Here is a 144179-nt window from a genome sequence, read left to right on the forward strand (position 1 = left end):
TGAGAGCAATTAATAAGTTGGTAGATTTCAAATAAAATATATCAATCATTACATTACATGTAAATAGAACAAATATTTAATTATAAAATAAAGTTAAAATCCCAAACTTACATGCTTCTTCCAAGAGACATATACAAAATGTAAAGATAATACAGGTTGAAAGTAATAGGATGGGAAAGAATTTGATGCGAACCTAAACCAAAAAGAAGATTATGTAGCTGTATATCAATGCAGACTTTATGGAAAAATGCGTCACTTGAGATACAGAGATGGACTCCTTTTTAAACCACTTTATTTGCTCGCTCTTTCCTTCACTCTGGCTCTGCTGGGCCTTGGTTGCTTGAGACAGAGAGGGACTTCTCTTTCACTCATTCATTTGCTCGTCCATCTCTTCTCTCTGGCTCTGCTGGGTCTTGGTTGCTGCACAGCCTTCTCTCTAGCAGCGGTGAGGTGGCTGCGCTTCCCTGCGGTGCTCGGGCTCCTCCTGCGGCGGGTCCCCTTGCAGCAGAGCAGGGAGCTCCAGGCCCACGAGTTGCAGGAGCTGCGGCTCCTGGGCTGAGAGCGCAGGTTCAGTACCTGTGGCGAAGGGGCGTAGCTGCTCTGCGGCATGTGGGATTTTCCTGGATCCAGGACGGAGTGCATGTTTCCAGACTGGCAGGTGGATTCTTTACCACCGAGCCACCGAGGAAGCCCTAGGCTTCTTATGCAAAAACATAGCTCACTGGTTCACTCTAGTAATTACAAATATGAATGCCGCAAATAACACAGATCCAAATATATGAGGAAGAACTATACAGAGCTACTAAGGGAAAAGCCCTGAAACCTGTAATCATATTGGGAAGTTTTCAAGTGCCTCTCTCAGTTCCTGATAGAAGAAGCAACCTAAAAATATTAGAATACAGTTCAATAAGCTAAGCTTAATTAACCTGTTAATTAGAAAATATTTTGAATTAAATGAAAATAAAAATAAGACATGTAAAAACTTATGGGATCTGGCCAAAGTGATTGCTAGAGGGAAATTTTCCAGCGTTAAATATCTATCTATATATTTAATATCTCATTAGAAAAATAGAAAAAAGTTCATCTAGGAAAAGAGAACATTAAACACAAAGGAAGACAAAGGAAAAATATGAAAACAAAAATGAGTAATAATGAAAACAAGAACAATACAGAAAATCACTGAACTCAAAAGCTTATACTTGCAAAAGGTCACTGCAATAGATAAACCTCCAGCCGACTGCTCCAGAAATAATAAGAAAAGACACAAATCATCATCATCAAAACTTAATAAAAGGATATTACTAAAGAAACTAAAGACATTAAAAGGAAAATAAGGGACTACTATAAACATCTCTATGCTGATAAATTTGACAATTAGGCTAAATAGACCAACTTCTTAAAAGATACAAACTACCAAGGCTCATTCAAGAAGCAGCAGGCAGTCCGTCAAGTCGGACTGCCACGTTCCACAGTCTGAACTATGTGCGTCGTTCGTCTTCCCTCCTGAACGGTTACCTGCGCAACTGACTGAAGCTCCTTTGCGGCAAGGACTAAGGAAATCAGAACCATGTTCTGCGACAGTGTATCTGATTCCTTCCTACTGGAGGACTGGTGACCCCTTCTTACAGTGGGGTTTGGGGTCCCCAAACTGTGGCTCCTAAGTGTTCACTGGGGCCATGGACATGCTTGATTTGAGCTCACAGTGCCTTTGCTTAGCGCCTTTGGTGACTGTCCGTCTATTTTGCGCGAGGACCCTCCTCTGCCAGCCCCTCTGTGACGTCTGTGATCGGGCCCCCCGCCTGCCCCTCCAGCTCGCAGATTCCGAGCGCTGCCCTTGGCTCCTGAGGGTGGTGTAAGCCACCTGGCCTGCAGTGTTCAGGGTCCGGTGAGCCCCCTGCTGTCGGAGAGCCAAGTTCGGCTGTCTCTGCTCTCGTCAGCCCGGCCTGCTTGGAGGGCCACCACTCTCCTTTCCACCGGCAAATTCTGCTGCGCTTTGGTCAGTGGGGTGCCCTCTGGGCGCTTTTCCGTTTGAGCGAGCCCACCTCTCCTAGCCCACCCACCCCTCCTTCACCATCTCTAAGGCAGTTAAGGCATTTGCACCTCCCCTACGGCAGGAGCGGGCAGAGGGCAAATCTGAGCTGGGACACGGTCTCAAGAGGCCTCAGCTGACGACACAGAAGACGCTGAGACTGGGATGGCCCTTTGCAGCGGCCCCTCGTGTGGGACTTTTACCCCCATCTGGATCCATCAGGGGTTGTGAGGTGCCCGGGGTGTGCCAGGCCAGCCCTGCGCAGATCATGGCTGTGGGCCCTCTGCAGACAGCACTCCCAGCGGCTGGGAGAATCGAAGTGGGAAGGACATCTGAGTGGATCATCACAGCAGACGCTAGTCAGGCTAGCCAAGAAGCCAGACCCAAAGGCATGCAGTGTCTGTCCCATAAGGGTAGCAGCCAGGCAATGCCGCACAGGTGCTCTCGGACCAGGGAGCAGCTGCCTTGTGGGAACAGGGCAGGGGCAGTCGCAGGGGCAAGGATCGGGCAGCCGCCTGGTTTTCATGTGGGAGACACTTCCCTGGACTGCACATCTGTGTTTTGTACACTTTTCCATTTGTGTTCTGCTTCAAACAACGTGAAATTATTTGGGAGAGGAGGAGTGTTTCTGAGATCTGGCAAGCACGGTTCTTTGAGCGGCTGCTTACTTCTTGTAGATATTGACACGGCCTGGAATTTCCTGGTTTGCTGGTTGAGGAAGACTTTTCCAGGTGCAACACATCTGTCCTCACTTTCCAGTCATTGAATTTGGATGAGTCAGATGCTAAATTGGACCCTTTTCTTTTCTTTTCTTTTTTTCTGGTTGACGTGAGTAAAGCAACGTGTGTGTTGGTTTTAGACTGGAAAGCTTTGGCTAACTGAAACCAAAATTATTCCTTTTAAATCACAGGGCAAATTGCCTGCATACTGTAATAAACTTACTATTAAAGTTTGGGTATGCATCTATGTAGAGTAGTTTTGCTTTGGGATGAATCAATAGAATGCCTTGTTTCTGATATTTTAGAAAGCTTTCCATAGCAAAAAGGAATTTGCTGACTTTGGCACGTTAGCAGTGGGGGTAGGATGGTCCAACATTATTCAGGGTTAGTAATTCTAAGAAGATGATTTCTAGTACAAGGGAAACAAAGTCTGTGTCAAGTGTTCCCAAGACGCCGTAGGAGCCTGAGTTCCAGTGTGTTTAGAGAACGCCCATTCTAAGGATCAGTCTCATTCCCCGAGCAGACAGACGAGCATTGCAAGGAGCCCCTTGACACACAGTCTCACCCTAGACTTGATACCTCAACTTGCACGATCTGATCCAGACCTTTCATTCCACACTTAGGAAAAATGCTTTAAAAGCCAGTAGCCTTGGCAAAGCTAACATGTCAGTTGCTTCTGTGCACAACTTGGAAAGTAACAGAAATTGTTCATGTGACGGTGCTGTTCATTGTTGTGGAAAAAGTGGAAAAGCAGGGTGACGCCAGCAGAAAGTATAGATGAGAGTCTTCCAGACCTGGACGTCTGGAGACGCCGTCCTGGACATCCAGCAAAAGGGCCCTTGAATAGTCCCAAAGGTGCTGTTGAGAACAGCAGCTAGAGTTACCGTAAGGAAACCGAAAGCATCATAGGATGGGAGCATCCTGATATGGGAGCATCCTATTATATGTGGATCATATAATCAACGAAGGATTAGTATCCGGAATTCCAAGAACTGCCTTTCTTTTTTCATTTTCACCTCTCCCTTCTCTTGGGCGTTTTCTCACTAGCAGAGAGCAGAACTCTGAGAAGCCACACCCTGGAACTGCATCTACACCCAGAGAGGGCGTGACCACCCCTTCTCAGAAGTGGCAATCCAGTGGCCCAAACACTGCTTTAAATCAATAAGAAAAGGGCTGCTCCTGCTGCTGCTGCTAAGTCGCGTCAGTCGTGTCCAACTCTGTGTGACCCCATAGACGGCAGCCCACCAGGCCCTGCCATCCTTGGGATTCTCCAGGCAAGAACACTGGAGTGGGTTGCCATTTCCTTCTCCAATGCATGAAAGTGAAAAATGAAACTGAAGTCGCTCAGTCATGTCTGACTCTTAGCGACCCCATGGACTGCACCATACCAGGCTCCACCGTCCATGGGATTTTCCAGGCAAGAGTACTAGAGTGGGGTGCCATTGCCTTCTCCTAAGAAAAGGACTAGTTATGTCCAAAAGCAGCAGCACTTCACAGAAATGTACACAAAAGACATGAATGGGAATGCTTAATGTGACAGCAAAAATCTGGAATGACCACCAACAGGAGAATAGCTAAATTGTCATATATGCAAACAGTGAATTGTTTTTAGCACCCTAAATTAGGCAAGATGCTGGGCTGGGTGAGGCACAAGCTGGGCTCAAGATTGCCAGGAGAAATATCAGTATCCTCAGATACACAGATGACACCACCCTAATGGCAGAAAGTGAAGAGAAACTGAACAGCCTCTTAATGAAAGTGAAAGAGGAGAGTGAAAAAGCTGGCTTAAAACTCAACATTCAAAAACAAAGAACATGGCATCCGGTTCCATCACTTCATGGCAGATAGATGGGGAAACAATGGAAACAGTGTCAGAATTTATTTTTTTGGGCTCCAAAATCACTGCAGATGGTGACTGCAGCCATGAAATTAAAAGACACTTACTCCTTGGAAGAAAAGCTATGACAAACCTAGACAGCATATAAAAAGCAGAGACATCACTTTGCCAACAAAGGTCCATCTACTCAAAGCTATGGTTTTTCCAGTTTTCATGTATGGATATGAGAGTTGGACTATAAAGAAAGCTGAGTGCTGAAGAATTGATGCTTTTGAACTGTGGTGTTGGAGAAGACTCTTGAGAGTCCCTTGTACAGCAAGGAGATCCAACCAGTCCATCCTAAAACTCCATCCTGAATATTCATTGAAAGGACTGATGCTGAAGCTGAAGCTCCAATCGTTTGGCCACCTGATGAGAAGAACTGACTCATTGGAAAAGACCCTGATGCTGGGTAAGACTGAAGGTGGGAGAAGGGGATTACAGAGGATGAGATGGTTGTATGGCATCACCTGCTTGATGGACATAAGTTTGAGCAAGTGCCAGGAGTTGGTAATGGACAGAAAAGCCTGGCATGCTGCAGTCCATGGGGTCGCAAAAAGTCGGACACAACTGAGTGACTGAACTGAACTGAAATTAGGAACCACAGCTGTATGGAAGCAGATGCATGAATTTCAGCAATTTGGTTTTGAGTGCTAAATGAAAATCCCCAAAGAATTAAAAACAAGTAAAACCAAAGCCACATGTATATAGGCTAGAAATACATGGACAGAAAGGCAAGTAGCACAGGATAACATCTAAGGGGAAGAGTCGATTGGGGGCCGTTAAGGCAGAGGTAGCAGTTTTATAAAGTCTTCATTTTTATTCTGGGTAGCGCTTTTCTGGATGTTTGCTAAATTATTTAAGTAAATTAATTTTAAAAAGTAGGCATTGTATAAACAATAATGAGAGTATGTTAGAAACTGAAGATTCAATTAGCAGAAACAAACAAACAAACAAAAACAGGAAAAGGTGACCGTGTGATTGAAGTAGTCCGGCAGGGCAAAGTTCACTGGAAAGTGGGAAAACAGTGAAAAATAGAAAAGTGTGAGCAGGACAGCGAGGTGAGTATAAACTAGGCTCTGATGCTCTGCTGAAGCGACTCAGCAGCAGCAGCCCGAGACACATGCGCACTCTGGTCGAATTCCAGAGAAGCTGTTTTTCTAAACAACTTTCTCTCCTTTTGGGAGGACTTAAAGTTGCAGCTTCCACCTGCAGAGACATGAGTTTTCTGCCTTGCACCTTGGGGTGTAGGTGGCTGCGAAATCCCTGAAGAGGTTAAAGGCTTTCATCTTGGCTACTTGCCCAGGATTTGCTTTAACCCAGCTAGGAAATGGTACTTTCACAGTGTATTTTCTGGAAACTTTCATAAGGTAATAAATCAGTAGAAAAATTCACACAGCCTGCTCCCTCATAGCACTTCTGCGATAGACACGGGTTTCCATGAATGGAATTTTCCATGTGGAAACTTTGGTCTAAGCATGACACTCTCGAGTACTCTACAGAGAAATGCCCTCTGTCACTAACGGTGGTGGTTTACGCTCTCAGTCGCGCGGCCAGGCCAGAGGAAGGCGGAAGCTGGGCGAAGCCCTCGGAGCCCGTGGCTGCGGGCCCCCCGTCTCTGCCCAGGTGCGGTGAGCCCGCCTGCCTGGCCAGGTGGGGACCGACTCGGCCCGCGGCGTCTCCGCCTCGCGTGGACCGTGCGGAGGGTGGCAGGTTTGCAGAGGGTGGGGCCGGCGCCGCTGCCGCCGAGGGGCCTGCTTTGCTGCGGGTAGGTTAGGAGGAGCAGCCTAGGCCTGCTGGGCCGATCTGCGTCTCTTCCTGCACCACCCGCTCCCGTCAGGCCGCTTCACTGTTTCTAAAGGCCGCGCTCGACGGCAGTTAGGGTGTTCATTTCCCGCACTCGTGTCTGCGTGCTCAGGTTAGATAAACAAGGCGAGAAGCCTTTTTATTCACGTCAGAGGCTTTAAATGTTGGTGTTCCTTTGCAAGCATCAGTTCAGTTCAGCTCAGCCGCTCAGTCGGGTCCGACTCTTTGCGACCCCATGAACCGCAGCACGCCAGGCCGCCCTGTCCATCACCAACTCCCGGAGTTCACTCAGACTCACGTCCGTCGAGTCCGTGATGCCATCCAGCCATCTCATCCTCTGTCGTCCCCTTCTCCTCCTGCCCCCAATCCCTCCCAGCATCAGAGTCTTTTCCAATGAGTCCACTCTTCTCATGAAGTGGCCAAAGTACTGGAGCTTCAGCTTTAGCATCAGTCCTTCCAAAGAAATCCCAGGGCTGATCGCCTTCAGAATCATGCTCATGGACAGTTGCTTTTTCGTAAATTCTTGTTTAGCTCTGGTTGCAAATGACGGAGACTTATACGTGTGCAAGTGCATCCACTCTGCGACGAACTGCTTGTACATTTTTGGTAGTTTATCTACACTATACTTTCTCTGATTAGGTTGATTGCAATATTACTTTATGCCTCTTCTAACTAATTAGGGGCTTCCCTAGTGGTGCAGAGGTTAAAACGTCTGCCTGCAATGTGGGAGACCTGGGAGTGATCCCTGGGTCGGGAAGATCCCCTGGAGAAGGAAATGGCACCCCACTCCAGTATTCTTGCCTGGAGAATCCCATGGACGGAGGAGCTTGGTGGGCTACAGTCCACGGGTCGCACAGAGACACGACTGAGCGACTTCACTTTCACTTTTTCTTTGGCTAATAAAAACCTTGCTTGTGTGTGCTTTAGATTTTCCTGGTAATTTGTTCTCATTGTCTTTTATAACAGTGTTGCTCCGAATGGCTTGGAAACTAGGAATATAATCAAGTCTCTCACAGGTTGGTTGGGAAGCACTTGGGGGTTCCCATGGTGAGCCCTGAGCCCTGAGCACATATCTGGGTCAACAGTCCTGTGAGGTGAGCAGGTCCACAATCTGGACCTCTTGATGCAAGACTTAAGAACTCGGAAAATATCCTTTGGGTGCCAATAAGGGAGTCAGGCCTAATATCTAGCAATTTAGCTATGAAATAGTTCAGGGAATTTCCGGCTTATGAGTCCAACCACACAGAGCTTTATTTTAAAGGAATGAGGCTTACCTGACTTTTAAGAGAGAGGCAAATGGCGTGAAGATAAGCTGCTTGCCGAGAATCACCAGAGATGCAGAAGAGGAGTTTCGGAACCTGACTTGTGCTGATTGACTGGAGCCTCGCTAAAGTGCTTCACGGTGTATTTCTTGACAGGCCAGTGGCTGGAGGACTCAGCCAGGGTGGCCACAGCCCCCTCAGGGTCAGCAGGAGAGGCCTGTCTGGGAATGTGGGCCAAGGTCACAGCGCTCAGGTCTCTGGTGGAGAGGGGGCAGGTGAGAGTGGTGAAGGGGACCCAGAGTGGCTGCAGAGAGCCTGCGCCACAGAGGAGCAGCTGGGCAGGCGGGGTGGGAGGGCCGCCGGGGGTCCGGGAGGGCCGTGTGAGAGGGGGAGAAACCCCTTCGCCATTGATGTAAATTCTACACGAACTTCAAGTTCACACCACTGTGTCCATTATACAGTCAGTTCAGTCGCTCAGTTGTGTCCGACTCTTTGTGACCCCATGGACTGCAGCATGCCAGGCCTCCCTGTCCATCACAAACTCCTGGAGTTTACCCAAACTCATGTCCATTGAGTCCGAGATGCCATCCAACCATCTCATCCTCTGTCATCCTTTTCTCCTCCTTCCTTCAATCTTTCCCAGCATCAGGGTCTTTTCCAATGAGTTGGCTCTTCACATTAGGTGACCTAAGTATTGGAGCTTCAGTTTCAGCATCAGTCCTTCCAGTGAATATTCAGGACTGATCTCCTTTAGGATGGACTGGTTGGATCTTGCTGTTCAAGGGATTCTCAAGAGTCTTCTCCAACACCACAGTTCAAAAGCATCAATTCTTTGATGCTAAGCTTTTTGTATGGTCCAGCTCTCACATTCATATGACTACTGGAAAAACCATAGCTTTGACTAGATAGACCTTTGTCAGCAAAGTGATGTCTCTGCTTTTTAATATGCTGTCTAGGTTTGCCGTAGCTTTTCTTCCAAGAAGCAAGTGTCTTTTAATTTCATGGCTACAGTCACCATCTGCAGTGATTTTGGAGCCCATGAAAATAAAGTCTGTCACTGTTTCCATTGTTTCCCCATCTTTTTACCATGAAGTGATGAGACTGGATGCCATGATCTTCGTTTTCTGAATGTTGAGTTTTAAGCCAACTTTTCCACTCTCTTCTTTCACTTTCATCAAGAGGCTTTTTAGTTCTTCTTCACTTTCTGCCATAAGGGTGGTGTCATCTGCATACAAGCATTAAGTAATATTATTCACAAATCTGACCCTTGAGAGGACTGGCAATCATTTAGGCTTTCAAACAAGCTCATCAAATACAACAGGAGGAAACACAGAGCACCTGTGCTGAAGATGGGGGCAGCCACAGCCGCAACACAAGGTCAAGAACTCCTGTAACTCCCCACTGTGCCCTGGAGACCCGCTCCATACCCTCCTACCAACACACCCCGGAAGAAAGCCTGGGAGGCTGGAGGGAGCTGGGACTATCTGAGGGTTATTTTATCCTTCCTAAATGCTTGTTTTGCAGCAAACTACAAAACTGGAACAAGGATCTGTAATTAGACCTTCAGCAATGTCAGGATTTGGATCTGGCTTTTATGCAAGAAGGAAGGTAAAGAAGCACATTTAATGTAAGAGTTTTAAAAGAATGGTTCTAGAATTCTTGTGTATGGAAGGCGGGAAAGACTGCCTCCATTTTTAGAGCTGGGAGGCGCCCTGGTGAGAGCAAGCCTCCTTCTTGCACAGGTTTGGGGACAGAGAGGCCGAGAAACTTTCTAATGTCACACAAGTTGTGTCAAAGCAGGGGCCAGCAGCCAGGCCAGCATTTTCTCCATTGAACTGCACTGGTTTAGAAAATGACAGTTTGAAAGCAGCCCCCACACCCATTCCAACAAGTTTATTAATGTCCTTTCTCTGAGTGCCTCTTCTTATAAAGTGCTCGACCAGCAGCGCATTTCTCCTTGGATGTCTTTGGGAACCAGGGCTAGGAACAAACTGTGTGGAGTTCAACCTCATCCTCCCACAGGCTGGGATGTGTGTGCTGTGCTCACGTCCGCTAACGGGGAGGCCACCGGGGCTCCCAGCTCTCAGGGCCACGAGCCATGTGTGACCGCACCACCGAGAGCAGATGGGCCACATTCGCACATAAAGAGCTCCAGGCGCTTGCAGAGGGTCACCTGTCCAGCCAGGGATGCTGGCATCCCCGGCCTGTTGTACAGAAAGATGATGCAAAGTGAAGGCTCCAGGGAGCTGGGCACGGGCCGCCGCTCCTGTGGGTTTATGATAAATTTTCTCTCTTTAAGGGACTTCCTTACAGAGTGTCTTTAAGGCACTTCCAGTCAGACCATCATTTCAGAGGGACTGGGTTCAATTCCAAGGTCTGTTTTCTTACTAATTTCTTTCTTTAAGGGTTACAGGATTCGTACAGGCAGTGACTTGAGGGAATCCAGAGTAAAAGATTTGTGCTCCCAGGCCTTTCAATGCTCCCTGGAGTCCTGGAGATGCCGCCAGCTACCCAGACGTCATCTGATGGTCTGTCCATCTGGGTGGAACAAGGACGGAACCACACAGACGTGCCCTTGCCCAAGGCCACATCAGACAGTTACAGACACTTGTGTCTTTCCCGTATTTGATCCCCAAAGAGCCTCTGAAATTTGAATCTATACTACAAATCCTGTCATGAGAATACAGACACCAGCTAAATCCTCAAAGGGCTTACAGTTAACCAGGGGGGATAAATAGAAAACTCAGGACCTGGGGTCTGGGGAAAGCCTTCTAGAAGAGCCAGCATTAAGCTGAGACCCAAGCAACTACAGGAACTTAGACAAGATTGTTGCAGACAGCAGCAGGACCCTGCTTCAGCCCGGAGGAGGAGGGGGGATCTGAGAGCTGGAAGGAGCCGTGATGCTGGGACGTGGGTGAGGGGGAGAAGGTGGGAGGGGTCTGGGGACAAGGCCAAGAACGTGGACTCCGTGCAGAGAAATAGGGGCCCTGGGGAAGGGGTACCGGATGGGGCCGTGCGGCCGTCCTGTCAGGGGCAGGAAGGAGCAGCCAGGTGAGAGCAGCGTCGCAGGCTGCGTGCAGCGGAATGGGTGACTGCCTGCAACACTGGGACCAGTGAGCGGGCTCTGCCACTGCAGCAGGGTCAGGAAAGGGGCCGGGCAGCACCGCTCGAGGTGGCGTTTCTCCGAGGGGCCTGCATTCCTGCTGTCCGGACCCCTGGGGATGCTCGTGAAGATGCTGATTTTTCTGCTCTGAAGGGGGAAGAGGCGACAGTGGAGACCCGGAGTCCTGCTCATGCAAGTGGAGAGCACGCCAGCAGTGTGCGGGGCTGTGGAAGCTGCCAGGAGTTCATTCACCCTGGGGACCGAGGTGTGTCCACTGGATTTGCCGGCATGAAACCATCCTCCACGACCCTGGCAAAGTCGGACTCAAAGGAGGGGCACAAACACAGGCCAGGCCGACTGGTCTGGGAGGTGCATTCAAGATGCCGTAATGCAGACTGAGTTTGGAGGATGTTTTCATGACCCTTGGAGGAACTATCAGCAGCTGGAGGAGACGCGAGGCCTGTGCAACATCAGGGTTTGGGTTTCTGTTTGTTTTTAGGGTGAGAGAAACTCGAATCCTGGTGGGAAGGAGCTCATAGAGAAACAAAGGTTGGAGCTGGTTGGCCAAGAAAGTCCTTTAGAAGGACAAGGTCCCCCGCGCAGGCGGAGAACAGTTTCATGCAGCAGAGGAATCAGAATTGCTCAGTGCTCAGCCAGGTTCCTCTTGAACACTTCTGTGCTGAGAAACACCTGATGCCTTTCAACTGAAAGTGACCCTTTCGATAGTTCTGAGTGAGCCAAAATTCCTTCTTGCATTTTCTCTTAACGGTCCTAATTTAACCCTGGGGCCTCTAGAATAGACAGAGACCTCCTTCCACATTATGGAAATTCAAATTCCGTCTTTCCCTGTGTCTTCCCTTTAATGCCCTAAATCCCTTTACTGCTGGCCTTTCTGTGCCCTCACTGCGCACCCAGAGCGCAACGTCCTGCCGAGTCTCGTGGCTTCTTCGCCGCAAAGCTAACACTCCCGACCTTTCCCTGGAGAGGTGCGTCGTTTCTGCTTTTGCATGTGCAACTCCGAACGACAATTTAATATTTGATTTCTATAAAATAGTGAACAAAAGGGAGGAAAATTAGGGCCTCCGCTCCAAAATTTGAATGGTATAAGAGCATTTAGTGACTCTGGACTCACTCAGAATAAATTTTCCAAGCTTGTGTACTTAGTTTTTCAGAAGGTAAGTGAATGTAAGTGATACTAAGATTAGACTATATGCTATGATTTGGCAGCAAAGCATTGTTGATAGAAAAAGCTTTATTCTAAGCATGTGTTTTAAATGACATCAAAAGGGGCTGCACGGGAACTGTCGCAGTCCACCCCTCCAGTTTCGGCATGTTTCCAGATGCTAATCCCAGAAGAAAAGATCAATTAATTCGGCCCCGAGAAAGTATGATTAGTTTGGTTTAAATCTGTTTTACAGATGGGCCAGGGTAGAAAAACCAGAGGGCTGGAAGGGACAGGAGGCTGGGGTGGCTGTGATCTGGCTTCTCCCTCTACTTGCAGTCTGCAGGAAACCACTGAGAACAGGTATCTCCCTCTTCTCTGAAATCCCCAGCACCCTGCAGACCTTGAGCATGTGGCTCTTTGCCTGAGGTCTGAGCTGACACCACTGGTAACTGTATTCGCCGCAGGGCCCACGTTTCCTGTTGTGGGCATTCTCTTATTTTTGGCTGTCCAGCATTCATCCCTTTCGAGGGTGTCAGACCCTGACTGTCTTTGGGAAAACATCTATTCTCTGCATTTTCCAGGACCGAGGGGACCCAGCCCTTGCCATTCAAGAGTTGCATCCCCCTGGCTGGGGATACGTGGTGCTGGGGGACCTGGGAAACCTCCCTCCTGGCTCTGCACCAGCCCACAGGCCAAGGGACACGCCTAGCTTCTGCCACAGGTGTTCAGAGAGCGTCTGTGAGCCTGAGCTGAGGGTGGAGCTAGGACAGCAGAAGAGAACGGGGGACAAACAGACCGAGTCTTGATTTCGTCGCCACCCACAGCCTCTCACGCTGCCAGACTTCTCGGCTCTGTGCATCGCGATCTCGGCTCTGGTTAGCTGGGTCTAGCTTGATCGCTGTCACCTGCTGCAGCAGCGTCTGGGCTGCGCATGCTGCTGTGCATTCGTGCCGTGGGTCTGGGCTCCAAGCTTGCCCGCTTACACGTCCCCTGGCCCCTGGACGTCACGGCTGGCGATGCTCTTCTGATGTCAGCCTTGGCTACTCCTCCGCCTACAGCCTGCATCCCTGTTGGCCCCGTCTAATTCCGGCCGCTCTGGGTAACAATCTGCAGGGTCCAAGTTCAGCTGGTGTTACTGCCCTGTTGCCGGGGAACTACAGGCGGACAGAGAAAGCTCACAGCTGCCTGGAGCAAAGTGTTCTCACGTCTCTCAGAACCAACAGAAATTCCTTCTAATTTTTTAACTGAAGTAATCACGGATGGAGACATGCAAACAGCAGGTAAAGGCAGCTGTTCTGAGCAAGTGTTATCTAACAGGCTGACCACGTTCTCGTTGTGTGTTAGCCTCTTTTAGCTCTGGCCTCTGTATTTGCCATCCCAGGCCCTTGGTTCCAGTCTAGTTAAGTCAGGGGTCAGTGCTGCACCGCTGAGAAATCAAGAATTATTCAATCTGCATGCCACACTCCTGCTCAAGAGCTCTGAATGTGCCCAATAAGGGCCAAGTTGAGCTGCGGTTCTGCTGGGTTAGGAGGTTGTGCTTGGGCTCACAGCTTCTGCCTGAGTCCAGAGGTCCTGCTCGTCTTGAAGGCCCTCACACCTGCCTCTGTCCTCAGTTCCCGCCCCTCCTCTATCCCCAGTTCCCGCCCCTCCCCTGTCCCCAGTTCCCGCCCCTCCCCTGTCCCCAGTTCCCCTGTCCCCAGTTCCCGCCCCTCCCCTGTCCCCAGTTCCCCTGTCCCCAGTTCCCCTGTCCCCAGTTCCCGCCCCTCCTCTGTCCCCAGTTCCCGCCCCTCCCCTGTCCCCAGTTCCCGCCCCTCCCCTGTCCCCAGTTCCCCTGTCCCCAGTTCCCGCCCCTCCCCTGTCCCCAGTTCCCGCCCCTCCCCTGTCCCCAGTTCCCCTGTCCCCAGTTCCCGCCCCTCCCCTGTCCCCAGTTCCCGCCCCTCCCCTGTCCCCAGTTCCCGCCCCTCCCCTGTCCCCAGTTCCCGCCCCTCCTCTGTCCCCAGTTCCCGCCCCTCCCCTGTCCCCAGTTCCCGCCCCTCCCCTGTCCCCAGTTCCCGCCCCTCCCCTGTCCCCAGTTCCCGCCCCTCCCCTGTCCCCAGTTCCGCCCCTCTTCTGTCCCCAGCTTCCGTTGGATGATCTCCCCCGCTATTCTCACCTCGCACCCCCAACCACACCCTTGAAAACTGGATAAAATTGGTTTCTTCCCATTTCCTCAAATGAAGCTGGGACCGACCTGAGCCTTGAAGAACAGACCCTACAATCCTTGTGCTGAGCATGACTGCCTAGTTTTAGGAATTAGAACTAGGGGTGCAGAAAGGAGGAGCAGTGACTCCAGGGTGGGTCTGGAGACCCTCTGCCTCGGGAAGGCTGGAGGGGACTCTCCAGGATCCAGTGGACTTAGCTGGCCAGAGGGAGCCGGGTGGCAGTCATGGGATTGGGCCACACTTTACAGGGCCTTGACTAGACAGGGTGCAGACAAGAAGCGGGTTCAACACAGGATTTGTATCAGTTTGTGGGAAGAAAGTGTCATCTTTTGGAGACATAATTGCTATCTGCAAGGGCATGTGCAATATGGGATTCAGACCCACCATGAGGTGATACTTAATATGCAGCTTAAACTGAAATTTTGTCCCCAGGGGCCTCTTTTCAAGGTTGACCTTGAGACACTTTCTTGAACCAGTTAACGGAAAGAGAGAAAGATGGTTTGACCTTGAAGTATGACTTTTCTTCTCTGTATTCAGTATCTTTGCTTCAAAGGAAGCTGAGTGTAACTGTCAACGGTTAAGACATTAACAATCGTTTTCAGACATTTAAAAGATGTGATTCTCCTTGGATTCAGTGGTCCTTAGGCAGTTAGACCTGGGTGCACAACTCAGGAGCCATGATTGCATGAGAACTCAGAAGTGTTTTCTACTATTAATACTAAGTTGATGTATGTCTGAGGATAGGCTCAATTCAAAGTCAATCCAGACTCAAAAAGCTAATAGCTGGCATCTTTGGAGGAAATCCTTACCTTTGAACTGGCCAAGGGTAGAATTATTCTCTCTGAAGAACAAAAAAGGAAAACTATTATCCCTGCACCACGACTAATTTTAAGCGGGGAGATTGGCTTTTTGCAGAACTGTTATCCATGGAGAGTTGAAGGTCCAAGGAAATGAGAGGCCTAAATATAACATTGTGGGGTCTCCAGGTGTTGCACTGGTCTTTCCACCTTTGAAGTGAGCAGGGATGAAATGCAGGCTGCATTTTCCAAACCTGCAAGCCTGTACTTTCCGAGGAGTGGTTCTTGTCTGCGTGCACAGCGGTACCGATGGACCAACAGTTAAGAGAGTGTCCCTGGTCCGAAATGCAAAGGTGGGAGTGGACCCATTGTCTGCAGAAGTCTAACTGTTGACGAAGGAAGTCTCTGTCACTCAAGGTGGTATCAGGCCTGTGCTATCCCGGAAGCCCCAGACTGGTTTGGGCTGTTGCTGTTGGAATAGTCCTCTTCTGGGGGACCAGTAGGCTTCTTTAGTCATGGACAGCTCTGCATGGGCCCTTGGCCTGTCCCTGATTCACCCTTCTTTGGAGAAGATGAGGACACGAAAGCCCATAGACGTCTACATGCTATTTTCTATTTAATCATCAAGACATTCCTGGAGATCCATGGTTTTAAACCTTAGAAAAAGTTCATGATCCGTGGTCCATTTGAAGTCCCTCGGCCAGGCATCTGATATCACTGGTGGCTGACAGCACTGGGAAACCAGCTGATTATTCTGGAGGGACCACAAGCAAGCTGTCACCTGCACTCTCAGGAGGCTGACTGGGGGCCTGTGGGCCCTCACAGAGCGTGTGCGCCATGCGCCCAACCTCACCGCCTGGGGGTTGGGAAAGCCTGGGAAGTGGAGGCACCTTTGGGGTGAACATGTGTTGCAGGGGGTTGGGGCTCCAGCTTCTCTGTGACCAGCACAAGGGCCTCTGTCTCTGATTCCACCTCCAGGGTGAAAATAATCTCCCTGGAGTCTTCAGAGAGGTGCATTTCCCATGATCATCTGTCAGCTGTAGGAGTTTTAAATCGGCTCTTTCTCTTCAGCTCCAGCCCCAACAAAGCTGACCCCTCTTTCTGCAGACACAGAGGTGCCGACTGGCCCCAGCCCCCGGGAGAAGTGCAGGATGCTGTGCCCCGAGACTTCGCGATGGGAAATCACCTTCCACATCACTCTACCCTCGTACACCCCAGTGAGGAGGGTAATTCATGCCATACTCTTAGATGGAGGGTAGAGGAAGCCACATTGAAGCAGGATGACAAGGAGACTGTAACACACTAGCGGTGGTGCAGTTTCACACCCTGAAACCGCCAGACTCCTGACGGACGATGCGTTTCGGCCTTCACGTTTTCCCAGAACAAATTCTGGTTTTTAAATGCATCTTTAGCTATGATAGCTCAAACAAACAAAGCTAGTCGACATTCCTGTCAGGAGGTGCTGCTCCCCACATCTCTGGAGCCGGCTGCAGGTGGGCCCTTGGCAGTGTGGCATCCACGCCTGGCTCGCATCTTGGGACTCGCTCTTACGACCTGAGTGATGAGTCTCAGCTGGGGGAGGGTGTTCATCCAGTTGATAGCTTCTTTGTTTTCCTCCTTCTCCAGGACTTCGGTTTTTGCTACTTTTCTACAAGTTTAGTGGCCGTAACTACACATGTCGTAGTAGTTAACCACTTTTCGCTAGGTAAGCATGCATTGTTTTAAAATTTACACGTGTGGGTTAAACAATGCTCCCAGAATGGTGGAGTAAAGGCCTTGAAAATCTGTTCTTCCATAAAAACAATGAGAATGCAAGCAAAATTGTCAAAATAAACTTTCTCAACAGTTTAGAAATTAACCAGAGCCTTGCAACAATGCAAGGAATTTTTAAAAATTAATTGACTAATTTTAATTGGAGGCTAGTTAATTTACAATATTGCGGTGGTTTTTGCCGTACATTGACATGAGTCAGCCATGGGTGTACCTGTGTTCCCCATCCTGAACCCCCCTCCCACCTCCCTCCCCATCCCATCCTTCACGGTCATCCCAGTGCACCAACAAGGAATTTTTATTCAAGAAAAATGGCTGTGTCTTGGTGAGATCTTTGTGGCGCTGTAACTTTCCCTGTTCCGGCCCTCCTGCCCCAGCTTGGCCGTGACGTTGAAACCTCCAGCCTCACAGTGAGGGCAGCTGTGTAGCTACCAGAGGGCCCAGAAGTCTTTGAAGCTTCCCAGACCCTGTGCCCAGATCAGCACACTATTTGGCAAGTCTGGCAGTTCTCTGGAAACCTCCACTCAGGGACTTGTCTTTATTTGACCTGACTCAGAGCTTACTCAGTGTAAACAGTCCTTCCCTGGGGTGTTTGTTGGAAAAAGTCAGCGGCAGTTATTTAATATAACAGCCACACGGAGCAGCAAAAGCATTTGGGGCAAACAAGAAAATGACCAAAACAACAGAAGGGAAGTCTAAGGAGTAATGTGTCCACAGGGGCTTTGGAGAGCTCCACACATCCTGGGAATACAACACGTCACCCACGCAATGCCCAGGAAAGGCCTGGGAAGGCCCAGTTCTCTCACTTCCTGTCCACCTCCTCCACGAGCAGGAGGCGATGGGTGAACCCGTGTTGTAACCCGCCTGCTAGAGCATCAGCACAGCACGCACAAGGCCCACAGCAAAGGCCGGGAGACCTACTGCTCGAGACAGTCAGGGGAATTTCAGCTCTGTCATCAGCAGCAGCCAAGCCAAGTGCCCACACGTAAGAGAGAATACACTTACGTAATGAATTTGAAAGTGGAAGTTGCTTGGTCATGCCTGACTCTTTGCGACCCCATGGACTGTAGCCTGCCAGGCTTCTTTGTTCAGGGAATTCTCCAGGCCAGAATACTGGAAAAGGGTAGTGGTTCCCTTCACCAGGGGATCTTCCCAACTCAAGGATCGAACCCAGATCTCCCACGTTGCAGGCGGATTCTTTACCAGCTGAGCCACAAGGGACGCCCACAGGATGAATTTAAGAAAGTCAAAAGCAACAGTAACAACAAGCAAAACCAGGACTCCTTTGAGCAGTGGAATGGTCTCACTTCCCGAACTGCGGTATTTATCTTAGAAAAAAACCCAACAAAACCAGTTTTCAACAAAAATTTTTGGATATCCAAAAACAGGAACGTTTGGCCCCAAACAGAAAAGAATTGCCAATATAAATTCTCCCTGAGAAATCTGAGACATTAAATTTAACAGGCAAAGACCTCAAATTAGTTACAGTGACTATGTCTAGGAACCAGCATCACGCCTGGCTTGGAGTCTAAAGAACTAAAGAAGAGGGTAAGAGTGAGGGAACACCAAATGGATAATGTCGACAACAGATCTCAGTTATAAAGCAGCACCGAAGAGAGCCCCTAAAGCTGAGGAATAGGGCTGCAATGGGAAATTCAGGGCAGGAGCTCAGCAGCAGTTTGGGCTGGCAGAAGAAAGAGGCAGAGAACTTGAAGATAAGCCAAGTGAGCCGGTCGAGTCTCACTCAAGGGAGAAAAACAAGGAAACAGAAAGAAAGAAAAATAACCCCCAACATATACATGATAGAAGCCTCAGGAGAGGCGAGACAGAAAGGGGCAGAGATGAAGTTTAAGGAAGTAATGTCCCGAACTTCCCAAATCTGATGAAAAACATTAATCTACACATCTATAGAGCACAAATAAATTCCAAGAAAGAAAAATTTGAGGTGATTTACACCTAAACAGATAAAACTGTCCAAAGTCACAGAGAATATTGGGAGCAGCAGGAGGGAAGGGACTCATTGTGAACAGCGGATCCACAAGAACAGTAAAGCTGATTCTTCATCTGAAACCATATCAGCCACAAACCAGTGGGACGACACATTCAAAGCAATGAGAGGCTCTTCAGAGCAAGAGTCAAAAGCAGGAATTCAAGCAAGGATTTGTGCGTGTGTGTTCATTATGGCTCTATGTGTGCTCAGGTGCTTCCGTGTCCGACTCCTTGCAACATCATGGACTGTGGCCTGCCAGGCTCCTCTGCCCACGGAATTTTCCAGGCAAGAATACCAGAGTGGGTTGCCAGGGAATCTTCCCGACCCAGGGGTTGAACCCGTGTCTCTCTCACCTCCTGTGGTAGCAGGCAGGCCCTTTACCACTAGGGTCACAAGGGAAGCCTGAAAGCTCTAAAAGTGAACGTGGAAGTTGCTCAGTCGTGTCTGACTCGCTGTGACCCCATGGACTGGACTTCTCCAGGCCAGAATACTGGAGTGGGTAGCCTTCCCTCCTCCAAGAGACCTTACACAACTGCCAAAATGTGAAAACAGCTCAAGTGTCCATCAGGAGATGAATGGATAAACAGAATGCAGTCTATTCAATAATGGAATTTTTATACGGCTAGACAAAAGAAGGAAGTCCTGACATACTGCACAGACGAACTGAAAACTTTATGCTGAGAAGTCAGACGCAAAGGACCACATATTCCGTGATTCCACTTTCCTCGTCCAGAAAAGGCAGGTCCACAGAGACAGACAGCAGAACAGTGGCTCCAGGAGCTGGAGGTGCGGGAGGGAGTGGAGAGTGTGTGCTGAGGGTTGGGAATTTCTCTGGGGGCGGTGATGAAAACCTGCCTGATTAGAAGTGCTGACGGTTGCAAAGACGTGCAAATATACTAAAGCTGACTGAACTGTACACTGTAAAACTGTGAACTTTAGATTTTAAGAATAGAATTAAGTCTGGAAAGTATACCTGACCTGAGATTCTATATTTCAAAGGAGACACAAATATTGTCTTTCTCTATAAACTCTGTAGAAAACCAAGAACAATTTATCTAAGTCTTGACCAAAACCTCAGCTATACAGAACACTGCTGAGAGCCCAGTGGAAAAAGACCAACCCCAGCGTTCGGTGTGCCTGCTCAGGCTCACAGCCTCGGCTCAGCGTTCAGTCCGAACTCCTACTCTGCATGACATTTAACAAGGCAGGGGACCTAGCATCCCAGCAATAAGAAGTTCTAGGATAATAAGTGAAATAGTGAATGTTGTATCATGGCCACATCCCAGTAAACAAGAGCGTTGCAAGCTCATCTGCCATGCTGGTGTGGTTCAGCCGCTCAGCCGTGTCCGACTCTCCGTGACCCCACGGACAGCAGCACGCCAGGCCTCCCTGTCCTCCACCAGCTCCCGGAGCCCGCTCAAACTCATGTCCATCCAGTCGGTGATGCCACCAACCCCCTTATCCTCTGTCGTCCCCTTCTCCTCCTGCCCTCAATCTTTCCCAGCGTCAGGGTCTTTTCCAGTGAGTCAGCTCTTTGCATGAGGTGGCCAAAGTGCTGGAGCTTCAGCTTCAGCATCAGTCCCTCCAATGAATACTCAGGACTGATCTCCTCCAGAATGGACTGGTTGGATCTCCTTGCAGTCCAAGGGACTCTCAAGAGTCTCCTCCAACACCACAGTTCAAAAGCATCAATTCTTTGGTGCTCAGCCTTCTTTATGGTCCAACTCTCGGATTCACACATGGTGGTGGTTTAATTGCTAAGTCGTGTTTGACGCTTGCAACCCCATAGACTGTAGTCAGCCAGTCTTCTCTGTCCATGGGATTCTCCAGGTAAGAATACTGGAGTGGGTTGCCATTTCCTCCTCCAGATGTGACTCCATACATCCATACATGACTACTGGAAAAACCATAGCTTTGACTATATGGACCTTTGTTGACAAAGTGCTCTCTCTGCTTTTTAACACACCATCTGGGTTTGTCATAGCTTTTTCCCGAGCGGCTTCCTATGCAGTTCCTGCACAGAATCACCTAGAAATGGTATAATATGGGCTTCCCTGCTGGCTCAGATGGTAAAGTGTCTGCCTGCAGTGCGGGAGACCCGGGTTTGATTCCTGGGTCGGGAAGACCCCTTGTATATGCACTTCCTATACAGAATCACATATAAATGATATAATATAGAGACTTCCAATTTTCTTTAAGAATGGAACATTACTTGATATGTCGTAATTTATATGAGAGTCACCACAAATTCTTTCTCTGCAGTAATGGGTGAAGTTGTAAACCCTGTTTCTCTTTCTGTTGGGCACCCGACCTACCAAACGGGATGAGTCTCCTCTTTGCTCTAGCTACGTGTTAAAGTCTGTTAATGTGAAAAGAAAGCATCCCAGCGAAATACAGCTTAAGAGTTTATTTGGTTTTTACGAAAACTCACTTATGAGATTTACTGTTCATATTCTGAGTGCTCTATGTGACTAAACTATAATGCAGTCCCCTAGGATTCAGTCTCTACTTCTACTTTTGAGTGCTGAAAAATAATGGGAATACTTTCTACAGTGTCAGTTTCAAGACGCTAATAGTATACTCTGAATAGTCATAATTTTGGATAAGAAATTTTAAAAGTCACAAATCTATTCATATTTTTATTGAAATTATATTTTTAATATTTAAAATCTCTTATTAATGAGAAACATTGTAGATTTACTATGTTTGTGCACAGAAAATATTTTCCTTCCAACTACCTAGTTTGAATTTTAATATCTTCTTCTTCTTCCTGTAAATATTTATTTTTGGAAAGGATATTAAATCAAAATCCATGTTGGGTTTCTTTTAAAACTTTGTAGGTCGTCAACACTAAATTTGTTGCACACAGCCTGGATGGCTGTGTTCATCTGGGCATCTCTCAACAGGTTTAAACATTTCAATTTACATTTTCTCTCAACTGTTATTAATCAGCCATCTGATTATAAGATATTCATTCATTTAACAAATACTTAGAGTGTCAGACAGTGCGATAGACCTTAAACACATAGACGTATAGAAGGCAATGGCGCCCCACTCTAGCACTCTTGCCTGGAAAATCCCATGGATGGAGGAGCCTGGTGGGCTGCAGTCCATGGGGTCCCTAAGAGTCAGGCACGACTGAGCGACTTCACTTTCACTTTTCACTTTCATGCATTGGTGAAGGAAGTGGCAACCCACTCCAGTATTCTTGCCTGGAGCATCCCAGGGACGGGGGAGCCTGGTGGGCTGCCGTCTCTGGGGTCGCACAGAGTCGGACACAACTGAAGCAACTCAGCATAGCACAGCATAGACCAAAGTCTTTTGCTCAGTGAACTGTCCCATGTTAAATTACCTAATACGCTACTAACAAGGCATGGTTCTGATCATTGAATTAAATAGCTTACATTCTGAGAAAAGAAAGTCTAAAGCACCTGTATTAGTCAGGGTTCTCAGAGGGAAAAAACCCAAGATAGACAGGTGATAGATAGACAGATAGGGAAGAAACTGGCTCCCAAGGCTGTGGTACTGTGGAGTCTGATTCTGCAGGTCAGGTCAGATTAGCAGGCTGGATAGTCAGGGACGAGCTGGTGCTGCAGTTAACCTCAAGTCCATTTGGAGGTAGAATTTCTTCTTAGGAGAATCTGAGCACCTTTCTCTTAGGACTTTAACTGAGGGAGTGAGACCACCCACATTCTGGACGGTGATCTGCTTTACTTAAAGTCTACCGATTCAAATGTTAATCTCATCTAAAAATACCTTCAGAGCAACATCTGTGCTGATGTTTGGCCAAACGTGTGGTTACTATGGCTGAGCCAAGGTAGCACATAAAACTAGCTACACACCTGGAAGAGCAGTGCGTAACGCAGCTGTTGCTGCTGCTCAGCCGCTCGGTCCTGTCCAGCCCTTCGTGACTCCGTGGACGGCAGCACCAGGCCTCCCTGTCCTTCACCAGCTCCCAGAGCCTGCTCAAACTCGTGTCCATCCAGTCGGTGATGCCATCCAGCCACCTCATCCTCTGTCGCCGCCTTCTCCTCCTGCCTTCTATTTTCTCCAGCATCAGGGTCTTTTCCAATGAGCTGGCCAAAGTATTAGTTTCAGCTCCAGTATATTCCAAAGAATATTCAGGGTTGATTTCTTTTAAGATTGATTGATTTTATTTCCTTGAAGTACAAGGGACTCTCAAGAGTCTTCTCCAACACCGCAGTTCAAAAGCATCAATTCTTCAGCACTCAGCTGTCTTCATAGTGCAGCTCTCACATCCATACATGACCACCAGAAAAACCACAGCTTTGACTAGACTGACCTTTGTCGGCAAAGTAATGTCTCTGCTTTTTAATATGCTGTCTAGGTTGGTCATAACTTTTCTTCCAAGGAGCGTCTTTTAATTTCATGGCTGCAGTCACCATCTGCAGTGATTTTGGAGACCAAGAAAATAAAGTCTGACACCGTTTCCATTGTTTCCCCCTCCATTTGCTATAAAGTGATGGGACTGGATGCCATGATCTTAGTTTTTTGAATGTTGAGTTTTGAGCCAGCTTTTTCACTCTCTTCTTTCACTTTCATCAAGAGGCTCTTTAGTTCTTCTTAGCTTTTAAATGCGGTGTTCTGCATATCTGAGGTTGCTGATATTTCTCCCAGCAATCTTGATTCCAGCTTGTGCTTCATCCAGCCTGGCATTTCATATGATGTATTCTGCATATAAGCTAAATAAGTAGGGTGACAGTATACAGCCTTGATGTACTCCTTTCCCAATTTGGAACCAGTCTGTTGTTCCATGTCCGATTCTAACTGCTGCTTCTTGATCTGCATACCGGTTTCTCAGGAGGCAGGTCAGGTGGTCTGGTATTCCCATCTCTTTAAGAATTTTCCAGTTTGTTGTGGTCCACACAGTCAAAGGCTTTGGCATAGTCAATAAAGCAGAAGTAGATGTTTTCCTGGAGTGCGTGTGCTTTTTTGATGATCCAATGGATGTTGGCAATTTGATCTCTAGTTCTTCTGCCTTTTCTAAGACCATCTTGAACATCTGGAAGTTCACGGTTCACATACTGTTGAAGCCTGGCTGGGAAAATTTTGAGCATTACTTTGCTAGCATGTGAGTGAAGTCACTCAGTCGTGTCCGACTCTTTGTGACCCCATGGATGGTAGCCTACCAGGCTCCTCTTTCCGTAGGACTTTCCAGGCAAGAGTACTGGAGTGGGTTGCCATTTCCTTCTCCAGGAGATCTTCCCAACCCAGGGATCGAACCCAGGTCTCCCACATTGTAGGCAGACGCTTTACCATCTTCAAAAGTCTGGTGAGCTTATGGTGAAACTGCACTACTGGTAGCAATATATTCATGGTTGCGTTTATTAAATATTTCCACCGTTGCTTCTAGAACTTTGTCAACATAGTCCACAAGGTCAGGATAACACTTCATAGTAAAATAAATGAGAAAGACTTGTAAGGATGCAACATCCTCTGACAGCATGTCTTGTCTAGACTGTAATACTGTAGCCACCTACTGTGAAAGTATGTCAAAAAGTTTAATATCTGTTGGGATTCCAGGTCCATCTTCATGGTGAACAAATAAAGCAAATCTAATTCGCTGACTAAGGTCCGTCTAGTCAAGGCTATGGTTTTTCCAGTAGTCATATATGGATGTGAGAGTTGGACTGTGAAGAAGGCTGAGTGCCAAAGAATTGATGCTTTTGAACTGTGGTGTTGGAGAAGACTCTTGAGAGTCCCTTGGACTGCAAGGAGATCCAACCAGTCCATCCTAAAGGAGATCAGTCCTGGGTGTTCTTTGGAAGGAATGATGCTAAAGATGAAACTCCAGTACTTTGGCCACCTCATGTGAAGAGTTGACTCATTGGAAAAGACTCTGATGCTGGGAGGGATTGAGGGCAGGAGGAGAAGGGGACGATAGAGGATGAGATGGCTGGATGGCATCACCGACTCGACGGACGTGAGTCTGAGTGAACTCCGGGAGATGGTGATGGACAGGGAGGCCTGGCGTGCTGTGATTCATGGGGTCGCAAAGAGTCGGACATGACTGAGCGACTGAACTGATCAATTAAGGAAATGATTATTTTTTTCACATTTACATATTGGTGTAACAGCACAAGCCCAAAGAAAAGGATTCAAAGTTTGAAAGTGGAATTCTTCACGGAAAAGCCTGAATAATGTACTCCATAAGATATTCCGAAGCCAAAGCATCTCTGCAGTTCGCCAGTTGCTCCAATATGCTGGTCAAAATAATCTGTAACATTCCACATTTATACCTCCAGCGGACTAAGGTGCACCAAATTTCTTCCTGCTAAAATTCTCAGTTCTTGTCTTTCTTGTTCTCTTTTTTCTGTATCTCAGTTCTGTCGCTGATGCTGCATTCAATCCCATAGCTTGTTCATTTCTGCAAAGCTGAGCAGAACAAAATCCACGGAATCACTGATGTTACCAGTTGTTGCTTCATCTGTTGGCCCTCCTGCTTCAGGTAAGATATTTGTGGTACACTGAAGTAGATAATTTCGAAGAAATAGACCTCTCAAGGGGTATTGCACACCAGGGCACATTTCTACCAAATCTTTCAAAATATCTTTCTTTGGACTGAGGAAATGACTAACATATACAATTCTGAGAGAGTCAATTTCTAGGCAGGTTGATAAGAAGTCTGGGGTCCCCAAGCAGAGAGAGTTCTGGGGTTCTTGAGGAGGAGATAAGGGTCTGGAATTCTCAAGGAGGGGGAAAGGAAAATGTTTTTCCGCTCACATTCCTTAGTCTTAGTCACCTACAGCGTTTTGATCTTTAAACCTGGATTACACAACAAACAAGTCAGTTTAAACTCCGTACTAAGGATTATACAACAACAATGTATCCTGCTTGAGGACAGTTTCTCCTTCCTGCAAACCTTCTGGCTGATTCTGTTCTCTTAAAAATGTAACTTATAGAAGTGGGTCTAGTAAGATCTTTACAACCTCCCGACATTCTTTTGATTCATTGTAATAACTAATTTAAAAAGTGTATAACTCCATTGCTGACCCTAGCAGGGGGCACTCTTTCTGCCCGCTTCTGATGTCTATGTCAGAAGCTTTCTCTATCTCTTTTATACTTTAATAAAACTTTATTACATAAAAGCTCTGAGTGATCAAGCCTCGTCTCTGGGCCCCGGATTGAGTTCTTCTCCTCCAGAGGCCAAGAATCCCAGCGCTTTTCATGGTTCAGCAACAACCTTTCAGTTTCAGCTATGATCAACAGATGAAGCCTTGGGACAATGCTTGCAGCTTCCTGTACAATTTCATAGAGATCTGCCATTCTCTTCCTTTAGCAAACTCCTCTGTCAGGAAACTTCCAAGTAGTGCTGCTCATCAGAAACAGCCACATGAAGTTCATAGCAGCTCTTTGGTGATAGCATAGAAGTCCAGAGTCCACCAAGCATATTAGAAGCATGCTTCGGAGCATACATAAGCTTGTTCTTGTCCAAAAATCTCTTCATCTGGAATGATTGGACCCTCACAGCCTGCGTGGCTTCATCCAAGGGTTTCTCTGCTCATCCTGCAGTGTCTGCCGTGTTGTAGGCACGGCAACTCCCCTAAGCCTGCAGCAAGCGGCCCCCCTGCGGGTCCTCCTGCTGTCCTATACTCCTGAAAGGAACTAGACAACGTGGTGAAAGTCAGGGCATCAACAATTGCAGTACTTTTAACATACAATTATTTTTCCGTAGTCACGTTTCAAAAAAATAATTTACTACACATGTTGAACAAAACTTTTATTTCCTGATCATATATATATATAAAATAGGCACTGAGGCTTTCATCTCCCAAATGGAATTGTCCTGATTAATAGAGATATAATACATAATTCCTACAATTTACCAAGTTAAATATTAATGGTTACAAAAGGCCCTTTCAACATGTCTGGGTCTCAAAAATGCATGCATTGAAGAGACTCCTGCTTCTTGACAAGATGAAATAACAGAGATTATATTTACCATTAAGTCTGAAACAATAATTGTAAGACACTGGAATGAAGCATGGAAGGACAGTGAGCGCTGAAAGACGAGAAACAGCCGTAGGTTGCGCCAGCTCACCCACCGGAGCGCAGGGAGGGGAGCCCAGGCAGAGGCAGGGTGTCCCCGGGGTGAAGGAGGTGGAGCTGAGTGCTTGCCTTAGTGACCAGATAAACTAGCCACACCGAGCAAGAGAGAAGACTGGAGATACAAACTACCAGCATCAGGAATTGTACTGATGATAAAAGCAAAATAGGGAAGCAGTCCGGATTACTTTATGCCAGCAAGTTCTACAACGCAGACAAAAGGGACACATTTCTCCCCAAAGCGTGGATTCTTTGGATGACAAAAAAGAAGCAGATTACCTGAACAGTCCTGAATAATGTACCTACTGAAGAAACTGAATTTTTAGTGAACAAGCAAACAAGACCTTCTCACAATGGAACCACCAAGCTCAGATGGCTTTTTTGGTGATTTCTATCAACTATTTCAGGAAAAAATATTATTTTTAGCCTTTTAAAAAAATAACTCTAGAAAACAATAAAGGAAAGATCTTGTTTGATCTAAGGTTCTTAGGTATGATATCCAAAGCATGGTCCATTAAAGAAAAAAATGGATAAACTTAAGCTAATTAACATAAAACATTGCTGCTGTTTGAAGGATTATTAGAAGAATAAAAATTGAAGCCAGGGAGAAATTATTTGCAAGTCATGAACTTGTATCTAGGCTATATAATGAATATTCAAACTCAATAATAAAAAAATAAAACAACCAACTACAAAATGGATAAAAGATTTGAACCACAGAAGAAATAAGAGTGGCAAGTAAACACATGAAAGTACATTCGATACCATTATTTATCAGGTAACACAAAGTTAAACCATGGAAGGTTGGCTACAGGTGAAAAGATCAACCCTAGCAAGTGTCAGTGAGGCTGTGAAACAACCGCAACTCTCACCCGGGGGGTGGGCGGGCGGAAGGGGAGGGCAAAATGGTGCAGCTGCTTTGGAAGACAATTTGCAGAGTTTCTAAAAGATGAGCATACAGCTCCTGTGTGTTCAACCATTCTACTCCTAGGTGTTTCCTAGGAACAAAGTCATACATGAATGCTCAGGACAGCTTCATGTGTCAGAGCCAGAACTGGAAGCACACACGGTCTATCAGTGAAAGGATAAACTATGATACAGCTACCCAAGGGGACACTACTCAGCAACAAAGAGCACAGAGGCGCTGACACACGCTGGTAAAATGATGTCTTGATATAATCAGGCTGATGAAACAGTCCAGACAAAAAGTGCACACATTGGATGCTTCAATTGATAGAAAATTCTAGAAAATGATAACTACTCAACTGTGATGAAAGTGGTTGCCTGGCTACTGGAGGAGGGGAGGGCCACAGGGGAAGAGATTAAAAGCCAGCAGGAAGAAACTTTTGGAACTGATGGACACGTTTATGATAATAATGAGTGGTGGTTTCCTGAGTGAATACAGATGTCAAAACATTAACTTGTACGTATTTAATATGTGTATTGATTTTATGTCAATTATGGGACCTCTGTGGTGGCTCAGATGGTAAAGAATCAGCTTGCAGTGCAGGACGCTTGGGTTGGATCCCTGGGTTGGGAAGACCCTCTGAAGACGGGAATGGCTACCCGCTCCAGTGTCTTGCCTGGAGAATTCCATGGACAGGGGAACCTGGTGGGCTCTCTAGCCCTTTCTCTTGGTGTCTTGTAAAAACTAGGGTTTGGAGAATAGGATCACAGTCAGTAGCATTGTTGAATGAAACTCAAAATCATGAAATCTTATGTCGGAATAGACCCAAGGACTTTGGTAGATCAGTTTCCCAGTCAAACAGAAATTCTTTGTATATTGTCTTAGGTTACAGGTACCTAGTATTTCCTTAGCCTGTTTAATTCCAGAGCATTCATTATTTCATTGTTATTTGTTTGAAAATCTATATATTGTGAAGAAACCTGCTTCCTCCAGACTTTTCTTTACAAGATATTGTATTTAATGCCTACTGAATATATGGTATTTAGTGGTAAGAAAACAATAACCTGATCCCTTGGACAATTTATTTTTATTTTTTGCTAGAAAGGGAACTTATCAACCACTTGCTCTGCCCCTTATTTTATCTGCAGAAGAACTGACACTTAAAAGTGTACGTGGCCTGCCGTGTGCACTCAAGGGCTGGCCCAGTCCTCCTGTCAGTGTCCCCAGCAACTCTGCGCAGAACCTGCTTGTGTGATGGAAAAAGATGACCAACGCAGTCTGAACAGACGCTCTGCCATAGAATGCAGTCCATTCCAACCCCTATTGTGGAACTGGAGTCACCCAGAGGTAGTCTTTATTCCATCCAGGAATATCTGACACCATGGTGTCTGACTTGCTTTCTTTTAAAATAATTTGTATATATGGAATCTTAGCAGTCATTTCATTATTGCTACACAATGAACTTAATGTTTCTCATTATTTAGAAATAATTTGCATCAGTTCAGTTCAGTCGCTCAGCCGTGTCCAACTCTTTGCCACCCCACAGACTGCAGCAGGCCAGGATTCCCTGTCCATCACCAGCTCCTGGAGTTTACCCAAACTCATGTCCATCGAGTCCGTGATGCCATCCAACCATCTCATCCCCTGTTGTCCCTTCTCCTCCTGCCCCCAATCCCTTCCAGCATCAGGGTCTTTTCCAATGAGTCAACTCTTCGCATCAGGTGGCCAAAGTACTGGAGTTTCAGCTTCAGCATCAGTCCTTCCAATGAACACCCAGGACTGATTTCCTTTAGGATGGACTGGTTGGATCTTCTTGCTGTCCAAGGGACTCTTGAGAGTTTTCTCCAACACCACAGCTCAAAAGCATCAATTGTTCGGCACTCAGCCTTCTTCACAGCCCAACTCTCACATCCATACATGAATACTGGAAAGACTAGATGGACCTTTGTTGGCAAAGTAATGTCTCTGCTTTTTAATATTCTGTCTGGGTTGGTCATAACTTTCCTTCCAAGGAGTAAGTGTCTTTTAATTTTATGGCTGCAGTCACCATCTGCAATGATTTTGGAGCCCCCAAAAATAAAGTCTGTCACTGTTTTGCCATCTATTTGCCATGAAGTGATGGGACCAGATGCCATGATCTTAGTTTTCTGAATGTTGAGCTTTAAGACAACTTTTTACTCTCCTCTTTCACTTTCATCAAGAGGCTCTTTAGTTCTTCTTCACTTTCTGCCATAAGGGTGGTGTCATCTGCATATCTGAGGTTATTGATATTTCTCCCGGCAATCTTGATTCCAGCTTGTGCTTCTTCCAGCCCAGCATTTCTCATGATGTACTCTGCATGCAAGGTAAATAAGCAGGGTGATAATATACAGCCTTAACGCACTCCTTTTTCTATTTGGAACCAGTCTGTTGTTCCATGTCCAGTTCTAACTGTTCCTTCCTGACCTGCATACAGATTTCTCAGGTGATTTGGTATTCCCATCTCTTTCAGAATTTTCCACAGTTTGTTGTGATCCATACAGTCAAAGGCTTTGGCATAGTCAATAAAGCAGAAATAGATGTTTTTCTGGAACTCTCTTGCTTTTTCAATGAATCAGTGGATGTTGGCAATTTGATCTCTGGTTCCTCTGCCTTTTCTAAAACCAGCTTGAACATCTGGAAGTTCATGGTTCTATAATTTGCATAGAAATAATTATAAAACATACTATAAACAGAGCGGTTATAAAAGTAGCTTTCCAGGGCCCCAACTACCAGTCCTATCACTGAATTGCATATTTGAATGTTTTACTCATTTCAAAATATTCTGAACAAACACTGGGGCTTCCCCAGTTATTCCAAATTAAAATTGTGATTTCCCTTAGCCCCTCAAGTATCCAAAGCATCACAGTGTCCTTGTGGATGGAAACACTGCCTCACATTTGCATGGTGTCTATAAAATGACCCCTTTACTTTATGCACATTATGAATAATTTTTGGCACCCAGACTAAAAGCGTTTCTGAATGGTTTTAGAAGAACCTTTAGGCCATTGTGCCAGAAGGGCCATAAGACATTAAAGAAGAGATCTCACATAATTTCATGAAAAGTTATCTGCTACTAAATTCTCACTAAATTCTATTTTAATATAAATACAATTTATAATTCTTAGGAGCTTAACTTGCAAAACAATAAGAATTGTGTAAGTCTTTGTCAGTTCTGTAATGAATTAACTTTTCAGGTGTGTTTACTGTTTCATGCGATAGAGTAGATGAACTCTCTCACAAATCAGATCCGCAGCATCCCATTGCCGTGGTGACATCCAACCCATTCAGGACTGTCCATAGGCATCTGAGGAGGCGTATTCACCCGCACTGGTCGACTCTTCCTGAGTATTTGGATAGAGCTTGGCCTCCAGGGGAGAGTTACATGGTGCTCTTTCCCAGTAAGAATTCTGCTGCTTTATGTTGCTTAGGAAGCCCAGTGGCCTGGGAAAAGTGAACGTAATAGGCTCCCTAACTGGGCAGTTTAGCAGGAAAGCTCTTTCAGAGGAATCACTCATGTCCAAAACTAAACTGATTTCCAAGATCTTTCATTTTGATAATCCAACCAAGCTCACTGGAGGTCTAAGCACATGGGGAAGAAGGAAAAGGCAAATTCACTCACGGCAGGAGCCTGTTTGTTCTCACTGATCCCACAGCGGGTAACCGCTGGCACCTTCTGAAAGAAGACTCTGAGGAGCTCAGTCTGCCCTGGCAGACGTCAGCCCAGGAGGAAAGGAGGGCACCTGCCCCCGGAGGCGGAGTCTCAGCCGCGTCTCTGGGCAGAGGAGAGGGTCTTCCCCGCCCACCTTGGTCTCCACCTGTGTTTCTCTTAAATATCTCTGCAGGGATCTTTCCCAGCTTCCCAGCTTCTCTCAGATGCGCAGTGAGGAAGTGATACCCTGAGGGACTGCAATGCTGGCAACAGCTTTGATTCCTCTGGGGTTTCAGGCATGAACAATACCAAACATTGTCAAGGCAAATTTTTAAAAATTCTGAATATGTGTCTCCCCTTTTCTCCTTACTATTAGCATATTATGCTCAACTGTGAGCCTACCTGGTAAATTATATGAATCATGTTCTGCTTCCACTCAGTACTTTTGAAGCTTTTTGAAGATTATAAATGTAGTTAATACTCTGACATAACCAAAAATGTTTCTCAGGTTTTGTTTTTAAACAGTGATCTTTGCAGTGTTAAATTGTGTCATTCTGTGTACCTGTGTTGAAGAGTATGGCTTTCAGCCCTAAGATCTTCCATACTCAGACCCAAAGCTTCAAATCCAAAGCAAGATCCAGTCTGATTGACATTTCCCTGGGACCCCCAAATGGAAGTCCAGGGAGCAAGTATTTTCAACCTGAAAGTCACATTCAAACCAGTCAAAAGAAAAGCCTTGAAGGGCTTAGTTTGAGGGACTTTTTCTAGTTTGGAAATTCCTCTCTGGTATTGAAGTAAGCATTAAGGTAAATAGAGAATTAGAAATTAAATTTTGAAATACATGATGGCTTCAGTTCAGTTCAGTCGCTCAGTCGTATCCGACTCTTGGCGACCCCATGAAGCACAGCACGCCAGGCCTCCCTGTCCATCACCAACTCCCAGAGTTCACTCAGACTCATGTCCATTGAGTCGGTGATGCCATCCAGCCATCTCATCCTCTGTCGTCCCCTTTTCCTCCTGCCCTCAATCCCTCCCAGCATCAGTCTTTTCCAATGAGTCAACCCTTTGCATGAGGTGGCCAAAGTACTGGAGTTTCATCTTTAGCATCAGTCCTTCCAAAGAAATCCCAAGGCTGATCTCCTTCAGAATGGACTGGTTGGATCTCCTTGCAGTCCAGTGATTTGTAAATAATTAGTAACAAAAATTTTAGTAAGCTAGCATTTTCATATTCACTAGAGAATGTATTGTTATTCTAGGAAACTCTGAACTGAAAAAATAAATTCTCTGTGAATTATTTATAAATATTTATGATGACTGATGAATATTGTCTTCCCTGGTGGCTCAGCTGGTAAAGAATCTGCCTACAATGCCTGAGACCCAGGCTCCATCCCTGGGTAGAGAAGATCCCCTGGAGAAGGACATGGCAACTCACTCCAGCACTGTTGCCTGGAGAGTCCCATGGACAGAGGAGCTGGTGGGCTACAGTCCGTGGGGTGGCAGAGGGTCGGACACGACTGAGCATCAGCACGTGGTCACGTATGTTACCTGTGAATGCGTCCTAAGTTGCTTCAGTCATGTCTGACTCTTGTCAGCCCACCAGGCTCCTCTGATTCATGTGTATGTGCAAATAGAAGACCCGCCCACAATAGCATTATCTTTATTTCATTAATTATTCCATTATAAGCATACAAATAACAGATGAATCCTGTATTTTATAAAATCTCAAGCACTATAAGGGCGATATCCCCCTTCATGAGGAGAAACTGCCTTGTTTGTTTTTGTCTGTGCCATGTGGCTTATGGGATCTGAATTTCTTGACCAGGGATTGATCCCAGGCGACCGTGGTGAAAGTGCCAAGTCCTAACCACTGGACTGCCAGAGAATTCTCCAAAATTGCTTTTTTATGACCATAAGCTTTCCACGTGCTGAATTTATCTTCCCATCAGCTCTGCTTTCTCCTGCCCTCATGCCCAGGGGCTGAGGCATCCTGGAGGGTGGATTAGGTGCCCACCGGCAGCCAAGGGTGACTCTGGGGGAGCCAGGGTCCCCGAGCCCTCGTTTCTTGCTACCTGTTTCCTAGTGAGCTGGCTTCTGTCTGAGGGCTTCTGACGTGCCCAGGTGCAGGTGCGGACATGGCGAGAGCACTGGCTGAAGCGTATGTAGAAAGCCTTCCCCGGGCCCTTCTCCAGACACGCACACTGCTGATGCGCGCTCTGAAACACGCACACTGCTGGTGTGCGCTCTGAAATCAGACCTCTAATCATTTAAGACACATGTAATTAGACCATGTAGCACGTTTCACATTATAGATTACAGAAGTCTTGGAAAGACTGAGGGCAGGAGGAGAAGAGCATTGGCTAAAGCATATGTAGAAAGCCATCCCCAGGCCCTTCTCCAAACACACAACTGCTGATGTGCACTCTGAAATGACACCTCTAATCATTTAAGTACACATGTAATTAAACCATGTAGCACATTTCACATTGTAAATTACAGAAGTCTGGCAAAGACTGAGGGCAGGAGAAGAGGGCAGCAGAGGATGGGATGGTTGGATGGCATCACTGATTCAATGGACATGAGTTTGAGCAAACTCCAGGAGATGGTGAAGGACAGGGAAGCCAGAACTGGGTGCTGCAGCTCATGGGGTCACAAAGAGTCAGACACGACCTAGAGACTGAACAGCAATGACATACACAAATGTAAAATAACATATAGAGCTATGTGTGTGTGCATATATGTGTGTGTGTATATGTGTGTGCGTGTGCATATATGTGTGTGCGTGTATATATATGTGTGCGTGTACATATATAAGTGTGTGCGCGTGTATATATGTGTGTGCATATATGTGTGTGCATATATGTGTGCATGTGCATATATGTGTGCGTGTGCATATATGTGTGTGCGTGTGTATATATATGTGTGCGTGTGTATATATGTGTGTGCATATATGTGTGTGTGTGCATATATGTGTGTGTATATGTGTGTGCGTGTGCATATATGTGTGTGCGTGTGTATATATGTGTGTGCATATATGTGTGTGCGTGTGCATATATGTGTGCGTGTGCATATATGTCTGTGTGCATATATGTGTGTGTATATATGTGTGTGCGTGTGCATATATAAGCGTGTGCGTGTGCATATATAAGTGTGTGCGTGTGTATGTATGTGTGTGTGCATATATAAGTGTGTGTATATAAGTGTGTGTGTATATATGTGTGTGCCTGTGCATATATATGTGTGTGCATATACAAGTGTGTGTGTGTGTATGTATGTGTGTGCATGTGCATATATATGTGTGTGCGTGTGCATATATAAGTGTGTGCGTGTGCATATGTGTGTGCATGTGTATGTATGTGTGTGCGTGTGTATATGTGTGTGCATATATGTGTGTATGTATGTGTGTGCATATGTGTGTGCATATATGTGTGTGCGTGTGTATATGTCTGTCGTGTGCATATATAAGTGTGTGCGTGTGTATATATGTGTGTGCATATATAAGTGTGTGCATGTGTATATATGTGTGCGTGTGTATATGTAAGTGTGTGCGTGTGCATATATGTGTGTGCGTGTGTATGTATGTGTGTGCTGTGTATATATGTGTGTGTACATATATAAGTGTGTGTATATATAAATGTGTGTGTATATATAAGTGTGTGCATGTGTATATGTGTGTGTGCGTGTGTATATGTGTGTGCGCGTGTGTATATGTAAGTGTGTGCGTGTGTATATGTGTGTGTGCATATATGTGTGTGCATATATGTGTGTGTGCATGTGTATATGTGTGTATATGTGTGTGCGTGTGTATATATGTGTGTGTATATGTGTGTGCGTGTGTACATATGTGTGTGCGTGTGCATATATAAGTGTGTGTGCATATGTGTGTGCATGTGTATGTATGTGTGTGCGTGTGTATATATGTGTGTGCATATGTAAGTGTGTGCATGTGTATATATAAGTGTGTGCGTGTGTATATGTAAGTGTGTGCGTGTGCATATATAAGGGTGTGTGTGTATGTGTGTGCGTGTGTATGTGTGTGTATATGTGTGTTTGCATATATAAGTGTGTATGTGTATATATGTGTGTGCATGTGTATATGTGTGTGTGCGTGTGTATATGTAAGTGTGTGCGTGTGTATATATGTGTGTGTGTGCATATATAAGTGTGTGCATATGTATATATAAGTGTGTGCATGTGTATATGTGTGTGCGTGTGTATATATGTGTGTGCGTGTGCATATGTAAGTGTGTGCATGTGTAACTACATTCGCACAAAATGATGAAACGTGACTGGTGTCTGTGTTTATCCTGGTGTCTAGACTATGAGCTACATGTGTGGAGATCACACCTCTTCTGCTCTGTAGGGTATCTCTGTGGCCTACAGCAGAAGCTGTTGAATGGGGTGTTTAGAGAGTGGATGGAGAGGGGATGAGAGCTTGTCTGTGGCCAGCAGCCTTCTTATGCACAGGCTGCACCTCGACTGCTGTGAAGTCTGATATTACAAAGCCCTTCCTCTCTCCAGGATTCTGTGGGTGGGATTCTTCCATGTGATGGCCCTTCATATTTGTAATGATAGCTGTCCTCTGAGCCCCAGCTACCCCACAGGTACATGTAAACAGGATGAAGGGCATAACAGTGGGGTTTCCTGCTTCTAACCATGGTGGGCGCGGATTACGTTGCTGATGGTACTTGGATCAAATTATTTGATGCTGACTTTTCAAGACTAGGAAATGTACACACTGAGTGATTCTCCACGGTTTTGTGTGATGCTCTTCCATGTGGTGAAATTTCTAGCCTCCAGAGGCATCTGTCTTGACTACACTGAGTCTTCTGTTCCTTCATATACATTTTAGAGCTGATTCACTAAAGGCCACCAAAAAGGAAAATCACTCTCAGGATTGTGATTGCTATTGAATTAAATTTATAATTTATTTTTATGGAAAATTTAATGATTTTGCCTTCCTATTCAGGAACATAATGCATTTTTGGCTCCTTTTAATGAATTTTGATTAAATTATATCATTTTCCCATAAGAATTTTACACATAATTTGTTAGCTTTATTCCTAGATAGCTCATGTTTTTATTGCAATTATATCTGTAGCTCTTAGAAACTGCATTTAACTGTTGTTGGTGTTGAGAGAGGCAGTAAGTTCTGTAAGATGTTGAGTGTAAGCCTGAGGTGTTTTTGAAAATCCTTATTAGGGTTCTAGTCTTTTTCTGAAAGACCGCCTCCACCTGTTCCTCTGCCTCTTAAATACCTCTTGGAATCAAAGGTAAAGAATGGGTACATGTTTCGGACTTAAAACCAACGAAACTAACTTATGACCATGGCAATTGAGTCTGAGAAAATAGTATAAACATGGAAATAGTAAAAACATCTGGAGTCGCACATGTGCTCCAAGGGTGTGTTCTGGAGTGCAGCGGGGCCCTGGGCAACAGCACAAGGAAAACCTCTACGGTTTTCCAGTGACCGTCTCAACTTCAAGTCACGGAAACTCACAGTAGCATCTTATTTATTGACATAATTGCAGCAAATTTAGAAAACAAAGAAGAAAACAATGTTCAGTAACTGGGCAAGCTATGGAGAGCCCCTGATAACTCACATGCCTTTTTATCAGTTAGCAACTGGTGTTTGAAACAGAAACGTTCACTTCCTGTAGCATATTATTGACTGAAAGTCAGTAGACCTTGGTTGTTCAGTGGGCTCTGAGATACAGGTGGGTCCAGCTCTGCTCTAGCTGTCTCTCGATCTGCTGTGAGCTGGCTGGGTCAGCACTTTTCCTGGTGATGACTGAAGCGTGGAGGACAAGCCCCACATCAAGCCTCTGGTACCATCATCCCTGCTGCAGTCCTACTTGCCAGCAGGAGGCACTGGCCAGGCCCAGCGCCAACGTGGAGAAAGCACACCTGCCTCTAACATAAGGAGCTGCAAAGGCCCCTGGCAGAGAGCGCGCATATAGAGGAGGTGACGGTTTGGAGCCATAGTTCAATCTATCACAGTGTGTTTGTGATTTCTATTCCAACAGTGGAATGCTATCATGCTTACTGTTGGTCTGAACGCATATAGTCTCGCCACTTCAGTGCTCTACTGATGCACAGGGGCAGGAGCATGGACACGTTGTAAACTTCCATTTGGTTGAGTGACGTAGCTGTGTGTTTGCCAGTAGATAGGGCTGATTCCGCAAGTCCTGTGGAGGCTCCGTAAACAGTTTTACTTGCTGTTTGTAGAGTGAGAATAGCCATCTGCTTGCATGTCTGAGCACTTTCTGCAGATGTAAGATTTCTCACCAAGTGCACCATCTGACATGCTGTCTGAAATTCCATCCTTTCTGGCCTCATTCTTTTGGATCTTAAACATTTCTAGATACTGCGAGTCTTCAGGTCCTAAGCTGCCAACACACTGATGACAAGAAGCAGCTTTTGAGGAGCTGAGGGCAGCCCTGAGGGAGGTTGGATTTCCCACTCTGTCTTGTGCTGGGTGGACTTGTTCCGTTTCACCTTGAACAAGCACACCTTTCTCCGGAGAGCTGCTGTCTGTTGTGCGTACAAATCAATAGACCAATATGAAGAATTGAGGTTTGAAAAATAATTGTGGATTCTTAATTGGAACAAGTGCTAGAAGGTGGCAAGGTCACTTAGCTGGGGAACGCACTAGCGGGTCCCACTGCGGAGAAGCCGCAGGATTTGTCCTGCCCAAGCACTGGTCTGAGCTGAATCAGCACCCCATCCTCCCCATGGCGTCGCCACTCTCTGATGATAATAAAGGGAGCACGACGGTTTGAAATAGCAGCACTAATGAGGCACCACCGACATGAACAAGACAATACCATCTCAAGATACTGCGGAGGGGAATCAATAGAAGCCAGATGATTTCGTGTGGGCTGCGTCCAAGTTCATTGGGACAACCAAGTCCTTCCAGATGTTAAGCGATTAATACATACAGCAAGTCTGACGGAGTCCGGGCTGTGACTGAGGAACTGGTAATTCGGCAGAGAATCTGGTCTCCCATTATCACTCATGGATGTGATTTTTAAGTAACCTTGGAAAACACCTATGAGCTAACTGTTTATGCCCTTGAAAGCTCTGTGCTGTTCTCAGCCGCCGGTAAGCGTGGGTGTGAGCAGCCGGTGGAGCTCGGGCCGGCGCCGCGCGGACCGGAAGCGGCCGATCTGAGCAGCAGCAGAACCGGCAGCACGTTCAGCGACGAAGGAGGCTCTCTCTGTGTTAACGAATCCACATCACATCCTATGTAACATCATCTTTTCAGTAGACTGCATTTCCCCGCTAAATTGTAAACTTCATTTGCTCTGCTCAGAATCGTGCTCCCAGAGGCCGGCACGGTTGCTGGAGTGCAGCAGCGTTTCTTGGGTCAGGAGCTGGCACAAAGGCTGGGCGGAAGGGTTTGCCGTGGGCACAGCGTCTCGGGTTCCCTTTCAACTCAGTCTTTGCTGAAGAGGCACAGGGCTGGGACGGATAACCGTGGATATCCAATAAAAAGAAGCGAGGGGATTGCTTCGGTCTGAGGGGACAGGGGCGGAGGTCCGGAGGCGGGGGACCGACCGCAGCAACTGCTGCTGGAGTGGTGTCTGTTCTCAGGCTCAGGTCACACACGTCCCCTCCCCCCCCGCCCCGCCCCGCCCCAAGCGATGAGCCCTCTGAGCTCGTATTTACTCACAGGGCAATCACCCTTCACTCCCCAGATCACCCAAGCACCCAGGTTACAGCGCAGTATGGTAAAGTCACCCCTGTAATCCAAGTCAGCAGGGATTTGAAGGAGGTCTTGTTTTAACTCAGGGAACCCAGAAAGCTTTTGCAGTCCAACCAAAATCTTAAAAAGTTTAATTGATTGCTTCCCTGCCTTAGTTTTAAAAGTATAACATATTTGAATTGTGTTTTATTTTTGAGAAATAGTTTTATCACTAAAGAGAATGTTTGTGTTTTAGCAAAAGAACATTTACACAAAACACAAATCCTGACTGTATTTCTCAAACTTATAAAACAATGTCCACTTTGACAAATGCCACAACTTATGAACTTCCTTAATGATGTTTTACGTTTCCAAACTGACAACATAACTGAAAGCAGATCGAAGCAGGAGACAAAGCAACTCATTTCCCCCCAAACACTCTCTTCTACTCCTTTGCGAAGTCTGCATTGTATGATTTGACCCCCAGCAAACCTGTGAAGTGGCTGAAGCTCGATTTCCATCTTCCATCTGAGCCACAGGGAAGTCCCATTTCCATCTTTCAGAAGAAGAGCAGGAACAAATGACTAGAACCAGCCAGAGACTTGCCACTGAGGCACCGCATGGGAGTAGGATCCTGGGTCTAAATTCCTGGTCCAGCCTACTGTGGTTTCTAATAATTGAAGTTGAATGTTATGGGGTTGAATGAATTCCTCTCACTAAAATACGAGGTCAATAGTGAGATGTCTCCTGGAAACATCTCTTTACTTTTAAAATAAAGAATTCCTACACTGGCTTTTTTCTTACAGTCATTATTTCTAATTCAGGCTAATGAAGGAACGTGAGTATCTACATTTTCTACTATGTATATTTAAGAACATTTCTTTTAAAAGAAGAAAGGGATCTTTTGTGTTCATAGCCAGCAATCAAGCTAAGCCTAGAGAGTAATACGAGAGCTAGTTACCTTAACGAAGCGACTGTTTCTTCCCTTAAATGATGATCAGGAATATAGAGAAAAACTCTAAGCAAAATCATTTAAGCAGCTCACGCAGCTGAAACCCATGACGATGGCCACACACGTGGACAGCAGCCCAAAATCCCTGTGAGAGGTTGTTCGTGTCCCTTCTTAAAGGGCTATCTTGACAGAATCTGCAGCCTCCTGCTAAATGACAGAGTCAGTCCTTTCACCGCTTGTGGGGACTCTGTATTCTGCTTCTGCCAGGCGGGGACTGACTCCTCCCTGGGATGGCTGTGGGCTCCACTTCTCAGTGTTGAATTAATCCCAGCACACAATGTCCTCTGTAAGCGGCCCTAGAGTTATCTGAGGCAAAAGGTAAACATGTTGAGTGAGGGGAGGGAGAAGGAAAAGGTGGGCCAAAAGATGAGGAAATGTATTGACTGAAAAAAATATGGAGTTAAGAGTAGAACCAAAGTTTTCAACACTTACTTTGAAGTGTCAGAGGAGAGGAAATTTCTCTTTCAGCTTTTCTGCTACCGTCTCTAATTGCATAGGCTCTCAAAGAGACCTTCTTAGAAAATCCCACTTCATAGAGAAATTAGCATTCCCATGACTTATCCCATTGTTTATATGAAGAAGAGTAATGACCACTGTTGGGTAATAATACAAAAGTGATGGGTAATATTTACTGAGCCCTTACGACGTGCAAGATACTATGCCAGATACTTCTCTTGCACCATCTGTCTCATTTAATTCCTACAATAATTATAAGGGGTAGACATCATCATCCCCGCATCAGGGACAGAATAGAACTCTGGAATTCAGACTGTGGCTGGCCTGACTCCAAAGGTCAATGTTTGCTCTCTGTATGTTTGCTGCTCACACTGTTGTGTAGGGGCCAGGGGCAAGCAATGATGTACAGGGGCTGTGCATTAAGGCAGGGACATCTTCTTGAAAGGGTGATTCTCTTGAAGGGTTTGGTGAAAAGGTTTTGAATTTTTGAGCTCTTAAAGTGCAAGTGTTGCAAATGTAGGTCGCTCAGTGGTGCCTGACTCCCTGCGACCCCATGGACGGCAGCCCACCAGGCTCTTCTGTCCATGGGACTTTCCAGGCAAGGACACTGGAGTGGGGTGCCATTTCCTTCTCCAATGCATGAAAGTGAAAAGTGAAAGTGAAGTTGCTCAGTTGTGTCCGACTCCTTGCGACCCCGTGGACGGCAGCCCACCAGGCTCTTCTGTCCATGGGACTTTCCAGGCAAGGACACTTGGAGTGGGGTGCCATTTCCTTCTCCAATGCATGAAAGCGAAAAGTGAAAGTGAAGTTGCTCAGTCGTGTCCGACTCCTTGCAACCCCGTGGACGGCAGCCCACCAGGCTCCTCTGTCCATGGGACTTTCCAGGCAAGGACACTGGAGTGGGGTGCCACTGCCTTCTCCAGGGGATCTTCATGACCCAGGGACTGAAGCCAGGTCTCCTGCACCACAGGCAGACTCTTTACCATCTGAGCTACGAGGGAAGCCTTGAGCTCTTAAAAGAGTCACAACAACTCTTGCCTTGACAGGTGGCTAAATCACATTTTGTCTAGTAAGACTCAGGGGATTGAAAATTTTATGTTCAGCTGTCACAAAGTTGGCTTTTTCAGTTTGTTGATTAATTTGGTCATAGCTGTGGTAAGAGCATGTTCAAGAGGTTAGAAAGACTTGTTGAATAGTCAGTCCACTGAAATACATGAGCATAAACTGAGATCCTTGGCCAAAATTAAATGTTTATTTTCTCAAAAGTGTCGAGTTTTCCTCTTGCAGAAGAGTGGGACTTTCTTCTTTTATTAAACATTGGTTCCCCCTGGAATATAATCTCCCTGAAAGCACAAACTTGTCTGTTTTGTTTCACTACTCTATCCTCAGAACGTTTTCCAGCGTGCAGCACATGTTTGATAGACATACGCTGAATGAATTAATAGAATTAAAATTACACAGAATGTTAGCAGTTCAACTTCCTGCCACAGCTGTGTTCCAGCAAATAATTTGTTTGTAAACAAATATTATATCTAATTTTACTTCTGTTTGTAAGGAGTTTCCCGATACCAAAAAACCAAAAATATGGGGTAGGAACTTTACAGTCAGTTTTCATTTATCTCATCTAGTTGAACTTTAAACTGGAAAAATGGATCAATGTTTGAAGGCACGAAATTCGAATGTGAGAAATTAATGAAAATGTACAACATAGTAAGAAACGTTCAGAAGATTCTAACAACACAGGAAATGAAGATATAAATATGGATATGTAGATAGAGCAATTTTCCTTGGATTCCCCACAGTGAACCCCCCCACCCTAATATAACTAGCTAATAAGGTCGTGAGCAGCATTAGTTAATCTAAAACTGTGTGACATACCAACACAGGAGGATGGGGGAAATTACTGTTTTTGAATCATGAGCTGTTCAACCAGAGTGCCAAGGCCATTCAACTGGGAATGTTCTTTCAACAAATCGTGTTGGGAAGACCTGATATACACATGCAGAAACAATGAAGCTTGACCCCTACAGGATACAACAGAAAAAAATTAACTCAGAATGGATCAAAATATTAACTGCAAGTGCCCAAACTATAAAACTCTCAGAGGGAAACATGGGGAGAAAGAGTCATGGCATTTGATTTGACAGTGACTCTTTGGACAGCAAAGGCACAAGCAGCTACAGAAACATAGACAGGGTGGACTCCATCAAAATTAAAGCCTTGTATACATCAAAGGACATGATCAGCAGAGCAAAAAGGCAACCCACAGAGAGGGAGAAGACATTTGCAAGTTATTTTTCTAAAAAGGAATTGACACCCGAAATATATAAAGAACTTGTACAACAAAAAGTTTAGAAACAGGCAAAGGATTTGAATAAAAATTTCTCCAAAGAAGGTATACAAATAGCCATTAAGTATGTAAAAAAGATGTTCAACATCACTAGTCTCTGGGGAAATGCAAGTCAACGCCTCAGTGAGAGAACACCTTACGCCATCTGGATAGGGATAATCACAAACCAGGAGACGCAAGTGCTGGGAAGGATGAGGGGAAATCCGAAGTCTGGGGCTTCACTGTGGGGATGTAAAGTGGTGCAGCTGCTGGGGAAAATGGTATGCGTGCACGAGCGCTCAGTCGTGTCTGACTCTGTGACCCCACGGACTGCAGCCCACCAGGCCCCTCTGTCCATGCGATTATCCAGGCAAGACTACTGGAGGGGGTCGACATTGCCTCCTCCAGGGGATCTTTCCAACCCGGGGGCCAAACCCACATCTTTTGTGTCTCCTGCACTGGCAGATGGGTTCTTTACCACCTGGGAAGCCGCCATGGAAAACGATATGGTAATTCCTCAAATAATTTAACATAGAATTATCATATGATCCGACAGTTCCAATCCTGGGGTTATAGCCCACAGAAATGAAAGCAGAGACCAGAACAGCTGTTTGGACACCTATGTTCATAGCACCATTATTCACAGTAGCCAAAATGTGGAAGCAACTCATGTGCCCATGAATAGATGACAGATAAACAACATGTAGAACATACATGAAATGGAATATTATACCATGAATAAATGATATGAGATTCAAACAAATCTTGTTGTGGACATAGGTTTTGAGTTCTCTTTCTTCAATACCAGCAGGGGAATGCCTAAATCATTGGGTAAGTTATGCTTTTAATTTTATAAGAAACTGCTGCCCTTCTAAAACCAGCTCCAGAATCTTTCACTTCTTGGGCAATGTGTGAAAGTTCTAGATGCCTCACTTCTCAATGCAAGGCCACGCTTGATTTTTAGATTATTACCTATTGTTATGGGTGTGAAGTGATACTGCATTGTGATTCTTGATTGTCTTTGTTGACTAATGGTGACAAGCAAGTTGTTACATGCTTACTGGCCATTCGTACATCTTATTTTGTGAAATGTCTGCTCAAATTCTTACTCATTTTAGTCCAATTGTTTGTCTTTTTGTTACGGATTGATTACAGTTTCTTACATATTTGAGTACTTTGCTAGCTATATGCATCGTAAACATTCTCTTCCAGTCTGCTTTATCTTTTCATTCTCTTAAAGTGCATTTTTATGAACAGAAGTTGTTGACTTTGATGAAGTTGATTTTATCATATTTCACTTTGTGGTTGATAGGGTTTTTTTTTTTTTTTAATTGTTGTTTTATTTTGTTTTTGTTTCACCTCTAGAGAAATTTTTGCCTACCTCAAGTTCAGAAAGACATTTTTTCTATGTTTTCTTCTAGAAGATTTAGAACTTATAGATTTATGTCTAGGTGTAAGATTTATCTTGTATGACCAGTAAGACTTTGGCAAGGAATCAGAAGACAGAAAGCCCAGAACACAGGTGAGGAGTCACAAAACTTAGTGATGGGCGATTTGCGAAGTTTTCTGGGTTACTCAGGCTCCTTCTGAAGTTCTTATAATGGGCTAGTCAGAGGAATGAAGACAGGGGTGGGGGTCAGCTTCTCAGGCCTTTGAAACCATCATTACCACTCCCCCAACACAGAGGGTCCCCATCCTCACTGCCTGCGGAAGTGGTCCCAGTTTTAAAAACAGCCGTGAACACCCCAGAGGCTGGACACAAATGACATGGCGGTGGTTCAGGACCTCCTCCTTCTCTGGGCTCAGGGGTTGGAGCAGGCTCTGCTAAGGAGGGACAGACGAGAATCTGAGGCCTCAGGCTGCAGACCAGCGCAGACAGAGTGACCTCGTCCTCAGGACTGTAGACGAAGACAAACCTTCCCAGGGGAGGGCTTCCTGGCTGGGGGAAGCAAGCTCTGAGCCTGAGAACCGTGTGGAGGGGCAGTGAGAGGGTACCGGCTGCCAACAAGGGTCTTAGGGGCTCCGTGGAGACAGCAGCAGCCCTCATGGTCCTCGGGTGGGCTCAGGACTGGGGCTGTGGCCCCGACCCCAGGGCGGTGATGGCCTGGCCCACAGTCGGTGGGGCTGCTCCCCACCACCTTCAGATTCAGCCTCTGGATTTGACTCGACCAGCCAGAATGTTTTCAAAATTTGTCTGTGCCCCCAAATAGAGGAATGTGCACCCAGACAAAGCACCAAATAAGCAAACCGCAGGACGTCAGCTGGACTTTGTTTACTGCCGAGACTTCTGCTGGGCGGAGTGCGGAGGATGAAATGCTCTGTTTCTCGGAGTTTGAGCCTAAGGAGGATTTCAGTCTTGAGTGTTACGTAAGATCCTGGAAGCTGGTGCCGGAAAGAGCTGGCGCCCTGTCCCGGGCAGCACAGCGTCCGAGCATCGCTCTGCTCAGCTTCAGACCTGGACGTTCCAAAGGGGGCCGCTTTCCTCATCTTCGCATTCCGCGTGCCTGGCACGTTCTCAAACTCGGCAGATATTTGAGCTCATTAATCAAAGGATGACTAAACAGTCAGGTGGCTGCCAGACTTGCGTGCTAATTGAGAATGTGCTTGAGACGCAGAGTCTTCTTTTTTAGAAGTTATTACATGACAAAGGTCTCTCCAAATCCCCTTGACCCTGGGGGCCGTTAGTCGACTTTTGAGAAGGGCTGCCCACCTCTCAGTGAGCACACAAGTTCATCCTGGTCCTCTTTTCTTGGACTGCAACCACAAATGCTTTACAGACCGTGATCTCATTTGGAAAGATGCTAATTTTAGAAATAAATCTATTTCTTCAGAAACTTGAGTTTTGGCTCCAGAGGGCGTTTTGGCCCAAATCTCCGTTTGCTTAGGCACGTTTTTGGCTATGGCTTTCTGGCTTTGGTGATTCGGTAATGAGACCGGGGATGCTGGGGACAGACCTGCATGCAGACTTGGCAGACATGGGAGAACTGCTTTGTCTGAGTGATAAACAGGGAGAAGGAGACTCATTCCAACTCCTGAGTTTGGACATCTCCAAGTATAAACATTCAGCACTATCCCTGGCAGGCCCCAGGCCTCGGGCATGAGAAGTCTGTAAACAAGTTTGCAATGGAGAGAGACAGCGCACAGCTCCTGTGATGCTGACAAGCACCACACAGGCTCACAGGCCTCTGCCTCCAGATGACATGCGGCCACTGTCAGTGCTTTGCAGGGCATTGGACAGTGGGCTTGGGGCCTTCCAGAGTCAGCCTTGGATCCTGACTGAGCCCAGAGCTGACTTGGGCAAGAGGTAAATCCACTTTCCATGTCTTCTCTCCACTTTCATTTCTCCAAAGAATTGCTAATAATTTTACACCACCTTATATTTTTTGCAAGCTTTATAATTTACTTAAGACTCTCACATATGTTGCACATTAATATTCTGAAAATATTACACTGAGAGTCTTTTTAAAACCTCTTCTCTTCCACAAAGAGTGTCCTCCAGATGCCATTCTCTTTTCATGGAATCAGGGAAGGGAGGTATACGCATGCTCTGGGGAGAAGGAGACAGGCAGAGCAATGCCTCTCGGCGTGAAGAGGAAGAAAGCAGGGCCTCTGGCTGGAGTGGAGGAGGAGCAGGCATCTTGGCTTCGGTTTCTCCCTCAGTTCAAGCTGAAACGCCAGAAACTAGGGGAGGGAATCAGAGAGGTTGTGGACAAAGCCAGATGCTTCAGGATGTGTGCTCCACCCCCCTCAGGACTCTGGGAGTATTCATTCCCCATGCTGGCAGGCCTCAGCCAGTGTGAGTGGCCTCTAGCGGGAAGAGCTGTGGTAGTCAGCACTTAAGCCTCCCGTAGCCACTGTGTGCTGTAGAAAGAACCAGAAACAGGCACACAGCCTTGGGGACGCAGAAAGTAACTGAGCTAGAATGCAGTGCTTCCAGTGCAGAGACAGTTGTAGGCCTCAGTTTACACTCTTTCTTCTGTGGTTGTGCAGTGGCAGAAGCTGCCCAACATGGCTACTCTGAGAATAGGATATATTCCTTGTCTGCCCATGGTCTGGCCGTGTGAACTAGTTCTCAGAAGCAAATATGGAAGGAATAGTCTTGACTACTCTGAACCTCCCACCTGTGGGCTCCGTGTTCTTTTTTCCTCTAATGGCCAAATGTCAACACTATGGGCCAAGCTGGAAGCCCGGTGTTAAGGACGCTGTGGTGACAGAGCGCCCATCGCTCACTCTTTCAGCTGCTTATTTGCATGATTGCCTGCATGCTATGTGTCAGAGTGCATCATGGGACACGCCGGGCTGAACTAGGCACAAGCTGGAATCAAGACTGCCAGGAGAAATATCAATAACCTCAGACACACAGATGACACCACCCTTATGGCAAAAAGCAAAGAAGATCTAAAGCGCCTCCTGATGAAAGTGAAAGAGGAGAGTGAAAATGTTGGCTTAAAGCTCAACATTCAGAAAACTAAGATCATGGCATCCGGTCCCATCACTTCCTGGCAAATAGACAGGGAAACAATGAGACTATTTTGGGGGACTCAAAAATCACTGCAGATGGTGACTGCAGCCATGAAATTAAAAGACGCTTGTTCCTCGGAAGAAAAGCTATGACCAACCTAGACAGAATATTAAAAAGCAGAGACATTACTTTGTTGACAAAAGGCTGCCTAGTCCTATGGTTTTTCCAGTAGTCATGTATGGATGTGATAGTTGGACTATAAAGAAGGTTGAGCACTGAAGAATTGATGCTTTTGAACTGCAGTGTTGGAGAATACCCTTGAGAGTCCCTTGGACTGCAAGGAGATCCAACCAGTCCATCCTAAAGGAGATCAGTCCTGAATATTCATTGGAAGGACTGATGCTGAAGCTGAAACTCCAATACTTTGGCCACCCAATGTGAAGAACTGACTCATTGGAAAAGACCCTGATGCTGGGCAAGATTGAAGGCAGGAGGAGAAGTGGGTGACAGAGGATGAGATGGTTGGATGGCATCACCGACTAGATGGATATGAGTTTGAGCAAGCTCCAGGAGTTGGTGATGGACAGGGAAGCCTGGCCTGCTGCAGTCCATGGGGTGGCAAAGAGTGAGACACAATTGAGTGACTGAACATGTTAAAGACATCCTCTTCCTGATGGCCAGGGACCCACTTAGTTATCTGTTAATTCAGTTAAAAATAAAATTTCACTGTTTTAAAGTGCTGGCATTTTGTGGTTTATTTGTAATAGCACCCAGCATTACCTTAACTAATACGACCGGGCACTAGTCATGCCTTTTGGTCGCAAAGATGAACAAATAGCGGAGCTACACTCAAAGAGCACAGCCTAACGAGGGAGACAAGCAGCTACGTGACAGCGTCTTCCACAGTGCGCCGAGTTTAGTGAAGCTGCCGTGAAGAGGGTGGCAGCAGGTTGCCCAAGAGGGAAAGCTGACACAGCCGGGAGCTGCCGCCCCGCGAAGCAGCAGGACCCTGGCGGAGGAGGCGTGCGTGGGATTCAGCACGAAGCACCCAGGCTGCGAACAGCGCGGGTGAATTTTAGACGCTGCGCTCTGGAGGAAAGAAGTCAGATGAAGCCTCGGTTTTCTGTAATTCTTCTAATATGACCCCTGCAGTAGGCAAATCACCAAACAGAGACCGATCAGTGTTGACCAGGGGCTAGGGATGCAAGGAGGTGTTGACTACAAAGGACCATGAAGGAATTTTGGAAATGTTCCTACAAATGTGGATGGAAATGTTCTACATCTGATATTGATAGTGGTTACATGTCAGTATGTATTTGTCAAAGTTCAAAGAAATATATACGTAAATGGGTGAATTTTAATTATTATAACTCAATTTTTAAAATGCTCTGCAAAAAGGAAAATTTCAGGTCTTTTTTTTAAATGAAAAAGTAAAAAGTATACCATACAAACACTAATCAGAAGCAATCTGAATCAACTATTTTAATATCAAAGTAGACTTCAGAAAAGAGAATACTATCAGGTGCAAAGTGAGATATTTCATAATGACAAATCATTTCATATAGAATATCCATCCTAGACATGCGTTCACCAGACAATAAAGCTTCAGAATATGGGCAGCAAAATCTAAAATAACTTAAATGACAAATAGACATGGTAAAAAAAATTTCTCCAACCATGAGAAACTTAAAAAATAAGAGAAAATAAACACACACTAATCAGAGGAAGAAAAAATTAAAATAGCAGAAATCAGTGAAGTAGAAGTGAAACAAAAGAAGTTAAAAACAAAAATTTGACTCTTTGAAATGAACAATAAAAGTAATAAACCTCTAGCCATGTGGGTGAGGAAAAGCAACCAAACAAGCATAGTCACCCCCGGGGAGCAGATAGGGCACCGCCGCAGACGCTACGCGTAGAAAAGATTGACAAAGGGCACCGTGAGTGTGAGCAAATGCGGCTGCGAGAGGACGAACTCTTCGCAAAACATAAATCCCTAGAATTTGCTCAATGTATGACTTTGATATCCCACTATCTATTACAATTAGAGAAAATTGAATTCATGGTAAAATATTATCAAAAAGAAAAACCCCATTCCAGTCCCTAGTAAACTCTACCAAACATTGAAAAAATAAAAATAAAAACCCTTCTACACAAAGCCTTCCAGAAAAGGGAAGAGGAAAGAACACTTAACTACTGCTTCGTGAGAACAGCATTATCCTAACACCAAAAGCAAATTGAAGCATCGCTAGAAACTATAGAAAACAATATCTCCCATGAACATGAATAGAAAAGTCCTTGCCAAAATGCAAGCAAAGTGAATAAACAGTGCATAAGAGGGAGAATTTGCTATGACTAACTAGAGCCTTCCGAGCTAGGCAAGTTTGTTTGAACAGCCAAAACTCAGGGCATGTAGTTCACCATATTGAGATACTAAAAAGACAAAAACAAAACACACAATGGTATGAAAAGGCACAGAAAACATTTCTTTCACAAAATCCAACATCAGTGCAATGCAGCTAAGCATACACAGAAGGACAGCTCTGAAACACGTGCAGCTAACACTCTGCTGAGCTGTGATAGATGATTATTCCCCTTTAATGTCAGGACTAGGGCAATTTAATCACCGTTGTTACCACTTGCATTCAGTACTGCACGGCGGCCCTTTCCAGAGCATTAAGGGAGAAAAATTAACCCACACAGATTCAAAGGAAATTAGGAGAACTGACTTTTTTCACAAACAACGTAACTGTCTAGCCGCTGTTATTCAGTCACCAAGCTGTGTCTGACCCTCTGCGACCCCATGGACTGTAGCACACCAGGCTTCCCGGTCCCTCACCATCTCCCAGAGTTTGCCCAAGTTCATGTCCATTGAATCAGTGATTCCATCCAACCATCTCATCCTCTGTTGTCCCCTTCTCCTTCTGACTTCAACCTTTCCCACCATCAGGGTCTTTTCCAATGAGCCGGCTCTTCACATCAGGTGGCCAGAGTATTTGCGCTTCAGCTTCAGCATCAGTCCTTCCAAAGAGTATTCAGGGTTGATTTCCTTTAAGATGGACTGGTTTGATTTCCTCACTTTCCGAGGGACTCTGAAGAGTCTTCTCCAGCACCACAGTTCGAAAGCATCCGTTCTTCAGCACTCTGCTTTCTCTATTGTTCAGCTCTCACGTCTGTATATGACTACTGTTAGACTATGGCCTTAATTATACGGACCTTTGTCAGCAACATGAAGTCTTCACTGTTTAACACTGTGTCTGGTTTGTCAAAGCTTTTCTTCCAAGGAGCAGTTTTCTTCTGATTGCATGGCTGCAGTCACCATCTGCAGTGATTTTAGAGCCAAGATAAGGAAATCTCTCACTACTCCCTCCTTCCCCTTCTATTTGCCATGAAGTCATGGGACTGGAGACCATGGTCTTAGTTTTTTAAATACTGGATTTTAAGCTGCTTTTTTCACTCTCCTCCTTTACCCTCCTCCTTTCATCAAGAGGCTCTTTAGTTCCTCTTCACTTTCTGCCGTTACAGTGGTATCATCTGCATTATCTGAGGTTGTTGATATTTCTCCCAACAGTCTTGATTTCAGCTTGTAATTTACCCAGCCCAACATTTCTCATGATGTGCCCTGCTTTGTGGTGAAGGGGCTTGTGTTCATAGTGATGCTATGAACCATGCCATGTAAGGCCACCCAAGACAGATGGGTCATACTGCAGAGTTCTGACAAGACGTGATTCACTGGAATGGCAAGCCACTCCAGTATACTAGCCATGAGGACCCCATGAGCCGTACATAAAAAATAAAAACTATAAGTATATCTTAAAAAATCAATTTTAAAAGTTAATATAATTAAAACAGAAGTTTAGGAATGTCTTAGGAATGTCTGCTGCTGCTAAGTCGCTTCACTCATGTCTGACTCTGTGTGACCCCATAGACAGCAGCCCACCAGGCTCCACCGTCCCTGGGATTCTCCAGGCAAGAACACTGGAGTGGGTTGCCATTTCATTCTCTAAAGCATGAAAGTGAAAAGTGAAAGTGAAGTCACTGAGTCGTGTCCAACTCTCAGCAATCCCATGGACTGCAGCCCACCAGCCGATTTTCCAGGCAAGAGTACTGGAGTCGGGTGCCATTGCCTTCTCCGTCTTAGGGTACAAGGTCAATATTCAAAAATTAATTGTGTATTTGCATACTAGCAATAAACAATTGGAAATTAAAATAGAAATGATAACATCGAATGTAATAGCATAGTAAAACATAAACTATACAAGGACAGGTTTAACGAAGTATAACAATGTCCATATACGGAAAACAGCAGACATCACTGAAAGAATTTAAAGACTTAAATAAATAGAGACACCATGTCAACTCATTGAAAGTCTTATTGCGGAAAACGTCAGTTATCTTCAAAGTGATTTTAAGATTCAACAAGACTCCAGTCAAAATTCCAAGAGAGTATTTTGTATAATTTTATAAGCTGATTATAAAATTTCACATTAGTTTAAAAGATGTAGACAGCCAAAACAATTTTGACAAGTTTCAAATTTTGAGAACTGAAAATACATGACTTAAAAGTGCATAATAAAATTATACTAATCAAGACAATGAGATTTTAGTATAAGGATAGCTATACAGACCAAAATGGAGTCCAGAAGTAAATCCACATAATTTATTTTTCAACAAAGGAGCTAAGGTAATTTTACAGAGAAAAGATGATCTTTTGACATATATTATCAAAAATATTGAATATTTATATGGATAAAAACAATATTTATCCTTATTTCTCACCAAATAGTAAAAAAAAAAAAATTAGATTTAAATGCATTGTAGGTGTAAACTCTAACATAAAACTTTAAGACTCCTGCATAAAACAGCAGGAGTAAATCTCTGTGACCTTGTTGGGAAAGATGGACCAAATCTGACACCAAAAGAACAAACCAGAACAGAAATAACTGATAACTGGGCTTTCTTCAAAATTAAAATACTTTACCCTTTCAAAGATACTCTTTAAAAATACTGAAAAGGCAAGGTTCAGACTGGCAGAAAAATATATCTGATAAAGCACTTGTATCCAGACTATGTAAAGAACTCTCAAAAGCCATTAATAAGACATACAATCTGAGTTAAAGTATTTGTGGAAGATTTGAACAGGCACTTTAACATTAAAAGATACTTGCATTAGGAAAATGAAGACAAAAACCAGAAACAATTCCCTAAATAACAGCATGCCTAGAGTGGAAAAGAGTGGCAAAGCCGAGCGTTGGAGAGGGCACGAAGAAATGGGAATCTGCGTATTTTGCTGTTGGGAATGCACAATGGTGCACTTTAAAAAATAGTTTAACAATTTCTTACAAAATTGAAAGTACACTTACCATTTAACCCAGCAATTCTACTCCAGGTTTTTACAAAGTCTTGGGTAAAAGTTCCACAAAAGCTTTTTTCACAGTTGCCAAACCTGTAAACAGTTAAATGTCTTTCACTTGGTAAACGGATAAGCAAAATATGGTATATCTGTATAATGTTATATGCAGTAAAAGGGAGTGAACTCAAAACAGATTAAGGATCTAAACGTGAGACCAAAAACTATAGAACTCTTAGAGGAAAACATAGGCAGAACACTCTCTGATGGAAATCACAGCAAGATCCTCTATGACCCACCTCCCAGAGTAATGGAAATAAAAACAAAAATAAACAAATGGGACCTGATTAAACTTAAAAGCTTTTGCACAATGAAGGAAGCTGTAAGTAAGGTGAAAAGATAGCCTTAGAAAATAACAGCAAACGAAGCAACTGACAAAGAATTAATCTCCAAAATAGACAAGCAGGTCATGCAGCTGAATACCAGAAAAATGAATGACCCAATCAAAAAATGGGCCAAAGTACTAAACAGACATTTCTCCAAAGAAGACATACAGATGACTAACAAACACATGAAAAGACGCCCAACATCACTCATTATCAGAGAAATGCAAATCAAGACCACAGTGAGGCACCATCTCACGCTGGTCAGAATGGCTGCGGTCAGAGAGGCTGCGAGCAGTAAATGCTGGAGAGGAGGTGGAGAAAAGGGGGCCCTCCTCCTCCGGATATCTGTTTGAAAAGAAGCTTTTTTTTAATATACCGAAGTTAACGCCAAACAGATGAGAGATATAAATGCAAAGAATGAAACCATATAAATATCAGATGGAAACACGGGCACACTTTCTCAGAGTCTGGAACTGAGGGAAGCCTTTGTGACTCGGCCTCTGAGTCCAGGAACAGAGGCTGACGCGTCAAACAGAGCGAAATGCCACAGACAACGTCAAAAGATAAATGACAAATATTTACAACTCACAGCACAGATAAAGGGCTCATCTTTGCAAAATATAAAGAACTCTTTACCTGGACCCACTAGTCACACCTGTAGGGTAGGTCCTAGAGATGTTGTTGGTGTTTAGTCGCTGAGTTGTGTCTGACTCTTTGTGACCCCACGGACTGTGACTTGCCAGGCTCCTTTGTCCATGGGTTTCCCAAACAAGAATGCTTGAGTGGGCTGCCATTCTGTCTCCAAAAATAAAAGGAAGAATAAGCAAAAGAGAAAAGAAAAACAGAAAGAGACACAGTTACCTAAATAATAGCCTACCCAAAGTGGAAAAGACCGGCAAAGCCGAGTATTGAGGAGGGTAGAGCAAATGGGAGCTTGCAGATGTTGCTGCTGGGAATGCAGAGTGGTGCAGCCACTTCGAAAAATAGTTTAAGAGCTTCTTACAAAACTGAAAGTACACTTGCCATTTAGCCCAGCAGTTCTACTCCAGGTTTTTACAGTCTTGTGTAAAAGTTTCATAGTAGCTTTTTTCACAATTTCCAAACTTAGAAACAGCTAAAAGTCTTTCACTTGATAAATGAATAAGCAGGATATAGTCTATCTGTATAATGTTATATGGTTAAGTGATAAAAGGGAGTGAACTCATAAGCAGCAGTGTGAATGAACGAGTCTCAAAAGTACTGTGTTATAGGAAGAAGGAAAAAGGATGATTCCAGCAATATGAAATTCTAGAGAAGGCAAAATCCGATCAGGAAGCGGGTCCGTGACTGCCTGAAGAAGGCGTGATGGTGGAAGGCGAGGGCAGTTAGCAGACGTGGCGGGAACGGGCTCTGTGTTGATGGTGCAGTGTCTGCACCACTGTACACAGTTTGCAGAACTCATTGAATTTCCTGCTTCACACAAGTGGATGTGATTGCGTTCACACTAGACAGCAACACAACAGGTTATAAGAGAAAGAACACACACTCCTTGTAGGAAGCAGGAGTGTATATTTGCTTCTCTTAAATGAAAACAATCTGAAAAAATTCCTAATAATTTGATGCATAATCTTCGGGATTGCCAACAAAGGTCCACCTACTCAAAGCCATGGTCTTTGAAGCGGTCATGTGTGGATGTGAACTGGACCATGAAGAAGGCTGAGCACTGTAGAACTGACGCTTTTCAACTGTGGTGCTGGAGAAGACTCTTGAGAGTTCCTTGGACTGCAAGGAGATCCAACCAGTCCATCCTAAAAGAAGTCAATCCTGAATTGGAAGCACTGATGAGCTGAAGCTCCAGTACTTTGGCTACCTAATGTGAAGAACTGACTCATTGGGAAAGACCCTGATGCTGGGAAAGATTGAAGGCAGGAGGAGAAGGGGACGACAGAAGCTGAAATGGTTGGGTGGTATCACTGACTCGATGGACATGAGTGTGAGTAAGCTCTGGGAGTTGGTGATGGACAGGGAGGCCTGGCGTGCTGCAGTCTGTGGGGTCACAAAGAGCCGGACACGCCTGAGCGACGGAACGACAGCAACACCAGCAGCAACCTTCGGGACTGCTTTTTATCGACATGTGCCAAGTATACTGCTCCATAAACTTTTCCATATGATTGCCATCGTGAACATTTCTGTATGTCAGTAAATGCTTCATGTACTGTCTTTTCAAAGTTCAGTTTGTAAACAAGTATTTAACACATCACCCATGTTTGAATATTTGAGTACTCTTTCATTTTTCAGTGTTGAAGACTATGTCATAGCTTCAAGTACTCTGATTTTAGAGCAGTAATTTTGGTCACATTTGGCTTACAGTTTCGTGAGCTTGATAATGGCTATGAAAGGTTTGTCAGAGGAATGGGGAAAGTCCTGTTTGGGTCATGGGACTGACTCATGCATTTCAAAGTGTGATTACAGACAACTATGGCTGTCAATGGAAGACACATTTTTGGTTAATGAAGATTTTTGTCTGCTTCTGTAGACCACTGTGTAGAAATGACCACTTCAACCCTGGCTTGTGAAGGCAACTCTAACAGAGGGAGACCTCACTAACAGCTGACACTTGAATACAAGCCAGTCTTGCTGGGAGATGAAGCTCCACAGAGTTACACGTCCTCATTTTCAGCCCCACCCTTTATAGATAGAAGGTCACACTGTGATGGAAGGAGCCAGGCTCTGCAGTGAAGCTCGGGAGACTCTGAGCTTTATTCCTGGTCTCTAGGGGTCACACTGTGATGATAGGAGCCAGGCTCTGCAGTGAAGCTCGGGAGACTCTGAGCTTTATTCCCGGTCTCTAGGGGTCACACTGTGATGATAGGAGCCAGGCTCTGCAGTGAAGCTCGGGAGACTCTGAGCTTTATTCCTGGTCTCTGGTTGCCAGATGGTAACAACACTGGACACTTTTATGTCCACTAAGGACTTTTGCGTCCATCAGTTCATCTACCACTTGTCACAACCAGCCCATGAACAAACAAGGAGCCCAGAGCAGAAGCGAATGAGACTCATGCTCAGGATGCTCGTGGATGAAGGAACCAGGGTGAGCACTGCAGGTTTCTTATGTCAGATTCGACAGTCCTCGTTGTAAGCATTCCCTGTGAGAATGATTGCCTGTTGGGAGAATGTATCACCTTTCACTCTGAGGTGATGGTTACATGAATCTACACTCTGGATAAAATGGCTTTGGGTGGTATGCACATGTCCCAGTGTCCCTTTCCCCCATTTTGAAGACATTTGTTACAATACACAGGACCTCTCTGTATTCTCTTTGCAACTTCCTACGAATCTAAAGTTGTTTCAAAATTTTTTCAAAGTCAGTAACAAGTCGAATTACTGTGTGAGATGAAGAATAAATAAGAAACAATTCTTTAAAGATATCTAGCCATTCTATGCCCAGTTCTGGTTTCCCTCGTGGCTTGGTGGTAGAGGATCTGCCTTTCGATGCAGGAGTCTCAGGAGGTTTGATCCCTCAGTTGGGAAGATCTCCTGGAGAAGGAAATGGCAAGCCACTCCAGGGTTTTTGCCTGGATAATCCCTTGGACAGAGGAGCCTGGTGGGCTACAGTCCATGGGGTCACAAAGACTCAGACATGACTAAAGCAACTGAGCATGAACACACAGACATATACCAATTCAGGTGTCCAGAAACTCCGATCATTATTCTTAGTTTCACTGAAAACTGTTAAATCCTAAAGCAGTTCTATTCAAGTGAAAACATTTATTGATCACTGTTTTGTTTCAAGATGGTCAATTTATTCAAATGATATACTTTTAGGTACATTTATCCGCCTTTTATTCCCAATTTAAGTTCAAGGAGTTTGTGTGGCTTGAGGAGAGTATATCATCCCATCTACCCTCGTGACAGCCCCAAGATGTAGGTAACAGCCTTACCACCAGATTACAGGTGGACAGACTACTCATTTAAGGAAAAATTTCCACACTATTCCAGTTTTTACACAAATCTGGGGTGGTAGCCTAGCGATTTCAATCTAATTTTATTCAAAGCCCAGAATGTCTTTCAGGGAACCAGCTCAGGCAATTTCAGCACTGGTGGCTCAGAGGAACAAAGTGTTTGCTTTGGACTTACATTATCCTGAAGCCGTGACATGCCAGATCACATGCACGCGTGCGGAACAGCAATGCAGTCAGCAGCGGGGAGCTGCTCCTCCTTCCCAGGAAGGGGCAGCTTCGAGCTTGTCCTCGAGTAGAAGCATAGACAGCAGTGACAGTGAGCTTAGACCATTTTGTTCAGCAAATTTGAGGAACCATGGCCTTGCTGGCTGCCAGGCAGAGACAAATGGGAAATTTGCACAGAACCCTACAATTCAGTCAACTTCTCAGAGGAGAGAAGAGGAAACTTTTAGGCAGCCAACCCAAGATTCGGAGGCATTAGCTGCTGGACCCCAAGTCCTTGGCTGTTCTTTGTTCTTGTCACAGGAGAGAAAGCAGCTGGCCCACACAAACGAGGTTCCTTCCCACAGAGCTGTAGTCTGCTTTGCCTGGGAGAACTTCAGACAAGATCTCATTTCCCCTCAAGAGGTTCAGTGTCTGCTTTGTCCTGTGGTTGCCTGTAACATAAGTCACAACAGAGGATTGTTCTACAGGATTCTCCCATCTTGCATATTAGGGGTCATCTAGACAGCAAATCTGAAGGGAACCTGGAGTGGGCAGCCAGATACAGGCTTTACCTTTACTTATTGAAGATAAAAAGGAAGAAGCCAGCTGATGTTTACAACAGAGAGGAACCATGAAAAAACATTTTTACTTGTTGAGTTTGCGACTGTCTCTATTGTAGTTTTTCCCTTTGACTAGAGGAATTTGCACTCAGATGTCAGCGGAGCCTCACTTCTGATAAAAGAAAAAGCAAAACCATAATCCAGGCAGATACAATTATGCTTTAATCTATCAAACCCGAACTTTACTGAAACAAAGGATTGCATTTGGCAATAAGAGGTAAAATCAAAAATAATTAATTTTTATCCTTAACTTACTGCCTTAGACATTGATTTTCAACTTGCAAGGTATGATTCTCATCATATAAACAACGAAAAATAAGTATCCCAGAAAAGCTGTGAAGAAAATGAAGCTAGATGTAGACGCTTTCCTCTGTGTGCTCAACCGCAAGTACACATTCAAACGCAGTAAACCAGCACAACACTGCCTGCATGAGTTTGAAGTTCATGGTTTAGAGATAGTCACTGTAGCTCAGACCGGAAATGAGACAGAAGCTACTCTGGACAAACAATGGTTCTCCTGAGATAATCATTAACTCTGCTGAGAGTACAAAGTCAGATGAGAGATTCCCTTTCTGGAAAAGCTATGGTGAGTTCAGTGAAACTCTGGCAGCCTGATCTGAGAAAGAATGCTCTGTTTTCACTCTGGGGAGACAACTAGAGCAGCGTTGCCTGTGAGCTATGGAATGCCTTAGTTTTCAAACACATCAGCCCCATTTCTGCTTGAATAGCCTGAACAAAACTCCCAGGGTACCTCAAGGAATCTTTTGGGCTCCAGGTATTTGTGACTGGCACAAAAAAGACTGGGTGACGACTGATCTTAAAAATATTTTAAGACAAAATAAGGGTAGGGCTGCAAGACACTTTTCCAAGTAAATCAACTTGAACTTCATTGACCACATTTATTTTATTTTCCGTCTGTGTATTCATGGCTAGAAAATTGAATACTCATGGGATATTTGTTTCTATTTCGTTTTTCCATGCCATCTTATTGTTTGCCCCACTGTTTTCCCATATAGCCATAATAACTCTATTTATGTAGGGGCTACATGGTGAATAATTGGTCATGGGTTAGGAATAATGCATAAACTGTGTTTAGACTTGGATGACGAAAGAATCAATGTATAATATTTGATCCATGCATATGTGTTTTGTCTATACAAATCTAAGTGTTATAACCAGTATGTTTTGGTAAATGATACTTCCTTTTTAAAAAGTAAATAGTAAAAACAAAAGTGAATTGATGTGCTCTAAAGTTCAAATAGTATATCCTTCTTATTATGAAACATGCTCAGCCCTACCCAGCTAAACTTTTCTCTAACCCTCGTGGTGGCCTCAGGACATTTTCTTGGCTTCAGCTCCAACTCTTTGTATTATTCCTGGATGTCGACATGAGTTGCCAACCAGTTTTTCTTCTCCAGATTTATGGCTGGCTTGTTTTCTTAATCCTTACCACTGAATTTCCACTCTCAAAATAGAGACACGCAATGCTCTTAGTCTGCTAATTTCTCGTGACTCATCTGGAGCCTCTTTCTCCTGGGAAGCTGAGCCTCCATCTTATTGCTTTGTCTCTTTAAGAAGCTAGACCATTTTCTCCTAAATAGTCTAAGCTACCCAACATAACACAGCAGTTTATAAATAGGATTAGTGGCCTGTTTGTAATGAATGTGACATTATTTGCAGACTTTACGCCCCAAGTTTTGGTCCCACTCTATTACCAGTGGTGGTGACCCCACCTCACTCCCGCAGGTTTGTGTCCAGTCATTGACCTGACTCTTGCCAATGTTATCATTTTGCTAAATGATGCTAAATAATGGCCTCTCTTTCGCTAAATCCACTAGTCACCTCATTGTCCCCGGCTGTTACTCCAACTCTCAGCAAGGTTCAGCACAGCTGGCCACTCTGTCCTTTGCCGCTTCCTCTCCACTTAGAGCACTTTCTTCTCAACAGCGTGACCTTCTGGGGTTTCCTCTGGCCTCACTGGCTGTGCCATCTCGGTGTCCTTGCCTAGGATCTTCTCCTCCGCCGCGGTTAGAGAGCACCCGAGCGTGTCATGCGCCACCTACCTGTGTCTTCCCTGCCTGCAGGGTCTCTCTGGGAACTCCCATCCGGGGCATGGTATCAAGTGGCATGAAAGTATTTACTAAGTCTGTACGTCCACCTCTCAGCCTACACGGCTTGCCCACTGGCTGTGCGCCAGATGCCCAGTGTGGCCCGTCCCAGGGGGAGTGCTCGCTCCCTCCACAGCCTGCCCTTCTTCCCGGTCCCCTGGCCGTTCTCGGTGCCACCATCCCCTACGTGCCTTGACCTTGGTTCCTATTCCCATCCTGCCTGGCATTCAGTCTTGCAGCAACTTCCGTCATCTCTACTTGCAGACTTGCCCTTGGTCCTCCCCCCGACCTCACCTCCCCTGCTGGCCTGGGCCATGACCCCTAGGGCACCTTGGTCATTCAAAGTCTTCAAGCTGTCTGCCTGTACCTGCCTTTGCTACTCATTCTTGTTTTCTACAACACAAAGGGACCTTTGAAAACACAAGATGGAAGTCACAACAACTAGATTCTTTGTTCCCTAACCCAAACAACACCCTAAACCAGCCGTTCACCTGTTTCTGCAGTGGAAACACAAGTGACTCCCGTCGCCTGACACAGACCTCTGTGCTTTGCTTGTTCTTTTCAGCCATTTTGGCCGCTTTGCTGTAAAGTTTGGAACCACCACCTGGCCCCTGCCATTCTGGAGCCCTGTAATCCTGAATGATACAAGAAAACCCAGCTCAGCTTCATCTCACACTGTCAGTCCCGGACTTCAGTATTCACACCACAATGCCATACGATGCCAGCATCTCTTCATCAATAGACTTGTCAGCCTTGAAGGGGACGCTCTCCATGGTGTCTCAAAGGAGTATATTGGTATCACTCGATGAATCTGCTTTAGTATTCTCACCTCTCCAAAACCATGGTCTCTCCTCAACACTTGAGCAAGGTGGATCTGCCATCCCTGCTCTTTCCTGGAGGACGTCAGTGCCCCGGGAGCCACCCTGGCCACACTCAAGAGCCAGCTGCCGGGGTTCTTGGTGGGGCCGCTAGTTCCTAAGCCAATCACCTTCTCTTTTTCAAGTCTTCCAAGCAGTTAACAAAAGCTGACTCTGTCCACGATCATTTCCCTTATGTTGTTCCTAAATCGTCTAACTCCCAGAGCCCAGCAAGGCCTGTGTTCCAACTGCTTCCATCCCAGTTACCAGGGAAGCGTCCTAGTGGGGGTGTTCGTGAGTGGCCTCGCTAGCAGCTCAGCTGGTAAAGAGTCTGCCTGCAGTGCGGGAGACCCCAGTTTGATTCCTGGGTTGGGAAGATCTCCTGGAAAAGGGATAGGCTACCTAATCCAGTATTCTTGGAATTCCCTGGTGGCTCAGCTGGTAAAGAATCCTCCTACAATGCAGGAGACCTGGGTTCAATCCCCGGAGAAAGGAAAGGCCACCCACTCCAGTGTTCTGGCCTGGAGAATCCCATGGACTGTATAGTCTGTGGTATCGCAAAGAGTCAGACACGACTGAACCGCTTTCACTTCACTCTGCTCGCAATGGGGTCCTCGTTGCTGTTAGACCTGGCTCCAAAATCTCCCATATTAAGGGCCCATTTTAGTCTGTGCTCTCTCAAAACAGAACCAAAGGCAAGATTTTACGTGCACACTATTCACCTTGGAAGTGACTTCAGGAGCAGAAATGAAAGACCAAGGAAAGTGAAGCAGGAAAACAGGGGTAGTTTACACAAGAGGGCAGCATCTGTTGGTCACTAGGACCTTCTGCAGTGCATATAAACGCTTCCAAAATCATCCGCTAAAGAGGTGAAGGCAAGGGGCGTCCGCTCCGGGCCTTTCCCGCTCGCACTGGCAGGGAGACGGCCTCCCTGCACTTACAGCTTGTGTGTGCCTGAATGCAGGGCAGGCGTCAAGAAGCCTCAAGGTGGAAAGTGTAGCTCGAGCCTGAGATGAGGCACAGGCATCACCAGGTGGGCAGCAGTGTGGGGTGACCTGACGCTCTAAGGTGCGGCTGGGGTGTGAGGACTGTCTGCGGAACAGCCAGGCCTGGGCAAAGTCAGTCCGCCAGCGGTGGGAGGGACATCAGATCCTTTCTCTCACCTGTGAAGCTGGCTTTTCGGCAGCCAGCACATCGCTCTCTTCATTCTTTTTTACCCGACGTAATAAGTACTTGCTGAGCACATTCTATCCAGCAGATTGTAGTGCTTGTTGACACTGATCGTTGCTATTATAAAAAGACAAATAAGACATTGTCCTTGTATGAAAGAAGTGTGTTACGACGCGACAGATAAAGAATTAAGGCAGAACGAGGTGTCCTGGTCAGCGGGTGGGGGAGATACAAAGCCTGCAGATTCTTCCAAGAAGGAAACAATCACATTTTACCAAATAAAGAATGCAAGATTTTTTGGCTATAGGTTATTAATTCCTCCAGCTATGTTCAACAACCAAGGACAGCATAGAAGAATGCAGAATGTGAGGGAGATGGACATGGAAGTAAAGACAGTGAAGGGTCCTCAGGGCCCCCCAAGAACATTGTTGGACTGAGTTGGAGGCCAGTGAAGCTAGAGTCAGAGGACATGGACTGCCCTGGAAAGATGAAGAAACAAGGCATCATGATGCGGGGAAGTGAGCACAAGTTTAAGGTCACCAAGGGACAGACTTCAACAAAGTTCTGGGTGTGAATGAGGAATTTTCGGTACGCAAGCTTGAATGGTTGACAGCTTCAAATAATGGGTGTGGTCCGAAGGTTGCCCTAGACCACAGTCGAGGCTGCCTGAGCGGCAGGACCAGTCCCACTGATGTGGGCCTGACAGCTGTGACCTCAGGAGGGTGCACGCTTGGCCAACCAGACCCGGGCTTCAGGACAAAGAGGCTTCTCATCCTCAGTTTATCTCATGATACCATTAAGATGCAGGCTATGGATTGAAAGTCAAGGACAATCTCTGACACCAGGACTTAGAGGTTTGCTGTACTTAATTGTGCTGGCCTCATGACCCCACACTCCCAGTGGCCCTTAGGATGTTGCCGTGCCAGTAACTTACAGGTCAGGGACCTCCAGACGGGGGGGCTTGCTCACTCGCTCGGCCCAAGCGCTCTGGACTGAGCGTGACTGCTGGTCTTTCGCACCCCGGCACGCACCTCCTTTCCTCCGGAGATCTGGGTTTTGGGACAGGTCAGTGCAGACCCTGCTGCAGGCACGCACACTTGGCTTCTGTTTCAAAGCACCCAGATCAACTTGGTGACCCTGAGGGACCCCAAAAGTGTCTGTTAATCAGCTGGCAATCAGCAGCCCTGACCCTAATGAACAGCGGAGGGTGGCCAGGCTATTCCGGGAAGCCCGGCCTCCGCTTGGAACACTTGAGATCACAGATGCTCCCCATGTACAAGCGCTCCAGCTCACTCCATCACTGGAGACTAACTGCCCTCAAACTGTCACTCCTTTTCCTGAATCATCAATTTTCTTGGAAAAAATAATTAGACCCATAAGAAGAAGAAAAGAAAAGAAAACAGTATGAAAGGCAAGATAAGCCAAAATGAGCAAAATGTTTCCAGTCAAAGAGAAGGAAAAGTAAGGCTTGCCAGCAACCCCTCAAAAATAACATGATTATGTTTTATTGCCCCCTTCTTTTTTTCCTGGCATTTCTGACGTAAATACTTTGTATACATTAGAGAAGTTGTAAAAAAAAATATTTCAGAGTGCTGTAGCTTCCTACTGGGGACAATGTAAGTCTAATCTCGCCAGCAGGCAACAGGCAAATTACTACACACAGTCCAAGCTTTCTGTGATGCTTAAAAATAGATGCTGAGAAGAGTTTCTGAATGCTTCTTCTCAGGAACATAAGAAATGTCGAAATCATTATGTGATCATTCAAAATATAGGCTGCCATATAATCCAAGTTAATAGAATTTGCTATGTTTATTTTGCTTTTAAGGCATAACCAGCATAAACACATTCTGCTCTAATGGCTTGCCGTTGCTATACATAACAGGCATAAATAGGAATTTTGGAAACAGTATGTTTTCACTTGATTAAAACCAAGGAAGAGTTCCAAATATGAAAATGAACTAAATAAAAAATGAGATTGACCTCTTCATGAATAAAAGATGTATATGTTTATGAATTTAAAAATGAGCCCTCAAAGACAGATTATTAAAGACTTTCACATTTATCATTATCTTCTGGATAATAAACCTGGAATTAAATTTAACTCCTATAACATAGAAACTCACCGTAAAGGAAAGGCATTAATAAGAAAAATAATATCACACAAAATATCTGATAAATAAGTTTGATGGTTGCAGAATATAGCTTGTGTTGAGGCTTTTTTGTCTTAGAAATCTGTCAAGCTTTCCCTACTCAAAACACACTGCTGAGGTGGGGAAAGCTCTCGACACTGAGCTTTGGGAAGTATTCCATTCAAGGAGAAGGAGTGAGTCTCCTCTGTGCTCTGCGCAGTGAGGGCTTGGGGGAACCTTCCTGTCACGTCTCCTGAGCACCAGCAATGCGCACAGTTTAGATGCTTTAGACAGACACCAGACACCACGTGGGGAAACTGGCAGGGGCGTCTCCACCGGGCCTGGCATTCACGAATGCACCTTATGATGAGAGGCAGAAGTGTCTGCAGATAAAGGGGTCAAGGTGTGGACAAGCGGCAGATGTGGAGAAAAGAGAGACAGAAGATGTGGGGTCCAACAGCAGGGAGGAGAAGAGCCCTGAGGCAGCAGAAGCTGCCGCTCCGGGTCCTGCGAGCTCCGCTGGGCTCAGGGGCTTGGGTCAGATGCAAGACCCGTCTGGCGAGTTTTGTTTTGAAAAGCCAGCTCTAAAGTTTCAATTCCAACTCGCACTGATGAATTAGGTTGTGCATATTTTTATATTGTCCACAGTTTCAAGCAATAAAAAATTTAAAAATACTTACGGGAGCCATTGATTGAGCACTCATTCTGTGCTTTACGTCAGCTTTAAAATCTATTCTCCCAACAATCACATTATCACATTTCGTACGGAGAACTGAGGGCTAAGAGAGAACGAATACCTTGACCCAGTGTCGTGCAGGAATATTAATACCAAAATTGAGTTTGAACCCAGTTCTTCCCGACTCTGAAGATCACATAATTAAATGTGACATTATGCCAAATTATTTCAGTTCATAGCTTAAAATATAATGCTATTTTTGGTCCTAAATTCAACCTGATTCAAGTCTCTAGCAATTTAGTCAGAATGACTGTATTTCAGGTGTGTACATGATACTCACACACACACAGCAGAAGCCTAATTGCTCATCGTCTGATATCTGCCTACACTTTTGTAATTGAGCAAAATATCTACAATCTGATTTTTAAAAATAAAGAAAATCCCACAGAAGGAAAAAAACGATCATTTTCTGTATAAACCTTGATGGAGTTGGGTTTACTCCATGGTGTGGTAAAGGAAGACGTCTTGTTCTTTCTGTAAATTGCTTTCCAGCGTTCAGGGATCCTGCCTGTAGGGTACCCTTCAGATAACACCTCTCGGATTTTTATCTGTCATGGTATTATTATGGCACTCTTTATTTATAATCAATTAGGGGAAAATGTAAAGAATAATGTGCTTCAAATGTTTTCTGAAGTAGCGCCAAATCTTCACATATGTTCCTGGCAGATCACTCCTCTCTGCAGAAGGGTATCAGCACACGGGACTTCCTCGTGTGGCATCTGCAGTCACACTCCACTTTCCTGCTAACTGAAGGAGACTAAATGGCTACTTTTTGCCTCACGCTACCAAATGCACAATTGAGAACAGAAGCACCCTTATTTTCTGATGCTGCTTTCAAGACATCGACGGCCTTGAAGAGAGTTCACTCAAGGCTGAAAATTCCTTCCCAGCTGTGAAATGGGGCAGTCACCACAGAATTGCTGTGGCCTCTCAAATTCTTGCAAGGAGTTGTGTTCTCTAAATCTGCCACCAAGCTCACAGAATCTTCATTCTTACAAAAGAAAATGTAAACAGTGCAGGAAAATGATACATCTAGTACTCCCTGGATCTGTCCTCACCATTAACGCACAGAATTGCTTCCGACTCAGCCATCCTACTGCACCCTTTCTCCAAAACTAACAATTTCCTTTTGGTAGGTCAGCTGAGCCCACGTGGCCATTCACCAGCTACCGACAATTGTCTATGTATGTGGAAGCTACAGCATTTGATAATTATTGCTGGAATTCTTGGTAGGGAATTTAACATGCCTAGACATTTCTGAGAATAATATGTATCAATAAGTTCAGATACAAAAGACCTAAAGAGATGCTTCCCGAAAGTAGACACACAAATTGCAAATAGGTCTATGAGAAGATGCTCAACATCATGAGTCATCAAGGAAATGCAAATTAAACCCATGAGATTCAAATTTTACATGCTTTAACTTGGCTAAAATAAAAAAGACAATACAAGTCTTAGTGAGAATATGGAGCACCTGGAAGTCTCATGCACTGCTGATGTGAAACAGTGCCACTATTAGCAAAACAGTTTAGCAGTTTCTTTAAAAGTTAACATACTCCTCAGTTCAGTTCAGTCACTCAGTCATGTCTGACTCTTTGCAACCCCATGGACTGTAGCACGCCAGGCTTTCCTGTCCATCACCGACTCCCAGAGTTCACTCACATGCTTGTCCATCAAGTCGGTGATGCCATCCAACCATTGCATTCTCTGTCATCCCCTTCTCCTCCTGCCTTCAATCTTTCCCAGCATCAGAGTCTTTTCCAATGAGTCAGTTCTTCTCATCAGGTGGCCAAAGGATTGGAGCTTCAGCTTCAGCATCAGTCCTTCCAATGAATACTCAGGACTGATCTCCCTTAGGATGGACTGGTTGGATCTCCTTGCAGTCCAAGGGACTCTCAAGAGTCTTCTCCAACACCACAGTTCAAAAGCATCAATTCTTTGGCACTCAGCTTTCTTTATAGTTCAACTCTCACATCCATACATGACTACTGGAAAGACCATAGCCTTGACTAGATTGACCTTTGTCAGCAAAGTAACGTCTCTGTTTTTTAATATGCTGTCTAGGTCAGTCGTAGCTTTTCTTCCAAGGAGCAAGGATCCTTTAATTCCATGGCTGCAGTCAGCGTCTGTAGTGACTTTTGAGCCCTCCCCCCCCCCCCCCCCACCGCAAGTGAAGTCTCTCACTGTCACTGTTTCCATTGTTTCCTACTATACAGCAGAAACATTCCACTCCTGGATTTTATATATATATATATAGATAGATCATCCATGACTGCTCATTGCAGGATTTTTGTTTTTGTTTTTGGCAATAGCTCTAAACTAGAATCAATCCAAAAGCCCGTAAACAGGTGAATGGGAAGCAGATAGCTTCACTTCATATAGTGGAATGCTACCCAGCAATAAAAAGGAGTGAATCATTGATAGATGGTGCCACATGGATAAATCCCAAAAGCCACTAAGCTGAATGAAAAAAGTGAAGCAAAATGAGTACATACTGCATGGTTCACTTACAAAACATCTATAAAATGCAAATTATGACTCCCCTAGAGGATATTTGTGGAGGACAGTGTTCCTAAGACTTATGCAGAACCAAGGGAATGCCCACACACTCTAACATGTTGCGTGCAGAAAGGCATTTGTTGAAACTTAAGGCCCATTCCTTATTTGTAAAGCATATTTTAGCAACTCTAATCTCACCATCCCAAATATTACTCATCTTTCAAGCTCCAATCAAGCCTAGGATTCTTTCTAGTCCTGTCTTTAAGACAGGGAGTATGCAATTGTTGGCCAGTTGCGTGGCTGCTTCCGTTTGGCCTTCTCCCCAGAAACGATGCTCACACCTAGGAGAGATCCTGACTCCCAGGCCACGGCCTGTCAGTCCAGCCTGACTGGGACCAAATTCCAGTGTCCTCAGCATCTCTGAACACTGGCGTCTGCTCGGTGCTGGCCTCCCGTGGCTGTTCTCTCAGGGCCCCGTGCGTCCGCTGCTCTGAGTAAGCCAAGGGCACACGAAAACCACACAGACTTTTGGACTCGCTCCCCTGGAGATCTGTGCTCTCCCTTCCCTAAATCACAGCCACTTAGCACTGAGTTCTGGCCTCCATTTTTCTGTCCAGAGAGCCTGTGGTCTCCACGTGGGCTCCAACCCCTGTGCTAGAGTCTGGAAGATGCTCTCAGGGAGAAGCAAGGACGAATGTGAGGCTCACATGTGTGCTTCTCTCATCTCGGGGATCACAGCCTGTGTTTGTTGTCAAAAACCTGCAAAGAGCAGCTTTGAATATTTAATTTAGCTTTTCCATTTGTTCATGGCAGGATAATAAGCCCAATATCATCCATTCCATCATGGGCAGAGCATGGTGAGATCTTTTATGCTGAGAATATTACACTTGGAAACTAGCTGTAGAAATAATTTGTGTCTTAGGAGGACACTGTCTTCTCTCTCAGGGGTATTTTTTGGTCTGCTCAGCCATATGTCAGGTTTCCAGGGCTGAGCTGGGTCACAGCTAGGCGGTGGTGACCACTGCAGTCAGCTAGTTACTTCCAGTTCTCCTTGTTCCTGCGGGACTAATGCTGTAACCCTCTGGGCCCTGGACATCAGCGCCCCCTCCAGCCCAGGGGCTCAGCCCCACAGGCTGTCCCAGGGGAAGAAAGGCCTCAGAGCCTGGGCACTTCTCATGATTCCACCCTCTCAGGGGAGTTGTGTACACCGCCCTACATGTACATCAAATGTCTGCATTGATTCAGCTTTTCTACTCACCTTCAGCAGGGGACTGTCACGTGATCTAGACCAGGGCTTGGCAACCTTTCTGTGAATGGCCAGACGGTGCACGTCTGAGCCAGCGGGACACACTCACCACCACGCCCCTCGACTGTGCTGCGCAGCACCAATGCAGCACAGAAATGCGTGAGTGAGTGCAGCTGCGCTCCAACAGACCTTCACATGCATCCAGGCGTGGGCCGGAGGCCACTTTTCCCTTATCCAGGGGGCTGTTATCAAGGCCCCAGGTTTCTACCTTGTTTGTTGGTATGGTCTCCTCATCTATGAATTAGTTGAGAAATGAACCATGTTTCCTATTTCTCTGGCATCTTCTTTAAGCCGACACTCAGAGGGACACATGCCATCTGTCCTATGGACACTGTTAGCTGTTTAGGAAGATGGGAGGGCGCAGGTGTCCAGTTGTGGCTAGAATCTAAGCTGAGAAAAGTGCTGTGTAATGGGAAATCAAGTTTAAAATGGTCAAGCCAAGATCTTTTTCGAGGTTTTGAAAACTCAGGGATTAAAACTCTCAAGGGGTAATCCTGTTCTTTAGATTTGAACCAATTAAAATTCAAGAAGGAAGAGTAGGCATTAAAATGCACTATAAAGGTTTCTTATCAGAAGGCTTGAAACACATGCAGTCATGCATTCACCTTCAGTTGTTTGTAGTTTACTGGTTTAAGAGTTATCAGCTCCAATCAGATATCAATTGCATATCTAAAGCCTGAAGTGGTTTCAGAGCTACTTTATAAGTGTGAATAATGTCTGTACTTCTTTCCTTGGATAAATTCAATGGTTAAAATGCATTCAGACTAAAAAATTGGATAGAAAAGATACTGTTAGTGCTGTTTATAAAGTGAAAGAGCACTAATGGGACATTTTGAAATGGGACCCGATAAAGTGGGTAAAATTGATATCTCTTTGAATCCAAAAAACGTTTACAAGATTTAAAAGCATTGAGCTAGCTTGGTATTGAAATATTTACCTAAATAAAAACAGCTATAATTCAGTGAAAGTTCTGGAATTAATATGAATCATTTTTCTTGTCATCATAGTGATGAGGCAGAACATGGCTCGACACCTAAATGCATTTCCAAACCCTAAATCCTTGCCATTTACCTTAATTTGCTTTCACTTAGTTTTGCTACTTCTACTTTGTAGCTTAAAATAAGGCTGTTGAAACTGTTAGACGTGTTTTATGTCCCTTTTTTTTGGCTATGAAAATGGAAAATATCAGCATAAAGTGATATCCAGCATTAGAGTTTGAGTGAATACTCTGACACATGGATGTAATCTTTCTGCAGAACAATTTGTTGGGGCATAGCAAAAGTCTTAGAAAACTAATCATCGGCTCTTTAACCCAAATTTATTAATCTAGGCATATATCCTAAGGAAACATCAAGAAAATTTAGCTTAGGTAACAATAATATTATACAACCATAAAATCATACCGTGGCAGTGTGCTTATGAACGTGAACAGACCTTGTGTGGGTTAGTTCACTCTACGTCACCCTATGTCTCTATTATTAGACACAGAAATGGAAATCAGTTAGGTGTCCAGACTCCCTTGCAGCTAGGGATCCACATATAACCTGAGGTCTGCCAAGAAAGCCCACCCATCTCGAACTGGACGCAGGAGGGAGTGATGGGAAGGGACGCAGTGAAATGCCAGCAGTGTCGACACTTGCTTGTCCCTGAACTCACGTGGTGGGCTGGCTTCATAGGCAGCTTACAGAGAATGGCCAAGATCATCTCCATTCCAACTACAGGATACTCAGGGTCCATGAGCACGTGGTGATCCGCATAGTCGGCATTCTTTTGACTGAAGCCAATGCCATATTCCATCAGCACAGCAGATAACAGAGTTACAGACTTGCACCTCCAGGGAGGCTGTATCAGTGACTCAGTCAGGAGGTGGAAAGTGGAGAGCGATCAGCTGTGCCCCACAGGCCTCAGTTGTATGAACAGCTCTGAGTCACCAGCTGATGACAGCTTTCTCTTCAAGTTCACAAAGTGGAGTCAAAGTTTAAACCAGAGCAGGAGGCGGGGGGCAGTGCTCAGGAGAGGAAGACTCTTCGTGATGGACTCTAGTCACCAGCAAGCGACCCGACAGCTCCCCTCCCGCCGCAGCACATGGCGCAGACCCTCTGCCTAGGCACCCGCGTGTGCCTGAGGGTGCGTGTGCATGCACTCACGTGTGCGTGTGTGGGTTTGTGCACATGCACCCAGGCTCAATTTGAGAAGTGGTTTTCAACATTAAACTGTTATAAATCTGGCCAGAGTTTCAGTTAATGATTTTTCTCTAGAGGGCCTTTCTGATATCTGACAATTTCTCAGAATACCACCCTATTTACTGGGAAATAATGCAGTATGGAGGCATTTCCTCTTCATTACAAAAGCTGGATTTTTAAAAATAATAGTACTGTATATAAAACAGATAACTAGTGAGGACCTGCTGCATAGCACAGGGAGCTCCACTTAATATTCTGTAATGGCTTATATGGGAAAAGAGTCTAAAAATTAGTGGATATATGTATGTTGTTGTTCAGTTGCTAAACTGTGTCTGACTCTTTGTGACCCCATGGACTGCAGCACACTAGGCCTCCCTGTCCATCACCATCTCCTGGAGCCTGCTCAAACTCATGTCCATAGAGTCGGTGACGCCATCCGACCCTCTCATCCTCTGTCGTCCCTTCTCCTCCCGCCTTCAATCTTGCCCAGCATCAGGGGCTTTTCTAGAGTCAGCTCTTCGCATCAGGTGGTCAGAGTACTGGAGCTTCAGCATCAGTGCTTCCAGTGAATATTCAGGATTGATTTCCTTTATGACTGATTGGTTTAATCTCCTTGCAGTCCAAGGGACTCAAGAGTCTTCTCTAACACCACAGTTCAAAAGCATCGATTTTTCAGCACTCAGCCTTCCTTATAGTCTAACTCTTACATCCATACATAACTACTGGAAAGACCATAGCTCTGACTATACAGACCTTTGCTGGCAAAGTGATATGTGTGCTTTTTAATACTCTAAGTTGGTCATAGCTTTTCTTCCAAGGAGCAAGCGTCTTTTAATTTCATGGCTGCAGTCACTGACTGCAGTGGTTTTTGAGCCCAAGAAAATAAAATATGTTCTATCTTCCACTTTCCCCCTTCTATTTGCCATGACGTGATGGGACTGGCTGCCATGATCACCCCTTTTTAATGTTGAGTTTCAAGCACACTTTTCACTCTCCTCCTCTATGCTCATTAAGATGCTCTTCAGTTCCTCTTCACTTTCTGCCGTTAGAGTGATTTCATCTGCTTATCTGAAGCTGTTGACATTTCTCATGGCAATCTTAATTCCAGCTTGTGGTTCATCCAGTCCAACATTTCGCATGATGTACTCTGCATGTAAGTTACATAAGCAGGCATATGTTTATGTAGAACTGACTCGCTGTGCTGTACAGCAGAAAGCAACACAATATTGTGAATCTATCATACTACAATAAGAAGTGAAAATAATAATAATACTTAACAGTTGTTGGATGGATCCTTTGTATCTGAAGATGTTCCAAGTGCACACCTAATAATTTCTGCAGCATTAATAACAGCCTTGAAGTAAGTAGCATTATTACTCCCTTTCCAGATGAGAAGTGCCTCGCCTAAAGTCCAGACTTACTAAAAGGCAGGGCTAGTTTCCTCCCATATCTGGAAGGTGCGCTTCTCACTGTGACGTGCCCAAGCAGGGAATAAAGGAACACTCCTATACCCCACATGGTCCTTGTAGAGCTGTTTCCACCCTCAAGACCCAGACAGCCTTTCTCACAAGTGCTTCCGACACATCCTGAGAACAGCTCCAATTGGAGCTAGTTCCCCTCTTCCTTTCTAGATGGGACAAGGGAACGCCCACCCCCAGCCCCCCCACCCCCCCACCCCCCGACCCCCCCACCCCCCCACCCCCCCACCCCCCCACCCCCCCACCCCCCCACCCCCCCACCCCCCCACCCCCCCACCCCCCCACCCCCCCACCCCCCCACCCCCCCACCCCCCACCCCCCACCCCCCCACCTCCCCGCCACACCCCGGCCTTCCTATCCCCAGGTCACTGGACTCCACTCCTCTGAGTGTAGGTAACCCTGACCTGGTAGATGTCAGGACGCAACATGCCGAGTGGCCTCGCTTCACTTCTTTTTATTATTATTATTATTTATTTATTTTTATTTTTTTTAATTTAAAAATCTTTAATTCTTTTCTGACCAATAAAAAACCCTATGTGTTTTCCACCCTCAAGGCCACCGTCACCTGCCTACCTTTCCTGTGCTGGACTCAAGCAATGTCTTACTTTTATTTCACAAATGAAACAAGAGCAATCAGACTGGAAGCTTATCTCCCAACCAAGAATCTGCCATCTGGTTGTACCGAAGCCCACGTGGCCAGCCTGTGGCCAGTCTTGGTGGATGAACCTTGTGTCCCTTCAAGACAGCAAGCTCCACACACCTGCTCAAGGACATCACTACACTCTCTCCACACCTTTCATCATCAACCATCGACTTTTTCCTTTAGGTAATTGTGTACCCAGGTGCTCAGGCCAAAAGCATTTCCCCAAATAAGGGAAGTGCATCTCCCCTCCTGGCTCACTCTCAGGTCCTGGGGTGATGCTCCAGAGCCTGGTTCGGCCAGGTCGCGTCTCAGCAGCTGCTTCTCTGCCCAGACTGTGGAGAAGCCTCCTGACCATGTGTCCTGTCTCCCCCATGGTGCCCAGAACCACAATCCTGGAGCTGGCATCACAGCCCGGCTCTGCCCTGAAGGCGTCTGAATGATCCCTCTGGAACACTGAGGATAAAAATGCAGTCTTCGCTGAAGCCTGTCCTGACGTGCCGGCCTCCTCCCACCCCAGCCCCTGAGGCTTTGTTCCCGGCCTTAGAACTCTCCCCAAGCTCTGCACAAGATCACCTTCCCGAGCTCAGTGTCCCCTCGGCAGTCTCAGGGATCCTCCCCGCGCCGTTGTTTCTCCCCAGCGCTTATTCCCATGAGCAATGCTATTATCTGTCTTCCTCTTTGTTAGCTTGTCTCCTTCACTAGAACAAAACCTCCACAGCAGGGGCCACCAAATCTGCCTGTTCACCACGCGTCTTCAGTGAGCACGCAGTAAGAGCTCAGTGAATGCTGGTTTGAATTAGGTAATTAATCTGGCCCAGAGCCATGTGCACCTCCACACTGCAGGCTTGACATGGGGAACCTTGGGAGGGAAAGCGCCTTTCCCAAGAGAAGTCCATGTGCCTAGGAAGTCCCTATGTGCTGGACTTCTCTGTCATATATATTTTTGCATCAAGAGACAAGGCCAAAGTATTTTTTTAAAGGTATTTACAACCAGTTTATCCTGAAAATTATAAAGCTTGAAACAATGTACTTTCTCTAAATGGCAGTGCACTCCAGCATTCTTGCCTGGAGAATCCCATGGATGGAGGAGCCTGGCAGGCTATTTACTGTCCATAGGGTTGCAAAGAGTTGGACATGACCGAGTGACTTGGTACTTTGAGACACGTATAGCTAATTTTGTAGCTGATGCAGACTATGGAGGGATTTTGAAAGCAAATTATTATCCTGGAATTAGTTCTTTGTTTTTGGTTAATAAAAATTTATATTTTACATTTCCAGTAAGCTTTAGATTGGAACTCCCCCAAAAGACATAAACAAATTAAATCTCACACATAAACTGGGTTCTTGAGAAGCAGCCCAGTGTCAGAGCATGACATGCCCACTCCCCGAACATGGTTCTAGGGGTGATGCTCCAAGGCAACAGACTCCCTGGGCCTTTACTCACAAGGCCCAGCACCATTACTGGGCCCTGCTGAAATAAATCTTAGGTATTTATGGTCCATTTTTCACGGATGTTAAATTAGTAGTGAGTTGTTTGGGGAAAATAGACAGCTGTATTATTGCAATTATTTGTGATAAGAATTTTTTGTTTAACACCGACAGCATATTCCTCTTCTACGTTAGAGAATTTTCCAGAAAACCAAAGCATATTTCCACTCATGTACATGCAAGTCTTCTCCATCAGAGAACACTGATCACACTTTGGACTTTCCTTATAACTCACAGTCATAATTTAATTTAAAATTTTTATAAAACTATAGTTTTATCTTTATAATTTTTAATTAGGCATTGAATATTAATAAAGTGCAAACTTAATTAGTTCTTTAGTTGAGTTGGATGGTGAGACCCTTTCCATTGATAAAGTTGCTGCAGCAAGTCTCAACTGAGAGAGAAAAGCTAGGAACAGGCAGAAGGAGCTTAGACTCTGGAGATGGAGAATGAAGAGGATGTGGCGCAATCCAGGAAAATGTCACCGGCTTACAATTCGCTTCAGGTGATGGGGTGAGAGGGGTTCATAAAGGAACCCAGAGAGGAGACAGGTTGCAGACCGAACAGCCTCACTCTGTCGAATTCTCCAAGGGTCTAGAAGAGTTTCTGTTTCCAAGATGGGCACACTTTCCCTGAACTACAGCCTTCATTCCCTCGGCAGCGCTGTTAGTTGCTTCCACGTTAGCTGCTCCATGACATCCCCATTGTTAGATATGTACAGAAAGTTATATAAAATGAAAAACAGGATGCTGGGCGCCGATAATGGCATCCTATATTTAAATAGTACTTACATACTTTAAATGCATTTTAGTAAACGCATGAGCTTCCTATTTCCTAAACTCTAATAAGCACGAAAACCTACAACATGATAGAAAATCTTCGTAACTGAGAAGCTAATCACACCGTCTCTACTGCATAAAATGCTCTACTGCTCTAGAGTGTATGAAAGTTAATGACGCAAAAAAATGTAGCTGTTCCTTCAAACAGCTTGTGACTTCATTGATGAGATAACGCAGAGAGAAGAAAGCAAAAAGCCATGATTAATAGATGAGTTTATGGTTAAGTTCTGTGGGGACTGTCTTGGGATGAGCTTCCTCCAGAAGGAGACCCGGAGACAAACATGTGTGTGAGCAATGTGTTTGGAGCATGTTCTCAGGAACCGCCCCCAGGAGGAGGGGCAACGTGACCAGTGGGCGGGAAGAAGAGCTTAACGGGGCTCAAGCCTCCACCGGACTTTGGGAGCTGCTGCAGAGCAGGCTGCCCGCTCGCGGACAAGGTGCCGCAGCTGGGGCATTCACCGCCAGCTCATGCCACTGCTGGGTGGAACTGCTCCCAGGAATGTCGGGGGGAGTCCAGAAACCAGACAAAGGCTCTGGGGACGTGGTGAGGACCCACAGGGTCTGCCTCCAGGGTGCTCCCTAACAAAGAAAACGTCTCTCAGAGCTTGGATTGTTGAGGAAGTCTTCTTGGGGACTTACATCTTAAAAAATAGTTCAGATTCTGAGCAGAAAGAAGAGCCAGGGCAACAGTTTGGACCGCTGGCTGGTGAGAGCCAGAGTCAGCAGCAGCAGGCAGCATCTTGCCAAGGTTCTCATGGAGAACAGAAGAAACTGAGGGTACACTCTGGAGGAACCTGAGTTCACACGGGTCTGTGGGCAACTTAAAGACTGAAAGTAGACCGCAGCTCCTGCACTGGAACATTGGCAGAGCTGCTGATAAGTTTCCTACCGGGAAAGAGACTACCTCAGGGGTTATTTCACGGTTGAGCTGCTTTCAAAATTCTCAGACTACAGGGGCTGGCAATGGGCCTTGCAGTGCGGGGTACTGCCTTTTAGAGGTACTAGGCCATAAGTCTGAGAGGTCTATGTGTTTTTAAAGTGCTTTAGTGATAGATGTATGTCTGAGGGTCTTCCCAGGTGGCTCTAGTGGTGAAGAACCTGCCTGCCAGTGCAGGAGACATGAGATCTGGGTTCAATCCGTGCGTCGGGAAGATCCCCTGGAGGAGGGCATGGCAACCCACTCCAGTATTCTTGCCTGGAGAATCCCATGGACAGTGGAGCCTGGTGGGCTACAGTCCATAGTCACAATGAGTCGGACACACCCACGTATGTCTGAGAATTCAGAAGCACTAGGAATCTTGGTTGGAAATCTGCTTAAATACACTAGCAGAGGGCTGTCTTTAGCCTCTGGGCTGTCCTCTCTGGGATGAAAAGAGAAGCCGAGGCTGAGGGTGGGGAACTTTCCAGGCTCAGCTCAACATCTCCATCCACACTGTACCCCAGAAACCATGACTTCAGCCTCCAGATCTGCCCCTATTTGCTTTACTTTATTATTTTTATTATTATTATTTTTGGTAGTGTTTGTTTTTCCCCGTGTAGCAACTGGATTGACTGTGGGAAGCAGTTATTTTTAGAGCATCACAAGGTTTTCTTTGGAGCCAATTCAGTGACTTGAAGTTCTCCAGTATCCAAACCAGGAGGAAAAAATCTGCTTCTCTTTGTTGGGGGGACCTGCTGAGAGGCCAGCCCTGCCTCATTGGATTCCGTCTCCACCGTACTTTCTTCTGGCTGACTCGCCCCAGAGGTGGAAGCCTCCAATCCCTATGCCCCAGGGTCTGAGCTACTGAGGCTCCTGGCACACAGCTGAGCTAGAAGAAGGTTGCAGGGGCCCTGGTCTCTTTTCCCCTCTGCTGTGACCTCAGCACAGTTCCAGATATGGTTGTCAGCCAGACTGGATGAAGCACAAGCTGGAATCAAGACTGCAGGGAGAAATATCAATAACCTCAGATATGCAGATGACACCACCCTTATGGCAGAAAGCGAAGAAGAACTAAAGAGCCTCTTGATGAAAGGGAAAGAGGAGAGTGAAAAAGTTTGCTTAAAGCTCAACATTCAGAAACCTAAGATCATGGCATCCAGTCCCATCACTTCATGGCAAATAGATGGGGAAACAAAGGAAACAGTGAGAGACTATTTTCCTGGGCTCCAAAATCACTGCAGATGGGGACTGCAGTCATGAAATTAAAAGATGCTTGCTCCTTGGAAGAAAAGCTATGACAAACCTAGACAGCATATTCAAAAGCAGAGACATTACTTTGCTGACAAAGGTCCAGCTAGTCAAAGCTATGGCTTTTCCAGTAGTCATATATGGATGTGAGAGTAGGACTATAAAGAAAGCTGAGAGCTGAAGAATTGATGCTTTTGAACTGTGGTGTTGGAGAAGACTCTTGAGAGTCCCTTGGACTGCAAGGAGATCCAACCAGTCCATCCTAAAGGAAATCAGTCCTGAATATCCATTGGAAGGACTGATGCTGAAGCTGAAACTCCAATACTTTGGCCACCTGATGGGAAGAACTGACTCATCCGGTTCTAACTGTTGCTTCCTGACCTGCATACAGGTTTCTCAAGAGTCAGGTCAGGTGGTCTGGTATGCCCATCTCTTTCAGAATTTTCCACAGTTTTTTGTGATCCACACAGTCAAAGGCTTTGGCATAGTCAATAAAGCAGAAATAGATGTTCTTCTGGAACTCTCTCACTTTTTCCATGATCCAGCAGATGCTGGCAATTTGATCTCTGGTTCCTCTGCCTTTTCTAAAACCAGCTTGAACTTCAGGGAGTTCACGGTTCACGTATTGCTGAAGCCTGGCTTGGAGAATTTTGAGCATTAGTTTACTAGCATGTGAGATGAGTGCAATTGTGCGGTCGTTTGAGCATTCTTTGGCATTGCCTTTCTTTGGAATTGGAATGAAAACTGACCTTTTCCAGTCCTGTGGCCACTGCTGAGTTTTCCAAATTTGCTGGCATATTGAATGCAGCACTTTCACAGCATCATCTTTCAGGATTTGAAATAGCTCAACTGGAATTCCATCACCTCCACTAGCTTTGTTCATAGTGATGCTTTCTAAGGCCCCCTTGACTTCACATTCCAGAATGTCTGGCTCTAGGTGAGTGATCACACCATCGCAATTATCTGGGTCATGAAGATCTTTTTTGTACAGTTCTTCCGTGTATTCTTGCCACCTCTTCTTAATATCTTCTGCTTCTGTTAGGTCCAGACCATTTCTGTCCTTGATCGAGCCCATCTTTGGATGAAATGTTCCCTTGGTATCTCTAATTTTCTTGAAGAGATCTCTCGTCTTTCCCATTCTTTTCTTTTCCTCTATTTCTTTGCATTGATTGCTGATTTCTTATCTCTTCTTGCTATTCTTTGGAACACTGCATTCAGATGCTTATATCTTTCCTTTTCTCCTTTGCTTTTCACTTCTCTTCTTTTCACAGATATTTGTAAGCCCTCCCCAGACTGCCGTTTTGCTTTTTTGCATTTCTTTTCCATGGGGATGGTTTTGATCCCTGTCTCCTGTACAATGTCATGAACCTCATTCCATAGTTCATCAGGCACTCTATCTATCAGATCTAGGCCCTTAAATCTATTTCTCACTTCCACTGTATAATCATAAGGGATTTGATTTAGGTCATACCTGAATGGTCTAGTGGTTTTCCCTACTTTCTTCAATTTGAGTCTGAATTTGGTAATAATGAGTTCATGATCTAAGCCACAGTCAGCTCCTGGTCTTGTTTTTGTTGACTGTATAGAGCTTCTCCATCTTTGGCTGCAAAGAATATAATCAATCTGATTTCAATGTTGACCATCTGGTGATGTCCATGTGTAGAATCTTCTCTTGTGTTGTTGGAAGAGGGTGTTTGCTATGACCAGTGCATTTTCTTGGCAAAACTCTATTAGTCTTTGCCCTGCTTCATTCCACATTCCAAGGCCAAATTTGCCTGTTATTCCAGGTGTTTCTTGACTTCCTACTTTTGCATTCCAGTCCCCTATAATGAAAAAGACATCTTTTTTGGGTGTTAGTTCTAAAAGGTCTTGTAGGTCTTCATAGAAACCGTTCAACTTCAGTTTCTTCAGTGTTACTTGTTGGGGCATAGACTTGGATAACTGTGATATTGAATGATTTGCCTTGGAGACGAACAGAGATCATTCTGTTTTTTTTGAGATTGCATCCAAGTACTGCATTTTGGACTCTTTTGTTGACCATGATGGCTACTCCATTTCTTCTGAGGGATTCCTGCCCGCAGTAGTAGATATAATGGTCATCTGAGTTAAATTCACCCATTCCAGTCCGTTTTAGTTCACTGATTCCTAGAATGTCGACGTTCACTCTTGCCATCTCCTGTTTGACCACTTCCAATTTGCCTTGATTCATGGACCTGACATTCCAGGTTCCTATGCAATATTGCTCTTTACAGCATTGGATCTTGCTTCTATCACCAGTCACATCCACAACTGGGTATTGTTTTTGCTTTGGCTCCATCCCTTCTTTCTTTCTGGAGTTATTTCTCCACTGATCTCCAGTAGCATATTGGGCACCTACTGAACTGGGGAGTTCCTCTTTTGGTATCCTCTCATTTTGCCTTTTCATATGGTTCATGGGGTTCTCAAGGCATGAATACTGTAGTGGTTTGCCATTCCCTTCTCCAGTGGACCACATTCTGTCAGACCTCTCCACCATGACCCCCCCGTCTTGGGTTGCCCCGCAGGCATGGCTTGGTTTCATTGAGTTAGACAAGGCTGTGGTCCTAGTGTGATTTGATTGACTAGTTTTCTGTGAGTATGGTTCAGTGTGTCTGCCCTCTGATGCCCTCTTGCAACACCTACCATCTTACTTGGGTTTCTCTTACCTTGGGCGTGGGGTATCTCTTCACGGCTGTTCCAGCAAAGCACAGCCACTGCTCCTTACCTTGGACGAGCAGTATCTCCTTACCACCACCGTTCCTGACCTTCAACATGGGATAGCTCCTCTAGGCCCCGTTCATATCTCTTAACCTCCTTCACTTGTTTCATGTCCCCACCTTCCTCCTGTGTATAATCTTGCCTCCTTTGTTGTAGATTCATTAACAATGTACCTGTGCATTTATTTTTTGGCTCCATTGCTGTCTCTTTTGCTCCAGTGACAGCGTGTCTTGACTACTGTAACTCTGCAGAATAGTCTGAAGTCAGGGGTCTTGGTGCCACTGGCTCTGCTCTTCTTTCTCAAGATTGCGTTGGTTATTCAGGATCTCTTGTGCCTATTCTAAATCTTTTAGAATTATTTGCTCCAGTTCTATGAAAAATGCCATTGCTACTTTGGTAGGGATTGCGTTGAATCTGTAGATTGCCATGGGTAGTCTGGTCCTTTAACAATGTTAATTCTTCCAATCCACCAGCACAGTTTATCTTTCCCTTATTTGTGTCATCTTCACCTCCGTCGTCAGGTCTTACAGACACGTCATATCGCCATAGTGCACAAGTCGTTCAGCTTTTTGGTTAGATTCATTCCTAGGAGTTTTATTCTGTTTGATGCAATTGTAAATGAAATTATTTTCTTAATTTCTCTTTCAGATAATTTGTTATTATTGTATAGAAGTATTACAGATTTCTGTGTATTAATCTTGTATCTTGCAACTTTATGAGTTCATTTATTAATTCTAATAGGTTTTCTGGTGAAGTCTTTAAGATTCTATATATGTCGTTGAGTCACTAAGTTGTGTCTGACTCTTTGAGACCCAGTGGACTGTGGCACACAAAGCTTCCCTGTCCTTCACCATCTCCTGGAGTTTGCTCAACTTCCTGTCCATTGAACTGGTGCTGCTATCTAGCCATCTCATCCTCTGCTGCTGCCTTCTCCTTTTGCCCTCAATCTTTCCCAGCATCAGAGTCTTTTCCAGTGAGTCAGCTGTGTGTGTGTGCGTGTGTGTGTGCGTGTGTGGTATATTGTCATCTACAAGCAGTGACAATGTTATTTCTCCCTTTCCAATTTGGGTTCATATTATTTCTATCTTTTTTTTTTCTTGTCTGATTGCTGTGACTAGCACCTCTAGTGGGCTTCCCTGGTGGCTCAGATGAGTGGTGAGAGTGGGCATCCTTGTCTTGTTCCCAGTCTTAGAGGAAATATTTTCAGCTTTTCACCATTGATGATGTTTGCTGTGGGTTTGTCATATATTGTTTTTATTATGTTGAGGTATGTAACCTCTCTACACAGTTTGTTGATAATTTTTGTAGTAAATGGATGTTGAATTTTGTCAGGAGCTTTTCCTGCATCTATTATATGATCACATGATTTTTATTCCTTAATTCGTTAATTTAGTGTATCTCACTGATTGATTTACAGATGAACTTGCATCTCTGAGATAAATGCCACTTGATCATGGTATATGATCCTTTTAATGTATTGTTGAATTTAGTATGCTAATATTTTGTTAAGGACTTTTCAAGTGAACACTGATGCACCTGTGGTCATCAATATTATGGGTCTGTAATTTTATTTTTTCTTTTCTTTTGTGGTGTCTTTGTCTAGTTTTGGTATCAGGGTTATGATGGCCTCACAGAATGAGCTTGGAAGCGTTCCTTGCTCTTCAATTCTTCTGAACTAGTTTGAGAAGGATAAGTGATAAGTTCATTAAATATTTTGTAGTATTTACCTGTGAGGTCATCTGGTCTTGGACTTTGTTTGTTGGGAGTTTTTTGATTATTGATTCAATTTCATTACCAGTAATTGGTCTGTCCTTGTTTTCTCTTTCTTCCTGAGCAAGTGGGAGACTACACATATATAGAAATTTATCTATTCCTTGTAGGTTGTCCATTTTGTTGGCATATTTGTGTTTCTGTGGTGTCAGCGGTCACTTCTCTTCTTTCATTTCTAATCAGCTGCCTAAGACATTGGATAACAGTGGGGCAAACAAAAGTCTGACCAGAAGCATAAAAGGGAAAGAGGCCCATGAGAGGTGCACAGGGGTTTGTTAGAGCTCTGTGAGGACCTCCCTGGGAATCTAGACAGCCACATGCATGCCCAGGCCTGTGGACATGCCGAGAATGAACCCGAGCCTCTGAGCCGGTGGGAGGTGAAGCCACGGCAGAGTTCCTGACTGCCTGGCTGAGTGCTGAGGGCCTGCCATGGCACAGAACCTTGGCAGGGCCTAGAGACTTCGCGGTTCCAGGTGTTCAAGAAAACCAGTCCAGTTGTTTTTGACCACTAAGCTAGCTGGGCAGAGACTGTCGTGGCCACACAAGAAAATAGATTCACAGAATTAGTTCAGAAAAGTCACCAGAAAAGCAAACAGCGATGAAAAGTGCTACTACTGCGCAAAAGGCAGCAACAGCAAGCGCTGTGCGGGGGGCGAGCCTGACTCAGTGTCTCCGTGTTACATTGCTTACAGTGCCGCTTACAGGACATGCAGAGAAGCCAGAAAGCCCCGCCCACAGGACATGCAGAGAAGCCAGAAAGCCCCGCCCACAGGACATGCAGAGAAGCCAGAAAGCCCCGCCCGTACACAGGGGGCAGCACTCACAGAGACTCCTGAGGACGCCCATGGTAGAGTTACTAGTCGAAGCCTCAAGTCAGACATTTTAAATATGTTAAAAAACTAAAGAAAACCATGCCTAAGCAACTAAAGTATGACTGTAATATCTCATCACAACGGAGCACATCAACAGTGAGATTGAAATTATAAATACATGTTTAAAGTTTAAATTGTATGTTTAAAAGTTTTTTAAATTTGAAAGTTAATATAAAATATAAAAATACATATTAAATAAGTGAAAGAATATAAATACATGTTTCAAAATAGAAATTGTGGACTTAAAAGTACAATAACTGAAATGAGAAGTAATAAACATCTTGCACATAAATCCTCACAATTTATTGCTGCTTTGCCTCAAGCTGCAACAGTTAGAAGTGCATTTATTTTTTGTGATATATTCACTTTTTTAAGTATAAATATTCGGAGACGGTTAAGCCACCCCTCAGCCCTGCCACAAGCGTGACTCAGCTCCTGCGGGGCACAGAGGCTGATGGCCCTGGGACTCGGCGCTGGGGTGACGGCAGGGAGGGAACTCTAAGCACCGAACGCCCTCTCCCGAGGACGCCAGCCATCAACCGCTCCAGGAACGGGGGGCAGACAGTGGGCAACTGAGCCGTAAAGCCGGAAAGAACACAGGGGATCAGCGCTGGGGCACCAGGGACAGGAGCAAGTCTGACAGAAGCCGCGGTGATTAGACCGCGCGCGCTCACATTCAGCGCCATTAGCGTAAAGTAAACACAGGAGAACAGACATTCGTAATCATAAAGTAGTCTCTTCCCCAAACACAGCGCAAGGCAAATATTTAAAGCTTCCAGTTGGAAGTGCTGTGCATGGCCCAAGAGGTGGGCTTGGGTCACAGGTGGGCTTGGGCATTCTGAGAGGCCGGCCTTCGCTTCCTGTCCCTGGAGCTCTTAGCGTTTCTAAGCGTTACAGACGGGAGAGCCTAACAGAGCCGGTAAAATGTGTTTGTGGAGAAGAGCCAAAGCCAAACCCTGAGAACAGCTTATTTATACATCGTAGGTGAGCACCTAGGCTCCGTGCTTGTTTCACTGTTGACAGCCTCCTGCTGAAAGACTTTAGATTACAGAAGTTAGATGCTTGATTCAGTTCTGACCTCCGTCAGCTGTATGACGCAGGCACACTAATCAAGGTTTCTGAGCATCTATTTTCCCATTCCCCCCTGCCCAAAAAAGAAATACTCGTTTCCTAAGGTTCTTACAAAATAAGAACTTAAATGGTATGTTGTTTAAAAAGAACGTAGGCCAGACGCTGGTGTAAACACAGACTCAAAGACTGGTGGTGCTGCTACTGTTTGGAACGGCAAATCCGCCAGTTCTCCCCGAGTGCCTGAAATATGCAACGCTGCAGAGCTACTGTTCCGGGCCTCTACCCTTGTTCCCAGAATTTCTCTTTTAAAATGTAAATGCGTTTAGGAGGTGGTAACTTATCTAGCCAGTGTAATTACTAAGACCTTGGTATTTCTTAATAGCTGAAAATTTGATCTCCAATTATTTAGGAAAAAACCAAGCTCTGAAAGAGATGGGAATACCAGACCACCTGACCTGCCTCTTGAGAAATCTGTATGCAGGTCAGGAAGCAACAGTTAGAACTGGACATGGAACAACAGACTGCTTCCAAATAGGAAAAGGAGTACATCAAGGCTGTATATTGTCACCCTGCTTATTTAACTTATATGCAGAGGACATCATGAGAAACGCTGGACTGGAAGAAACACAAGCTGGAATTAAGATTGCCGGGAGAAATATCTATAACCTCAGATATGAATATGACACCACCCTTATGGCAGAAAGTGAAGAGGAACTAAAAAGCCTCTTGATGAAAGTGAAAGAGGAGAGTGAAAAAGTTGGCTTAAAGCTCAACATTCAGAAAATGAAGATCATGGCATCTGGTCCCATCAATTCATGGTAAATAGATGGGGAAACAGTGGAAACAGTGTCAGACTTTATGTTTTTGGGCTCCAAAATCACTGCAGATGGTGACTGCAGCCATGAAATTAAAAGACGCTTACTCCTTGGAAGAAAAGTGATGACCAACCTAGACAGCATATTCAAAAGCAGAGATGTTACTTTGCTGACTAAGGTCCGTCTAGTCAAGGCTATGGTTTTTCCTGTGGTCATGTATGGATGTGAGAGTTGGACTGTGAAGGAGGCTGAGCACCGAAGAATTGATGCTTTTGAACTGTGGTGTTGGAGAAGAGTCTTGAGAGTCCCTTGGACTGCAAGGAGATCCAGCCAGTCCATTCTGAAGGAGATCAACCCTGGGATTTCTTTGGAAGGAATGATGCTGAAGCTGAAGCTCCAGTACTTTGGCCACCTCATATGAAGAGTTGACTCATTGGAAAAGACTCTGTTGCTGGGAGGGATTGGGGGCAGGAGGAGAAGTGGACGACCGAGGATGAGATGGCTGGATGGCATCACTGACTCGATGGACGTGAGTCTGAGTGAACTCCAGGAGATGGTGATGAACAGGTAGGCCTGGCGTGCTGCGATTCATGGGGTTGCAAAGAGTCGCACACGACTGAGCGACTGAACTGAACTGAGAAAAATTTAAACATAAGCCCAATAAGCTTTTATGGAAGTGAAATTTCTTTTGACCATCTCCTGCCTAGGAAATGGGACCAGACTGTGACTCCTTGGACAGTGAGGGACCAGTGTGGAAATGCTGATATCCCGGAGTGGAAGGGGGATGAAGACGGAGCAAAGGGTGGTGGATCCCTGTGTAGCTTTGGAAGCCCACGGTCATTGGAGCAATTCTTGCATGAGATGGAACTTTCAGTTCAGTTCAGTCGCTCGGTCGTGTCTGACTCTGCAACCCCATGAATCGCAGCACGCCAGGCCTCCCTGTCCATCAACATCACCCGGAGTTCACTCAGACTCACGTCCATCGAGTCCGTGATGCCATCCAGCCATCTCATCGTCTGTCGTCCCCTTCTCCTCCTGCCCCCAATCCCTCCCAGCATCAGAGTCTTTTCCCGTGAGTCAACTCTTCACATGAGGTGGCCAAAGTTTGGAGTTTCAGCTTTAGCATCATTCCTTCCAAAGAAATCCCAGGGCTGATCTCCTTCAGAATGGACTGGTTGGATCTCCTTGCAGTCCAAGGGACCCTCAAGAGTCTTCTCCAACACCACAGTTCAAAAGCATCAATTCTTCGGTGCTCAGCCTCCTTCACAGTCCAACTCTCACATCCATACATGACCACTGGAAAAACCATAACCTTGACTAGACGGACCTTGTTGGCAAAGTAATGTTTCTGCTTTTGAATATGCTGTCTAGGTTGGTCATAACTTTCCTTCCAGGACAAAATGTCTTTAATTTCATGGCTGCGGTCACCATCTGCAGTGATTTTGGAGCCCAAAAACATAAAGTCTGACACTGTTTCCACTGTTTCCCTATCTATTTCCCATGAAGTGATGGGACCAGATGCCATGATCTTCATTTTCTGAATGTTGAGCTTTAAGCCAACTTTTTCACTCTCCTCTTTCACTTTCATCAAGAGGCTTTTTAGTTCCTCTTCACTTTCTGCCATAAGGGTGGTGTCATCTGCATATCTGAGGTTACTGATATTTCTCCTGGCAATCTTGATTCCAGCTTGTGCTTCTTCCAGCCCAGCGTTTCTCATGATGTCCTCTGCATATAAGTTAAATAAGCAGGGTGACAATATACAGCCTTGATGTACTCCTTTTCCTATTTGGAAGCAGTCTGTTGTTCCATGTCCAGTTCTAACTGTTGCTTCCTGACCTGCATACAGATTTCTCAAGAGGCAGGTTAGGTAGTCTGGTATTCCCATCTCTTTCAAAATTTTCCACAGTTTCTTGTGATGCACACAGTCAAAGGCTTTGGCATAGTCAATAAAGCAGAAATAGATGTTCTTCTGGAACTCTCTTGTTTTTTCCATGATCCAGCGGATGTTGGCAATTTGAACTCTGGTTCTTCTGCCTTTTCTAAAACCAGCTTGAACTTCAGGGAGTTCACGGTTCAGGTATTGCTGAAGCCTGGCTTGGAGAATTTTGAGCATTAGTTTACTAGCATGTGAGATGAGTGCAATTGTGCGGTCGTTTGAGCATTCTTTGGCATTGCCTTTCTTTGGGATTGGAGTGAAGACTGACCTATTCCAGTCCTGTGGCCACTGCTGAGTTTTCCAAACTTGCTGGCATATTGAATGCAGCACTTTCACAGCATCATCTTTCAGGATTTGAAACAGCTCAACTGGAATTCCATCACCTCCACTAGCTTTGTTCATAGTGATGCTTCCTAAGGCCCCCTTGACTTCACATTCCAGGATGTCTGGCTCTAGGTGAGTGATCACACCATCGTGATTATCTGGGTCATGAAGATCTTTTTTGTACAGTTCTTCCGTGTATTCTTGCCACCTCTTCTTAATATCTTCTGCTTCTGTTAGGTCCCTACCATTTCTGTCCTTGATCGAGCCCATCTTTGCATGAAACATTCCCTTGGTATCTCTAATTTTCTTGAAGAGATCTCTAGTCTTTCCCATTCTATTGTTTTCCTCTATTTCTTTGCTTTGATCTCTGAGGAAGGCTTATCTCTCCTTGTTATTCTTTGGAACTCTGCATTCAATTGAGATCTTTCCTTTTCTCCTTTGCTTTTTGCTTCTCTTCTTTTCACAGCTATTTGTAAGGCCTCCCCAGACAGCCATTTTGCTTTTTTGCATTGCTTTTTCTTGGGGATGATCTTGATCCCTGTCTGCTGTACAATGTCACAAACCTCCATCCATAGTTCATCAGGCACTCTGTCTATCGGATCTAGTCCCTTAAATCTAGTTGTTATTCACTGTATAATCTTAAGGGATTTGATTTAGGTCATACCTGAATGGTCTAGTGGTTTCCCCTGCTTTCTTCAATTTAAGTCTGAATTTGGCAATAAGGAGTTCATGATCTAAGCCACAGTCAGCTCCTTGTCTTGTTTTTGCTGACTCTATAAAGCTCCTCCATCTTTGGCTGTTAAGAGTATAATCAATCTGATTTTGGTGTTGACCATATGGTGATGTCCATATGTAGAGTCTTCTCTTGTGTTGTTGGAAGACAGTGTTTGCTGTGACCAGTGCATTTTCTTGGCAAAACTATTAGTCTTTGCCCTGCTTCATTCTGCATTCCAAGGCCAAATATACCTGTTACTCCAGGTGTTTCTTGACTTCCTACTTTTGCATTCCAGTCCACTATAATGAAAAGAACATCTGTTTTGGGTGTTTGTTCTAGAAGGTCTTGTAGGTCTTCATAGAACCGTTCAACTTCAGCTTCTTCAGTGTTACTGGTCGGGGCATAGACTTGGATTACCATGATATTGAATGGTTTGCCTTGGAAACAAGCAGAGATTATTCTGTTGTTTTTGAGATTGCATCCAAGTACCGCTTTTGGACTCTTGTTGACCATGATGGCTACTCCATTTCTTCTGAGGGATTCCTGCCTGCAGTAGTAGATATAATGGTCATCTGAGTTAAATTCACCCATTCCAGTCCATTTTAGTTCACTGATTCCTAGAATGTCGATGTTCATTCTTGCCATCTCCTGTTTGACCACTTCCAGTTTGCCTTGATTCATGGACCTGACATTCCAGGTTCCTATGCAATATTGCTCTTTACAGCATCGGATCTTGCTTCTATCACCAGTCACATCCACAACTGTGTGCTGTTTTTGCTTTGGCTCCATCCCTTCATTCTTTCTGGAGTTATTTTTCCACTGATCTCCAGTAGCATACTGGGCACCTACCGACCTGGGGAGTTCCTCTTCAGTGTCCTATCTTTTTGCCTTTCATACTGGTCATGGGGTTCTCGAGGCAAGAATACTGAAGTGGTTTGCCATTCCCTTCTCTAGTGGACCACATTTTGTCAGAACTGTCCACCAAGACCTGTCCGTCTTGGGTGGTCCTACATGGCATGGCTTAGTTTCATTGAGTTAGACAAGGCTGTGGTCCATGTGATCAGACTGGCTAGTTTTCTCTGGCTGTGGTTTCAGGGTGTCTGCCCTCTGATGCCCTCTCTCAGAGCCTACTGTCTTACTGGGCTTTCTCTTACCTTGGACATGGGGAATCTCCTCTCCATCACTTGCCCCTTCAGCGCTTGACACAAATTCTTTCTGAAAATAAATGGGCTATAAATCATAGTTTTTTCTAAATTAAACCTGAATATATTCAATTATGATCTATTAGCTCTAAGACCAATCTGAGACTTTAAAAAACATATTAATAATTTAGCAGTTTCCAAATATTTGGGTATTTTTTATAAAAAAGTCATACTTTAATAGTCTATAAAAGTAATCTGTAGACATTGAATGAGCCGGGTTTTACCTCACGAAGAGCAGGCTTTGTGTCAGGGTTGTGCTAATGTTGATTCACTGTCGCCCCCATGTGGCCATTTCTAGACAGCACTTTGCAGAATTTGTTACCATTTCATGGCTGGCTCAGAAGTGCAGAAAACCTGGGTTCGGTCCCTGGGTTGGGAAGATCCCCTGGAGAAGGAAATGGCAACCCCCTCCAGTGCACTTGCTTGGAAAGTCCATAGACGGAGGAGCCTGGTGGGCTACAGCCCATGGGGTCGCAAAGGCTCGGACACGACTGAGCGTCTTCACTGTCGCTGCTCCACTCTTGACGGCTCACATGGTAAAGAATCTGCCTGCTGGGCGGAGACCTGGATTCCATCCCTGGGTCGGGAAGATCCCCTGGAGAAGGGCATGGCATCCCACTCCAGTATTCTTGCCTGGAGAATTTCACAGACAGAGGAGCCTGCAGGGGCTACAGTCCATGGGCTCAAAGAGTCAGACATGACTAAGCAACTAACACTTTCACTTTACACTTTTTCACCATCAAATTGAAAGGAGGATAAGAACAGGGTTGATTTCTGCGTCTCCTGGCTCCTAAAACTCATCAGACAGTTTATGAAATGTGTTGTGTGTTAGTCACTGTCATGTACAACTCTCTGTGACCCCATGGACTGCAGTCCACCAGGGTCCCCTCGCCACGGTATTCTCCAGGCAGGAATACTAGAGTGGGTTGCCACTGACGTCTCCAATTTATGAAATGACCGTATTCAAATTCAGAGTAGATCTTTACTAGCAACATTACATATTTTAGATTAATACCAATTTAATTACGATTTTAAAATTTATCATTCCAATTTGAATGGCTCCAAACTTCTAAATAATCTAATAAATATCTCAACTATTTGGAGACAGTATAATTCATTGACTAAGCTCATGGGCTCCATAGTCAAAAGATCTGGGTTTGAATAATAGTTCTGCTGCTTCCAGTTGGGCCTCAGTTTGCTCAACAGTAAAATGTAGATAATAGTACATATCTCAGGAAATTATCTTGAAGATTAAATGAGGAAATACACTTCCAATACTTCGAAAGGGATGTGCCTGGAGGCCATTTGGATAAGAATTCATGTTCCTGATGCAAGGAGGCCAAGTTTGCTCCATGGTAAGGGAACTAGATTCCATATGCTGAACCCCTGAATTGGAAAGTCGACTCTATAAGTCAACTAGTGCGTTTAAAATAGAAAAAGAGAATAACAATAAAATGAACACAAAATAAAAAAGGAAGAAAGAAAAAAGAAAGGGAACGCCCCCCCAAACAAAAACAAAAGGAAGAAGAAAAAGGGGGAAAAAGGCAACAGAGAGATAAAAGGAGCTGAAGAAATGAGTCCAAAGTCGCAAGAAGCCCAAGCCTTTGGAAATGAGCTCGCTTTGGGGCTTGACCAAGGGCCCTGAAGGGAGAAAAGCATATGGGCCACTCTCCCGGCAACTTTTGGTTCTGGGAGCCTGAACGCTAGAAGAGTGTCCAGTGAGAAAGCATAGAAATCAAAGTGGACCTCACTGGAGAGCCAAGTTGAGGCAAGGGTTTCTTGTTGTCCGGGGAGGGGTTGTCCTCAGGCAGGGGTCTGGGGTGGGGAGACCCCTAAAGGGGAGAGGGTAGGTGGGCAGACATATGTTTGCACAAGTGTGTTAGAATGTGATTGGTGAGCCCACGGCATTCCTCTGCAGCTCGCATTTGTGTGCTGAACTTGGAAGGCCCGCAGTGAATCTCTAGCGGGCAAGACTGGAAGGCCCAATGGCCCCGAATCATTTGCATCCGGAGCCCTTTGGTCCAGGGGGCCAGGTCGGAAGTGTGTGCGGGGCTTCGTCACGGGGAATTCCCCGAGAAAAGTGTCGGTGGTTGGATGGCGGGAGTGGGAGTGGGCAGGCCCTCGGCCGCCTCGGCGAATGAGGAGCTTGCACGTGCGGGGGTGGGGCTGTGGGAAAGCCCCCAAAGGACCGAGGGGGCGGGGCCAAGGCCCTTTTTGGAGACGTCGGTGTGAGGGAAGGAGGCATCGGCGTGCAGCTGCAGGTAGGAGATGGAAACCCTCGTGGGCCTTGTTTGCAGAGCCCCGGGGGCTGCTTCTGAGCACGGGGGAGGTGCGTGTCCTGCTCCCTTCGACGTCTTAGCCGGAGGGCAAGGTTGTCGGGCCAGCGCCGCTGGTGCGGATGCCCTCCGGGGACCCTCTGTCCCTGAGGGGCCGTCGCAGGCGGTCGGGCGTCTCCAGCGGGGTGACTTGGCTCCTGGGTCAGCGGGGCTGGCGCCTGGCCAGAAAGTCACCCTGAGTTGGAGGGGGCCGTGGGGGGTGGGCGCTGGGCTTCAGAATCTGGGGAACACGTGCTATGTGAATGCGGCGCTGCAGTGTCTGAGCCACACGCCGCCCCTGGCCAGCTGGCTGGCGTCCCGGCAGCACGCCACCCTCTGTCCGGCCGGCAGCCCCTGCACGCTCTGTGCCATGCGAGCTCACGTGACCCGAGCCCTCCTTCACGCGGGAGAGGTGATCCGGCCCCGCAAGGACCTGCTGGAGGGCTTCCACAGACACCAGCAGGAAGATGCCCACGAGTTTCTGATGTTCACTCTGAATGGCATGCAGCAAGGGTGCCTGAGTGCATCCCAGCCGTCGGGCCACGCCTCCGAGGACACCAGCGTCGTCCGTCAGATCTTCGGCGGGACGTGGAGGTCTCGGATCCAGTGTCTCCACTGCCTCGGTGTCTCGGACACGTTCGACCCTTATCTGGACGTCAGCCTGGATATCACGGCGGCTCAGAGTGTGGAGCAAGCTCTGAGAGAGCTGGTGAAGCCCGAGAAGCTGGAGGTGGAAAATGCCTATGACTGTGGCGTTTGTCTCCGGAAGGTGCCTGCCACCAAGAGGTTGACTTTGCACAGCACGTCCCAGGTCCTGGTGCTGGTGCTGAAGCGGTTCACACCGCTGAGCGGGGCCAAAAGGGCTCAGGAGGTGCGCTATCCCCAGTGCCTGGACGTGCAGCCCTACACGTCTGAGGGGAAGGCAGGGCCACTGGGCTACGTGCTCTATGCCGTGCTGGGGCACTCCGGGTGGAGCTGTGAGCAAGGACACTACTTTTGTTACGTCCGAGCGGGCAACGGCCAGTGGTATAAGATGGACGATGCCTAGGTGACCGCCTGTGACGAGACTGCTGCCCTGAGCCAGAGCGCCTACGTCCTGTTCTACGCCCGGGAGGGTGCGTGGGAAGGGGGCGCTGGGCGAGGGGCAGCGGCCCCCCTCGGGGCTGACCCCACAGACCCCGGGCAGCCTGCAGGAGACGCCAGCGGCAGAGCTCCTGGGTCGCAGGAGTCCCCGGGGGACACAGAGGCCGAAGGGCTGAGCTTAGAGCAGTGGAGACGCCTGCAAGAACACCACCGACCGAAGCTGGCCTTGGAGCTGCGCAAGATCCAGGCTGCCCTGCCTGCCGGTGCAGTCGTAATTCACCGGTCCAGACATGGAGGAGGGAGAAACCGCCCGCCGCCCGCACAGGAGCACCACCGGCTCGACCGGCCCAGCACGGACACCCCGCTTCCGGGGCCGACAGACGTCGGCCACGGCCCTCGCGCCAGCGGGAGGGCCAGAGCGACCAAGCGGAGGAACAAGAAGCCGCGGCCATCTCTGGGGCTGTGGCGGTAGGCCGGCTCTGACGCACGTGCGTGCAGACGCCCAGGCACACTCTGCGTGCGGCACCCCCTGGGCGACGCAGCAAGAGGGCCGCCGAGGAGCGAGTTCCTCTCTGGCGGTGAGGACGATGTGGCCTCCTGGGCAAAGGCGGGGCCTGGAGTGAGCCCGGGGTCTCGGTGTTCCCTGGGAACGGGTTCGTGCCCAAGCGGCTCAGCTCTCGAGGGCTGGCTCTGCTGGGAAGTTGCCGGAGCGAATGGGGTGCATGAGCGGGTCTGAGCACGGTGCCAGGGCCTGCCACTTCGGCGAGGGTGGGAGAGTCCTGTCTGGATGGGACTCTGGGTGTGGCTTGGCCTTTCTCGAAAATGCCCCAAACGTCGAGCAGCATCCGGGGGGAAGATGGGCCAGCAGTCTTTATGGGTGGCTGCCCTCGGGAGGCCTCGCGCTACTAGGCAGAGGGTCCGGCAGGAATGAGGCGGGGATCCGTGCGTCCCCGGCAGGATGCTGGTCCGCACAGTTCCCTGGGGCTCCATTTCCGGTGCAAGGAGCATGCTGGAGAAGTGCCGAGTGCCAAACAGGAGAAGCGATCCACGATGCCATGAGCACCACCACCGGCACCGCCAGCACCGACACGAAGGCCGAGGGGAGAAAGGTGAGCCAGCTAGTCCCAAAGAAACCTCTCCACCAGCAGTGCACCGGGGCCTAGGTGGAGATCCGTCGCGCAGCGTTCATTTCTGAAAGCAAAGGTCCTCCCCGCCCTGAGGAAAGACCCGAGCCTGCCCTAGATTGGGATAGCAAGACAACTGGACTTCCGACTCAGCCCGGCCTGCCTGGCAGTCCGTTGTCTCTTCCAGCTGGGCCCCGGACAAACGCCGCTGGACGCGAGGAGATGCGGCCGGCCTCCAAAGTGCCCGGGGCGGTGGGGAACCTGTCCTCCCCTGGCTGCTTTCTCGACTGCCTCGTGATTCCCGTGACCCGGTGGAGGGGCGCCTGAGGACCCTTATCGATCACCTCTCGCGTTTCATTTCTGTTTCTTGGCTGACGGCTGCGAACCCCAAACCCTCCAGCAAAGGGCAGACCGGGAATGTGCGGTTTAACATCTCAGACCTCGAGGGACAACTCTGGCTGCTGACTGCGCCAGTCGGCCTGGCAAGGAACAGAGAACGTTCCGATGGCTCGTTCCCCCCGCATGGTTCCCTACAGCGCACCATGCCCTCCACACGTGGAGAGGAAAAAGAATGATGAGCAGTATCTTCCCCCAAGAACACGAACAAGCGTGCCCCGCGCGAGGACGTGGAGCCACCCACAGCCCTCCCTCATCATCACCACCCGTCTTCCTCCGCCCCATCGTCCCCAACGGCCTTGCTGCCTGCCCCACCCGCCCCCCTCCGGAGAAGAGGGAGAAGGAGAAGGAGGAGAAGGAGAAGAACGGCGATGGGAGCGGCGTGGCAGAGCGAGTGGGAAGGTGGCCTCACGCTGGGGGAAATCCGTGCAAAAGCGAGAAAGATACTGGCTGATCTCGCTTCTCTGTGCCATGGGAAGGAGGCAAGAGGACAGCAAGGGTGTGAGCCCCTGGGCGATAAAGCACAAAGCGGTAGGGTCCTGGGATGGGATGGGGAAGCGGGAGGTGGGAGGGGTGCAAGAGGCTAAGGAAGAAAGCGGGGTCAGGGCCGTTCTTTCCTAGTAAGGATCGACGGGATCAACACTTCAGCTACGTATGGGAAACACGCGGACCGTGGAACCCCCATCGTCCTGGAAGGCAAGCATAATGTCCAGGACGGGAGAGCAAACAGACACACCTGTCCCACACCGAGAAGGAAAGCGACGGTCCTCCTCCTCCAGGAGGGAAACCTTTTGTATACCTTGAGTTATAGAGCGTTTTAAGCCATGGAATTGGAAAGACGACTGTATGAGTCAACTATTGTATATAAAATAGAGAAAGAGAATAAAAGCAACAAAAAGAATAACAAAATGAACACAAAATTAGAAAAAAAATAAAAAAAGGAAAACCAAAAAAAAAAACAAAAACAAAAACAAAAAACCGCTCAAAAAACCCCAAAAAACAAAGAAAGCAATGACAACAACAACAACAACTATCAAAACAAATGGAAGAAGGAGAAGGAAGGGCGGAAGGCAACGGAGACATGAAAGGAGCTGAAGCAATGAATCCAAAGTTGCAGCAAGACTATGCCTTTCGGAATGAGCTCGCTTTGGGGCTTGGCCAACGGCCCTGAAGGGAGAAAAGCATATGTGCCCCTCTCCCGGCAGCTTTTGGTGCCAGGACCCTGAACACTAGGAGAGTGTCCAGTGAGAAAGCCTAGAATTCGGAGTGGACCTCACTGGAGAGCAAAGCTGAGGCAAGGGTTTCTTGTTGTCTGGGGAGGGGTTGTGTCAGTCAGGGGTCTGGGGTGGGGAGACCCCTAAAGGGGAGAGGGTAGGTGGGCAGACATATGTTTGCACAAGTGTGTTAGGATGTGAATGGTGAGCCCTCGGAATTCCCCTGAATGCATGAATTCATTCATTTCATTTCAGTTATGTAGTATCTAGTGTTCCTCTCTTGGCAACCCTTTGGACTGCCACTCGGCAGGCTTCCGTATCCTTCGCACAGTCTCAGAGTTTTCAGTCTAATATCCTTGGTGCTGTTGGCTCCATCCTTCGGTCTCATCGTCTGTTGTCTTCTTTTCCTGCCTCAATCTTTCCCAACATCAGGGTCTTTTCAAATTAGTCATTTCTTTTCATCAGATTTCCACATTATTGGAGTTTCACCTTCAGTATCAGTCCTTCCAGTAAGCATCCAGGACTGATTTCCTTTAGGATGGACTGGTTTTATATCTTTGTAGCCAAGGTACTCTCAAGAGTCTTCTCCAACACCACAGTTTTCAAGCATCAGTTCTTCGGTTCTCAGCTTTCTTTGTAGTCCATTTCTCTCGTTCATACACGCCTAGTGGGCAAACCGTAGCCTTAACTCATAGAACCTTTGTTGGCAAAGTAATGTCTCTGCTTTTTCATATGCTGTGTTGACTAGTCATACCTCTTTTTCCAAGGAGCAAGCATCTTTTAATTTCATGGCTACAGTCACTGTCTGCAATGATTTTGAAGCTCCATAACAACATAAGTTGAGTTCTTTGCCACAGCAGCAAGGAGACTTTGAGGCAGAAACCCCCAGATAAGCCATTTCTGGCTCACAGACTGTGAGGAGTTTAATAGGCAAGGTTGAAGAGTGCCGTCTTGGAGTAACGCTGTCAGAGAGGAACAGAAAGCACGGTCTACCAGGAACCAGGAACTGACCCCACCCCCGAGCACCATCGCCTACCAGCCTCCCTCCAGACACAACGCCCACATTCCCAGCCTCACCTGGCGGCTCGCTGCTGCCCCCATGTCTCTGTGTGAGGGCCGCCTGCTCTCAGACGTGCTTCTGCTAGAATTGTGCAGGCCCAGCGCCTTCCCTTCAGCCTGGTCACCGCAGCAAGGCCTTTTAGACCCTCCTGACCAGTGACTCCAAGCCCTCCCTCACAACGCCCTTTTTTATTTTCTGTAGAGCTCTTGTTCTTTTCCTTCCCCTGTCTTGGTTCCATACTTTTCTCTTTCTTCACTCCAGACCGAGAGCTCCTTGAAAGACGGGGGCCGCTGGTCATTTTCAGCACTGTCCTCGGTACCACTGAGTCACCTGGCATAGAGTGAGTACTCACAGCCTGGGTGCTGACTAAATAAACGGGGGGATCCTGGGGCTCCCCTTCCCCTTCTGTCCAGGTCAGTTTCTTGAGATGATCACTCTTACTAGGAAGCGCATGCTGTTTCTGAGGCGGGAGCATGGCCACAATGACCTCCGCCATCATTTCTCTCTCTCCAGTTGCTCCAGCAAAGCTCAGCCAGCAACCCCGACCTGGTGCCTCCTGGTGGCCCGCGCTAGCATTGCAGGACTAACCGGACCCTTCATTCGAGTCTTCAAGGCGGAGGCTCTCCAGAGTTCCAGAGGTGAAAGTGTGCTTCAGGCAGGCTTCCAGGGCTGTGGAGAGACCCAGGGACCGCCTTCTGATTTTTCATTTCCTCTCCTCTCTTTGGCGTTTAGTTCGCTCATGTTGCATCCTCGGCTCACACAGGACAACAATTTCCTCCTACTTTCAGATGAGAACCTCTAGAACCCGGCTAGGGCTGGTCTCCTTTCTGGAACCCTGACTCTGAGTCCACAACTGTGCCCTCTCCTGCTCACCACAAGCCCTTGTTCCTTCAGCTCCTCTCTCGTCTGAGGGGCCTCTGTGAGTGGAAAGCATTTTTCCAAGCTCTCAGAACACAGGGGTCAAAGGTGGAGAACCAAGGTCGACAGATTTCCCAAGCGCACTGAGTGAACCCTTGGGGGGTCCAATAGCAGGCACACAATGTTTAGGAAAGGAAAGCAAGTCCTGTCCTGTAGCACCGTCTATACTGGGGAATGGGGTGTGTGCTCAGCCTGGGTTTGAAAGCCTGGAAAAGTGGACTGTGGGACTGAGACTGTGTTCACTGGAGAACACTGTGGAGAGGGCCCACGCCCAGACAGGACTCAGGGAACGTGGAGAGTCCCCCTCGCGCTTTGGACTTCTGAATGCATTGCCCATTGCCAGGAGCGGGGTGTGCAGGCCCCTGCTCCATGGCAGAGCTGCCTCCAGCCCTTCCTGCTCTCCCAGCACTGACACTGTGTTCTCTTCCTTTACCATCTCACATCGTCCCCCACCATGGACCCTATATCTGTTTGTGCCTGCTTGTGTGAGCATGAAAATGCACAGAGAATAATGGCCCAAATGGGGCCAGGTTGGTAGAGTTCACCAGGAACTTAGGGTCTCTCACTTCCAAAGCAAGCATGAAGGATAGGACTGCGAACTGGCTTACGGATCTGGGGTCCTCACTTTCCTACCGGCCTCTGCTCACATACTGTGTTCTGGACAAGTCTGCCTCTTTCTAGGCTTTAGTTTTCAAATTGTACCAAAAGGCTTGGATCAGAAGCTGCATAAGCGCAGGCACAGGCAAACGTGTCCTCTGATTCCAGCAACAATAGACGGGTTGTTGGCACGGGTGGTCTCAGGAGGCCTGTGCTCCTGATGTGGGCAGAGGCAGGCGAGCTTGTAGCAGGATGGCCAGGACACCTGTCCTATCCCAGCACCAGCCAGAGGGCATGTGCAGGCCCGGGGACAGTGAGCGCACCTATGCCCCGCCTCCCTGCACAGGCACCAACACTGGACCAAGGGCTCTGCTCAGAAGGTGAGTTCTTTCGGATACCCCACCTGCAGCCTCTAAAAGGCACACATTTTCTGGAGCCCTAAGGACAGATATTTCACATGGACGTGGTTCCCAGCAAGTAAATGGAATGTGGAAGGGGTGTTTGCCGTGTATACGCTCAGGATATGAAATCATGCCCCGTGATGTGCCATACATTTCCCCTTTACGACCGAGTGAAATAAGCCCAAGGAACATACCTGTGTTTGAACGCACATGTTGATGATGGAAAATCCACAAATTAAAGGTTGCTGGTCCCAGAATCTCTGACTGGAGGAAAATCAACAAGAAGGATCACTTGCCATTTGAAAGTGATTTTAATTTCATTTTTATTGAGCTGTTAAATGAAGAGAGCTTGCCAGGTGGTGCTAATGGTAACAACTGAGAGTGTTAGCAGCCTCGGTAGGGAGGCCAGGGGCCCCAAAGCAGCAGGAAGAAATAAGCTGCAAGTGACACCTGGTTCTGTCTGAACTTTTCTCAAACCTTGAGCTAACCAATGCGTTTTTCTTATGGAAATGTTTTTCTTCAGCTATGCTAATGAAACTATGTACTTGCTTTGGGATCTCACTTTCTTCAAGTCGGTTCTGCCTAACACTAACTTTTGTCTCAAACCTTGGGTTGATAATGGCTCAATAAATCAGTGTTCATGTCAATTGTTTTATGGCTGGGGATGACACACCTTGTGCCATTCTATCTCAAAAATGCTTATTGTGGGAGAGGGGCCTGGTGAAACTCCCTCAGCCTGAGGCGTCTCTCTACCTGAGATGAAGTCTGCCCAAACCCATGTCCATTGAGTCGGTGATGCCATCCAACCATCACATCCTCTGTCATCCCCTCCTGCCCTCAATTATCTTTCCCAGCATCAGGGTCTTTTCAAATGAGTCAGCTCTTCGCATCAGGTGGCCAAAGTATTGGAGTTTCAGCTTCAGCATCAGTCCTTCCAGTGGACATTCAGGACTGATTTCCTTTAGGATGGACTGGTTGGATCTCCTTGCAGTCCAAGGGACTCTCAAGAGTCTTCTCTCTCAGGACTATGTACGTAGTAGCCATGGGGATAAGATGTCTTTGACCGAACTGGCCTCCCAGACTGACAAACATGATTCCATACCAAGATTTCCCGTTGCCAAAAAGATTGTAATACTCCCCTCTACAGTCAGTCACCTTTGTAAGCTTTATGGCACCCACTGGTGTAGGCTGCAGTGTCTCACCAGCTGGCTTCTGGTTATGAATCGTGGCTGTAACCTGACTGTGTCTCCCTTTAACACTTCCCAGGCTAGGTTTAAGGAATTGGGGGATGAGTACACTTAAGGTAGATAAGGTTTCCACAGAAGTCGGTCGGGGTCCTTGGCTAAGAGGAGGCTCTGCCTTTGGACTGCTGGTGTAATAAACTGCACTCCACTATCTGCATGCCAAAGCCTTTGACTGTGTGGATCACAAGAAACTGTGGAAAATTCTGAAGGAGATGGGAATACCAGACCACCTGCCCTGCCCTTGAGACACCTGTATGCAGATCAGGAAGCAACAGTTAGAACTGGACATGGAACAACAGACTGCTTCCAAATAGGAAAAGGAGTACGTCAAGGCTGTATATTGTCACCCTGCTTATTTAACTTATATGCAGAGTACATCATGAGAAACGCTGGGCTGGAAGAAGCACAAGCTGGAATCAAGATTGCCGGGAGAAATATCAATCACCTCAGATATGCAGATGACACCACCCTCATGGCAGAAAGTGAAGAGGAGCTAAAACGCCTCTTGATGAAAGTGAAAGAGGAGAGTGAAAAAGTTGGCTTAAAGCTCAACATTCAGAAAACGAAGATCATGGCATCCGGCCCCATCACTTCATGGGAAATAGATGGGGAAACAGTGGAAACAGGGTCAGACTTTATTTTTTGGGGCTCCAAAATCACTGCAGATGGTGATTGCAGCCAAGAAGTTAAAAGACGCTTACTCCTTGGAAGAAAAGTTATGACCAACCTAGATAGTATATTCAAAAGCAGAGACATTACTTTGCCGACTAAGGTCCGTCTAGTCAAGGCTATGGTTTTACCTGTGGTCATGTATGGATGTGAGAGTTGGACTGTGAAGAAGGCTGAGTGCTGAAGAATTGATGCTTTTGAACTGTGGTGCTGGAGAAGACTCTTGAGAGTCCCTTGGACTGCAAAGGAGATCCAACCAATCCATCCTAAAGGAGATCAGTCCTGGGATTTCTTTAGAATGAATGATGCTAAAGCTGAAATTCCAGTACTTTGGCCACCTCATGAGAAGAGTTGACTCACTGGAAAAGACTCTGATGCTGGGATGAATTGGGGGCAGGAGGAGAAGGGGACGACAGAGGATGAGATGGCTGGATGGCATCACCAACTCTATGGACATGAGTCTGAGTGAACTGCAGGAGATGGTGATGAACAGGGAGGCCTGGCGTGCTGCGATTCATGGGGTCGCAGTCGGACACGACTGAGCGACTGAACTGAACTGAAGGATTCAAATTCAGAGACTCCTAAGACCTTACCCAGAATTTATTGGCATAATGTTCTTCTAGGGGGTGCGGAAAGCCATCTAAGTGTGTCTTCTGATATTTCGTTTTAACATGTTCATGAGCAAAATAAAATATGAAACAAAGACAGCTTCAAGCATGTGTGGTTGGGTGATTCTAAATTATTGATCAAAAGTATAATTTTCTCTTAAAATACAATGTGATTTCTGCTTCCAAATACAGAGAGTGTCTGGACTTCCTCAGCAGTCGTAACTGGTTATTAGAAAGCTGAACAAAATACAGGAAACGAACCCGGGGTCAGAATGCTTGGCTAGAGAAACCTGGAAACCAACCGCATCACCATAAAGCCTGAGACCGCAGGTCACGTGGCGGAGTCCCCTGGGCTTCCTCCCCCTGCTGCTGTCCTCCCGGGCGCCCCTCCAGCCCAGTCTCTTGCTCTATCAGCACGTGTGAGCCCACTCTAGGGCCCTGGAGCGGGTTCCCCTTCCCGCAACGATGAGAGGAACAGGGTCTACTTGCTCACCTGCCATTGGGAATTAGAAAGCTGAACAAAACAGGAAACTGTTCTCAGGCCCGGAACAGCAGGCAGTGTGGGGGTGCCAGCGCTAGGTTCCTCGCGTGAAGGTGAGCACACACCCCCCCCCGATGACTCTCTGCCTTCAGGCGGTCTTCACGCTGCAACTGCAGTCAGAGGAGCCCACGAACATTCTGGCAGAATCTGAATTGAGAAGACGGGTGAGCTGGGAGGCCACCGAGGCTCTGATCTGTGTGGCAGGGCGTCAGAAAGGAGGGCGCGCTACTCACAGAAAAAGCTCCACAGCTGCTGAATGGTCCCTTTGAGTCTATCGAATATCAGTATCAATCAGAGGACACACAGGTGAGATTCCACAATGAATAAAAACACAAAAACATTGGTCTCAAACCAAAAAACAATTCCTTCCACATTACATTTTTTTCAAACTATGGCAATTAAATGAAGGCTAGTGAGCAGTACACACATACATAAATGGATGTTTCTAGAAAGCAATTTCTTAAAGATGTCAATAAACCTCGTCATGCCAATTTTAGAATTCTACTGAAAAAAGTACATCTCTCTTTGCATACAAAAGGCGTTGGGATAGCTTTAGTTTTGTTTGTTTAACCATTTTTTGTTGGTTTCTGCCCTACAATGCAAATTAGCCGTAATTATTTATATATGTATATATGTGTATATCACTTGCTTCTTGAGCCTCTCCCCTCCTTGAATAGCTTTAGGATGGAAAAGTTATAAGGAGCCCTATAAACAGTAAGGAAATCGTTGACCATGTTACACATGTTCCTGACTCAATATTATGCTTCCATTATCATGTTTATAAAAATCTTAAAATACAGACCAGGAAGTGCATTTCCCGCCTACTATTTGCGTTGCAAGGGGTCAGCCAGCACCCACTTGCATTTGCAGCAGAGACTGCGGGTCTGGATTTCCAGTAGGGTTGCTGTGGGGCAGGGGCAAGGCCTCGTGGGTTGTAGAGAGTTTTCTCTGCTTTTACATATTTAGACATGCTGAAACTCCTCTTCGGTCATCTTCAACTGAGCAGCTGTTTTGTGGGTAAACTTTATACTTACAGACAACAGTAATAATTACAGTAACGTCGATAATACTAATTTTCGTTATTACAGACTTCACTTTCAACTACTAAAACCTGCTGCTGCTCCTACGTCGCTTCAGTCGTGTCCGACTCTGTGCGACCCCACAGGCGGCAGCCCACCAGGCTCCCCCCGTCCTTGGGATTCTCCAGGCAAGAACAGTGGGATGGGTTGCCATTTCCTTCAGTGCATGAAGGTGAAGAGTGCAAGTGAAGTCAGTCCTGTCCGACCCCATGGACTGCAGCCTACCAGGCTCCTCCGCCCCTGGGATTTCCCACGCAAGAAACTCAAGTGGGCTGCCATTACCTCAAAAACTACACTGTAGGAAATTCTAAAGCACCGAAGCTGTCTGGCCATCTGGTCGACAGTGATCACCCAGCTACAAACTAAACAGCATAAACGCCACCAGGACAAACCCGTATCGCAGGGGAAGGCACAGCATCACCTGTCCCCACGCGTTCCCTCCGACTCCGCCGGAGGTTGCATCTCTTCCGCATTCTCCGGTTCACAGGCTCTTATGAGACTAAAGACCGCGCCCCCAGCACTCTCCAACGGACGGCCCCGGACGTTTTCTTTGTCTCCGCCAACATGTGTTTGACGCTTCTGACCGCCAAGCCCAGGCAGGACTGGAGCCGGGCATTGGGCTATCTTCTTACTCACTCGCGGTGAGGGGACCCGTGAGTGTGTGATCCAAGGCCGCAAAAGGAACAGAAGAGACCACAGACAGTCCCCGTGAAGACGCAGCCCAGGCGCGGACGATCGCAGAGCGTGAAGGCACAGTGGGCGTCGGGGAGCAGCTTCCCCGCCTCTGCTGCGGACCTGAGCCCCCGGCGGCGAGAACACGCGGTGCCGCGGGGAGGGCCGGGCGCGCACCCCAGCGCCGCTTTTTTCCGCGCGTTCGGCACGTCCGCACTCCTGGGGAGGAGGACCCGGATCCAGGGACGGCCGGCGGAACCCAGCGCGGTAGCAGCCGGAAACACGCCAACTCCAGCCAAAACAGGAAAACCGGGCAACGTGGCTCAGGACACCGGGCGGAGCACGTGCATTTTCACGCGCGAGCTATAACCCAGGCGGTACACGAGACCAGAGGAAACGTCCCGACTGCTCCCAGCTCCTAGGGACACGGCCCGGCTTCGCCACTTAAGCCTGCCCGTTCAAGTCAAGCGGGAGCAGGAGGCGTCTAGGCCCGGAGAGGGGGCCACAGCCCGCCCGCCAACGAGCCCTCTGAGTAAAACTCGCGCGGGCTGACCAAGCCCCAGAGCTTAGAGCGGGAGTACCGCGGAGAAAAAACGAACGCCCCAAATGGTGGCCCGAGTCTGACCGCCGATGCACCAGCTCTCCGGCGGGGAAGACCCTCTCTCCGCCCGCCCCGAGGCACCGCATATGGATGGGCGCCGGAAGATGCTGGTCGACCCGAACGAACACCCGAACGAACACCCGAACGAACACCCAAACCACCCTTCCAGCGCGGCGCCAGGCCGCCTCCTGAAACACTGCAGATCCAATCTTCAGCAGGAGCAGGCGTGCCCAGGCCTCAACGGCACCGGGGTTACCACTGCCAGTGCTGCCGGCCTCTGGAGCTCTCCTCCACGTTTGCCGGCTGAATCGCAGCCCTTGTGAAGGTCGCCGAAGGAAAGGAACGCTCTGCAAGCGGCCCCCGGGGGCGCACGACAAACGGTTCGAGCGTCCCCGGGACGAGGCGCCGTCGCCGGCAGGCCGCAGTGGCGCCTACCGCCCGAACGCCTGAGCTCGCCGGGGGCCTCTGCCTCGGAGGGGGCTCCCCGCTCGGGACAGCACGGCGCGGAGCGGCCCAGGGCGGGCGGAGAGCGGGAGGCCGCGGCGGAGAGGCCCTCCCCGTGAGATTGCAAGGCCCAGGCGACCTGAGCAAGGGAGATTCTGCAGGGGGCTGGGCTGTGTGAACTGTAGGCTGAAACACAGTAACACAAAGAGAGAGAGCGCGGGAGACATTTCATTCTGTAATGTCAGAGTCGAGATGCTGCTGAAGAATAAAACCCAAGGCTCAGAAGCCATAAAGGAAAGGACTGAAAATTGGACTACATAATTGGTCTTTTAGTCTTTCCCAAGAAAGACAAGAAATGGGTGTATGGGAACATGTGTGCAACCACACGCATAACAGTGTTGACATCAGCATTACTTAATCACAGGATATTTAGAAAACATGGCAAGGGACCAGTGCTTTTACATAACACAGCTATCAGTTTGCTCTTTGGTTTATTGCTGTGATTTAAGTGAGTTAGATCTATAGGTATTAGATATCTACGGCAAACTGTCAAAACAGAAAGTTCTAGCACTTCCAGCGCTGCATATATATACGCATCTACCTTTTTAAAAAAATGCAGTGGAAAAGTAAAGAGAATAGCTAAACTGGTTTTAAAAAGCAAGAATCAAGTCTTTCCTATAGCCTGGTGTCTGGACAGAAAGACGTGCAGAAACAAAGCTGGGCCACACGACGTGCTTTTCTGCTCCCTCCTGCTCTAGTCTTGGGACGGGCAGCTGGCATCTCAGCCCCTCCACCTCTCTGCTCCACTAACACCCAGAGCCCCTGCGGGCAATCAGAGCTCTGACTCTGCAGGCCTGGGATCCCTGTGTCCACAGTCTCTTCCTTCAGGTCAGGAGCCTCGAGCCATTCACTTGGCTTGCCCAATCATGCGTGCCCAGAGCTGCTGGCTCTAACACACACCTGTGTAGTCCTTCTCTCCATAAGCTTTGAGCTGATATCCCAGGGGAAGACCATTCCCCTCACAAAACAGGTGTGAACCACGGGAACAACCGGAAGTTTGCACCTGGACCCATTATGCAAACTCTGTGCACAATCAGCTCCCAAAGACACTACCCTGTTCCCCGCGCTGTTTGCGTGGCATGGGCGCGGCTCACTTGAAGCATCCAGACTCACTTCTGTGGCAGGAAGAAATACGAGGCACACACACACACGCACGGGCGTGCACACATGCATGCACACACACAAACACGTACACACACACAAACATAGAGGCACACACATACCCCAGGAGCCCCTCTGGACCCCTGCTAGGGCTGGCAATGGTGGGAGCAGAAAAGAGATCATTCTTGCTACTTCTCGGGTCCCCTGCGCTGACAGACCCTCGTGGTTTCACTGATTTCACTGCGGAGAGTGCGGGCTTGGAGCGCCCTAGTCTGTAGTTTGCTGTCCAGTGCCCTGTGCTCTATTCCGTCCACTCTACCCTTTCTCCTCAATGCACAGTCAGCACTAAGAAATAAGAATCGACACACATTGCATTCAGTTTTCAAATCTGAACAAAGTTTAAGAACACAGAGAGAAATTGAGTTATTGTGAAGAAGGTAGTGAGAAAATTTTATTTATCTGTTCTGTAGCTACCAAAATGTTCAAATATAGTCTATAAAAGCTTAATATTTTTTAAAATTAGGAAAAGTAAATAAGCCCTCATTACTCCTCCTTGCCCATCACTATCTCTGCCCCAGCTTCCATCACACTGGGCTCGCCTGACGACACGCCTGTTCTCCTGGTTGGGGACCTTTTTCACACTCATCACTGTCATCTATGCCCGCTGCACACCTGCAGCCTCGGGGGCCATTCCCATGGTAAATCAGGGGGTTTTTCTCCAGTGAGCCTGAGGGGTGTTGTTGTTGTTGTTTTTTCTTTTAATAGAAACCTCTTCCACCTGCCTTCTAAAATCACAACCTTTACAGATGCTATAACAAGTGGGTGTGAATGACAGAAAGAGGCTGTTTCCATATCAGTCCCTGAGCTGCCATATGCCTAACAGAGTGGTGGATGTTACTGGCATTAATATTTCCTGGGTGGTGTTAGAAGATCCAGGCTGAAAGGAGAAACCGGACAATTTGGCAAGACACAGATCAAACCAGGAACAAGAGCAAGTCCCTCTCATTGTTTCAAGGTCAAGAACTCAGCCCCCACTGTCCTCCTCTGCATCCTCACGCAGGACAGTTGAAACTGACCAGATAAAGCTGAGGAGATGGAGAGCCGTCATGAGAGCCAAGCCTCTAAAGCCCTGCTGGATACTCCAGGCTGAGTCCCCGACACTCACCTGGGGGTGACCCCTCCCACCAAACCACGGGCACGCAGAGATAAGGGGAACCCTGCTCTCTCTGGGGTCAACGGTAAAACACTATGGGCTGCTGCTGCTGGTAAGTCACTTCAGTTGTGTCCGTCTCTGTGCGACCCCATGGACTGCAGGCCCCCAGGCTCTCCTGTCCCTGTGGTTCTCCAGGCAAGAACACTGGAGTGGGTTGCCATTTCCTTCTCCAATGCATGCAAGTGAAAAGTGAAAGTGAAGTCGCTCAGTCGTGTCTGACTCTGTGCGACCCCATGGACTGGAGCCTACCAGGCTCCTCTGTCCATGGGATTCTCCAGGCAAGAGCACTGGAGTAGGTGCTGTTGCCTTCTCCAAAAACACTATGGGCTACTTCCCACATAAACAAGGTAGTAATATTTCCATTTTACACAGAAAAATCCGAAAGTCATGAGGTGCCATACTCTGATTAGACCTACTTGTTCAGTTAATTAATATTCCATTCCTATGGTTTACATCAAATCCCAGGAAACCCTCACAATGATCACGTGGGGAATCTTGACTCCACAGGACAAACACCACTCTCAAACATTTCAATAACTAACTCTTGATCAGATGCATCGGGCTTTGTTCTCCAATTCCCACCGAAGTGGTTTACGGTTTCCCATCCTTCCTGCTGTGCCCTCCCCTGACCCTCTGGATGCAACTGCCTTCTGTCTTGACTGCCCCCCATGTGGGAATCAGGCAGCTTTGGAGCCTTAACCTTAGTTCCATCATCCATGGCTCAGATATGGGCCAAGCGACTCTGAATCTTCTCAATGGTGGGTGAAACAATCTAAGGGGTCATGTCTTGGTGGAAGGTCAGGCACTCTGGTCGCACAGATAAGCTCTTAAACCCGCCTGCACAGGAAAGAAGCAGGAGCAGGCACATCATGAGTCCCCCGGTGGTTGGCACAGCCCCACAGGGCAGACACGCTCATCAAATGCAGAGGATTTTCACTTTGGGGTGAAATCTAGTTGACACCTTCAGAGACATGGTGAAATACTCCATGGATTTCTGCCCTACTAAATATTATTCGCAGAAACAGTCATTTCATAATTTTTGTTTAGGAAAGTATTTGTCTTTAAGGAAGAAAAATTAAACTAATTATATTCTTCATTGAACAAATTTGTGTGCCCACTCAAAGCGTATTCTGACATTAGTTGATGCTCCCCATCTTCCAAAAAGATAGGAAATATAGTCATTTGTTTCCTTTCAGCCTGCTCATCTCCAGGTGTCCCATTTTCCCAGAAGGGTGTGCTTCCTCTGGCTACAAGTCCCACCTATTCTCTTATCCTCAGAAGAGAGCTCAGGCTTCAGCCATAAATTCAGCCTTTGAAATAAATACCTCAGATGACCTAGTGGCCCCAGGAGAATGAGAAGCTGTCCCTAACATGGTGAGAAACCTTGGGTCTCCTCCCCAACTAATCTTTGCCAAGCCTCCCTCCCATCTGGGTTATTATCCTAAAGATGTCTGTGGGCAGCAGCTGCTGTGAGAGAGAAGAGGGTCTCCGGAGGCCCAGCACCACCCCATCCTCTTCCCCAGCAGCCCTAATTCTGGGTCTGGTTTCTTTCTTTCTTTCTTTTTTTCTTTTACCACGAGTGCCCTTTCCAGCCATCCTAGGACCTCCTTTAGAGCAGTTCTTGAAAGATTCCCCAACCACCATTGGCCTCACTCGCCACTTCTGTACTTCCCTTCTGAAACTAAATTCAGTTCTTTCAAAAAGATTGAGTCCAGGGACGTCCCTGGAGGTGCAGTGAAGGGGACACAGGTTTGATCTCTGGTCTGGGAAGATCTCACACGCCACAGAGCAAGGAAGCCTGTGCATCCCGACTCCTGAAGCGGGCACAGCCGGGAGGAGGTGCTCCACAGAGCAAGGAAGCCTGTGCACCCCGACTCCTGAAGCGCACACAGCTGGAAGCAGGTGCTCCACAGCTAGGGAAGCCGCCACAGTGAGAAACCCAAGTAGCATGGTGAAGAGCAGCCTCTCAGGCCATGAAGGCCACAGCTACAGAAAGCGGGTGTGCAGCAGCGACAGCCCAGTGCAGCCAGAAGAAATTAATTAACTAGTTGAATTTTTAAAAGACTGAGCCCAGAAAAAAAAAAATGAATGACATTTCATTTCTCTTTATTTTCATTCTTCTTCTGACATTTTGCACCTGATTCTGTTAGATATTTAGGATGCTCACAAAACTCCAGGTCACAGAAAAGGAGAAATGCCCGGTGTGTTCAGCGTCTCAGGGAGCAGGCACACATCACTTCTGCTGAATAGTCCAAGGAGATGTGCGGGTAACAATGAACCAAAACCACCAGAAAACCCCAGGAGGAGAGCAGCCCATGGATCCTGGAACTGTTGTCTGCGGGGCTCACTCGGGGCAGCAGAGGACCCACAGGGCGGCTGGGCTTCCTGAGCCCCCAGACTGCTGGGGAAGGCTGCCGTCTTTCAGTCATGATTCAGGCTCCCCATCAGGAAAACCAGGCCAGATCTCAGCATCTCTGACTCAGTAAATACCTTCAGGACCCACCCCAAGTCCACCCTCTCCTCCTCTCTCTCAGGCAGCATGAGTGCAGTGTGGGCTAGGTCGCTGATCATCCTGGGGTGCTAAGGCCAGGGCTGGCCACATAACTCACCACCCGGGGATTCTCGGGGTCCTAAGGACTTACCTACTTCCCCATTCAGGTGAGGAACAGCAGTGGCTGTGACAGGCAGGACGTCCCAATAAGGCAAAGGGGCAGGCCGAGTCAAGGAGAAACGGCAGGAGGCTGTCCGTGCGGGAAGCTGAGCGGGGCAGCATGGCCAGCCCCTCTGTTCAGGGACAGGCGGGAGCCCTTGTCACCAGAAGCAAACGCGGTTCAGCCGGGGTCCCAGGGCTGTGACTCACAGCAGGTAATGACACCAGCTTCTTGGTCCCTGAACCCGGCGGGCACTTGTGAATCTGGGATGGCCAAGGAGAGCCAAGCCAGGTGGAAGATCGGCCCACGGAGCCTGTGGACCTTGACACCCACTGGGCGGAGCACAGAGAGAAGGGCTGAGCGGTCACCAACTCTCAGTGAGGGGGAGGGCGGGAAGCTTTGGCCTGAGTCTCATTCCTGGGACCTACCTACAAGGGTAAAGACTGACCTGACCCTTACTAGATTCTTTTTAACAGAAGCCCAGGGTTCCTACTGTACCCAGTTTCTAATGGGCCAAGGTGAAGATGGAAGAAAACGTTAGCATCATTCCTTCTTAAATTCATTTCTAAATTCATCCAATGTTTACCGGACATTTTTATCACTAGTGATAAAGAACAAAATCTCTCTTTGAGAAGGTCATTCTCTGCTGGTAATACAGAAAGTAACCCCCGTCACAGGGCAGTGGAGTCCACTCACTCTGCCCAGGAGTCTAGAAGCCGTGACAGTCCCATGGGGAGAGGAGGTTCAGGTGAGTCTTTAAAAGTGAGACTTTTTTTAACCTGGAGGTGGAGGCAGCTAGTGTGAAGAACAGGAACATTTGTGAAAATGAACCTCATTCCCCCCTTCTCCTCTCAGGTGCTGGACCACATGGGACCCCAGGCTGTTCTTTGAATTCCCCATGCCTTCCCGCCACCCCCCACCCCCCAGTCACAGAGCATTTCCCGTCTCTCTGTTCTCCCTGAAACACGCTTCTCTTCCAGTGACAGACAGCTCATTCCTCCACTGGCTTCAGGCCTTTACTTAAACGCTCCCTCCTGGGGGAGAGATCCCACACCACACATGGAAAGCATCAGCTCCATCCTTCTCTTCCTGCCCTGTCCTGCCCTCTCGCTCTCTCTTCTTTCTTGCATCTCTGACAGCCTCTAGGGATGGGGCTGTGGGTGAAGGGAGAAGGGGGGAGAGGGTAGGGTGGTATCTTCTCTCCACAGGCTTTGCTGGAAAATTAACTGTTTTTCTTCAGACAAGGCATGAATATAAATTGCAGGTAAATTGAAACTTAAATTGAAGGTGTTAATAAATTGAACATTAACTGTGAAAGACAACAAACATGAAACCTTTTGGAGCATACCTAACAGAATGCTATTATGATGTCTGGGGGGATGAAGAACTTTAAAAAGCCAAACAGACGGGTAAGCAAAAGATGGATAAATATGATCATGTTACATGTAACAACTGCCGCTCATCAAAAGACATCACAAAATGAGGAAAGCAGAAGCCGGGGAGTGGGAGTGAATGAGCAACAAGTGTGGAGATCTTTCACCAAGAAATATCTTTTTAAGGTAGATGTCAAAAACACATTAACAGGCATTGCATGGAAGGTGAAACATGGAAGTCCAAGGAACATTTAAAATGTGATCAATTTCACTTGTGATAAATTAAATACTAGTTAAAATGGCAACAAAACACCATCTCACAGCTCACGGTTGAGCAAACATTTGTGAGTGACTATGAAAAGGCTGGCCCAGATGTGGAATAGAAGAAGCTGTCATTCCTTGTTAATTGGAACGGCAACTGTTGTAACATAGCACAGCTGGACAAGTGCACACCCTAGGTTACATTAATTCCCATCCAGCTCATAAAGTAGATACATGTGAATGATATTCTTAAGGGCAAAGAGCTGTAAACAGCTCCAGCACCCAGCAACAATAGAATGGATGGATTCGGTACATTTAAAGTATGGACTACTATATAGCAGTAAAGTAATTCATGCCTATGAATGAATGAACCTCAGAAACCGATACCGCACACAAAATAAATGCTATATCACAAAAGGATAATCACTGTGATTCTGCTTACATAAAGGGACAAAAGAGGGAAAGCCTGTGTACTCTTTAGGAACTCATATGCATGTGCAAATCTCAAATAAAAGGCAGGGAATGACATGGAATTGAGATATACAGAAAAATTAGAATCTTTTAAAATGAGAGTGGGTGTTGAGAACATGAGAATTTGCTTTTAATATTCTGCAAATTATGCACTTATATTACCTACAAGCTTTTCTTTGTATAATCTACTTCTCAGTAAGATTTGTGCCACATATCAAAATAAATTTCAAGTGGCATTTAATATAAAATTTGATACCATAAACCTTAAGAATAAAGTATAAATATGCATGCAATCTTGAGATGGGGAAGACCTTGATGAACTCTGATGGACTGGGTTGTGTCCCCCCAGGTAGATGTGTTGACGTCCTAACCTGCAGGGACTCAGAATGTGACTGTATCTGCAGACAGAGTTTCTAAAGAGATAAATAAATGGAGGCCTTTAAGTTGTGCCCTAATCGAGTATGACTCTTGTCCATGTAGGAAAAGGAAACTGAACACAGAAAGAAACCCCAGGAATGGGTGCACACAGAGGAGGGGCAAGTGAGGACCCAGAGAAAAGGCATTGTCTGCAAGTGAGCAAGTCCTTGGGAGAATCAGCCCCAAGCACACTATGGTCTTGGATGTCCAGCCTCTGGAGCTGCAAGAAAACAAATGTCTGCCCTTCAAGCTTCTGGGGATGTGCTATTTTGTCATGGCAGCCCCAGCAAACTAATAAATAAGCGTTACATTGAAAGCCAGAGCACACAGGAAAGTCTTCATGGGCTTTACTACAACATCGCCAAACACTTACATGTCAAAGAGGAAACGGAAAGTTACAAACTCAAAACTATAATACACTTCACAAAAGTCTGACATTGCCAACACATAGCTCCTAGAAGTGTGTAATAAAACAAGCAGTCTAGCAGAAAGTTTGGCAAGATCCATAAACTGAAATGTTCATATAAAGAAATACAAATGCTTGTTAGAAGACAGAAAAAAAAAAAAGTCAACTTCCTTCAACAAATTAAGGCTGAGATATTATTTTGTCTTCTATTAAGAGACAAGTACCTCATAAAACAATACCATATACATTTAACAAAGATTGTAGCCATCATCCTTGGCAGATCTAAGCATTCAGCATTCCTTCTGGTTTGGTCCTTCGATGATACATACAGATCAAAGAGCGGTAAAATGATTTATGCTTGGCATGGGATTTTAAGTCTCACTCCTGGGAATTTACACCAAGTAATTAGGCAAATATTTTGACATTAGAATATGTACTCTAAAATGAGAAATAATCCTTACTCTCAACATAAGGATTTGGTTAAACAAAGTATAGCAGCTTTCACAGCATGGAAATGTTTCAGTTGGAAAGGAAATAAACCAAAATACGAAGCGAGACCGCCTCTGACAGGTAGACTTTCTGAATCGTATACAAGTGAATTTAAATGTCTCCTTTCCTAGTTATCAATATTTTTCAAAGTTTGCTGCAATAAAATATAGATTGCTTTGATAATACTGTGGTGGTGGTTTCATCACTAAGTTGTGTCTGACTCTTTGTGAACCCATGGACTGTAGCCCACCAGGCTCCTCTACATGGGTTTCGTAGGCAAGAATACTGAAGTGGGCTGCCATTTCCTTCTCCAGGGGATCTTCCCGACTCAGGGTTGGAACCCATATCTCCAGTACTGCAGGCAGATTTATTACAGCTGAGCCTCCAGGGAAGCGCAGGAAATCTATAAAGTCACTTCAAAGAGACATGAAAGCAGCTGATGAGGGATCTGAGTAGAGTGGGAAGCGGGCCTTCCGTGAGTCTGAGCAGAGTGGGAAGCAGCCCCCCCCCCCCCCCATGGGCCTGAGTAGAGTAGGAAGCAGCCCCCGTGGGCCTGAGACCCAGGGACAGGACTCATCTGCATTTGAATCCTGGTCACTCTCACTTGCTCTGTAATCTTGGCTGGGTTTCTAAAAGTACCAAAGTCTGAGTTTTGTCAGCTGCCTCAGAACCTTGTTTCCTGAACTCAAAGGGCTCAGAGTGGGCACAGAGAAAGGCTGCTGCTCACCAGCTCCTCCAACCTTGTACAGTGAAAAGTAGATTTTTAAAGTTGAGAGTAATGAGGTCTTTTTGAACCAAGGGGGATGCAAAGCAGAAACAGGCCGGATGGATGGAAAGAATCCAAAGCAGGAGCAGAATCCAGAGGACGCTAAGCATGGTTGCCCTGCGCTCAGCATCACGAGTCATTCCCTGGGGTTTGGGGGGATTGCTAGCTACCCTCACTATACTAGCTACCCTCACAGATGTGAAGAACTGACTCACTGGAAAAGACCCCAATGCTGGGAAAGATTGAAGGCAGAAGGAGAAGGGGACAACAGAGGATGAGATGGCTGGATGGTATCACTGACTCAATGGACATGAGTTTGAGTAAGCTCCAGGAGTGGGTGATGGACAGGGAGGCCTGGTGTCCGTGGGGTCACAGAGAGTTGGACATGCTGCATGAATGAACTGAACTGAGCTCCCCTCATAGAAGTGCCAATACATGTCTTATCTAATGTGATTTTCCACGCAGCTCTACGAGCAATAGGATTGTCATTTCTACTCTGGAAGTAAAGAAACAGGTGATTAAAGACATTAGGTGTCCTGTCCAAAATCACACAAGTAGACAGGGGTAGCGATAGGATGTGGATGTTTGTGTGACTCAGAGCCAGCTCGTGTTCGCCCCACTCACACAAGCGCAGTTTGCTTCAGGCTTGGGCACTGAGAACGACTGGCTTCTCACCTCCGCATCTGATGACACATTCCTGCCACACTCAGCTAGGCCTCAGAAGAAAGAGGAAGATGCAGAGCCAAGTCTACATGGGGCGCGTTGTGATAGAAGGTCATTTTTTCCCCCTGGTTACTCTTTTCCTTCAGTGGCGAACCCCCTGTTTCTGGATGCTGATCTTTGAGGGACGGCGCTCACCTGGTGGTCAAGATGCAGGCGCAAGGCCCCCGGAGCCCCTTGTGCATCACCCTCTCTCAGCTCAGCTGTTTCCAGAGCAGCTCCAGATCTGAGTAAAATTTGAGCGCACAGCCCTCCCAGCTGTTTCCCTGAGGCTCCTGTGCCTGCAGTCCTTTCCTGCCCCCGGGGAGGGCCTTTCTTATCTCCCCACATCTTCCCTTCCCTAGTTCTCAGGAGAGCGCCTTCTGAATTGCTTTTCAGAGGATACATATTATCGAATTACCTATCCTCATTCTAACTCCCTGATACAAAGAAATTCTTCCTACTAGTAGGGGGGCCATGTATCTTTTAAAAAGATACATTTTTTCAAGAAAGCATTTTAAATTTTAAAGAAATTCTTCCTACCAGTAGGGACCCCATGTATCTTTACAAAAGATACATTTCCCTACCTGTTTTCATTTCTTACTGCTGGTATAACAAATGAGCACACGTTCACTTTCTCAGCCGTCTGAAGTCCGATGTGGATCTCGCTGTGCGAACATTGAGGTGTCAGCGGGCTGTTTTCCTTCTGGAGGATCTGGGGGTGTTCTTCCTAGGGGTCGCCGCACTGCTTGCCTGTGGGCCCAGCAGCCACTTCAGCCCCGCGGTGGCTCAGGTCCTCACGGCTCCTTCACCAGCTGTGACCCTCCTGACTCCCTCTCTGACTTGTGAGGGCCCTTGGGACTGCGTTGCACCCTCACCAGTGACCCGAGGGCCTCCGGGTGGAGATCCGTTCTTTAACCACACCCACACAAGTCCCTTTTGCCCTGTGAGTTAACAGTCACAGGTTCTGGGAATCAGGACCCAGACGTCTTTGGGGGGAGGGAAACTGTTGATCACACTACTCTCTCTGCACAACTTGAGAGAAAATTACTTTAAACAATTGCAAGGTACCTTCACAAGAGCTCAGAGTATCATCACCTACTAAAATATGACGTACAGATAACACAACAGTTGGGTCATAATGTGGGTCACAATAAACAGGCCTAGAAGAATGCTTTCCTAATATTTCATCAGCGAGAAACAACGATCAGGTTGCATTTGGGTGACACCTGTCGCCGTCGTTTCCTGAAGCATGAGGTCGGGGAGGGTGGGTGCGATCTGCACAGACAGGGCTGAGGCGGGAGAGGTCCCGGTGAACACAGGCACGGAATCCAAGGGACAGCTAGGCCTCTGCAGGGTCAGGCAGGAGGAGCCCCGGAAGTCAGGGTGGGAGCTGAGTGGGCAGGATGTGGCTGCGGGTGTGGGGGTCCCTGAGACGCCGAGTCCTCTCACCACCGATTTGTGCAAGGGCCCCACCCTCTTTAACTCCTAGTTACCCCGTGATGTCCTGGTCTACAGCGTCCATTCAACGCAAAAGCGCAGCGTATGAAGAGCAGCGCGGCAGGACTGCAGAGGGCGGTTCGGGCCGCTGAGATCAAGAAGCGCTTGAGAAACAGCACCAATGCTGAGCCCGGAGCCCCGGGAGACTCCTTCCGCCCCGGCCCGTCGGCCATCCCCAGCCCCGGAGCTTCCCGATCCGGTCCTCTGCTGGAGAGGGGCCGGGGCGCCCGCAGGTCTGAGCCCTGGGCCTCGCGACCGAGCTCGGGTGTGCCGCGCGCCCCTTCTCCCGGTCCTCCGCTCCCGGTCCCTTCAGCGGCTGGAGGCCCGGGGTCGGGCCCGGGGAGGCGAGCAGGCGGGGACGCGAGGCCCCGTCGGTGGCCGCGTGCGGGGAGTGGGTGCAGTTTCTCCCCGCGGGCCGAGCCCGGTCGGTCGGAAGCCCTTAGCCCTGCGAAGGGGCCGCTGTGCCGCCCGCGGGATCCCCGGGTCCTCCGCATCTCCCGCCCGCGGGGGATCGGAACCGTCTCCGGGGCACGGAGACCGCCCCGTCTCTCCTCGCCGCCTCCCGGATTCTCGGGGCGCACCGGGCTCCCGGGTTCCAGCGGCGGCCAGGGGCGCGGAGCTCCTGCGGGGCGGGACCCCAGATCCCGCCCGGCCCCGGGCCCTCCGTGCGCGTCGCCTGCCCCGCGGGCGCGGCTTCCCGGAGCGGCCGGCCGAGCGGCAGCCCCGGCCAGGGAGATGAGGCCGCTGGAGGCGCCGTCGGACGCGGACACGGGGCCGCCTGGGCTTCTGGTCCGCCGGCCGCCCCGGCTGCAGCCCGAGGGCCGGGGGACACCAAGCGAGGCGGCTTCGCCGTCTGCCCGAGGAGCGCAGGGGCGGCCCCGAAACTACGACTTGGGGTCAACTGCACGCGCGCCGCTTCTTTGATCCATGTCTCTGGTGTGAAAGAACCCAGATTTCCCACCCTGAGCGGAAGAAAGGTTCTTTATAAAGGTTTTGTAGACGGCGTTCTTTCTCCGGCCGAAATAAGACGGTTGGTGATTTGAAACGCCACCGTCACCCACGCTGTTGGCGGTGAGCCTGAAGGGCAAGTCTGAGCACGACCCGCTGTGGGTGCGCGGAGCACAGAGCCGTGCCCGCCTCGGCTGCTCCTCAGCCGTCAGTCAGACTCTCAGGGCTGGACTCCAGCTCCAGGGCTGGGGCTGGAAAGGCAGCTTCTGTCCCGCTGGGAGCCTCAGTAGGTACTGACGGCTTGATGGGTGAGGAACTGTGCCCAGCAAGTAACTGCTGCTCAAAACTCGATGGGTGCCAGTGCGCAGCAGGAAAGGGGGTACCGGACAGGACAGCTTCCCTTCCTGCTGGAGGCTGGGGACGCACGGATGAGGTTGTTGCAGCAAAAAGAGAAATGCAGTGTTTCCTGTCCTGAGAACAAGGAAAGTCAACAGCCAAGACTAGACGAGAAACGTGGCCGGGTGCCAAAGAGTTAATCACTCCTAGTTTCACTTGAGGTGTTTCTAACCCGTGTCTGTAACCAGGAGTCCCCTGATCCTGCGTACTTTCCATCCTGCACCACGTTTCTGCTCTCCCTGCACCCTCTTGTAGCAAGTCACCCCTTAGAGCTGTTTGCATTTCGGGAGGCAGGTGGTAGGCTGACAGACCCAGGAGACCCAGGCTGTACATAGTCTCTCAGGTCCCCCAGGAGGGGACAGGGCCCTGTTCCTGGGGGGCTAGCCTGCTGTGTGCTCCCCTTGGCCAGCTGAGGAGTAAAGCCATCTACTTCCTCCAAAATTCCATCTCCGTATTTTTTGATTGAGCATTGGTGGGCAGAGAAAGGCGAGATTTTGGCAGTAACAAGGCGGCCACGCATGAGTGGGAGGCGGGGCGGGGCGCGGAGTATCCTGGGGCAGGGGAGGACTTGAACCCCTCACACCTCAGGCAGCTTTCGGTAAGTGGGGCTTTGTTTTCTGAGTATAGGTTTCATAGTTGCAGCACATAGCTCAATCACTGTTGGGAATGGTGGTCCCTAAGGGTGGGAGCGTCCGCTATAAATGGATAGAATAGGCCACTGCATCTTACGTCCCAGGGACCAAATTCCACTCCCAGCTTGTGCTGGTAGGGCCTGAAAGCTGAAAATGGTTTTTATACCTTTAAATGGTTGAAAATAATTCTTAAAGTTAATATTTGCAGCATGAAAATTCTATTCATTATACTCATATTCATCCAGATTTCATTGTCTATAAGTAGTGTTTTCTTGAAACAGGCTCTTCATGTCCTTCTTATCTGTGGTGCTTCTTGGATACGACTGAGCTGAGTGGATACAGCAGATGTCATGTGGCAAAGCTAAAATATTTACTGTCTGGATCTTTATAGAAGTTTGCCCACCTCCACTGTAGAAATATGGTAGGGTTTTTTGTTTATTTGTTTGTTTTTAACACATATGCTGAGGGCTATACATTAGAAACATTGTGAATTTTGTTCACATTACAAACTACTGTGAATTTAGTTCACGTTACATTGTGCATTTTGTTCTTTGGAACAAACCTCCTGTGGGTAGATGTCCAGCTGGTTACATCGCTCTCAGAAATCTCACCAGAATGAACACTGCGCCTGTGTACTCAGTTGCTACTCAGCTGCTAAGCTGTGTCTCTTTGTGACCCCATGGACTGTAGCCCTGCAGGCTCTTCTGTTCCTGGGGATTCTCCTGGCAAGAATAATTCTGGAGTGGGTTGCCAGGCCCTCCTCCAGGAGATCTTTCCAACCCAGGGATCGAACCCGGGTCTCCCTCATTGCAGGTGGATTCTTTACCATCTGAGCCACCAGGAAATCCTCTCAGGAGAATGGTCAAGCTGAATCGAGTTCTCAGAGTGATGTTTACTCTACTTTCTGTCTCAAATGTCACCCCTTCATTGAATCTCCCACCCTTTTCTGCCTTGATTTGTCAAATTTTCCATCTCTGCCTGCCCCCTGCCCCCAAAGGGTCTCTCTGCATTCCTTCCAACCTATCCTTCCTACAGTAGAAAATGCAACTAAGAAAATAAAAACCCAAATCCCCCTTTAAAATTTCAGTATTTTCTCACTACCACCAGACCCTCGATGCCAGGACCTTCCATGAGTGAGCCCTGTGTTTCTCCTCATGCTAATCTCCCTGCCATCCTGGGCTTCTTTGAGTGCCTGGCACCGTACGTTTCCCTCTGAGTCAAGGCTGTATATATGCCGCTCCTCCTGCCTGGGGAGCTCCTCTCCCTACCCCTTGTTCCACCAGCTCCCACCATTCATCTTCATGTTCCACCCTCCTTGTTCAGGGGCGTCTTCCTAACCCTTCCGCCAGCTCCCCGAGCACCTGCATTCCCCCTCTGTCACATTCATCAGATTGCCAGTTCTTATGTAATCTCCTGCTGGACGGAAAACTCTGGGAGAGCAGGGCTGTGCCTTGCTCGTGGTTCTTTCCTGGCTCCTGACACGAGTTGATTCTCGGTCACTGTTGAATGGATGGTTGAAGGATGAATGATAGGGGTGTGCTGGGAGGGGCCTGGCTCTGCGATGATCTGGAGATGCCACACATCTTCGGAGGATTTGGAGACTGGACGAGGTAATCGCTAACGTTCATCAGCTCGGACATGTATTAATCTTTAGGCTTACCCCCAGCCTGTTCCATTTGCTCCTAGCTATTTGGTTGAACATTCGTTGTACTGAACTTGAGATTCAAGATTAGGCTGTGGCTAAAGAGTTAAAAGTGACAGCTGCTTGGTACACACATAAAATAATCTGCATAATTTCTGAGATCTTTCTCCAGTTACACAGTTCAGAGAATAGCCACCAAAATCACATAGTCATGCACTTGGCCACATAGTTTCCTGGGTTCTAAAGCACTGTTGGAGAAGGCAATGGCACCCCACTCCAGTACTCTTGCCTGGAAAATACAATGGATGGAGGAGCCTGGTAGGCTGCAATCCATGGGGTCGCTGAGGGTTGGACACGACTGAGCAACTTCACTTTCACTTTTCACTTTCATGCATTGGAGAAGGAAATGGCAACCCACTCCAGTGTTCTTGCCTGGAGAATTCCAGGATGGCAGAGCCTGGTGGGCTGCCATCTATGGGGTCTCACAGAGTCGGACATGACTGAAGCACCTTAGCAGCAGCAGCACTTACATGTGGCATCTTAAAAAAATAAATAAATAAAAGGCAAAGCACCAAGGTCCTCAATCCAGGGCACAGATTGGTGTTTGCAGAAGGTGGGCTGTGGGTGTGTGAAGTAGGTGAATGTGGTCAAAAGGCACAGACTTCCAATTACAGGAAAGTAACTCCTGGGATCATCATGTGTAGCATGACAACTATAGCCAACAATATTATTTTAAAAAATTATTTTGTGTATTTGAAAGTTGCTAAAAGAGTGGATCTAAAAGTCGTCATCACACACACACAAAAGATGTCACAGTGTGAGATGATGGGCATGAGATGGACTTATCATGGCGACAGTGTCACAATATATACAAATATTGAGTCATTATGTTGCGCATCCAAAATGAGTATGAAGGGGTATGTCAGCTATGCATCAATTAAGAAAGAGAAAATGGTGGAAGGATGACACGCGCTCTCACAATTGCTGAGAAAGGTAAAGCTTTGGGCTTTGCATCAGGGTCTGCAGGCTTCCCTTCCTCTCAGTAAAGTGAAGGATGCTCACGGCCTTGGAGGCAGCGGATGGGGCAGGCCTGGGGCTCTGCATTTCTCACAGGCTCCCAGGAAACGCCAGTTCCTGCGAATCCCGGGCTGCACTTTGAGTAGCAAGGGGTTAAAGCTCCTGAGGGTGGCGATTAGCTGGGCTGGTTTCTAAGGGATCCAGTTACACTTATGAGTACAGCACAGGGGATTTGTTGGCCTCCATTCCTGACAGTGCAAAATAGCTTGGGGTGAGCCGAGGTGGTGTTTCCCTTGCAGAGAAGAGGAGAATGGCAATGTTCACCAGACTGGAGATGATGCTGTTTCATGTTCACATACTGATCTCCTCAGACACATGGGGCCCACCAGCAAAGACCTTCAGAAATAAGGGCAAAAAGACCACTATGAGTTTTAAAGTATTATTTTGGAGTGCTATCCACAATGGATAAACTAGATTAAAGGACATGATTTTATGTCACAGCTCAAGTGGTTCAATTTCCTAGGAGCTTTTTTTTTTTTTTAAGGTTTATCTTGAACCCTTCTTAGAAGCGTCTACAATTACATGAGGGCTTGACGGAGTGCGTCACTGCTTGTTCAAAGCTCTTGCGGCAAATAAAACATACAACGACAGGAAGGGCCCTTTACTACACTTGTTAAAATATGGAAGGGCCTCCCTGGGAAGCTGCAGATTCTTGGTCACCGCGAGGAGTAGAAAGTGAGCCTGCAGAATCCACAGCTGGGCCGCAGGAGAGGAGCCGGCCCCTCAGCCCCTCTGATGCAGGCTCTGTCTGACCCCCAGACCCTCAGACATGCCTCACCAGACCCTCAGACATGCCTCCCGAGGGTCACAGACCCTGAGAGGCCTGGTGTGGTCCCCGTGTTCTCCTCTGACCTGGGGGAGGAAGTGGTGGGCTCAGGAGAGACCCTGGGCGTGAGTGAGGACCCGGCCCGAGCAGCGCCACGCGCGGAGGGACACCATCCACACGCTCCGCTGGTGTCGGCTGCCACGTGTGTAAGACGAGCGGCCCGGCTGCTCTTGGGTGTTTCTTGATTCTTCAACGGTCCTTGGGCCTCAGCAAAATTGGCAGAAGTCAGAAATGTGGTATCTCAGGCAGCCCTGCTGACTCAGTGGTAAAGAATCTGCTTGCCAACGCAAGAGCCACAGGTTCGATCCAGAAAGATCCCGCACGCCGTGGAGCAGCTAAGTGCACACACCAGACTATTGCTCCTGTAGGGCCCGGAGCCACAGCCCCTGCCGCCCCTGCCGCCCAGAGCCCGACTCTGCAACAAGAGGGCGGGGGAGTTTCTTGGAGTGAAAGCTGCTCCCCCACAGCGCGGGCAGTGCCTGAGGTGAGACCCAGATGGCCCCACAAGCCTGACGCGGGAGCCACAGCCTCCAGTCTCCGTGCAGGTGAGCAGGGAGCACCTCCGGGCCTGACAGAGTCGTGGAGAGTCGTGGGGCCTGGATTCCTGTCCTCAGGAAGCCCTGGGCCTAAGAGGGGCGTCAGACAGGACATAATGCCCCCCCATGTGGCACGTGCTCACCGAGAAAAGGCACACAGGACCAGAAGAGAGACAAGGAGTTACGACACAGCCCGAGGGAGTCAGAAGAAAATCAGCAGAGCAGATGGTTTCCATGCCAAGGCCTCGGAGGAGTACAGTTCAGCAGCCAGGATTCCAGAGCCAGGGGCCAGTGGCAGGTTCAACAGAGAGCAAGCTCCCCCCAGAAAGGCAGATGTGAAGGCACAGCGTTCATCTAAACTCCCGGATGATGTCAAAGGCAGTGTGGACTGCGGGGTGGATGCAGGGGGTGAGAGCTGGCAGAGGAAGGGGCAGGGGAGAGAGAGTGAAGGGCATGTAGAGCCTGGCCTGGGATGCCACTATCCTTCCTGGGAAGTGGGAGCCGCTCAGATGCTGTGAGTAGAGAACGGACATGTTCAGAACTGCAGTTAAAGCAGGTCAGTTATCACAGAGAGAAAGCGAACAGGAGGGTGGAGAGGCTGCAGCCAGAGGCGGCCAGGAGCCCAGCAAGAGCGCCAGTGAGAGGAGCCCAGACTGAACTCAGGAGGCGGAGCTGGAGGCAGGAAGCCCCTCAGAGCAGGGGGAGGAGAAGGAGAGGGGACGATAGGAACATGGAGAGCAGCTCCTGCAGAGGCCGAGGGTCCTCGTGGTTTGGTGATGAAGGGCAGCTCAGAGAAGGCAGTCGCTGAAGGAGGAAAGCTGAATCCTCATCTCTGCCCAGATGTCTGTTTGCCTACAGACGTCAGAAGGGTGAGAACCAAACAAAACTCAGGATAAGATGTGTTTCTTGGGTGAATTCTTTTAAAAAACCACTCCTTTATCAATCACAATTTTTAAGTTGGAATCTAATTCACATATTATAAAATCTACTCTGTAAAATGTACAACTCAACGGTTTATCATCTGTTTGCAAGGTTGTGCAGCTATCACCACTCTCTAAATCAGAGCACTTCACCTCCTCACAAAGAAAGCCACCACCCATTAAACAGGCACTTCCCCTTCCAACTCCCCCCAGCTTTGGGCAATTGTCTGTGTGCTTATTGATCCTAATGATTTGCCTATTCTGCATATTTAAAGTACATGGATTTGTACCACTGTGGCCACGTAAGCTGGTTTCTTACACTTGGTGCTGTGTCTTTGAGACTCATCTATGGTTTAGCACACGATTCATTCCTCTGTTTGACTTGAGAATTTTCCTTTCTAGCCCATTATAATACACACACACACACACACTCAAGTTCTTTTCTTTTTAATTGTGAAAAACTCAGAATATAAAATTACCATTGTCGTTCAGTCCACGTCACTAGGAACCGTCTTTGTGCAGGGAGCCTCTTTGCCTCACCGACCCTCAGCCACCAGCGAGCACAGGGCAACCAGGCGAGCCACGACACCCTGTCTTGGGACCCTCCGTGCCACCCACTCGACCAGGACACCACGCAGGCCTCCCCACGGCGGCCTAAGAAGAGAACTACATGGCGGGGGGGGGGGGGGGGGGCGGAGGGAGGGCGCAGAGGTGGTGAAGGAGAGGGGATAGGAGAGGCGGGTGGAGGAGTTGCCCATGATGAGCTCCTGTCTCAGTCGTGCCCGCCAGACCAGCCGTGCTTAACTGTTGGGATCAGAAACGGTCAGATGGGTGAGGGAGGTGTGACCACGGATGTCAGCAGCTTCAGCCAGACACCCGATAGTCTACAGTGCAAACCTGCCAGGCCCAGCTTCACGCACCAGGTCAGCTTCAGAGCCCCAGAGCCCCAGCTTCATGTGGGGGGCTATCCCAGCCCCATCCTCCAGAGCTGCACATCCCAGCTCTCAGGAGAGTCTTCTGAGCTCCCAGGAGATTGTGTCCACTCAGGGTGTATGACAAACGGCATTAGGCTGGGACCAGTTGGAAGTGGCCAGAGTGACATCAAGTGTCTCTGCATCTCTTCTGCCCCTGAAGCGCCCACTCTCTCCTCCTCGCTCATGCCTGCTTTGTCCAGGCCTCCCCTGACACAGCCAGGCTGCCGGGAGGGGTTTCAGGGCAGAGCAGGAACTGCAGCATCTCACGGTGAGCAGGGCTGGCCACCAACTCACGCCCGGCTCCGGGAGAGCACCACTGTGGCTCAGAAAGTGACCCCCTGAAGGCACGGGTGACTGCTCCTGGATCACACGGGGGCCCCACAACTTAGGTTTGTCTTGTGACCTCTACAGCTGGCTCTAAAGGACAGGCCAAGGAGACATCTGGACCCCGGTCATCACAGTCAGGTTGCTTAAGTACAAAGCGGGTGGGGCAGGGCGGGGTGGTGAGAACGGGGGTGGGGGCCACTGCCTCTGCTGTTCCTCCACCCCCCGCAACTCCCCTGACCCTCTCCTGCTCAGCATCCTACCCCTGGGGCGGGGCAGTGAGGACGGGGGTGGGGGTGGGGGGGGCTCGGTTAGACCGCCTGCCTCTGCTGTCCCCCCCACCCCCCCGCCCTCGACCTTTTCCCCCTCAGCATCCTCCCGTACTGGGCTTTCTTGGCCCAGACACAACAGAAGTGATCATTCAGTTACTCAGTATTCAGTGGAATAGTCACAAAGTGACTTCAGGTGTAAAAAGAAATAAAATTGAAAATAAAATCCACCCAGACTGTTAATGTTTTGGATGAGGTTAGTGTTAGAGAAGATCCCTGGGCTCCTGGTAAAGGTCCCCCTGAAACTCTGGCTCTGGAAGGAGGGAGAAGATGACCTTTGGTGAACATGACCTGAGCCTGGTTTGTGTCTGACCAGCTCACTGATTTGATTACTGGTCATCATCACATTTTCTGAGGCCCGTTCTGCATCTGTTCGAGGTCCTCACATGGCTGACAAGCTGGAGAGCTCATCACAGTGTGCTTAAAGACTCGAGGGGTCCTGGGTGAGGCAGAAAATGGTGTGGGCAGAGCGTGGGATCAAGAAAGGCATCGTGGACCCACTGATGTCTGCACTGGGTCTCCAAGGGTGAGTTCAGCAGGGCCTGGCTCTGAGCAGGATTCAAATACACGATGAATGACTAAATGAATGACAATGGAAATCTTCCCAAAAAAGAGCAAGACTGTCAGCTCTTCTGTAACTGAGCCCAAGCTCGTACTGCTCACCTCATGACAGGCCAAGAAACTGAGAGATGAGTTCTTGGGGCAAGGAACAGCGGCTTTATTCAGAAGCCCAGGACTCTTGTCCCGGGACCCATCTTGCCTGAATTAGAATTCAGGCTTCTTTTTATCTTAATTCTCAAAGGTGGTGTGTGAGGAAAGTCAAATATTTCCTCATTCTGATCAGGCTCCAGAGGGGATGTGTTAATGTCTGCCTCCCTGCCATGATTCACAGGTGAGTCTGGTCAGGAAGTTTCCTGTGAGCTAAACAAAGGTATTTTAGCTTGGTGCTCATTACCTGGGATCCAGGGCTCCCAGAGACGGGACTTTATGTACAAGCTTATAGGCAACATTTGTTTAGTGGTTAACTCATAATAGGTAGAGTACAAAGGGTCCTTCTTTATGACATATTCAGGCCAAAGCTTGGAACTGCAGGGCACCCGGGGACAGTGGCAGAGGCCCCATGGGGCGCCCACTCGACTGTGTCTTGACTCCCTGGGGGCACCTGTTTGCCCTCTTCTCTCGGCCAGTGCTGGTTGTAAGGTATAGATTGGGCTGAGGCAGAAAAGGAGAGATGACCTCAACGGAAGTAGGTTACAAAGGTAAGGAGGGGCGGCAGTCGGCCTAACAACCGGGCTGAGCGTGACAGGGATCAAGGAGGCTTCGTATTTAAAGGGAGGTTGTGGACGCGATTAGGGCAACGTTAGGCGGGATGTTCGGGTATTCTTTAGTTGAGATGGCATTTGCAGTTGGGCAGGGGGTGATAAATCCTCTGGACAAGGGGTGAAAAGTCCCAGGTAGATGCAACAAGCCTGGAGCATCAGGGCGGGACCTAAAGTTTGGTTTTGTTTTCCTTGAAGTTAGATGATTCAGCAAGGGCCTTTGAGACTGCTATTTCCTTTTCTAGGCCCAAAGACTCTCTCACTCGTCAGAAGCAACGCTCACCTGCGCCCATCCCTGATCAGGCCCAAGCAAACCAGCTGCCCTCCCTGAAAGGGTGTTAGTCTCTCAGTCATGTCCCTGCGACCCCATGGACTGTAGCCCACCAGGCTCCTTTGTCCGTGGGATTTTCCAAGTAAGAATACTGGAGTGGGTTGTCCGTTCCTTCTCCAGGGGATCTTCTCGACTCAGAGATCGAACCCAGGTCTCCTACATTACAGGTGTATTCTTTACCATCTGAGCCACGAGGGACATGCATAAGACACTGCTGCCTCCCATAACTGGGGTCAGAAGGCTGGGCGTGTGGTTCAGGCTCTACAAGGCAGTTCACATCCTCCTAGTGTCTCCTCTTGTCTGCCTAAGAAGCTCTTACATCTCAGGACACCTCTGACCAATACTCCCTTTAGGTGGGAGCTAGTGCTCAGTGGTGAATATTTTCAGCCCAGAGAGACACAGCCTGTGCTTTAGACCATGGGGAACCCTCCCAGCTAGCCCCAGTCCATCCAAATCTCTCCTGTTCCTCAGATCCCATGGCCAACAGACAGTCCCCGAGTCTGTTCAGCAGCCCAGCTCCCACAGTGTCCAGAGCTGAGGTTCCTCCCACCCCCATGTCCCCTCGGCCCTGCACGATGAGCCCGCGCTCCTGGGAATGGAGGGGCCCCTGTGCGCTTCTTCCGGGGCTGCTGCTGGGCCTTCCTTCTTCTCCAACCAGAGCAGGGAGCTGGGCTCTTCCATGCCCATGAGTAGGGGGAGGAGGGGATGAGCGGTCAGCCCCTCCATCTCCTGCGGGCCGCGGCCCTGTGGGAGGAGGCACTGGAGGCTGAGAGTGGGCTTGGCCTGCTCAGCGGTCAAGACTCAGGGTGCATTCGGGGGAGGCTGAACCTACTGGGGAATGGTGACAATGTTGATGGTGACAAGCTGTGTCCATCTCTGTATGAGCTGGTCCAGTTCACCAAATTCTCCCAAAACTAACACCCGTATATAAACACTCTTCCTCTGGCAACAGAGGGTGGGCTGAGTGTTTTCCAGGAAACTCCTCACTAACCTCTGGGCAACATTCTGAGAGAGTCTCTGATGATGCAACGAGCGTCCGCTTTGGTTAGGAATCGACAAGGACTCACTGTTCGGCACATGGATGTCAATGCTATGTAGCAGCCTCGATGGGAGGGGAGTTTGGGGGAGAAAGGACACATGTGTGTGTTTGGCTGAACCGTTCCTCTTGGTGTTCACTTGAAACTGTCACAACACTCTTTGTTAACAGGCTATACCCTAAATACAAAGTAAAAGTTAAGAAAGAAAACAACATGTGACCAAACACAAAAAGAAGACACTGGATGATTTGAACGTTGGCTTCACAAGTGCATTTTGGTAATACAGAAAACCAGAGTGCTTTAGAATCCTAGTTTATGGTTTAGAATCTATGATATTTAGGTGACTGATCAATTGTCTAATACAGGCACTGATAAAAATACAAGCTAAAGGCTAACCAGTTTTAGTATCATAAATGTCACCCTACAGTCTAAAGCCGGGGCACATCTGTCTATTCATCTGTCGCCCTCCCTCCAACTCCCTCTCTCTATGGTGTTAAGATTTGTGTCACCAGTGAGCTCGCTCCAGCTCTCCTGCAACACACACCCTTCATTCTGTGGGAGAAGTGATGACACGCGTGTACACTAGTGTCAGCGAGGAGGTGACGCTCGGTGACAGAAGGAAGGAGACTGGCGGGGGTCTCGGCCCGGCCTCGGCCTGGGGGCTTTGCCCGGACGCCCGCTCCCTGGTCCACTGGTGACCATAGCAGGGGCGGGAGAGGCCTGTGAGGAGCCCTGGCCAAGAACCTTCATGCACGGCTCGCCATTTACATCATGAGCATGGAGTTTTCACAAAGATCTTCAAATTTCTGGGTTTTTTTCTGACTTCTTTAGTCTTCATTAGTCTTCTTACCAGGGTGACATTAACTAAATCAGCCTGTATAATATTAATATTAATATATACCATTGATATATAAAATTATATTAAAATAATAATAGTACGTAACATTTAATATTTATCTACATTAAATATGCATATATTTATGTATCATTATGTTATATTAACTTAAATCTATAAATATAAGTTAACTAGTATAACAGTATGGGTATATGTTACTCCTCAGAGGCAGACCTTTGCCTTTTATCTCTGCCTGCTGACCATATTTTGTTTGCCAGAAAAAAATGAAGACTGAGGCCAGAGTGAAAAGTGAGGGGAAGGCAGGCAGAGAAGACCCAACCTGAAATTACAGGGGAGGCGTAATTAAGTCACTCAAGTGAAACAACAAGTGTGTTCCTGAGACCAGCCTGAAGTGCACAGTCTTAGTGAGGGGAGCGGATTCGACTCCAAGCCGGCCCACCGGCGCCTTCAGGGGTGGGTGAGCGGGAGGGAGCTGCCTCCGGGGGTCTCTCCTCCGCGGCTCCTCCGCGGACCCGCTCACCTCCCCAGGCTCTGGGGCGACCTTCGTGCTTTGCCGGCCCGGAGGCTCGTTTCCTGCCCTCCACTGTTCTCCTACCCTCTCTCTGTCCTGGATTCTACCGGCCAGGCTGGAGACACAGGCATCACAAGACCTTCCCTCCAGCCAGTGAGCTGTCCTTGCCCTGCCCTCCTCCTTGAGAGCTGGGTTAACGGGGTGCCTGGGGTTCATTACTCAGATTTTCCTTGCTCGCAGTTTCCTCCATTCCTGATGGTGGGATGCGCAGGGCAACTGAAGACATTTCTGAATTTCCCTGAATGTGGATGCTAGATGAACCTAGTTTGCTTATAGCAGAATCATGTTGTTCTAAAGAAAGATTTTTATATTCCTATTAAAAACCACTGGAAAACCCCCAAACAGGAAATGGTGACACCTCAAAGTCATACTGTTACATGACAAAAGCAAGTTGTAAAACAACACGTTATTTGTCTAACTGAACTAAAAGTGAACCTGTATTATCTGCGTGTCAATAAATATATATTTTAAAGTGTTTTTCAAAAAGCTGGAGGAATATATACAAATGAACCACAGACACTTTGTAAGGATGAAAGAGAAATTCTACTTTTACTCTAAATTATCCAGTTTTTGGTGTACTTTTAACTCAGGAGGAACTTGAACAAGAGTGTATATGGTTTGTATTTAAATAAACACTTTACATATGATTGTACAGAACCAGCTTATCATAAAAACCAAACCAATGTATTTCAGAGTCAAACAAGTGATGAGCTGCGCAGAAGAGCGTGAGCCTCTGCTGAAGGGTCAGAGACAGAATGAGCACACGAGCAGCACGCGCAGTGAAACGCTGGCTGCACGCCGCCGTCCCCTCCAGTCACTAGAGCATTCCTTGGACACTTGCTGGGTTTAAGGCAGCCTGGACATCAGTTACGTGCCCAAGGCAAGTCTGAAATCATGCCAGGCCCATGGTAAAGACATGTTCTAATTAGCATCTCTCAGAGGTAGAAAATGCACACTTTATTCTCTAAACTTATTCTGGCCTCTTCTATAACGGATCGCTCCACTAAAAACAAAACACTCACACCAACACTAAAAGCCACCTTTTCGGTGACCTGAAAGCTTTGCCATTTTAGAGCTTTCTCGTTTTCTGCCATCTCTTAAACACATGTGAAATAAATACAGTCAAGTCCCCAGCAGGAGGGGCTATTCGGGGAGCTCTGGGCCTCAGTCGTTACTAGGAATAAAAGTGGCAAAGAGCATTTTTGCTCCAGAACTCTAAAGGCATTTTGGTGTTGGACAATCAGGACCGGTGGAAAGCATATGATAGCCTGATACTGTTTTTCCATCTGCCACAGTTCAGTGATTTTCAATATCTTACTTTCTGTAACCAAAGATTGAGAATGCTCAGGAGAGAGCGTACATATAACTACATAACTTGTTATAAATAGCATACAAGTAGAAAGTATAATTAGATGTGAGTAGTTCCTGTGGCTGTCGGTCCATAAGGCTGACTACCTTCCTCGGGCATCTCTACAGATTGGACAGTAGGTGGCGCCTTCAGCCTGTTTGGAAAGCAGTTCCCGGGCTTTGGCTTGTTTACTTGCTTTTTAACTGTTTCCGCACCATTGCACAGAAAACAAAGTAACGCGCTGCCTAAGCGTATGAAGTCCCGATCAACGTCATGGGAGCAATTCCAGAAGAACGCAAAGCCACATAACTGGATCTGTCGGAAGCATTTACAAATATCCGCAGGAAAGACTCCACCTCTCCGTGGATTCGAACTGAAAAAAGAAAGTGAAAGTCACTCTCGCGTGTCCGACTCTGCGATCCCTTAGACTGTAGCCCGCCAGGCTCCTCTGCCCATGGAATTCTCCAGGCAAGAATACTGGAGTGAGTTGCCATTCCCTTCTCTAGGGAGCCGTCCCAACCCAAACTATCCAGTGATAAAACGCTTTTAGGGTTTGTGTCACGGATGCCCTTTGCTGCTTTGATTCCTGGTAATGACAGAATCCCAGGCCAACCTGGGACCCACCCCAAAGTAGTTTGTGTCCTGTGACCCTGGTCAGACAGTTCAGTTTGGTTTTCTTGTTTGGAAACAATTTGACCTAGCTGCTCACAAGCGAAAAGCAAACTGTTGCAGGAAGACGGACCCCTTCCAGGGCCCGAAACTGGGCTCTTGTCTAACACTCGGAAATGAATTGTCCGAGGAGACACTTGTGCTGACAAAGCAAGATATTTTATTGGGAAAGGGCACCCGGGTGGAGAGCAGGAGGGGAAGGGAACCCAGGAGAACTGCTCTGCCCATGGCTCGCAGTCGCGGGTTTTATGGTGATGGGATTAGTTTCCGGGTGGTCTTTGGCCAATCATTCTAATTCAGAGTCTTTCCTGGTGGCGCACGCATCCTCAGCCAAGATGGGTGCTAGCGAGAGGGATTCTGGAAAGTGGACGGACAGGCAGTGTCTCCTTTAGACCTTTCCTGAACTCTTCCGGTTGGTGGTGGCTTATTAGTTCTGCGTTCCTCATCAGGCTCTCCTGTCATAAAACAACTCATGCAAATAGTTACTATGGTGCCTGGCCAGGGTGGGTGGTCTCAAGCAGTGTGCTTCCCCTAACAAAACTACTACACCTTAAAATGTCCCAGTAGAGTACAGTCAAACGCTCCTGATTCTAGGCACTTCACAGGGTGTTTTTAAGCCTCGTCAGCCACCAGCTTCTCTTGATTCTGAAAGCTGGGTTTACTAGGGACCGGCAGCAGTGGAAGCGTGATGAAATCACCGCAGCGGTGTTGTGCTTCCAAGCGCAGGATCTGGACAGACTAGGAACAAGGATAAAATATTCTGAAGGGGTGAGTCCAGGGCACTTACTCTTATCTGAACAAAAGTGTGTGCACAGACGCATTTTACGCATCACTTCAGGGAGGCCACAGGCTCCCTGGGCTCTCCAAGTCCCTCAGGTTAAGAGCTCCTGGCCCGGGAGTGAAAGAAAGCAAAGCCAGCCCTTCCGTCTTCCCCATTCCGACCTCCGGTCCCATCACATTCCGACCCCTGGGCCCGTGAGGGGGCCGGTGGACGCTCAGCGCGCTCTCCCAGCCGCTCGGCCGCCAGAGGAGTGACCGGAGCAGGCCTGCCCCGTGGCGCCGCGGCTTCCTGCCTGCTGCCGGCGCTGTGAGAAGCCCCATGGAGCTCTAGGAAAAGCGAAGGGGCGTCCATCTCCGCAGAGCAGCCCCGAAGCACAGGGCGTTAAAGAAACAGGAAGCACGGGTCAGGGCAGGGAACGGCCCCTTTGTGCCGGCCGCGCTGATAGCGGGTGTGGCTGAAGCGTCCCTCCCTGCGCACGCGGCTTCGCCTCTGCAGGCTCCTCCGGCTTGCCTTCCTGAGAGGCGGCTGCTTGTCAGAAGGCAGATCCTTTCTACCACCAAGAAACTGTCTTTCCCCTGCTGTCACCCTGTAATCTGGCGCTATATGCTCCTTGTTCCACTGGCTGCTAACACTTCTGTAAAAGGAGATCTAACTGTCAAAGTTCAAAATTCCAGGGGTCTGTGGAGTCCCGCCACCAATCCACCCCCAGAGTTGTGTTTGAATCAGGTAAAAACGCTCATTACAGGCTTCGCATTGAGGATACTAAACTGAGAACATGAATGAATTTAGAACTTTTGGAAAGTCTGATTTTAAAAGTATTTGTTTATCTTTAAAGTCCAATAAGACAATTTTACTCTTGCTTGTCTTGTCTGAGGAATAAACATGGAAAGATGCTGAAAAAAAGCTACAAAATTTAAGGCTTTGAAGAAGGGAATGAAAAGAGAATGGGTCTCACGAAGAGTAACACCTTTCAGATGGAGAAGCTGAGAGGAGAAAGAAATTGATTTAAGAAGAGATCTTACTATTAGAGCTGAGGCCATCTGCCATTTAGTCAAATTTACTTTCCTGCATGCAAGGTCACCTTACACAGACTCCTACAGACACACAATACAGCTGCCATCTCCACTGATACACAGAGGGGCCCCCGCTGCAGACCGCCTTGTGGGGCACTCAGGATGCTCAGGCCTCTGTCCTATGTGTCCCTGGGAAGTGACTCCCAGGAGGTCCAGCCACTGAGCCGAGTTCCACTGTTTTCAAACAGCCCTTTAAATCCCTGAGGCCAGCGCTCCTCTCTCTCACCACATAAAACGTCCCCGAGAGTCACTGCTCCTCATCAACATGGCTGCTGGTTTTATAATCAGTCTTAAGATATGGTCACCTGATTCTATTATTTTCTTTTATGCTGAAGTCAGTCAAGTGTTTTATATCTTACTAGTGTATTAATATGTTAGATTCAGAGAAATGATTCAAGTATAAAGTCAAATGATTATCCTCCTATGCATATGAAGTATATAAATATAATCTCTGGGAGATGGTGAAGGACAGGGAAGCCTGGTGTGCTGCAGTCCATGGGATCGCAAAGAGTTGGACATGACTCAGTGGCTGAACAATGATAAACTATTATCTCAGTTGGTAATGAATGCACAGTGCATACGGGAAAGTGGGAGAAAAGTATTTTAAAAAATGGATCAAGCTTAGCAGTTGCAAATGTTGTTTGAGGGGAGAACATAATGAATTATGAATTAGGAAATCTTCTTCTTATGTGAAAGGAAAAAGCAAAAGTAACAGAACATTCCCATGGGTAGACATATTTATTTATTTAGAAACTGCTTATTTTCTGTCAACCAATTTCCATTTTATGCGTTTGTAGGGTTTCCATAATGGCTCAGGGAAAAGAATCCTGCCAATGCAGGAGACATGAGTTCAATCCCTGGTCCAGGAAGACCTCACGTGCCTCAGAGGAACTAAGGCCTTGAACCACAACCACCGAGCCTGTGCTTCACAGCCTGGGGGCCACCGCCACTGGGCCCACGCTCTGCCACCGCTGAAGCCTGGGGGCCCTGGGGCCCACGCTCCATAACAAGGGAAGCCGCTGCAACGAGAAGGCCAGGCACCACAACCAGAGAGTGCGCCCTGCTCACCACAAGCAGAGCAAAGCCTGTGCAGCAGCAAGGACCCAGCAAGGGACCCAGGACCCCTCACCCAAGAAAAGAGTCTGGGAAAGAAGAGCTGAAGCCCACGCAGTGTTGTGCCTACCCGTCCAGTGGCCTGAGCAGTGGGCGCTGCAGGCCGGCCTTCAGGGGGAACTGCGGGGCAGGCAGCGAGCTCGCCTGCCCGCCTGTGGACTAGGCCGCCCCCTCAGATCCAGTAGCCTTGCTCTCAGGTGCTGAAGTGACCCATGCACGGTGAAGTCCTCCTTGCTCAGAGCCTGCTCAGCTGCCGCCTGCTCTTCCCTTTCAATCTCTTCAGAATCTGCAGACGTGGAGATCAGGCACGACCTCCCGAGAGTGTTCACAGGAAACGGTGCCGCGCGCGGGCAGAACTTCCCCGTGAGCATCCGCCGAGTCAGACCCAGCGCCTGAGCTCCCTGGTTGCCGGGAATGGGTGGTCTCCAGAGCGCAGAGGAGAGTGCGTGTCACGCAGACCGATGGTAAGAAGTTCACACGCATGCCTCCGGGAGAGGCTGGCGGTCAGCCCTGGGATCGGAACCAGCAGGAGTCTTGGCTCCTGGGAGCTGCCTGGGTCTGGGTAGCGGAGGCTCCAGGAGCGAAGCGGCCGAGCAGAGGAGCGGCGGCAGCAAACCAGCTCGGCTCGCCGGCGAGGGTTCCTGGAGGACGCAGCAGGGACAGCGGCTGGGTTTTCAGGGGCAACGGCGGCATGGCTGCCCACAGAAGCTTCTCCCAGGTTCTCTTCGGATCCCTAATGCAGGCGCCGCCACTTTTCCTCTGTAGATGTACTGCTCCACTGGGAAGTAAAGGTCGGTGCCACCTAAGTGGGCTCCTGCTGCAAGGAGCGTGATGGCGCCGTCCTTCGTTTGCCAGACAGCGAGGACCCAGGATGGCGTAAAAGATTCACTTCAAGTTATGACAAGAATGCAGACAGTGCCGAATGGACCACTGTCTGTGCCACCTAAGTGGGCTCCTGCTGCAAGGAGCGTGATGATGCCGTCCTTCGTTTGCTGGACAGCAAGGACCCAGGATGGCGAAAAAGATTCACTTCAAGTTATGACAAGAATGCAGACAGTGCCGAATGGACCACTGTCTGGGTAGTGTGGGAAAAGCCTGAGAAGATGTTTTAGAGAAGCCAATTAATAAAACAAACTTGTCTTTCATTCAGTTTGTAGAAATAAAGCTGTGAGTTTTATTCTTTAGAGGTTTAAACATTTTTGTAATGTCTTGGCATTTCTGAGAAACTTATAACACATGTACAAGGTTCCAGAACCTAGAAATATACAATAGTTCATATTGCATGGTTCTTCCTACCCCCTCCCTTCTTGTCAAGGCCCTGCTGCTTCCACAGTCAGCCACGTGTTTTGTTCTCAGGAACACCTTCCAGAGGTTTATTATTATTTTTTTCCCTAAGTATTTATTTGGCTGTGCCTGCGGGACCTTTTCCATGGGAACTCTTAGCTGTGGCATGTGGGTCCTAGTTTCCTGACAAGGGGTTGAACTCAGGCCCCTACAATGAGAGTGCCGAGTCTTAGCCCCTGGATCAGGAGAGACGCCCCAGAGTGTCATTTTTTTGTAAGCACAAGCAACTGTGAATATCTGTTTCTTCACTCCACGTGGTGGTGCTAGTGGTAAAGAACCCACCTCCCTGTGCAGGAGACATAAGAGACTCAGGTTCAATCCCTGGGTCTGAAGATCACCTGGAGCAGGAAATGGCAACCCACCATAGCATCCCTGCCTGGAGAATCGAGTGGGCAGAGGAGCCCGGTGGGCCACAGTCCACGGTGTCACAAAGTGTCGGGCAGGACTGAGTGACTGAGGACACCACATTTAAAGCCATGAACGGTAGCATACTGAGCACAGTGCTTTATGGTGTCTTGCTTGTACTCAGCTGACAATCTCTTGGGGAATAGTCCGTCCTGGGACACTGTTTCCCACAAACCAGTCCACTGAATAGATGATGTGCTATAATACGCTTTACGGGTCCACACTGGAATAAACACTAATATAAAATGACATCTTGATATCACAATAAGCAATGTAATGCAAAACCGTAGCCTAATTTATTCCATTGCAGGAAAATGTATACATTTCTAAGGCATTAGGAATTTCTGCAAATCTAATGGATTTGTAGCCTGAAGGATTTCTAACTGAAATATAGCATCTGATAGGACGTTGCTGGGAAACTAGCACGTTGCTGGATCCCCTCCGCCCCCCGCCCCCCGCCCCCCTTGGAGCTAAGCGATGATCACTTCTCTTTCCCTGAGACTCGACCTCTCCTCCCCCAGATTTGTCCCTGATCTATTTTTAAAAACACTCTCCACCCTCTTCTCTGCTTGTGACTTCCCTATCATCTGCTCTTCTCAGCACTGTCCTTCATTCGCCGCCCACGTTGCCTGGCCTGGTCTCTACCTGCGATCTCAGCATTGTCCATCATCACTCCACCCGCTGCCCTGGAGACTGTATCAATGCAGCCAGATAGGTGGTTGAGTATAGAAAAATAGTTCTGGGATGATATTGAATCACTGAGCCTGGATGAGAAGGAGACATCCACAGGGGAGTTCAAGGTAGCGGGGGAAGGAGGAGAATTTAGGTTTTATCTGTGGTCTTCATTCAGGGGAAGAAGCTACAGAGCCCACACCAGGGAAGGAGGAGTCAGAGTCAGAGTAAAGACTTGGGAGGTGGTGTCCAGAAATTCCAGCAGGAACTCTGAAGAGAAGAGTGAGGGAGAGAGCCTGCTGTGAAGCCGCTGTATGTTGGGCAGGGCACACACGGGGCAGCAGAGAAAGAAGCAGGAAAGTAATAACAGGCTTCCCAAGGGAAGGGGAGGGTGTCACGGTAACAGTGATGCGCACATAGTGACACATGGCACGGAGAGACGAGGGAGAGTGGAAAGAAGCCAGTGAGAGGGGAGGGTGGATGCAATTAATACATCCTGTACGTAGTTTCATGAAAGGCAAGAGCAGGGGCCAAGAGAGAGGCTGAGCCAGAGCGCAGGACACAATGAAGGAGACATGGAAGTTGATAAATAAAAACATAGGTGTTCAAATCAAGATTGTGTTAAAACGCTCTTGTAAGGAATACAATTGGGATTTTAAGGAACTCCTTTTAAGGAATATGGAAATAAAGTGCAGGTGAGATGATATTAATTCTTAGATGAGGATTCACAAGGATGACTCCCCTGCCTAAAGAGTGGCCCCACCAGAAGCAGTTCTGCGCCGAGGTGAGCGGGGAGATGGCTCAGCACAGTGGGGGAGACACTGGTCGATGGAGACTCTGGGCCTTCCCGGGAGGAGGGGTTCCTGCAGACCCCATACACAGGTGTGCTGAGAACACACCTGAGTGAGTTACCTGCACCACTGAGAGTCACTGTACTTGGAGGGGTTTTGCTTAAATATAGTTCCATTTCTTTCTGGCCGCACGGGGCCTTCCTTGCTGCATGCAGGCTCTCCCTACTGCAGCGAGCAGGGCCTGTGCTCTAGTTGCGGTGGTCGGGCTTCCCACTTTGGTGGTGTCTCTTGCTGTGGAGCGCTGGGCTCTAGAATGCCTGGGCTCAGTATTTATGGCTTCATTTCTCTGTGGCATGTGGGATCTTCTGGGGACCAGAGATCGAACCGGTGTCCCCTGCACTGCAAGGTAGATGCTTAACCGCTGGACTGCCAGGGCAGCCCCTGTACTTGAAGTTTTCATTGGAGCTACCTAAATCATGATAAACGTGACCTCAGCAAAAGGGAAGGAGCAGTGAGCGCACGGCCTGCCTTCCACCACAGGGAGCCTGCTGGGTCTGCACAGACCCCTTTCCGTTTCTGAACCGCACTTGCCATTTACTCACGTCCTCTTTCTCCACCTAAAAAACACTCTCTCTTAAATTCTCCAAGCAATCTTCCTGGTGGCTTTCTTCCATGGAAGCAGAATTTCTAGGCAAAAGAGTCTATGCAATCTTTCTATGTGAATATCAGAAGAAGGTGAACATTTTCTTTGGGGTAATGGTTCTGGAAATTCAGAATTAAATATGTTTCAGCTCGAATTGGCGTAATGGCTGTACCTGGCCCAGCTTCCTGCATCTTAGCCGGCTCACTGGTGTCATTAAGGCCCCAGGGTCTCTGGCCCCTCAGCCACTGCATCCACCTCCTATGGCATGGCAAAAAAAAAAAAAAAAAAAGGCTCTCTGGCACCATTAAGACCCCTGCTGACTGCAGATCCTGTGACCTTGCTGGTGCCTTGACGTACTGCAGCTTCCTAAGTCCTTACCTAGGATTTGTTGGCATAAAGTTCAACCAGGAAAATAGAAAACAAAACCGATTGTAGTGTGTCTCTTGATATTTGGTTTTGTTTTTACATTTGCAAGAGCAAAACAGAGAAAATGAAGCAAAAGATACTTTCAAACATATGGTTAACGGATTTGGAATTACTAATTCAAAGTGAAAGTGAAAGTGAAGTCGCTCAGTCATGTCTGACTCTTTGCAACCCGTGGACTGTAGCCCACCAAGCTCCTCTGTCCATGGGATTCTCTAGGCAAGAATACTGGAGTGGGTTGCCATTTCCTTCTCCAAAACACACACTTAACACACAACAAAACATTAAATTGATTGAGGACATTGCAAGAAGTGTCATGATTCATGCTCCCTTTGTCCACACTTAATTGAGTGTGCTCAGTCAAGACGCTCTGTGTCTACAGAGGGCGCTGTCATTCTTGGCTGATTTAAAACACAGTGCATTAATGGGAAACTGGAGGCATAATGAGGCAAACAGATCAGGAGACAACTGTCATTGAAGAGAGTTGAAGACGTAGAGTTCCCAAGAGGAGGGACAGGCCACGCCATTGGGCCACTCGGGAAGGGTCCGGACTTGTCCGGAGAGGGAGGGAGGGGAATTCAGTACAGGGGCCCTTCCTGTGACTCCTCAGGAGGGAACAGCGAGCTGGGTGCGCAGGTTCAGGACCGGCCAGTGCGCGTGATGTGAGCGGCCACGCTCGGCGTCTGGCTCTGGGTGGAGGGAAGGGGGTGGTGGCCCGGAGCGCAGCGTAAATGTCACCTCCTCGGAGACACGTGCCCACGTGCATCTGCAGTGACGGCTCCCCCGCGTCTCCTGCCCTCGCCGCCTCGGTCCTTCGCGGTCCAGGGCCGGCCCTGTCAGCGCCGCTGGGGCTCGTCAGCCATCCGTCCTCGGCCGGGACTCCTCTCCTCCCCGCCGCCCTCTGCCCCAGCCCCCTTCCCGCTGCGCCGTGTCCGCCCTTCACTCCCTGGAGCTGGCTCTTCAACAAGCTGTCCTGTTTCTTCCTTGTCTCCCTCCACAGCGTCAGCTCTGCGGGAGCAGCAGGGTCGTTTCTTTTTAAAGTGTGGTGGCTTTCTGTCTTACTCTCCTCTCTCTCTTTATTTATTTATTTACTTTTTCTTTTACTTTATTTTACTTTACAATACTGTATTGGTTCTGCCATACATCAATAGGAATCCGCCACGGGTGTACATGAGTTCCTAATCCTGAAACCCCCTCGCACCTCCCTCCCTATGCCATCTCTCTGGGTCATCCCAGTGCACCAGCCCGGTGTCAAGGGCTGTGAGGTGTGGTGGCTGGGTCCCTGCCCCCAGCCAGGCCTGGCACAGAGCACATGCGCTCTCAGCATTTGGGGATGGACACACCCGGCACCGTGCTTAGCAAGGAACCAGCAGCGGTAAGCCTTGCTGCTGCCCCCAGGGGGCTGTTAAAAATCAGATGACAGCCCCAGAGGAGTTGCTTAGTTAGGAACCATGCCAGCAGAATAGGCGGAAATGCAGTTTTGGCTCTTCCAGAAGTGAACTCTTGAACCAGTCAGCCAGGAATCTTCTGACTATCACTAGTTAGGCCATCTGCCTGAGAAAGCTTTCCGGCCTCTAATGGAAAGTAACCTCGCAGTAGCCACTTGGATTCTTTGCCCAGCACAACTTCCTTGTTCCTGATCCCTCACGCCTATAAACATCTTTTATTTTGTGCAACTCCTCAGAGTTTCTAACTGCTAGATTGGATACTGCCTGATTCATAAATCTTTAAATAGAGGCATTAAGATTTTAAACTTTTATTCAGTTGAATTTTATTTTATTTTAATAGCCCTTACCCCTTATTTTGGAGAAAGTACCCCACTCCAGTACTCTTGCCTGGAAAATCCCATGGACGGAGGAGCTTGGTAGGCTGTGGTCCATGGGGTCACTCAGAGTCGCACACGACTAAGTAACTTCACTTTCACTTTTCGCTTTCATGCATTGGAGAAGGAAATGGCAACCCACTCCAGTGTTCTTGCCTGGAGAATCCCAGGGATGGGGGAGCCTGGTGGGCTGATGTCTATGGGGTCACACAGAGTTGGACATGACTGAAGTGACTTAGTAGCAGCATAGCTTATTTTAAGATTATACTTGGCTTTTAAGAGATTGTTATAGATTCAATCGAGCTCACTGTGAACGATGTCAGATTCATGATCTCTGAAGAAGATTTAGCTTCAGGACCAGGGGCCAGGATTGATCACTCAAGAGCATTTGTATAGCAGAGTTTTATTACAGTGGAAAAAGGTCAGAGATACCTTCTGACCTAGATATCAGAAGGGGGGTGGAGAGTGCCCCCTTGCTAGTGTTAGCAAGGGAGGGATATACTTTTTGAATTAGTTACTACAATAAGTCAAAAGAAGGTCTCAGGTTTGTGAAAGTTTTACCAGACCCACTCTCACAATTTACGTTTTAGGACAAACAGGATTAGAATTTAACAGAAAGATCCTACCAGACCCATTCCCATAATATACATTCTAAGATATCAGGATTAATCAGAAGGTTTTCAGGAAGGAGAAACTGTCCTCAAGCAGACACATTGTTGGTATATAATCCCTAGTACAGAGTTTAAGTGGCTCAGATGGTAGAGCATCTGCCTACAATGTGGGAAACCCGGGCTGGATCCCTGGGTTGGGGAGATCCCCTGGAGAAGGCAATGGCAACCCACTCCAGTACTCTAGCCTGGAAAATCCCATGGACAGAGGAGCCTGGTAGGCTGCAGTCCATGGGGTTGCAAAGAGTCGGACATGACTGAGCAAGTTCACTTTCATTCACAGACTTTAAACTGAGTTGTGTAACCATCAGCTCTGGGCCTAAAGAAAGAAAAACAAACAAACGAACGAACGTTTTAAGTGCCTAAGACTAAGGGATGTACAGGAAGAAAGATGCTTGTCCTTTCCTCCTCCTTGAGAACCCCAGACCCCTCTCTCCTCGGGTACCCCTGGACTTCTTATCAACCTGCCTAGGAATTGACTCGCTCACTTTGAGCACCTCTTCAGCCTGTGAGCTCCATGAGAACATCAGGCCCGAAAGAGAAAAGACCTTGAGTAAATGCTATGATGACTGAATAACTGTAGAGATAAAATGACTAAACAGAGTCCAGGTGAAGGTTACATTCACTGAAGATTAGCTTTTTCTTCCTCCTCCCTCCCTCTTTCCAGAACAGAAGTTCCAGGGACCTTCTATCACCCTCACCTCATGTGGAACTCCAGTGGTCTGGGTGATTTTCATCTTTTCATGTATTTTTACACTGGAAGACATTTCATGACTGTACCCCTCAAAATTGAGAAAATTACTACTTGAGGGGCAGGGACCCTCCATGTTGTCTGAGTCAAAAGAGAACAATATGTGAACACGGGATATTGAGGAGATGGCTTGGGCCCCTGGGCAGCTGGAAGCAGGGAGACAAAGGAAGAGGGGGTGTTGTTTCCACCTCCCTCCTCCCAACATGACACATTTGTTCCTCTTTGTACTTAATCACTCTGATTTTGATTATCTGGAGATTGATGTGTCTGCTGGCAGATGATGTGGTCTCAGGTCACAGCATTAAAGGCCACGAGACCTCAGTTCTGGGCTGTTTGCAAGACCTAGGACAAGTCTGCAGCGTCTGAGATCCGCTGTTTCTAACCCGAAGCACTGCTAGCGGTACTACCTATGTGAGGGCCCAGAGGTTGAGACATAGGTACTTGGGATTGGTCACCGGGAAAGGCTGCAGCCCTGGGAAGGCTGCCCCTAGAATCCCAGCCTGGAACACGAGTGGTAAGTGGAATATCTGGATGGAGCAGTGAGGATGTCAGCGAGAGACACGCAGTGGGTGCCAGGACTGCACTGAAGGAGAGCACTGGGCTTTTCTCCACTCACTTCCAGAGGGTCAGGCCCTATTGCCACTGGCCACATATCCTGAGTGATAACCATCTCCTGGGAACTCCAAGTCACAGCCTGATGGTTGGGCCTCCAGGGGGCTGAAGGATGTGTCGGGAGCGGTTTGCCCACAGATGCTGGGCACCCCAGGGCTCTGACAGGGGCTGGTGAGACTGGCGTGGCAGGGCCCCACAGCACAGGGTACTGGGGTGCCTGGTCGGAGCTGCCATCATCTAAGGCCATGCCACCATGAAGGCACCTGGTAATTTCTGAGCTCAGAAGCTAAAGCAAGGTTGAGCCTGATTAGTACTTGGTTGCAAGACCACCTGGGAAGACCAGGAGCTGCAGACCCTCCTGTCTGTCCCTCCTTTTGTCTCTCTCACCCTTGGCCACCGCCCTCCCCTGGCACAGGTGGGCTCTCCTTTGGCCATTGGGAAGTGGCCTATTGTTGAGTCTTGGCCCGGGTGGGCACTCTAGGGGGCTCTGACAGTGGACAGCACAGCTGGGCTGGTGTCCCCTGTGCACACTGGCCGCTCTGGGTTGGGGGGCAGGTTGAGTGCCTACAGGAAGGCGGTACTTTATGCCATGGAACTGTGTGCATAAAATGGTTCTAATGGTGACATTGGACCTCAGTGTGTTTTCCACATTAGAAGAACTGCAGCGTGTGTGTGTGTGTGTGTGTGTCTGTGTGTGTGTGTGTGTGTGTGTGTGTGTGCGTGCACACGAGCATGTGTTAAAGACTTAGGAAAGTTCTGAAGCCAAAAAAAAATTGGATCACATGATAAAATATGAATAAGCTTCAGAAACATGACACTGTGTAAGAAACTGGACCTAAATGGCCACAGTTGTACAAACCCATGTGCTTGAAATACACAGAATAGGTAATTCCATAAGGATGAAAGAGTGAGGAATGTGGAATTTAAAGTGGCTGATTAAGGAACACTAGGTGTCTTTGTAGGAAGATAAAATGTAAAATATTCTGGATCAGATAGTGACGATGGCTACACAACTATATACATGGGCAATCACTACAATACAGTGCTCAAGGGAGAAATTTTTGGTATATGAGATATATCTAAACTTAAAATGAGTAATTTGAAATTTTTTTTCAAAAATAACAACAACCACATATTATCCTCCATGCTTTATTTGGTTCTTTCTAAGCTCTGTAGACATAAACAAAGATGCCTGTGTCTCTGGGTACATGCTCAGCTGTGTTTGACTCTTTGTGACCCCACGGCCTGTAGATGGCCAGGCTCCTCGGTTCATGGAATTTTCCAGGCAAGAGCACTGGCGTGGGTGGCCATTTCCTACTGCAGGATATTTTCCCGATCCTTTACTGTTTCTTCAGAGTTTATCTCCAGAGCAAGGAGTCAGCCACCACCACTCGCCCTGGCTGAGACTCAGAGCACACATTGGAGTGGGGACACGTTCTGGTGAGAAAAGGGAAAGCCTGTCCTGTTCAGAGCATGTAATATGGGGTAGCTGGAGGCGGGCTGACAGGAAGAGGGCCGTCCCAGGTGACTGCTTAGATAACAGATATGGTTTCCCCCATTTGGTACTAAATTGAAAGGAAGAAGAATAAGGAAGGTGGCAGTCACTGACCATGCACTGAGTCCTGGAGCCCACTGCTGCGGAGGCTGGGGTCTGGTTTTCCAGGTCGGTTGCTGCAGGGCAGGGCCTTGTGCCTGGAAGGAGAGGTTCCCCGACTTCCCAGTGTGTTAAGAAAGTTCTTCATTTCAACATCCTTCTCTAGTTGTCTTCAGTTGGATACTCTGTGGATAAGCTTGAAACGGTGTTTCTTAAATTAACTGCAAACAAAAGTAATAATTACGTCATTGTTGAGTAACAATGATAATGGTGATTTTCATTATAATTAATTTCAAGATTTCTCATTGGATACCTACATTACAGTAGGTTACTACATTAATAGCAAAGATCCCCAACAACCTGTCCGGCCATCTGGTCGACCTCGCCAGAGCAGCCGCCAATCTGTAGGCTTTGTGATCCTCACACAGATGTATCCGTGTCTCACACCCGCGAAACAGCGCCTCCACACGGACACCATCCTTCCCACTTCTGAGCCCGAGGAGAATAGAAGGGTCGCAGGGCGCCCCTCGCATAGATGCAGCCCGACCCGCGGGAAACCCGGCGGCTGAGTCCTGAGCCCGTCACCGGGAACCGTGGCCGCCTGGGAGCAGCCGCAGCGCCGCGACGGCAGCGGGACGCCCGTTCCCCCAAGGTGGCAAGGATGCGCTTCCGGGCGCCCTTTGGGGAGGAGGACGGGCGGCCCGTGGTCCCTCTGCGGGGAGAGGACACACGTTTGTGAGTCAGGACTGTCGGGGTCCATGGGGGAGGCTGCGAAGGCTGGACATGTCCGCGCGCATCCGTGCGGTCCGCACCTCCGGGCGAGAGGGAAACATCGAGGAGGTGTGGCCCCGCGGACGCCGGCGCCGGGACCTTTCCTGCTCGCGCTCAGCTGCCCCGGCGGGGCCCGCGGGCAGAAGGGGCCCCGCGGCGCGCCGGTCCCGGGCCGGGCGGCGACACCGACCCGCGCCGCCCGCCCAGGCCGCGGACCTGCAGCCCGACTCTCCGGAGACAGCAGGCTCCTCCCGGATCTCATGGCGCTGTCACCCCCGGCCTCTGGAGCTCTGCCCCGGGCTCGGCGGCCGAACCGCAGCCTTCGCGGGAGTCGCCAACGTTCCCCAGGAAGGGACCGGCTCACGGCGGCCGCTGGGTGGCTCCCGACGAGCGGCGCACACGGCCCCGGGCGGACCCCGACCGCCGGGCCGCCCAGACGCCCCGCTTGTCCCGGGCGTCCGCCTGGGAGCCGGCTCCCGGCCCGGCAGGGCGCGGAGACCCAGACAACAGACGGGAGGGCGGGAGCTGGGGAGACCTCCCCGGGCAGCTGCGGGAGAAGGCGCGCTCCTCAGCGATTCCCGAGGGTCGGACCCAGGCGGCCCAAGGGCAGGTCCCTGCTCCCGGGCGGACTTGGGAATTTAGTGAGACTTAGACTGTGTGGACTGTAAAACTGAAACCGTGAAAGGATTCAGTAAAAAACATGCATGAATGATTTTTATTCTGTGGAATAAAAGAATGGAATCATGATACAACATTAAAAA

The 144179-nt window shown here is 47.7% G+C and overlaps 2 pseudogenes; one reads left to right on the forward strand and one right to left on the reverse strand.

Moving 5' to 3' along the window:
• Window positions 1-436: 436 nt before the first annotated feature.
• On the reverse strand, window positions 437-60684 carry LOC138079802 (vacuolar protein sorting-associated protein 35-like; annotated as a pseudogene).
• Window positions 60685-91115: 30431 nt separating this feature from the next.
• On the forward strand, window positions 91116-92717 carry LOC138079803 (ubiquitin carboxyl-terminal hydrolase 17-like protein 6; annotated as a pseudogene).
• The last annotated feature ends 51462 nt before the right edge of the window (window positions 92718-144179 follow it).

Source organism: Capricornis sumatraensis, chromosome 5, assembly GCF_032405125.1.
Source record: "Capricornis sumatraensis isolate serow.1 chromosome 5, serow.2, whole genome shotgun sequence".
Lineage (NCBI taxonomy): Eukaryota > Metazoa > Chordata > Mammalia > Artiodactyla > Bovidae > Capricornis > Capricornis sumatraensis.